At 34.3% G+C, this 138,494-nt stretch overlaps 5 protein-coding genes, 1 long non-coding RNA gene and 1 pseudogene across 6 annotated transcripts; 5 read left to right on the top strand and 2 right to left on the bottom strand.

Annotated features, from left to right (window-relative positions):
- Window positions 1-23,377: 23,377 nt before the first annotated feature.
- Window positions 23,378-27,993, top strand: LOC139432070 (uncharacterized). The gene is made up of 5 exons (XM_071200407.1): window positions 23,378-23,423; window positions 25,423-25,617; window positions 25,676-26,104; window positions 26,185-26,370; window positions 27,944-27,993. Exons 1-5 carry the CDS (start codon window positions 23,378-23,380, stop codon window positions 27,991-27,993), a joined length of 906 nt encoding a protein of 301 aa, XP_071056508.1.
- Window positions 27,994-39,176: 11,183 nt separating this feature from the next.
- Window positions 39,177-106,309, bottom strand: LOC139431895 (ras-like protein 1; annotated as a pseudogene).
- LOC139432069 (uncharacterized) lies at window positions 70,639-71,592 on the top strand. The gene has a single exon (XM_071200406.1). It carries the CDS (start codon window positions 70,639-70,641, stop codon window positions 71,590-71,592), a length of 954 nt encoding a protein of 317 aa, XP_071056507.1.
- On the top strand, window positions 73,802-74,899 carry LOC139432068 (uncharacterized). The gene has a single exon (XM_071200405.1). The coding sequence runs from the start codon at window positions 73,802-73,804 to the stop codon at window positions 74,897-74,899; it is 1,098 nt and encodes a 365-aa protein (XP_071056506.1).
- LOC139432214 (uncharacterized) lies at window positions 102,741-104,967 on the top strand. Its single transcript, XR_011642080.1, has 3 exons — window positions 102,741-102,937; window positions 103,003-103,133; window positions 103,185-104,967. It is a non-coding gene; the product is annotated as an uncharacterized lncRNA (long non-coding RNA).
- Window positions 106,310-108,529: 2,220 nt separating the features above from the next.
- On the bottom strand, window positions 108,530-124,203 carry LOC111429299 (piggyBac transposable element-derived protein 4-like). Its single transcript, XM_071200404.1, has 2 exons — window positions 124,172-124,203; window positions 108,530-110,123 (listed from the first exon to the last, which is right to left on the bottom strand). Exons 1-2 carry the CDS (start codon window positions 124,201-124,203, stop codon window positions 108,530-108,532), a joined length of 1,626 nt encoding a protein of 541 aa, XP_071056505.1.
- Window positions 124,204-131,693: 7,490 nt separating this feature from the next.
- LOC139431804 (uncharacterized) lies at window positions 131,694-136,189 on the top strand. Its single transcript, XM_071199989.1, has 2 exons — window positions 131,694-132,865; window positions 132,930-136,189. The coding sequence occupies exons 1-2, from the start codon at window positions 132,310-132,312 to the stop codon at window positions 136,100-136,102; spliced, it is 3,729 nt and encodes a 1,242-aa protein (XP_071056090.1). The 5' UTR covers window positions 131,694-132,309; the 3' UTR covers window positions 136,103-136,189.
- The last annotated feature ends 2,305 nt before the right edge of the window (window positions 136,190-138,494 follow it).

The following is a 138,494-nucleotide window of genomic DNA, read 5'->3' as shown; positions in this document are numbered from 1 at the left end:
GTGCGAATGCTGGAAAAATCCTTTGCGCATGAGTATTGTACAATATTTTTTGTAACGAATAAAACGTCCCTGTGTGACTATATGAGTTGCATGTGGGGTTTTTGACAGGAAACAATCAACCGAAATTCAAAACGTCAATATTGATTTTATTGATTGCAAATTGATTTTTATAGATTTTTTTAAATATTTTAAAACTGTGTTATCTGCACACGAATGTATAAAACGTTCTTATTAACCTTTTCTTATAAACATGCACATTTGGTCATTAAATATTCCTGTTAGTTGCGGTAACAAAAAGCATTTGTGCGGGAAAACGCGTTTCCCGCACGTCCTCTCTGTGCGGGAAATAGGTATCTAGATGCTATGAGTACAAAAACTTTATTTTTTATTACAAGATCAGTGCAACATGTTTCGAGATTCAAAATCTCTCCATCAGGCACGACTAGAAACACAAAATTAAAGCAAGAAAATTGTTATACATAAATTTAATTTTGTTTAGTTACCGTCAATTATAGGCATTACTCAAATTTAAAGGCCTTAAGGGTAAGTTAGTTTAGTTAAAAATATTCTAAAACAAAGTAAAGACATGTGTTATGTTAAAGGAATCGAGAAAAATGGCCACTTACTTTTTATCGTTAAAAAAACTGGTTTTTATAGAAATTGAAATTAATTGAACTGCTTAAAATCTGAAAGGAGAAAATTTATTTAGTATAGTTGGAAAAATTAATTAAGAGTTGCATAAACTTACAGAAGAAATTTTTTATAAAATTATCGAAAAATTAAAGTTTTATTCTTAGGCGTCCATCTGCGACGTGAAGAAACTTGAGGTGGACTGAAGCAGATAAAATTTTGGGAAAAGTCCTGCGCCGGAAAAGTAAAATGGAAGTGGAGGGGGAGGTTAAATTTTAAATGAATTTTAAAAATTGGTGGGTATTATTAAGCTCTGTTGTGTCATTTAGAAGTTTGTTATTGTGATTGTTTAAATAAATATGCAACTCTTCAAGAAGGTCCATTTCTCTCGATTTCCCCACATTTAAAAGTAATTTAACATTATTAAATTCTATTTCATGTTATTGTTCATTGATATGTTTCTAAACTGCAGATGAGGTTTTGCTTAGGTGTTCTTTAAAACGTTTTTTAAATGCTGCGTCCAGTCTGACCAATATAAATTTTATCGCAATCTGGACATTTGATTTCATAAATACCACTCAGCTCCTCTTTGTTAAATTGATGTTTATTGTTAACAAGGTGTTTATGAATTTTGTTTTGAGAGACAAAGGCAGCGGCAAGGCCAAATTTCAACAAGTTATGTTTAACGGGGTTAACAATAGATGGGTGGTAAAGTAAGGCAATATATTTCGTTTTGGACTTAATGTGAGGATAGATTAATTTAGTAATTTGTGAGTTGTGTACTTTATAGTAAATGTTTTGTAAATCTTTTATAGAAAAACCATTATTGAGTCCTAGTTTTAAAATCTTTTTTATTTCAAGGTTGAGGTTGTCATTGTTTAAAGGAACGTTATAAATTCTATTGAAAAAGAAGCGAAAACTGGCAAATTTATGTTGATCACAAGAATAGGAATTTTTTGGTATTACACAATATGTGGTAGTGGGTTTGCTAAAAACATTGAAGTTGATAATATTTTCCTCGTTTCTAGAAGCCTCCAAACCTAGGAAATTAATTTTATAATTATTTTCTTTTTCGAGGGTAAATTCTAAATCATCCACGTATCTGGCATAGAAAGCAATATCCTTATTGAAAAAATGGTTTTTATCTGAAAATGGTTCTTTTTCAAATGCATTAACATAAATATCTGAAAGAATACCTGAAATAGGTGAGCCCATAGGCAAACCGTCTTTCATTTTGTAAAATTTATTGTTAAAGGTAAAAAAGTTCTGACCACATACAATCTCTAAAAGACCAATGAAACTATTAATTTCTAATATGTTTAATTTATTGATATCCTGTGAACTGATCAAGTATTTTTTGACGATAGATAATGTTTTATCGATTGGAACGTTAGAGTATAAATTTTTTATGTCGATAGAAATTAGTTTACTAACGTTTTTAATTTTGAAGTTCTTTAGTTTATTTATTAGATCTGTAGAATTTTTGATTGTGTGTGTGAAGTTGTTGTGAAAATGTTTATAAAGGAAGTTTTGGATTAGTTTAGAAATTTTATTGGTTGGAGTGTTATAATAATAATAATAATAATAACTATAAACTTTACTAGAATGGCATTTCACAAAATAACAATATAAATATAACTGGTTGGCAAGGGCGAAGTTAAGATAATCGTCTTCTCTTCGACTCAACCCTGCCATAAAAATAAACAAAATATAATATTAATAAAAAAAACAAAAAGAAAACAAAACTAAACTAGGTACAAAAAAAACTAATAATAACAGTAGCTCACCAATTAAAAATAAACGAAAGAAAAAAAAAATTTTTAGAAATAATAATATACTTGCATAAAAAGCAAAACCAAATCATCGCATTCCACGTGTCCCGCCCTGTATATGATCACACTGTTCTCCATATAAATATTTTTTGATCTTTACTTTAAACGCCGGCAAGCTCATTATCAAGCTCAATCATTTTCAATGATTGGGGTAAACTATTATAAAATGTCGGTAAGTTGTAAGAGAATGATCGCTCAAATAATGTAGTCACATGCAGCGGTGGTGTCACAATACAATTGCTTCAACATTTAAGCTATGGACATCAGTGCGGAATTTAATCTTATCATACAAATAAGATGGACATTTAAGCAACAGTAACTTATGAAAAAATGAAACCATATGGTATATACGACGATTAAACATATTCAGCCACCCAAGATCGATCAGCCTGTGTGAGACATTTCACCCTCGTCGAAGCCCGAAAATCATTCGGAGACATGAATTCTGAACACGCTGAATCCTTTGTGATGTTTTTAAGTTCAGACAACTATGATATACTGTATCACAAAAGTTAAAATGACTCAGCACTAAAGAATCGCAAAGCATAACCTTTGTGCTGCGATTTAAAATATTTCTCATGCTGTATATGAGGTTCAAAGCAGCAAATGAGATTTTTGTTTTGTTCAGGATTTGCTGTTCGAACCTAAGATTCGAGTCGAGCTGTAATCCTAAATTTCTAGCACACTCCTTAAAACCAATACATTCCCCACCAATGTTGATTTTAAAATTTTCTGCAATAGAGTCTCGTGCACTCCGCCTGCCAAAGAGCATAACCACTGAATTATTTGAATTTACCCGTAACGAGTGTTTAGTGGATACATCTATCAAATTATTGATGTCCTCACTCAATTTAACTTGAGCAGTGGCCATGTAGGCAGGAACGATAGATAAATTTGGGAATCATCCGCATAAAAATGTGACTCTAAATATTTCGAAACTGTCGACAGATTAGAGGTGTAGATACAAAATAGTAGAGGCCCCAAGATAGAACCCTGTGGCACTCCTGATTTCAAGCCTCGCAGTTCAGATCTCCGAACACCCAATTTAACGGCTTGTTGTCTGTCTGACACATAACTATCAATCATGCTTACAGCAGAATCATTGAACCCAATGAAGTATTATCAATATTAATATCTCCAGCACATATCAACTCATCACACTGTGGAATGAGCAAAGATAAAGTTTCATCAAACGTATCAAAAAATTCACTACAAGCCTAGCAAGGAGGCCTATGCAATGCACCAATACAGTACCTGATATTTTTTAAAATGACTGAAATCCACAACTGTTCCAAATGCTCAAAACTGGGAACACCAAGTCTATGAAACTTATAATTAGTTTTAATGTATATACCAACACCACCGCCACGTTTGCTTGTAATTCTACGTTGGTGAATAAAATAATAATTTGGAATGTGACACGCTGTCAGCGTAAAATCATCTGATATCCAAGTTTCAGATACTAATACAACATCAAAATTTTGTTCCAACACAAAGTCCGAAAATATAGAAAACCCCGACAGTAATGATCTGATATTCATATTGGCAAACTTAATCATAAGACAAGGCAGAACACTTTAGGAAAGCAATAAATATAACAAAGAGTAAACAGCAATAAAATGCACAATCTAAATGTACTAATTAAACTAATTAATTAAACTATTCAATTATGTAAGTACCAAGCAAGAACAAAAAAAAATACGCTATGTTTGAGATCTAATATGAATTAACAATACGTTTAATAAAGAGTAGCATACAATCTACATGAAACAATATCAATCATAATATATAAATAATATATCATAATATATAGGATAAAAGGTTGGTCAAACACTGACTCTTATAGTGGTCAATTATTATCAAAAAATTGAAAATCTATATGGAAAATTTAGATTTCCACTATAAGAGTCAGTGTTTGACCAACCTTTTATCCTCCAATTTTACAGATTGATTACTGCTTAAGTGTGTTCAATTACTTTTATTGTTAAAAATAAAAAAACATTTACACTTTTTATATTTTTTATTAGGCTTAACTATTTATAAAATTTAAAATCGGTTAAAAAACTCAGTGTTTGCCCTGTTTCTGTACTATAAATGACCAAAAGAAGAATCAGTAATTGACCGCATATTTAAACTGATTGTATCTTACTTTTAAAGTATAAAAGTTTTGGTCAAATACTAAACAATTTAAACGGAAAGATATAAATTTTAAAAATAGGTATTACACATTTTTCCATTTTATTAATCAAATATAAATACTTGTGAGATTATACAACAACCAATTCGTCTAGTATTTGATCGTTTGGTCAAATACTAATTTTTAATTAAATTTAGAACTACTAGTCTTTGACCGCCTTTATTTTCACAAATAATTAATTAAAGCGGTAATTTTTTAATATAACCAATAGAAATAGTTATTTATGTACCAAGTCGGCAAAGTGATGCTTTATCGAACGAGTCTGAGTTTGCGAGTCGAGCGAGCGAAGCGAGCGAGGCGAGTAAACAGGCGAGTTCGATAAAGACACTTTGCTGACGTGTTGCATACAACATTTTATCGCCAACCGCAAAATTTAACGATATGAAGATGATATTCTAACTTACCAATATTATGACATGTGTCAAACGATTTGTTTTGTTAATATACCTCGGGAAAGTTACACTATGTATCAAAGGTCGGTAGTATAGTGGAGAGGGAAGTGCGCTTTCATACAGAAGGTACCGGGTTCAAATCCAGCTGTTCAAAGTAAATTTCACTTTAGCGCCATAACGTTGAAGAACATTTCACTTTAGCGCCGTATTATTTGCAACGTTTGAAGAAAAAATACTATGTTTTATTCGGAAGAGAAGCAGATTCGTTTGTGGCTGGTCCGGCAAACTGTCGGACACGCCACAATTTTAACGGCTCATCTGTCATTAGCGACTCACTGCGTTCGTCGCTAAGCGACAGACCACGCCATAAAAAGCACTGCTTCTCTTCCATATAAAACAATATACTATTGTCTGCCGCATATGCGGCAGGTAAAGTGCTTTGTCTGCCGCTAAATGCACAGTTTACTAGATAGTAGCACAAAGTGTCACTTTACTGCCGCGAATGGATAGCATAAAGTATGGTTTTGCTACCGTTTGGCGATAATAGTTATTTATGTACCAAGTCAGCAAAGTGATGCTTATCGATAAAGACACTTTGCTGACGTGTTGCATACAACATTTTATCGCCAACTGCAAAATTTAACGATATGAAGATATTGGTACTTACCAATATATGACATATGACAAACGATTTGTTTTGTTAATATACCTCGGTAAAGTCACACTACGTATGAGAGGTCATTAGTATGGTGGAAAGGCAGTGCGCTTTCAAGTAGGAGGTACCGGGTTCAAATCCCGGTGTTGTTTTACGAGATTTTTTTCAAATTGACAGCATTTAGCGGCAGGTAAAGTACTTTTTGTAATTCGCGTTTTTATACTTTTTTTTTAACAAAAATAAAGTAAATTTTGGCAATGTAGGGAAATAGGTATGTAGCAGTTGGTAGCACCCGAACACTTGAAAATAGAAATTTGAATTGACAATTAGAAACTGTCAAAACACAAAATGTATTCACCTGACAAAAATGTTTCATGTACACCTCCCAAAATAAGATAAATTGCTTAGAGTTCAATGTCCTCATCATTGTAGACCTTGTATTCGATGCTAAGAACGTGTTTAAACATCCATAGACAAACATTGTCACATTGACAACTAGAAAAATTAATGACCCAATGTCACCAACTTGAACTGGTTCCATAAAATGTTACTAAAATCTCATCGCATATGCGGCAGGTAAAGTAAAACAAATGAATTAAATGCACACTTTACTGGACAGTAGCACAAAGTGTCATTTTACTGCCGTAAATGGATAGCATAAAGTATTGTTTTGCTGCCGGTGGGCGATAAACATTATTAGATCACTGGCAAACAAAAAAAAACACTATACATGCAAAAACGTCTGAATAGTACTACCCAAAGCCTACTAGGTATTTCTAGTAACAAAGCCTACTAGAAATATAGGCCCCCGTGTCGTAGGGTAATAAACGCTACGGTCCAACCCGCTCAACGGTTTAAACGCAACTGAGCGTTCCTTCCAAACCGAGTGTAATTCCACAGAAGCTACTCATTGTTCTGTGGTAATTCTTCGAGATTCAATCGTCCCCTCCACTACACGACGGCCTGTATTTCTAGTAGGCTTTGTACTACCTTGTTTGGGCGAATTTCTAAACATAAAAATTACCCTTTTTAGCACGATGTGAATAGGCCGGCAGTTAGCGCAAATTAAACAAGAAGAAAATCAAGAACGGTATGGTCGTAGACTTTTTGCGTAGTAGGGGGTGAAGAAGAGACCGGTGGCTATTTATGGACAGATTTATTTTTTTTTAGATATTCCTTAGATCCTTATTTTTTACATTTTTTTACAAGAACGGTCAATTACTGGCGTTTTACCCTAATGGACAAACGATTTCATTAAGTAGCTCTAACTTTAGAACGTTAATATCAACCGAAAACATGAATTGTCCTTTGTCCAAGATGTACAGGGTGGGCAAATTTGGGTGTTATTATAGGCTATCTCAGAAACTACAAGAGATACGAAAAAAGTAGGTGCCATGTCCCGGTCTATTTTTTCGAGACTAACCCAATCCCGCAAACACCAAACCTCTATCTTCTTTTGTTTTTAAGTTATAGCTAAAAAGTCAAACTTTCGTGATTTCTAAAAATGCTCATATTTCATTTATTTTTGAAATTAGAGAAATGGGGTGGATATGTTCTTAAGACACTTTTTTAATTAGAATATACTACCGATGAAAAATTTTAAAAATATTTGATGATTTTTGAGATACAACACAAAGTTGTCTTGTACCATTGTGCAGGATAAAGTTGGTTTTGTACCAACGAATAAAAACTTTGAATTAGTTGATTTAAATTTCTCAGTGTCTTATCCCTCACTTTGTTCACCAATAAAAAATGATTTGTAGATAAAGTTTGTTTATTAAAAATACGAGAAACGTATTAATTAATGAATAATTAAATATGAACAACAACTTCGGGAACTGAACAGTCACAGACTGTGTCATCTTCTTCTACTAAACTTACTGGTTGTAAGTATCTTCCCAGTTTTCCCCAACCATGAGATTTAGAAGTTTTTTCATATTAGCAACCATTTCTTTTGAAATTGGGTGAGATAGAGGAAGATTAAATAATTAAATTATTTTTAAATATGAATTGTTTTTCCAACATATCCTGGAAGCTTTCTATGTGGCGTTTCCCTTACGCCGTCAAGTGTCAAGGTCCACTGATGGCAGTGTAACATGGTTTAACCAGCCATTATCACACTTGAGGTCTAGGTACAACCTGCTTTGTGAATTGCATAGTCGTTATAAAACAAATAACTTACTTCATTTACGAAACACTACAAGAGCTATCTATCGGAAAGCTATATCCGAAGCGAAAATTAACGCGACTAGCTCTTTTATCGAAAATTCAAGTAACAAATCTTGTGCCGCATGGAAACTGATTAATGCTCAGCGGAGGGACAGAGAGAGTCAGTGCCTGGATCTGAATCCAGATGAAGTAAATAATTATTTTGTGAACATGCCTGTAACTATTGTTCGAAACTTAACTGGAGTACGAAATGATCATACCAGTGTTTGCACTATTCCGAGTAATTTTAATATGTTTAGCTTGCAGGCAGTAACACACAATGAGGTTCGCGAAATTTTTCGCGGCCTAAAAAATAGTCCATCTAGAGATATCTTCGGCCTGTCAGTTAACTTCATAAAAAATAAGATAAGCTTATATGTTCTTCCTTTATGTAAATTAATTAATACTGCATTTAAGGAGGAAATATTCCCTGACAGCCTGAAGAAAGCCTCTGTGCCGGTGTTTAAAAGTGGTAGCAAGAGCGAGGTCACTAATTATAGACCGATTAGCATCCTTCCCGTGTTCTCCAAGGTGTATGAGCGAGCGATCTATAATCGAATAATGTCTCACGTAAAAAAATATAATATATTGTATGATAATCAATTTGGATTTCAGGGGGGTAAATGTGCGGAGGATGCAATAATAAAGTTAACGAATGTTTGCATGGATACTTTCGAGAATGGCGAGTATTGTATTTCTTTGTTCTTGGACCTGTCTCGTGCCTTTGACTGTGTATCGCATACTATTCTAATGCATAAATTAATAAATATATATCACTTTGATGATCTTTCTATCAGTCTCATTCACTCATATCTAAACGGGAGGACGCAGGTGACAAGAGTTAATAACTCTACATCTGACTCCTTGCCGATAGTGAGAGGGGTACCACAAGGATCAATCTTGGGCCCTCTCTTATTTCTGTTGTTCTTCAATGATTTTGCTTATTACATAAAAGCAGGTCTTGATAACTGTGATTGCATCCTATATGCTGATGATGCTACAGTCTTAATAAGAGGTAGAAATCGGGATGATACTGCTAGTGGGGCTGAGTTGGCTCTGTCGAGGGCGCGGGACTGGTGCCTTGCGAACGAGCTTTGTCTTAATGAAAATAAAACTGTCACACTTCCGTTCACATTGAGGCAGATTGACGCTCCTTGTCCCGATGTAACCAAGTTTTTGGGCCTCTCATCGCCGCTCCTGCGTTGCGTTTTCACGAACATAGTGTGGAGATGGGCAAACAAGTTAACCGTAATATATTTCTCCTAAGGCGGCTTGCAGTAACTGTTACGCCAAAAGTAGTAAAAAGTGCTTATTTTGCATTTGTTCATTCCATACTGTCTTACTCTATACTAGCATGGGGAGCAGCCCCTGAAGCTGCTCACATGTTCGGGCTGCAGCGCAGGGCGGCAAGAATAGTAGGGTTTAGGTTATCGTGATGATTGCAGAAATGCTTTTATTGCGCAGTCTATACTCACCATTCCATCTCTGTACATCCTTCGCTGCGTGGGATACATCTTGGAGAGCATGAACTCCTTAAGGATGCACGGTGATATTCACCCGTATGAAACGCGTGGGAGAGAAGACCTCTACCCAGACTTTGCGCGGTTATGCAAGACACAATCAGGTCCTATATACATGGGACAAAAATTGTATAATCACGTGCCACATAGTGTGAGAGCTCTTCCAGCGGACGAGTTGCTTGGGAAGTTAAAAACATTCTTGCTAAAGAAGGGATTCTATTCTATACGGGAATTTCTTGAGACCTCCGTAGACCTATTTAGTGCTTGAGATTCATTTTCTCTTTTTTTGTATACTGTAATTTTGTGGTTTGTAGGGTCGTTTTATTATATTCTAATTAATTAATTGATATTTTGTTGTACTACTGATTGACGAGTGTAAAGAGTGTAAGTTTCTTATTAGCACAATAAAGAGAACAACAATCTGAAGATTAGGGATCATAAGCTGGGCAGCGGACTTTCCATTGAAATAATGTTTATATGGGATATGGAGCCTTATCTATCATTTTCAAAGAATCGTTTTTTAAATTTTATCGCTTTATGTATTTAAAGATAATGAGGAATTTTTAAGCGGGAAAGTCGTTTCGAAAAATTCATGAATGAAATGGTCAGTAAACTCACGTCACTACAGTAACTAACAAGGGAAGTATCAGAACTGTCCGTCACCGATTTTGTTGATATTTTTACAGCGATAGTATGGCCAAAAATAAGGTTCACGTATTTTTTTATACGTGCTAATAAAGCCCCTGGGGCGAGTTATAAGGGTTGGAAATCGGGGCGAAATATATATATTCGCTTATAGGCTGAAAACGAAAACAGCTATCGAAATGTGGTAAATGTAAACTGATATTTATTTTCAAAGAGCTTTCCATTGATATATCACACATATATCTGAGGGCTTCAGGGGGTAAACTATAAGTAAACCCCTAGTTTTTTGGAATATTTTAAAAACTACCCTGTCGATTTTGGCGATATTATGTATGCTTATAGTACGTTTAAAAATATTAATGACGTGTTTTTTCTTATTTGCCTCTGACCATCCCCTGCAAAGTTACGGGGTACGATAGATAACCCCTTTCCTTAAGAATAATGTGATAAACTGTTACACTTTTAAACAATATTTTGAAAAAAACCATTAATTAGATGTAAATTAAGATTTAGGCAGTAAAATAAACCCTATACGACATTAAGGGTTAACTACCCTAACAACCCCAAAAATAATTTTTTTTTCCGGAAAATTGTTTGTCGATTTTAGTGCAATTTACCACGATGATTTTTTTATACGTTAGGTAGTACTATTGTAAGAACTTACAAGGGTTAGAAGTTTGGGGTAGAAAATATATTCTCGCTAATAACTTTCATACTCCTACAGAAAAAGCTTTTTTATTCTTATTCTATTCAAATAACACAAAAGTTAGAATAATTATAGAAATATTTATTAATAATGAGTTATAAAGCAACTGAAAAAAAATGGTTAAGTATCACAAATTGTATTCTACATTGTTAGTTTAGTTTTTTTTTAATTTATTTTTATTTAAAAGGGGTTTTAGGGGTTAAAACCGTGCAAAGCGTGGTCCAGTCGGTGTCATCGACAACACATAGCTACACAATTCAACCCATCATATCTGGAAATGGAAAGCTACTTTCTCCTCTTTTCATTGTTCTAAAAGAATCCTCTGGTACGTTTGGACCGAGGGTAATAAATACAATGTTCAAAGCAGATAACATATTCGTTTTAGCATCAAAATCTGGTAAACTGACTTCTGCTCATATGAAAAATTGGCTACAAAATGTCTATTTCCCAAACACCGGACCCAAATCATTACTATTACTAGATTCTTGTAGACAACAGGTCAAATTCAACCCCTGGATGTATTTGGTTTTAGAATATGGGAAAATTTCATTAGAAGATTTTCTGATCAAGTTATTCTCTACCAGTACGATGTCAATTTGCATCAGTGAGATAATATTTTAAAATTGCAATCCTTAACGCATAACCAGTTGTCTTTCCCACGATTTATTAATGTTTTTAAATACGCCCGGTTTGTATCTGGATATACAGCCTGATTCAAAGTAAGCGCCTTATTTTTTTTTTAGCCACACTAGGGTACTACTTTCAAAATATTTGGCAGTAATATGTTTTAGGACATTCTCTACACGATGGTGATATCACATTTTCAATTGGACGAATTCTTTCAAAATGGCGACTGTCAACTTTTTTTTTTAAATGGAATGCCAAAATTTTTTTTTTATTATTGAGATCCTAAAAACATTCTTTATACGAATAGTATTTTGTTTTTCTTAAAAATTCATTTCTTTCCCCATCAAAAAGCACACATTTTAATCTAGTAGCGCATGAATGTTTTACACTCGATGTTATTTTTGTCCAAATATCAAGTAGCGCTAGACACAAAAGAAACAATCAAACTTTATTTTGTAATAAACATCTACTTATTTATTTATTTGGACAAAAATAACATCGAGTGTAAAACATTCATGCGCTACTAGATTAAAATGTTAGGGTGCTTTTTGATGGGGAAAGAAATGAATTTTTAAGAAAAACACAATACTATCGTAAAAAGAATGTTTTTAGGATCTCAATAATAACAAAAAATTTTGGCATTCCATTTAAAAAAAAAGTTGACAGTCCAATTGAAAATGTGATATCACCATCGTGTAGAGAATGTCCTAAAACATATTACTGCCATATATTTTGCAAGTACTACCCATAGTGTGGCTAAAAAAAAATAAGGCACTTACTCTGAATCAGGCTCTATAGAGGAAAGACCAGTACAGTTTGAAAATCCCGGGGAGGTTTGCTTTTCCAATGAAAAATCTACGTGCCATATCTGTGGAGATATAGCTGTTATAACTTGTGCATGGTGTAAACAATCGTTGTGTTTAAAACATTTTTTCCATGATTTTCATTATTGCCAACAATATATTGAATAAAAAAAGTAAAAAAAAAGGAAATTAAATTAATAATGTAGAATATAATTTGTGATGGTCAACCATTCTTTTGTCAGTTACTTTTTAACTCATTATTAATAAATATTTATAAAATTATCCTAACTTTTGTGTTATTTAAATAGAATAAGGATAAAAAACATTTTTCTGTAGGAGTATGAAAGTTATTACTGAAAATATATTTTCTACCCCAAACTTCTAACCCTTGTAAGTTCTTACAATAGTACTACCTAAAGGCGCGTACACATAGAGCGAACGAAGGCGAACGAATTCAATCGAACAAATTTGGACGAATTCGTTCGGTATTTGCTGGAAATATCGGCTTGCGTCCACATAAAAACAAGTGTGTAGCAAACGAATTGTTTCGCGCTCATGGCTTGTTTTCGGTCATTAGTGGAAGTTGGAAGTCGGCCCATGTGATAATGGCAACAAATGATGACTTAATTATTGTTGCAAGTGCAGCATGTATAATTATAAGTGACGAAGAGGAAAGGCAAAAACGAAAACGACGCTGGTGGATGACATCTTTATTTAAAAGCAGAAGTAGATATAGGGGAATGGATTTATTGAAAGATTTAACGTCCGAAGTCGAATATGGGCTTTTTGAAAATTTCTGTAGAATGAAATCTGCAGATTTTGAATGGCTACTGAATCGTATTGGCCCGAAAATAGCAAAACAAAATACATCATTCAGAGAAGCGATACCACCAACGGAAAGATTAATGCTTACATTACGTTACCTAGCCACCGGGGACTCATTCACTAGTTTAATGTACACCTTCAAAATTTCCAAGCAACTAATTTCTTACATCATACCGGAAGTTTGTTCAGCAATAATTGAAAGCCTCGATGATTACGTGAAGGTAAGTAAAATAAGTAAGTAAAAATAATATATTTTCTTAATACAAGTTTATTAACGAAAATACAAAAGAACAATCATTATTATTTGAATTAATTTAAATTAATTATCGACATCGCTAAAAGTATTAATGTAATCTATTAAAGGTGCCAAAGGAGTTGTAGTATTGGTTTGAGGTTGTTGATAGGGAGTGTTAATATATGTGGGTTGGTTGTATGTCGTTGATGCGTTTGAGGGTGAAGGTGATGGAGCGGAAGAACAAATACTTTGTGGGTATGATAAATTTTGATCATATTGCGAGCATGATGAATCTGTGGGTGAAGGTGAAGGAATGGGTACTGTAGCAGGGGCATTGTATTTACCCATATCAGCATCAAATAAAATATTACCAATTAGGTGTTCAATTACATTTCTAGTGTACTGGCTATAAGTTCTATGTTTTGAGGCTATGTGCTCCCCGTAAATTGTGCTGGCATCTCTGAAACTGCGACTTTTGACTGTGTCTTTTAATATTTCGTAGGTTTCTTCTGCACGAGAATTTTTCGTTTTGATAGCCGGCCGTTTTATCTTCCTTGGTGAACAGAAATCAGATTTTCGTTTCGGTGTTTCAACTGATGTTCTTATATTTTCTGCGTGCTCAGTATAATCACTGGGTTCTTCAACAATTTTTTTGAGATCGCCCACCTCTTGTTCTTGGGTGTTCCTTTGAAGCACGGATAATTCCTACAAAAAAATATTTTAATTGACCGTATATTATATGTACATATGAATATTGTATAAACTCAGTAAGTTTGGCCCTATTGGTGACTGATTAGATATTGGTATTCATTTTTTCAGATGCCTAGTAATGCAGAAGAGTGGCGGAGTGTAGCTGAAAACTTTAATACTCAATGGAATTTTCCTCAATGCCTTGGAGCTGTAGATGGCAGACATTGCATACTACAAGCTCCAATAGACAGCGGAAGTGACTATTTTAATTATAAACAGAATTTTAGTATTGTTTTAATTGGTATTGCCGACTCAAATTATACGTTTTTGTTTGCCGACGTCGGTTGCCAGGGTAGAATTTCAGATGGGGGTGTGTTAAAAAATTCTGTTTTCTGGAAAACACTACAAAACAGTGACTTAAATTTAGCGCCTGAAGAAGTTCCGTATGTGTTCGTCGGCGATGATGCTTTCAGCCTTCATGAACACATTCTGAAAGCATATCCAGTAGAACAAAAAAAGGGATCAAAAAAACGAATTTTCAATTACAGATTATGTCGTGCCCAACGAGTAATCGAAAACGTGTTTGGGATAATGTCAGCTGTGTTTAGAGTATTAAGAAAAGTAATGTTATTATCCCCAGAAAAGGCTACAACAGTAGTTTTGACTTGTGTCTATTTACATAATTTCTTAAGAGAAAGCAGACATTCCCGAAACCTTTATATACCGCCCGGAACGTTTGATGATGCTATCTTTATCACCGTCATGCCTGGAAGTTGGCGCAAAGTCACAGATATGACGTCACAATCGTTTGTTCCAATGACAAAAGTTGGAAGAAAAACTTCAGCTAATTGTGAAGCAATAAGAAACGAGTTTGCAGATTATTTTATGAACGAAGGGAGAGTTGATTGGCAAAACGATTATGCTTAAATATTCTGTAATTACTCTATAACATTCAATAAGATATTGCCTAAACTTCAACAATATGTACGTTACTAACTATACTTATCTACTGTATTCTTTTGTATACTAAAATATAACAATGTCTTCACTTACCTCGGTATTTTTTGTTTTTTTCGGAATAAATTTATCCATTAAAAATAACATATTCTTGAAAGCAAACCAAGTTGATGTATACACATCACTGGTGCCTGAGCCAATTTTCATAGTTTGTTCGTGTTTCTGACGTTCTCGCCTGAATGAACTTAAAAGGGAATCCATTTTTTTTTGCTTCGCCTGCTTCACAATTAAGATTTTTATCAATTTTATTCCAAGCGTCCATTTTTTTAATTTTATTTTTATATTCGTTTTCAACCGGATTCCACAGGCATTCATTACTGCGGTACTCATTAATGAGTTCCAGAGCCTTAGAATTACATTACATTACATAGAATACATATCGGGTAGGCGGACCAACCAACCTTGCACCGCGACCCTAAGGATCTATTGTACCCCGATAGATATCGTTATCAAATTTCACCGTGTAGTCCAATGCTCTTAACGAACATTAATACCTTGCTCGGCGAAAGGTCATTCAGATCTTTTGAGGAGATAAACTGCGACCCAAAAATCGAGAATCTGATACGGTTAACGGCAGGGCAGTGGCATAAAACATGCTCAACCGTCTCTGCTTCCTCCGCACATAGTCGGCATTCAACATCGTCGGCTAAACCCAACAAGTTGAGGTGTGCTATTAATCGGCAGTGCCCAGTAAAAACACCCACTAGAACTTTTATGCTACTACGGGCAAGTCCTAAAATATTCCCGGGTTTGACAGCGGCGATGTTAATAAACACCTTAGCATGTCTCATTCCAGGAGAACTGGTCCACAGTAGGCGAAGTCTCTCTTCAGCCCACAGTCCAATCCTATATTTGGCCATCGCAAATGATACACCAACTGCTGGTTCCGGTCCCACAAACGCTTCAGCGCTGCCATCTCGTGCTAGCTTATCTGCCGCTTCATTGCCAGCAACACCAGAGTGACCCGGGACCCAGATCAGAGAGACTCTGTTTCACAACTCAGTGTGTTTAATGTTCTCTTACAATCATTAACCAGAGCCGACACCGTTTTCACGGCTTGCAGCGCCTGGAGAGCGGCTTGACTGTCTGAGAAAATTCGTACTGTCATGTTCTTCACCCCTCTTTCAAGAAGGATTTTAGCACCCATGTCAATAGCAAATACTTCCGCCTGGAATACAGTACAGTACGTACCCAGGCTGTAGGCTTGCTTAATTCGAGGTGTCTGGCAGTATACTCCTGCTCCTACCCCTTCAGGCGTTTTTGATCCATCTGTGTACAAGCAAATGTCTGCCCGAACCAGAGAATTTTCATTTTCGATCCAGGACTGCCGCCCAGGCAGTACAATCTGGTATCGAGCATTAATCATTGATAGTGATACCGCCAAATCTGACGGCATTGATAGCACAGTATCAGTGCTTATAATGTCTTCCGCAGCCCATTGGTAGGACATGTCGGAACAGTTTTGAGCATATTGCTTAAATCTGTAAATGGTTGTTCTAGCCACTTTCTCTATATGCAAATGCAGAGGAGATAGGCCAAGCAGAACCTCCATTGCTAGAGTTGGCGTTGTGCCTATCGCAGAAGAGATTGCCAATCCAGCTACTCGTTGAATTCGTGAAAGTTTAATTACTTCAGTTATCAGTGAAGTCTGTCGGACTTTTCTATACCAGGCTGCTGCTCCGTATGTGATCATAGGTCTAACCACAGTCGCATAGAGCCAGTACAGTCTTTCAGAGGTAAGACCCCAATTTTTTCCACAAAGACTGCGACAAGTCCACAAGGATAGTCTAGCTTTGTGCAAAACTCCCTGCAAATGTCCATTCCATGACAGGGTTTTGTCTAGGATTACTCCTAGATATTTGACTTCCTTTGAGAAAGGAATTTCTTCACCTTGGATAGTTGGGCGGATTAGTCCATCCAACTTTCGCTTCCTGGTGAAGGGCACAACAATTGTCTTTTGCGGGTTTATTGAGAGGTTCTCTCCCTTACACCAAGCGCAAATGGTATCTAGGGTCACCTGGAGGACTTTAGATATCCTCGGCAAACAGGTTCCTTTGACCATAACGACAATGTCATCAGCATAAGCTTGTATTTCCACACCAACGGCTTCGACTATCGCAATCAGGTCGTCAACTAGGAGGGACCAAAGCAGGGGAGATAACACCCCTCCCTGCGGGCAGCCACCTCCCGGCCTGAAGCGTATCGTATCACCGTGGAGTGAAGTAGAAACTATTCTACTATCTAGCATATTGCGGATCCAACCCGCTATAGTTGCTTCCACTCCCCTGTCAAGAGCAGCTCTTTCAAGAGATTGTGGTATTGCGTTGTTCAACGCTCCCTCTATATCCAGAAACGCACAAACCAAGATTTCTTTATCCTGCAGCGTCCTGGATACTCTACCAACTAAGTTGTGTAAAGCCAATTCTGCTGATTTTCCCGCTTGATAAGCATACTGGTGGCGACTCAGTGGACCAGATACCAATGGCACCGTACGGATATACCGTTCCAGAACTTTTTCAAGGGTTTTCAGCAGAAATGACGTTAGGCTGATGGGTCGAAAGGCATTAGGAGTAGGGACCGAACGGCCCGCTTTGGGTATGTAAGATACCCGTACCTTAGTCCATTCTGCCGGCACATATTTCCAGGCGACACTCGCTCTGAAAATTTTTACCAAAATTTGCAACAACAAAGACCTCCCCTGCTGTAACAAAGCAGGAAAGATATTGTCTTCTCCAGGCGATTTGAACGGCTTAAACGTTTGAATTGCCTGGTCCACGGATGTGTAAGTGACGACTTTTCTAGCCACACTCCAATCCGTATTTGAGGGGTGCTTTGCCTTGCAGGAATAGCCCGCTGTGGCATTATCGGCCCTCATCATCAGGCTTCCTGGGAAGTGAGTCTGCATGAGAAGCTCCAACGAGGCTCTGCTAGAGTCCGTAAAACTACCGTCAGGCCGCCTAAGTGAGCCCAGGGGTAGTGCCGGATCTCTAGCGAGAATCTTGTGAATTCTTGCACTGCTGGGTGTGTCTTTCACTCCCTCACAGAACCTCCTCCAAGACTCTCTTTTTGCCCTACGTATGTTTTTGGTGTAATTCGTTAGAGCTTGTTTATATTTCTCCCATTCACCTAATGTCTTGGCCCGGTTGAAAAGCTTTCGGACCTCTTGTCTTTCGGAGCTAAGAGATTCGTTCCACCAGGGTGTGCCCCGATTACTACTTTTCACCTTCAGTGGACTGCTACTGTGATATGCAGAGCGAATTGCCACAGAGATCTGCTCCGTGGCTATTTCAACCTGATCACAGTTCCTAGCGGTTGCGATAACACTAGTTAGGTTATCTGCAAGGCAACTCTTAAACAGATCCCAATTAGTGCTACGGGGATTACGGTACGTACAGTCCGATTTCATATCTAGATCAATTTTAAATTGAATATGTCTATGATCTGAACACGACGGTTCAGAGGATACCCTCCAGGAGGTTATCTTAGAGCTTAATATAATTGAGCTGAACGTAATGTCAAGTACCTCTGCTCTATTTCTGGTAACAAAGGTTGGTTTGGCGCCTACATTATTAACAGTAAGCCCCTCCCCTAATAGGTAGTCAAAAAGTAACTCACCTCTTTCATTTGTGTTGGTGCTTGCCCACATTGTGTGGTGGGCATTGGCGTCACATCCAACAACAACTTGCAGGTTATTCCTCCGGCTGTAGGCAATTATGTCTCGCACAGCGGCCGGGGGAAGGTCATTTTCCGTTCCGGGGAAGTATGCCGAGCAGATGACAATTTCTGTCCAGCCCCTCTCACCACGGATTCTCAGAACCGCAGCCACACAATCGTGGTCGCTATGCTCTGAGATTAAGAAAGCATTAATGTTGTTCCTGATAAGTAAACAAGCTCTGGGTCTATCTCCTGAGCAAAGTAACTTACCGGATAAATTACCGAGTCCGCTGATGCGCCCGGTATTGGCGAGCCATGGTTCCTGCATGAGGGCAATATCAATTCGCTCACTCATCCAGGTTCTGCTAAGGACAGCCGTAGCCGCCCTAGCGTGCTGCAGGTTTACCTGTAAACAGTTAATAGACTTATCCACTGAGCTGAGTACAGTTTCCCCTACTTACCTCTCGCATGGGATGGAGCAGCCGTCCCACCGGCCCCTCTCATTCCAGCGCGCCCTCTCGAGCCTCGGGCAGGAGTCGAGGACTTTCCTCTTTCTCCACTCTCCCGTGGTGCAGAACGAGCACCTGCACGACGCCCCCTGCTGGACACCCCGGCACGTGCGGATATCCCGCCTCAGCCGGGTTTCACACCTGGCGATCTTTTCACGCGCTTGGCGCTTGTTGCCGCGGGAGCTGATGATGTCGACGGGGCGACTGTCACAGCCTCCGTCGTCTCGGTAGTAGGTGCGGGATTCTCCACTCCCTTTCCTTTCAGTCGGAACTGAATTCTTCCATATCCGAAGTACGGCCGCCAGCACAGTTCTTCCAGGGCGTTGCAAGACACTTCGTCAACCGCGAAGGTCCACGTCTGCCTCGGTCCGGATCTGGTGGTGTTCAGAACCGTCCACTCGGATGTTTGGAGTGAGTTGTTCATCACATCCAATAGGGTTAACACCGTCTCTTTGGTGAGAGGAACATTAGCTTCATCGTCTGGGATATATGCTACACAGACGTGCGTCCTGGGAATATCTTTCCCCTCGACCGCCTTAATCTGGGCACCCTCCCATGGATGAAGGCTATTGGCTGTATTCACAAGCCAGTCCTTCGAGCAGGCATGCGCAGGTGACTAAAAGCCAGCCTGGACGCGTCGCACAGCCCTGGAACCGGACTTGTGTTCGCACACCCCCTTTTTGGATGTTGTCTACGGCTGAAATAACCTCCCTCCGTAGCAACCCCACTTGTTCTACATTGAACTGCTGGGCGGGATAGTCTGGGTGGATTAATCCAACCCTGATACCGCTCACAGCAGCTTTGTAAGTCAGCTGCTTCTCTGAAGCAGCTTTGGTTTCCGTCGGCACGATCTCAGCCGGCTTGGGCTTCTTAGCCACTTGCTCGGGCATCGACTCATGAGAGCGCGCCCTCTTGGCCAAAGGCTTAGAGGTCTCTGCGCTCTTTTCCGATGGAGTGTTGATCTTTTCAATCACCTGCTTGAGGGCGGTCTCATAAGGCACCCCGCTCCCCATAAGCTTGCGCAGGTTCCTTCTAGCGGACCCTGGCAGCCGCAGGCGTTTTTGTTTGAGGGTGAGACTGTCTAGTGCCTTAACAGCCTCCTCCTCATCTTCCTCCCCTTCAGAGTGCAGAAGAACCTGCTCCTCTTCCAGAGAGGGAGAACTTGACTTGGGTGCGGACGGTCCGGCTACCACAAGTGTAGATTGTGATGGAGGACTATCCTCCATCTTTTTGGTTTCCTTTTCAGGATCGAGGTTTATCCCCCCCTCGTCTAAGGTTTTACTAATACTGGGCGTCTCCATACTAATCCCACGAGTAGGGCAGAAAGGGTAGTCCATCGAGGCAGTGCTCCCATACCCCGATAAGCCTATTGAAACTGAAGGGCGGCAGGTCTCCAGAGTCCGCTTATTAGCAGCCATCACTTCCCGGATGACTAGACCGTCAGATGACAGCCTAAAGTGCTCTGCATAAGCTGTTCCACATTCACTTTGGGGTTTTTAATGAGGTTGTCTCCTCTTGACCCAGGCAATTAAGCCAAGATCCCCCGCATGCCCTGCCCGTGGAACAGGTCCACAAACAATAGGCATGCATGGTATAACGGTTTCGACTATATCAGTCGTCCCCGGCCACGTTTTCTCCCGTGCAAGCCCTAAGCCACGCGACGACAGCCGGGCGGGAGGCCTGTTTATCGACTGGCAAGTCTAGATCCGACACTTTTGGTATGGTACAGGGGCACCTCGTGAAGGAGCAGTAAAAACTGCAGTGTCGGTCTTGATTCAGGTCATAAGACAAGAACTCTGAGTACGGCAAAACAAGTAGGACAAGCCTACCTAGGATTCACCGCACCCTCACCCCCTAGAATTACTAGAGCCTTAGAATCACTCCATTCCATTTTAAACTATCAGCAACTCTACTATGAACTGAAATAAATAATTCGGCCAATCGCCACAAAACCACGTACACATTAAAACAAATTCGAACGACTTTTATGGCAAATATCCTTTGATGTTTACCAGTTTACCGCCTCGCAAGCGAACCGCAACGAATGCGAACAAACACGTTCAAACGGGTTCGTTGATACGTACACATCAACCGAAAGAATTCGTTCGCGACCGTTCATTCGCTGTATGTGTACGCGCCTTAACGTATAAAAAAATCATCGTGGGAAATTGCACCAAAATCGACAAAATTTTCGCAAAAAAAAATATTTTTGGGGTGGTTAGGGTAGTTAACCCCAGCCACCCCTTAATGTCATATAGGGTTTATTTTACTGCGTAAATCTTAATTTACAACTAATTTATGGTTTTCTTCAAAATATTGTTCAAAAGTGTTACAGTTTATCACATTATTCTTAAGGAAAGGGGTTATCTATCATACCCCGTAATTTTGCAGGGGATGGTCAGAGGCAAATAAGAAAAAACACGTCATTAATATTTTTAAACGTACTATAAGGACACATAATATCGCCAAAATCGACAGGGTAGTTTTTAAAATATTCCAAAAAACTAGGGGTAGTTTACCACCTGAAACCCTCAGATATATGTGTGATATATCAATGGAAAGCTCTTTGATAATGAATATCAGTTTACATTTACCACATTTCGATAGCTATTTTCGTTCTCAGAATATAAGCGAATATATATATTTCGCCCCGATTTCCAACCCTTATAACTCGTCCCAGGGGCTTTATTAGCACGTATACAAAAATACGTAAAGCTTATTTTTGGCCATCACCCATTACTCATGACTGACAAAGTGTTGAATAATGAAGGCATTATTCCACAGTTCTGACACGGCCTACTAATCAAAAAAATAAAATATTAACAGAAATGACAGCTTTCTTATATTGAGGTTATGTCTGAAATGTCTATCAAGTTTTTTTTTTCCTTTTTTTGATTTTTTTTTTCAAAATTAAATAGTTTTAGATAAAGTATAGTATTCAACTTGCGTATAATGGATGTTACCCACTCAGATTACAACACTCGCTCGCTTCGCTCGCTCGTGTTGCAACTTCACCTTCATGGGTGACAGCCGCCATTATACGCTTGTTGAATAATATACTATTCCTCGCCTACTATAATTAAAATTTTGAATATTAATCTTTAATATTTTAGAATTAAAAAATAACGCTTATTTTCCCCAAATACACCATGCGTGCATTACATCATTGGAAAGCTAAAAATATGCTCTTTTCAGTAACACCATAATTTACTATAGTTTGTATTTAAAAAACTACAACTTTGTCTTGTATCTCAAAAGTCATCAAATATTTTTAAAATTTTTCAACGGCAGTATATTCTACTTAAAAAATGTCTTAAGAACGTATCAACTCCATTTCTCTAATTTCAAAAATAAACAAAATATGAGCATTTTTAAAAATCATCAAAATTTGACTTTTTGGCTATAACTTAAAAACAAAAGAAGATAGAAGTTTGGTGTTTGCGGGATTGGGTCAGTCTCGAAAAAAGAGGCCGGGACATGGCACCTACTTTTTTCGTATCTCTTATAGTTTCTGAGATAGCCTATAATAACACCCAAATTTGCCCACCTTGTACACAAGTTCATGGGTTGCAGTTTATTGCATAGATTCTCTGGCATTTACTTTATTTAAAGACCGCGAAGACATTTATTACATCAACACAATATCCGTCTAAATTTTGTTTTCAGATCAGATAAAGAATTCGTCTAAATTTTTACCTTTTATAAAACCACTTAAAGAAATCCGTTTTATTCTGTTGCCCCACAATTGTAACAACAATCATTGGATATTAATTATATTAGATTTAAGACATAATAGAAAAATAACTTTTTCCTTGCTTTTTTATTAAACTTCCTCGGTACCGGTTTCGACTAAACAGTCATCCTCAGCCGAATCTACATATATGTTAAAAAATATTTTACATAAAAAACTTATTTCTATAATTAATACACTTATGGTCAAATAAATCTAATTATGAAACATTGAACATAGAACACCATCATCATTATGAAATAAATCATGCATAAAAATTTTAGTGAATGGAAGGTATAAAAATATATCAAAGAATCAAATCCAAAGAAGAGGGATTCAAAATCCAAAATGGGGTTATGTTATGTTGTGTGAGAGAAGTAAAATTAAAACCAATTACGTGATGAAGTAAAAAGATAAAAATACTTTAATAAACAGATGTTAACAGATTAAAAATGAAAACTTAAACCAAACGGACATGACATGATAACAAAACGATAAGACGATGACATATGAAGTTGGTGAAGAAAATACGGAAGACGGAGGATGGAGTATGCGCGATAAAAATAAAACTGACATGCATATCAGATAGCGGGAATATATAAAATTGTGTATATTTATAAATTTTGGAGTAACGTTCTCCAAAATTGATAGCTGCTGATTACAGAGCTTATCTGAGTTCCATTCAGGCAGATGTGTTGGGGAAACCAAAGAAGATATGGTCGTTTGTTAATGGCAAAAGAGGTTCCTCATCTGGCATGCCAGCCTCAATGACTTCCTTTGATGGAACCATGGTTGACTCATGTTCTGCGATCTCTTGTGCTTTCTCGGATTACTTCTCGTCTGTTTTTGTAGATGGCACAATCGACAGCTCAGTGATTGCCCATGGCTCTGGGGTTTTGCCGTGGTTTTCCGCTAATGCAATTCATAACGTTCTGTTGCATCTTGACCAGTCGTTTAGTCCTGGCCCGGATGGTATTCCATCTTTATTCTTAAAAGAGTTTGCTACTGAGCTGTCAATGCCACTGTTTCGTATTTTTTCGAAGTTCTTACTTGAAGGTGTTTTCCCAAGTATGTGGAAAACGGCTTTCGTTATTCCAATATTTAAATCCGGTGTTAAACAGTTGGTATCCAATTACCGTCCTATTTCTATCCTTTCAGCTATCCCCAAGGTATTTGAAAAAATTGTCCACGAATATCTTAGTCTGTCTATTTCTCACTCTATAATCAATGAACAACATGGTTTTCTGTCTGGGCGATCGGTGGAGTCTAATCTGTTGTCTTATGTAAACTTTATTCATTCTGCTTTAAACGAGGATATTCAGATTGATACAATCTACACCGATTACTCCAAAGCCTTCGACAAAATCGATCATACTATTCTTGTACAGAAACTTTACTCCTTTGATATTCCAGATGGTCTTGTTCACTGGATTATGTCGTATTTATCTAACCGAAGTCAAGCAGTTAGGATTGGTAGCTTTATATCTGGCTACAAACCTATCACATCCGGTGTGCCTCAGGGCAGTCATCTTGGACCCTTACTATTCGTAATGTACATAAATGATATTTCTTCGTGTTTATATTTTCTAAGTTTCTACTCTATGCCGACGATAATAAAATATTCACAAGGATCGGGTCTAATCTGGACTGCCTTAGACTACAGGAGGATCTTGACCGCCTGCATGAGTACTGTCGCCTCAACAAACTGCACCTAAATTATGACAAATGCCAAAAAATTACATTTACTAGGAAACGTTATCCTCTTAACTTTCCTTACAACTTTAACGGTGCTGCTATCCCGCCCACTTATAAAGTAAACATCTTGGCATCATATTGGATTTCAAGTTGCGATTTCATCAGTAAGGTCAGTAAGGTCAGTAAGAATTTCACGAACTTTTTGTGTATAAAAACCCTTTATTTGGCATTTGTCAACAGTGTGCTTTGTTATGGTTCCGTAATATGGAACCCCATGTATGCGGTGTATCGTGGTCGTATTGAAGCTATTCAGCGACGCTTTGTACGTTATTTGGCACATAAATTTCATCTTCCTTACTGCGATTACGATAGGCGTTGCGTGGTCTTCAACTTGTTGTCACTGCAGCAGCGTCGAATTGTTGCTGACTTGATCTTCCTCTTCAAGCTTGTTAATGGCATGCTGCATACCCCCGATCTTCTGCCTGAGTTGAGTTTCAATGTACCGCAACGGGTTATACGTTTCAACGCTACATTTCGTCTTGATAGATCTAACACCAACCTTTACCAAAGCTCTCCATTAGTTCGAATTCTTAATTCCTATAACCAAGGCTTCAACCATGTACCTTTCTTTGACGTTTCCTTACGCTCTTTTAGAAAATATGTACTAACTAATGTATAGCGGATGTTTTGTTGATCGCTTTATCGTTGTATTTATTTTAGTTTATATCACAATTTTTTTTATATTAATTTTCGTTATTATGAGGATGCTTTGTTGGGGATATTCTCCCCGTATGCATCCCGAATATGTAATAAATAAATAAATAAAGGACTTTGGTAATGCCGCTGATGTAGATCAGCTAAATCGCTTAGTTTTTAAAGAAATTGACGAAAATGTGACTTTACCGGATAACGATTTCAAAGAATCAGATGATTCAGAAACTGAAGATAACATTGAACAGAGACCTGTTGACTCTGATACGGATCATGACATGGACGATGATGATGAAAATGAGGATGATGAAGATCAAGAAGCTGGTTATTATATCGGTAAGTAAACGTAGTTTCTTTGGATAAATGATGCGTTGCAAACATAAACTTTTGGTAGGTAAAGATGGAACAAAATGGAAAACGACACCATGGAAACGAACTCAGGCACGCCCATATAATGTTTTAGTAAAATTACCCGGCGTAGTAGGTAGATTTGCAAAAGACGCTAAATGCGAACAAGATTCTTGGAAGTTATTTTTTGATAATAATATATTGAGCATCATAGTTGACAGTACAAATAAGTACATATTGAATATAAAAGAAAAATTTGTCCGCGATCGAGATTGCAACCCCACTGACATTATTGAAATTGAAGCTTTACTGGGGTTGTTATACTTGGCAGGAGTTTTTCGAGGCGGTCACCAAAATATTTGTGATTTTTGGGCAACTGATGGCTCGACATCTTTAGAATGGTTATGTCAATTTCACGATTGCGTTTCCTTATGCGATGCATCCGATTTGATGACCGATCTACACGACAAAGAAGGTGTGAAACTGACAAGTTAGCGTAGGTTCGTGAAATATTTGTTTTATTTATTGAGAACAGCAAATTACATTACAATTTAGGCGAAAACGTCACTATTGATGAGATGCTTCCAGCATTTCGTGGTCATTGTGGTTTCCGGCAATATATATCTTCAAAGCCAACAAAATATGGTATAAAAATCTTTTGTCTTGCTGACGCAAAACTTTTTTATACAGCCAACATGGAGATCTATTGCGGCCAACAACCTGACGGACCTTACAAAAAAAGTAATTCTGCGGAAGATATTATCATGCGAATTTCAGAGTCAATTTATGGAAGCGGAAGAAACATTACCGCAGACAATTGATTTACAAGTTTGAAACTTGTAAAAGTTTTGGAAAAGAAGAAAATATCATACGTTGGAACTGTCCGAAAAAACAAGAGAGATTTACCACCAAGTTTTGCTTTGCCAAAACGTAGAGCACAGTATGACAGCATTTTCGGTTACACAAGAAACGAAACCCTTGTCTCCTACGCACCAAAGAAGGGTAAGACTATTGTATTGCTATCCAGCTTGCATACGTCAAACAATGAAGTGGCAACTAATAGACAACGGAAACCGGAAATTATCAAATACTATAATAGTACAAAATCTGGAGTAGATGTAGTGGACAAATTGTGCTACGTACAACGTTGCTAGAGCAACAAAAATTGAGCTGTTTTCTGCTATGGGACTGATAGTCCCAGTACGTGTATTGGCGTTACATATAAGCAATAATTTTTGAGTTATGACACAAACTTGTAATTTTTCTAATGGAAACCATAGTTGACCATGACTTTATAAATAAGGCCTTTTCTCAACGATTCTAACGATATACCACTTGACATAGATATTTGTATTAATAAATAAATTATAGCCGTTTATTCTTTTAATTGGAAAACTCTTCAGGTAGTATGCTATGGAAACAATTGATAGATACGTTTGCAAACGTAAGTTTCCATGATTTCGTATCGCTAGCTTAATAAGTGGTGGTCCCCCGTCGCGTTGAAACCATTTAAACAAATGACGTGTCTGCAGGAGCAATCCATCCAACATATTACTGAACTCGTTCTGTAGAAAGTGAAGATAACGATCTCCGTTTAATGTATCATAAAAAAATGTACGGACCAAGAATTCTTGAACAAATGACACCGCACCAAACATTAAATCCAAACTTAACTTGAGGTCTCCTCTCTTAGTATGGATTTGAATATTTTAGAATAGGGTGTTTTCGAATAAACTGGATCTAATGTTTTATTATTTTTTCTTATTAAATTTTTAATGATATGAATTGGGAATTTATTGTACTTTGCTAACTCAAAAGGATGGTTAAATTCCTTTGTTCGGTTATAAAGGGTATTTAAACCATCACTCCCCTAGCTTTTTCTACTAAAAAAATCTTTGCTTCTTCTAATATTGCCCTTTCTTTTTCCAATAATAGTTCAATTGATAAATTATTGTCTAATTACCATTTTAATGATTACAACATTGAGAATGAGACTGGAATTTATTTGATCAGTTGCTTTAATTGTAACGCTATACAATATGTCTCCGGATCGAGTTACAAAGAGGAAAAAAAATTTTATTACTGATTTTTCAAACTTATCTCAGCATAAATAATTCGTCGGATATGTTCAAACTACTAAATCGCACGAATTTTATACTCTAACTATAGAAGTTAACAAATTATTCCCATTTTTTATGTAATGTTTTTTAAGTATATGGTGTTCTCAATGTTTCATAATTAGATTTATTTGACCGTAAGTGTATTAATTATAGAAATAAGTTTTTATGTAAAATATTTTTTAACATATATGTAGATTCGGCTCAGGATGACTGTTTAGTCGAAACCGGTACCGAGGAAATTTAATAAAAAAGCAAGAAAGAAGTTATTTTTCTTTTATTTCTTAATTATATATAAATCTTGCAACATGGATTCTATCACATATATTAGATTTGACTACTAACTCTATTTGTATTTTGAATCCTGGTAAATTATAAAAAGGGTTAAAAGACTATTTTCCACTAGAGACCGTCTACACCTACACGAAGACAAACTAAATGCTAGGAAGTGGAAACTAACAATAATAGCATATCCTACCCAAGAGACTGAGGATTCAATCAATTGTGGAATCTATGTTATATGGTACATGATGGTTTTGCAAAAAAATGAAACACTGCAATATTTATAAACATCATTATTACAAAGTAATTTTAATCCTGACCTTTTCAGAATTTCTTTACAAAATATTTTATTACTGTCATCTCACGTTATGTATGATAAATGTTTTAAAAGTAGTATAGGATCAGAAGAAAATTATGTAGGCTGCAACTTATGTAACAGATGGTTACATATAGATCGTTGCTCGAACATATCTAATATAATTTCTATAGATACCATTAAACTTGGCAACTTTATAGTTGTCCATCATGTCAATACTATAAAGCAGGTTTGTGGCAGGTTTATTCAAGACATCAATTAAAAATGTTGCGTTGGATAATATATCTCTAAAATATTTTGTTATTCATTATAAAAACGAGTTACAAGAAATATACAATACAAGAGATACAAACGATTTTTGTGAACGGTACCGTTCTGTTGATAAACCAGAGTACCATTTGAAATGGGATATGTTAACTCCGTTTATATCATTTAGTGCAGCAGTCTATAATGTCAACAACCAATATAGCAGACAAGGCATTTGTGAAATATGTTCTTCTAAGATTTCTGAATTAAAAAATTATACATAAATATTAGGAATGAACGACGAAGCAAGCTTGTTTGAGCAATATAAAACGTTTTATGATATTACGGAAAGGTATCATGTTTATCCAGATCACTACACATTAGATCAAATTCAATTTTAATTACAATTATTTATATATACAATTATTATTACACACCCCTTTTATCAACGTAATATCCGCGTGTCTCATAGATAATATATGTTATTCGAAACGTTATTTTCGATCGTTGGACTGAATTTGGAGGTGTCACACAATTTTTGGACAAAGTTATGAATTTGTTACGTATTTCGAGAGTGATTTCGACCCTTTATCCTCTGAATTTTCGGGTGGTGCTTAAATATGTTATTCGAAATAGTGATTTTGATATTTGGAGTGAACTTAATGGATCATCAAGCTTTATTATTTTGATCATCAAATATGAATTTTTCACATATTAAGAGGGTCCGCTGTGAAAATGTGAATTTCGTTTCTCAATCCGTTGCTAACTTCAACGACATCACTTTGTAATGGAATACAAGACAGGAAATGATTGCGGAATTTATGTAATATCGATGCGTGCAATTCGGAGGTGCATTGCACCTACGAATTGAGGACATTCAATAAAAATGTTGAACTTGCAAATTAGTTTATGTTTAATTCGAATAATATTAAGTTTTAAAATTTTAGTCTAGTATATGTAATCGTAGAGTAAGAATGAATAAATAGAACGTTATAATTTAAACAATCTTTCAATTCCATCACCATCTAATATTCAACTTATTGAGATAACCACCAACGGTTATCACATGGCGACCCTGCCTATTAAGAACCAAAACAACTAATTAAAAGTAAATTTAAGAAAAGAAAAAGAAGATAAATTCAACAAAATGGGATACAATCAGTCTAAAGAAAATAAAGAAATAATAATAAGTCAAGCGGGAAATTCTGGAGGAGCAACGTCTGGATTAGATAAATCGTTCACCACATGGGAAATTGGTTATGCAGTAATTATAATCCTTATCCTGATTTTCGTGGGTGCATACATTTGGCGTCGGTGTATGAAGAAGTTAGAGAAGAGAATCCGACTGGAAGTTTCTAGGAGCCAAGAATTAGTGTCTATGCGCGACAATGTTTAACAATAAATAAGTGCGTACCTAAACTGCTTTATGGAGACAGTGGATAAATTTAAAAAAGTTTTGGAAGAACTTAAGGTAAATAAGACAAATATAATTAAAGATAATCAAGAAAGAAGAAAAAACTTAGAATTAACTCATAAAAGATTAGCAGATATAGATAAATTTTCAGATAGGTTAGATTTATTAAAATTAGAAGCTAGTAAGGATTTTTCAAATTTAGACGTTTTAGATCAAATAAAAAAGTATGTTAATAAAATAGATAATATTATTATAGAATCTCGTAATATTCTTAAAGATAGGTTAAAAATAGATATAAAAATGGGGGAAAAATTTGATTTAAAAACAGCGGGTAGTTTGTTGCCTGTTATGGATGGTAGTGAAGATACTACTAAAAAACTATTAGATTCAATAGAACTGTACTCTGAATTATTACAAGCTGATGACCAAAAATTTTTAATAACGTATGTGCTAAAAACTAGACTGTCCGAGAACGCTAAAATTCGGCTAAATAAACAATATACATCAGTAAATGCGCTTATAAAAGATATTCGTGATAATTATGTAACGAAAAAATCCGCTACAACACTGTCGATGCAACTTCATCAAGCTCGACAACTAAATAAATCAGTAACTGAATTTGGTCAGGAAATCGAACAATTGCTGAGTGATTTAACATTATCACAGGCGGGAGATGATGACAATCTTTTAATATCTTTACGCGGAGTAAATGAAAAAATAGCAATTAATTCTTTTTGTAATGGTGTTAGAAACCATGATTTGCGAACGATATTAAAATCAAGAAATTGCAAATCATTAAAAGATGTGATCTCTGTGGCATTAGATGAAGAACGGAATAAACCATCATCTTCAAATATGTTTTATTTCAACAAATCCTCAAATAATAATCAAGGGTTTCAGTTTAGATCAGGTCGTGGTAGTAGAAATAGGGGTCAACTAAGGGCCTGCCGTCCTTTTAATCATAATCGCGGTGGAAATTTCAGAGGATCATATAACCAATACAGTAATAGTAACCCAAATAATCAATCAAATAAATCAAATTTAAATAATTTTAACCAAAGAGGCAATAGAAGTCGTGGAAGATTTCAATCGGGTCGACAGTCTCAACCAAGTCGAGAGAATGTTTGGACTGCAAATTCGGAAGAAAATTCATCCGAAACTCAGTTTTTTCGTGAATAAAAGTTCAGAATGTGAGGTATTATGTATGAACGGTATGAATTATGTTTCACTGCATTATAGAAATCAATTATTGACTTTTCTTTTAGACACGGGTACTACTGCTAGTGTAATTTTTTCAAAATTTTTAAAAGGTGATGAAATTATTGATAAAAGTCGTAACATCGTAATAAATGGAATTGCAGGTTCCATTACTTCATCTGGTACAGTAGATCTTTCACTAGAATCAAATAATCACGCAATTAACCATAAATTTTTAATAATTAATGATTTAGGATCAGGTATGAATGGAATTATTGGATCTGATTTCTTTACGAAACACGCAGCTACGATCGATTTTGAAAAATTTTTATTTTCTTTTTGGGATAAGACTTCAAAAATAACAATTAATTTAGAATCTAGTTACAACAGTTTTACAACTATCCCTCCACGTTGTGAAATAATAAAGTATTACAGGGTAAATGAAGTAGAGGATTGTGTAATTTTGCCTAACGAAATTACTAAAGAAATTAAAATTCGAAATTTTTCACCAAACACATGTAAATTATCCAAATTTTACTTATATAATTTTGATGACAATCATAATTCGGTAGATAAAGTAAGTAAATTGTTAAATAAAATTGATGTAAAAGATTTAAACAGCGAAGAAAGAAATTCGGTTCACAAAATTTGCGCGAAATATGCTGATGTGTTTCTTTTAGAAGGAGATTCGTTAACAGTGACGAATATTGTTTCAGAACGCATTCGATTAAAGAAAGATGCAAAACCTGTTTATATTAAACCCTATAGATTACCTCATTCACAGAAAACTGAGATCGATAAGCAAATTCAGACATTATTGCAAAACGGTATTATTGAGGAAACCAAATCAACTTGGTCTTCTCCTCTTTTAATTGTTCCAAAAAAGACGGACAATTTTGGTAATAAAAGTTGGAGAGTAGTGATTGACTACCGACAGTTAAATTCAAATATCGAAGACGATCGATTCCCGTTACCAAATGTGACAGAGATTTTAGATTCCTTATCGGGAGCGGTTTATTTTTCACACTTAGATTTATCTCAAGGGTACTACCAGGTTAAATTAGATGAAGACAGCAGGAAGTACACAGCTTTTACTATTAGTAAGGGTCAATATCAAATGACTAGGTTACCCATGGGGTTAAAAACTAGTCCAAATTCTTTTTCAACGGTTATGACTATAGCTATGTCCGGATTAAATTATGAATCGTGTTTTGTTTATTTGGATGATCTCATAATATTTGGTAATAACTTAAGCAATCACAATCAAAATTTAACAAAAGTGCTTAATAGACTTAGAAAGGTTAATTTAAAATTGAACCCCGGAAAGTGCAAATTTTTGAAAAAACAAGTTTTATATTTAGGGCATGTAATTTCGTCTGAAGGGATTCTTCCGGATCCAAGCAAAATTACTGTTGTTAGAGATTATCCTGTTCCAAAAGATTCAAACGAATGTAAAAGATTTATTGCTTTCGCAAATTACTACCGAAAATTTATTCCAAATTTTGCAAAAATTGCTTATCCTTTAAATAAACTAACGCGTAAAATGGTAGAATTTAATTAGGACGAACAATGTCAAGAATCTTTTGAAACCTTAAAAAACGCTTTGGTTAGCCCACCTATTTTGCAATATCCTGATTTTAATCCGTCAAACGAATTTACATTAACAACAGATGCGTCTGGTTACGCGATTGGTGCAGTACTATCAAATGCAGATAATAAACCAGTAGCATACGCCAGTAGAGCATTAAACAAATCAGAGACCAATTATGCAACAATAGAAAAAGAGCTTTTAGCTATTGTTTGGGCTGTAAAACACTTTCGACCATATTTATATGGGAAAAAATTTAAAGTTTATACTGACCATAGACCCTTGACATATCTTTTTGGAATGAATAACCCGTCTTCTCGGTTGATAAAGTTTAGACTCGTATTAGAGGAATTCGATTTCTCAGTACATTACGTTAAAGGTAAAGACAATTCAACAGCTGATGCTTTATCAAGAATTGTTGTTAATTCCAATGATTTTAAAACCATGTCGGAGAATATTTTTGTACTTACAAGATCGAAACAAAAACTAAAACAAAATTCTGAAATGGATGAAGGTGTAAATGACGAAACTGATGAAGGGACTGGCCACCTCGGAATCGTTGAGTTATTGAACCAAATTCAATAGAATTACGGCAATGTAACAATAAACGCTTAATGGAAGAAGAGAAAGTAATTTATGATAAAAAACTGAAGATAATTTTTATTAAATCGAGTTCTCGATCAATTCTTGCCTTCGAAGCGGTGTTGAGAGACTTGAGTCACACGTGTGAAATAAATAATATTGCGCAAATATTTATATTAAAATCTCGAGATAATGATAAATTAATTAAGCGATTGTCGAAAAGTGTTACTTTACTAAACGAATTAAAATTACAAATAAACGTAATCAGTAAAGCATGTTATATCGATTGTAAGCAAACACGTCAATTGATATTGAATGATTTTCATATTCTTCCGACTGGGGGACATGCGGGTATAAATCGTATGTATGCTAACATTAAACGGTATTATTTATGGGAAAATCTAAAAGTTGATATAACAAAATTCGTAAAAAGGTGCGAAGAATGCCAACGTTATAAACATTCGATACCTCATAAAGAACCGGTAACAATAACAACAACAGCTTCATCTGCGTTTGAAAAAGTTTATTTAGATTTGGTAGGTCCGTTAAATCAGGATGATGATGATAATCGGTATATATTAACCATTCAATGCGAACTCACAAAATTCGTAGAAGGATATCCTCTTAAAAACAAAGAATCCGAAACTGTGGCGAGATCATTCGTAAACAACTTTATATTAAGATACGGGATCCCAAATGAGATTGCTACAGATAAGGGAACTGAGTTTTTAAGTCAGGTGTTCAAAGAAACAGCAAAATTGTTAGGTATTAAACAATTAAATTCAACCGCTTATCACCACCAATCCCTGGGTGCCATAGAAAATAGTCATAAGCATTTAGGATCTTATTTAAGAATTCAAACATCAAATTTTTCAGACACATGGAGCTCGTGGGTACCGTTTTGGTGTTTTTCGTATAATAACAGTGTACATACCGAGACAAAATACACTCCTTACGAATTAACTTTTGGAAAAAAGAGTAAATTGCCAAGTAATATCTTAAATAATAATAATCAACCAATTTATAATTTTGATAATTATTGCAATGAATTAAAATTTAGACTCAAATCAGCTTGGAATAATGCAAAAGATCAGTTAATTGAATCGAAAATAAAAAGAAAAAGTAGGTTAGATAGGAAATCTGATATTGTTAGTTATAAATTTAATGATAAAGTACTATTAAAAAATGAGTCAACAAATAAATTAGACGAACTGTTCAAAGGTCCGTTTAAAGTAATTAAAGAAGACACTCCAAATGTAACACTGAAAATAAACAATAAATTAGTTACAGTGCATAAAAATCTAGTGAAAAGATATTTAAAGTAAAGACAAATAAAAATAAAAATTAAGTGATTTAAGTGAAAATTTATATTTAATTTTAAGTGCAATAGTTATTAAGGAGATAATAAAGAAAAACGGATTAAAGATAAACTAATAGGTCAAAATTTTTTCAAAAAAAAAAAAAAAAGGATGAAGATGTAATGGAATACAAGACAGGAAATGATTGCGGAATTTATGTAATATCGATGCGTGCAATTCGGAGGTGCATTGCACCTACGAATTGAGGACATTCAATAAAAATGTTGAACTTGCAAATTAGTTTATGTTTAATTCGAATAATATTAAGTTTTAAAATTTTAGTCTAGTATATGTAATCGTAGAGTAAGAATGAATAAATAGAACGTTATAATTTAAACAATCTTTCAATTCCATCACCATCTAATATTCAACTTATTGAGATAACCATCAACGGTTATCACAGTTTGTTATTGTTTCGCTCACTTTAATATCATATTAACTTTAAGTTATAGTAATAATAATAAAGCATTAATTAAGTTTCAAATATTTTTGCATTTTAATTGATAGGAACAGAAACAAATAAAAAGAAATATTAAAGTTTTATATCAATTGTTAATACGGAAACAATAATTATTTTATAACTAAAACAACATTTTATCACTAATACTGTGTACTGCTCATTTTCGCTGTAATACTTGTAATTTTAGTTGCTCTGTAGTATTTTTTTATTCTGGCTGTCTTAAATCTGTTGTTTACAATAACAATTCGTATTCCTAAATTTGTCTAGAAGTTTATTTGACTTATGGTATGCTAGAGTTTTTCATGGGTTTTCTTCTAGCCTTGAAGCAAATGCTTTACCATTGTACAAAAATGCACCGTTTTGCCATGAAAACGATTAAATATTTAAAAATTTATAGTTGTAAATTTTTGTCTATAAATATACATAGATTTCTTCTTCTGAAGTTTGCATTTTTATTTAATAATTTTTTATTAGTTTTTTTTAATAACAAGTCCAAAAAAATCACAGTTTTCATCTTAAAACTTGTTCAAGTTTTGAGATGACAATTTTTGATTTTTTGGAACTTATTATTAAAAAAAAATTTAAAGAGTAATGAGATTTTTATTTAAACGAGCATTCAAATTCCCGCTCGTATTTATCGATCGACTACACTACCGCCATCTACACAGTTTCAATTCTCTAGAGAGAGATAGAATATGAGGTCCAAATGAGAGCGGTATAAGTTAAGCATCTGGTCATCTGTGGTTAAAACGATGTTATCCAATGCCCATGCGTGGTTACAGAAAACGTTAGAAAGCATTGTAGTTAAGGATTTTCAACTATAGATGGTGGTTTTGAATTTAGCTGGTTTGCGCCGAATGGAAATAATTCTTCAAATTTCAGTTTTTTAATTAATTATTTATAATTTATTTGATGAAGGATACGGCGTACTGCCAACGATAATACTATTTATTGTACTATTTTTATACAATTTAATCAATGCCGGTATAACGAACCGCGGGTTCTGTTAGTAATATCATTGTCTTTAAATATTATAGTCTGCCAGCTGATTTAGTTCGATTTCTAATGCCCAGATGGGGTGCTACCAATATGTGCCCATTCGTTAAATTTTACTACACAAATACTACATTGTTACTTGGATTGCCTATAGTATATGTATGTTAATTTAAAAGTATTTCTAAAAACTTTTCTCCCTTATTGGTTGAATACATTTTCAAGTGGGAGTTGTTGACAAAACTCAAATTAAATTGTTAATGCAAACTCATTCATGTAAAGTTTAGAACTGTTTTTATTTTATATCAACTTTAAGGTATATATGTTGGAGGCAGATGACGAATTCGGCCCGTGGCCGATTTATTTAGACATATCGGCATATGTCTAAAGCTGTTACGTCACATGACGAAAAAATGATACAATCGGGATATTTTTTGCATAGTCGGGGCACCTTGCTTGCTTCATAGTGACAATGGCAGAGAATTTGTGAATCAAGTAATTACTAGCCTTGCAGATATATTTCAAGCGAAAATAATTCATGGTAAACCACGTCATTCTCAAAGCCAAGGGTCCATCGAGAGAGCGAACCAAGATGTAAGAGACATTTTAATTACTTCGATGCAGGAAAATGAGACAACTAAGTGGGCAGAAGGTCTAAGATTTGTGCAATTAAAAAAGAATAGATCATTTCACCGAGGCATCCAACGTACTCCATACGAGGCTATGTTTGGCATCCCACTTGTTAATGGCTTAAAAGATTCAAATCTTCCGCTTGAAATTGTAGAGAAGTTACACGATGACGACGACATTTATAGATTAGAAAGCAGTGTTGGTAGAAACATAGAACAGGTAGTATCTGAAAAATCAGATTCAGAATTTCAAAACAGTGATGTTGAGGAAGAATTGTTGAGGTAACCTAAAAAAACGCAGAGAATTTACATTGCTTATTATTATTATTATATGTTTCATTTTAGGAACAACGAAATCCGATTAAAATCAATAAATCAACATCGATCTCATAGTATTGCATGTTTAAAAAAGCAAGCAACAGAAATGTTACAGCAAAGTTGTTCCAATTTCCCAAAAATTGAAATTGGGCAGAACGTTTTAGTTAAGATTCCTGATGTCGACAGAGGACGCTTAGCTCCTCGTAACATTTTGGCTGTTGTATTGTCCGAGAAAGATGATTTATACCAACTTGGTATATCAACTGGCGTCTTGGAAAAACTATATGCAAGGAATGAGTTCCAGGTATGTACTTAACTAATATTTTATATATTTAAACGGTAATAAGGTTTTTCTTTTCAGCCTTCTCAAACGAACTCATTGACATCGTCAGATGTACCCATCGAAAATAAACTAAGTTTGCGAACGGTGGCGGCAAAAGAATCAAATTCTTCCCAGGGGTTTGTAAGATGCAACTGTCGTAAACAGTGCAGTAATAAAAAGTGCAAATGCTTATTAAAGAACTTGAAATGTAACAGTAAATGTCATTCAAGTACTTCATGTCGCAATAAGTAATAAAATAAATATTATGTTAGTTCCTACATTGCATTTGTTTCTCATATGACCAAAGTTACAATTAACATTTCGGGATATGTTTAACTGCTAAAAACAGTAAAACGTACTAATAAACACACTGCACGTAAGTGATGTCCCTCATAAACATCCCAAAAGAGGTTATGTGTAGTTCCGATCGGATCGGCGCATTGTGCAAATGTACATATCGGGACGTGTTCAAACTGATATGGTCAGATCCCGATTGTATCATTTTTTCGTCATGTGACCTAACAGCTTTAGATATATGCCGATATGTCTAAATAAATCGGCCACGGGCCGAATTCGTCATCTGCCTCCAACATATACAAAATGTACAGTTGGTTGTCTATATTAAAACAAATCGAATGCAAATATAACAACACCCTTCATTTTTTATTATTAACTAATTTTTTTTTTTTTACAAATCTTTAAACTTATTTACAATTTTTCTTCCATATCTTGTGGTGTAATAATTAAAATTTTTAATGATTGTTAGCTCATCTTTTTTAGGAGATTTGGAATAGGTTTCTTCTTCATTTTCACCTTTTCCACGCTCTGCTTCACCACTTTCTTCTTCTTTTTGTTTTCTTACGAAAATATGTTTTTCATTTCGTCTATACTCGTTTCCTAAATCGTCTTGAACGATGTAAGACCTTGGTTCTTTAGTAGGACTTACGATTTTTCCTTTTACCAATGTATCATTCATCTTTTTTCTTAACATAATACTTTGATTATTATTGAAAATACTTTTTTTCGTTGATCTCTTGTGGTCAAATTTTTTATACGTCTGTTTGTGTTTTTCTAGATTTTTTATGTCTTCACCTATTGTATTATACGGTTTCAGTTGTTTTAATTGTATTGTAATATTTGTTCACAAGTTTTTACTGAATAAGATCTTTGCATTTGAATTCATTTTATCTCTTGGAGTATTTCGTAGATTTAATAATGCTAAATAAATATCTTGATTAGAGTCTTTACATTTCTTGAATAAATGTTTGATGTTCTTTACCGCGCTTTCAGTCATTCCATTAAATTGAGGATAATGCGGGCTTGATATGACCTAATTAAAATTCCAGTTATCTGAAAATTCTCTAAACAGATTTTATTTTCGTTATTATTGTGGTACTTTTTAAGTCATTAACTTGTGACGTCTCTATAAAATTAGATAAGTAATCAGCAATTACTACAGTGAAAGAAATGTTGTACGTATTATTAATAAACACCTTTTATTAATAGCAACTTCATTGTCACATTGAAATTTTCATCGATATTATGAAAATGTTATAGATTTTTCTTGGTGACTCTATAATGCATTTATCAATATTACAAATTCGATTTATTGAAATTGTGTACAAAAATTATTCTGGCAACAACCTTTTTAATTTGGGCGAAGTATTCAATCATTACATCAATGAAACTTTTCGTTATGCTGATAATAAAAATCAATAACACGAATTCGTAGTATTAATGTATACGTTTATTGGTCAATGAACCTTAACATACACATCGAAGAAAAATTGATAAACATAATTATTCACATTACGAATCCGATTTATTAATATTAATGTACAAATGATCATTGTCTCAACAAATTATTTTTTTAGGGAGACGTATTTTATTCATTATAATGACGAAATAATTTGTTGTGCCAATAACAATATTATTTAAGAACGCCAAGTTCGTCAAATTAATGTAATATTGATTATCGCAACGTACTAAACATTAAAAAAAAACTGAACGAATCCAATAAGTTATGATAATAAGGGACGAATTGTAACGTCCCTTACGAACCTTGTTTACTTGTTTCTACCGGTTTCTGCTTAATTCCAAGAATCATTTCTTTATTGTGTGCTAGCTCATTCGCGCAACGAAACTTCTGGGTGAAGTGAATTTAGTACTGTTTTGAAAAAAAATACTGTTTTGTTTTACATGCTACAAATTTAATAGTTAAATTGTTGTAGATTTATATTTGAGCTGAGATAATTTTTGATAAAATAAGTTTTGTTCTTCAAAGTGCTAAACTTTGCTTGTTGTTTCTTAAACATGTCTACTAATATTTAGTAGGATACTTAAATTGAGGTGCATTGATGACAATAACTTTTGGTAGGTATTTTAAGTTGTTGATAATAATGATTTGATCATTAACATATGATAATCTCTCTTCCGAAGATTTTGACTATGCTCGGAAAGCCTGCAGACAGTTAAGGTTTAGAGACCTTAAAACAGTAACCTCAACATCAGAATTACTTGAAAAATGGCCATTTTATAAAAGGCCATATGGGTTTAGTTTGATATAAACAATATCTCTTTCGTAATTATACCAGAAAAGCTTACAACATGTTATTTTACAGATTAACATGGACGTTACGGCAGGGTTTGATACTAATCACGATAGTTTGTTAATGAATTGGAAGCAATGTGAGGAGATAATTATGGATTCTACTAATACAACCTTTTGCGATAGCAATTGCCGAGAATATTTTTAAATTAAATTTTGAAGTTGCCGTCAAAAATCAAATGTATAACGAATAGATAATTCAATAGTTGTAGATAAAAGATTTTTTTTTGATTTTATATTATTGTATTAAAATAGCTATTAAAATATACATAACTTCCTTTTTTGAACTAGGCGTCAATTAGTCGGTTGATGTCGTAGTGGAGCGCTAGTGGTCTCGATCGAGAGGGTGGACTATAAAGTTTTGATCCGACAAAGTTGAGGTGCCATCATGCGTTGGAACAGTGAGAAGCGTGTGTTTTCCGTTGAGGCCTACTTTTCAAACGGATATTCTGTGATCGTAACCCAGTGCGCCTTTCGGAATCGCTTTAATTTAGCCCCGTTGGCCCCTGTCCCGGATCGAAAAGAAATTGTGAGGTGGGTCACTACGTTCAGACAAACTGCAAGTGCGACAAGACGAAGAACTGGAGTCCCATTAGAGCACCTGAGAACATTGAGGCGGTGAGAGCTTTAGTGTTGCGATCTGCACGGCTAGATGAGTTGGACTTAGGGGACATTTGGTTCCAACAAGACAGTGCAACGGCTCATACTTCAAGAGCGTCGATGGCTGTTTTGAGGGAACACTTCCCAAAACGCTTAATCTCAATTAGAGGCGATTTGGTCTCCCGATTTGGCCCCGAAATTGCCAACATAACCCCTGCTATACTGGCAAGAGTCATGACAAACACCAGAAATCGGTTTACTCAGTGTATGAATAATGGGGAACGTGACCTACCTGATTTGATCTTCAAAACTGTGTAAAACAAAACTTTATGTATGTGCCTACAGTATAAAAAACAAACAAAAATTTTCTGATTCATACAATAGATGTTATTAAGTTTTGAAAAAAGGAAGTTATGTTGCCGCACCCTGTATAAATTGGATTAAATCCAATTACTAAATTAAATTAACTAATGTTTACTGAGCATAGTTAAATTTTGCAATATTCCCTTAAACAGTGATTATCCTGGAAACGGAGAACTTTAGAGAAGATTAGTAGGTATACCAAATTTATGTAAAATAGTCTGAAAAATATTCGCAAAAAATATTAGCAATACCAGGTACAACCTGTTACAATATACTTCGTGAACCTTTAGTATTAGCAATTGTGTGTGTTGAATGAAAAATTGCATTTAAATTATAGATGAACGTGGGATGGTTCCCAACAAATCTTTCAATAAATTTGATATTTGTAGATATGAAATGTTGAAATAATTCGTGATTTATTATAGTTGGTGTAGATTTATATAAAGAAATATTTAAGCCGTTTAATTATTATTCAATTATTATTGCATAATTTAATACTATTATATAACATCACATTTATTGACAACAATTCTTTTTTCGCATGCATATATATGTGTATATCCATTTAAACATCAAAATATCCCGTCAAATGCTTTCCCCATATTAATTATGTAGACACTTAAATAATAGGTTAATTTATTTAAAAATAGGAGCACAAAATTCAATCTTAATGATTAGTCTTAAATCAAATTTGAATTTGGCTCCTAACTTTTAAACGAGTTGTGGATTGTACATCACATAAAAAAATTTTAATTTGGATAATATTACAACAATATCTATATTAGTGGATGAGTGGAACACATTATTATTTTCTTTTTAAAGCTCGATTGGCAAACAATTTATTTTTGCTTAATAACTTGCGTTATCTCCTCTCATCGATATTATTCAATTAACTGACGAAACTATTTGTCTAGGCGACTTCAACATAGATATGCTTAAACCCAATATGCCCGCGGTTGCTGAGTTTAATGGCACATTAGAGGTGTTTGGGCTTTTACCTCTGCCACTTTATTTGATTTAATTTTGGTCTCTAATGAAGACCTAATACTTAATAGTGGCCTGTTGAGTTACGATCTTTCAGATCACTCGTTGATTTTTGCTGAATTGAATATACCACAGGAGAATGTAATAATAAGTTGGTTTTTTATGACCATCTACAATCATTGCCCTGGCGTATTCTTTACGAATTACATTCCATTGATGATAAAATTCAATTTTTTAATGAAAATATATTAACGCTTTTGGACCTACATGCACCCGTGGTTGTCCAGTGAGGTTAGAGTGGCCATGCGAACCCGAGATACATTCTTTCAAACCTTTAAACGCTCGCGAAGTACCTTACATTGGCAGCAGTATAAGTTAGCGCGTAACATGGTTACTAATATGCTTCGTGATTGTAAAAAAGACTATTTGCAAAAGTTTTTGGATACAGGTAGCGTGGCTGGGTCTTGGTCTGCGTTGAAGAAGACTAATTTGGTTAAATTCAAACATAGAGCACGACCTAACCATTTTGCGGATGCTTCTGTCGTTAGCGACTATTTTATTGACTCGATTCCCAACAGGAATAATACAGTTATTGGATATTTACATGGGCGTAAATGAAAACTTAAGTTGTTCTCTTAAACTGTCAACGGTGTCGGAGGATGACATTTTCAGTGCTCTGCAATCAATTAGATCTAATGCAATTGGATCTGACGAAATATCTATTAAGTTGTTAAGGCACTGTATGCCATCTTTATTGCCTTACATCACCCATATTATTAACTTTTGTATTAAAAACGGCGTTTTCTCTACTGCATGGAAACTGGCGGTTGTGCTTCCGATACCGAAAGTAGCGAATCCAATTCTCACGTCTGACCGTAATTTCAAAGGTTGTAGAAAAAATTGTTAATGTACAATTGCAACAACGCGACACGTCGCATGATTTTTACTTTGTTTTCACATTAGCACGGTACAGCGCAGCACAACTCGACACAGCATTTTATGCAGCAGACAACTGTGCAATATCAGTTGCATTTAGATTTCTTTGAGATGTGCACGTCCGAAGAAAGCTCTTCGTCGTATTCGGAAGAAGAAGTACTGCTTCTTACAACCATGTGTTTGGAACTTGAGAAACCTAAACGAAAAAAGAAGCGTGCTTGTTGGATGCATGACATATTTCGCGCAAGACTGGACGAAGGGGAGTTTCATACGCTATTCAATCGGTTACAAAACGATGAAAAAAAAATTTATAAATATTATAGAACGAACCCTGCAAAATATAATCAATTATTTGACATTTTTTTGATAAGGGCACACGTAGCCCTTATCAAAAAAAAATACAAAATTGGCTGCGATTTATTTTTGGCGTTGGAAGGTTTGAAAGAATTTCATATAAATTAGGGGAACTTAAATGGCTTAATACATATGTCTTATAGGAGACTTTTTCACAGTTGTGTATTTTACCATAATATTGTTCGAAGAGAAAAACCTGAATACCTGTGCCGCAAAATTCAGTACCGCACTGATGTTCACAATTTGAATTTGAGATTCAGGGGGACTCTATCACCGCCCTTTCACCACACTGATCTATTCAAGAGGAGTTTTCATTATCAAATTGTAAAAGTGTACAATAATCTACCCTATGAAACAATCCAACTGGCAAACATTTCCACCTTTAAAAAGTAGATTTTTGGTGACATATTCGACTAATGACAGCGCTGAAATGGCTACAAGTACGACCCAGTGTCCGCATTTGCTTCTTGTGTTTTATTTATTTTTTTTTTTCTTTTTCAATTATTATACGAGTATCTAGGTTTAAGTTTTAATTTTAAGTTGAGCAGTGCTTAGGCACTGAACTTCACCTTTTCATACCTTATATGTTATTTATTTTATGTTTCTAATATATTTAGTAACATTGTTGATTTGTATTGCATTAACAGGTAACAATAAAGTCACTATTATGTTAGGGATATTTTGTGTGCGGGAGATTTTGGGTTGGTAGTGCGGAGCGTGGGGTGGCAATGGAGTGATTCCCGCGTTCGAAATGTTCCGAGACGTTAGATAAAACGAACAGGTCTGAACAAGATCGAGAGAGTCGAACATGAGAGTTGGTGCGTGGCAGATGTAGAAAACGTGTATTGCGAGAAAAGACGGACAAAACGGGCGTGTTTTGAGAAATACAAACGCTGAACTAAATTTACATTAATATTATGTTTGAAGATTCAATAAAGTTGTTCTTTAGATAAATTTACGTGAGTGTATTTACTTTAATTATTATATACTCATTCGTCTATCTGCACGTGCAATTGGGTAAAATTCTTGTTGACTCGTACTGGGTGGTGGATATCTCCATCTCCATGTCTTTGGAAGATATCTGTCAGTTGAAGCTAGTTCTCGGAACAGAGCTTCAGACGGACTCAAACCGCTCTCTTTGGTGTTATTCTCTTCAACTTCGACCTTCGTCCATCGTCGATTCAAAAGGCTGGGTTTAGAAGGGCTTGGGAAGAAACCACTGGATGAAACCGTCGCCGAACATAAAAGTCGAATCGTATCGGGTGCAATTGGATCTTTGTTGTTGCTCCCGCTCTGTTTCAACTTTGAAGGATTAAAATTATTAAAATTTTTACTTGATCTATACTCTCTCGAACGGAAATTTCATGAAAACAAACACAACCGATTTCTTTGCTTCTTTTTTGACCTTCCTCCAGCGTAACCATCCGACCGTTGATTTGATCGATTTTATTTCCGACTAAAACGACGGGAACTTCGGTAATACCCTCTTTCGAACCATTTCCTAATCTTTTTCCACATTTGTGGTAGTTTATCAAGAATTTCAAACGGCAACATTCGTCGAATGAGCATTTATCGGTCACCGAATACATCAAGATAAAAGCTTCTGCCCATCTTATGTTGGCCGCTAAAGTTAAAGATTCGCCATTTTCTTGTTCGATTTGTCCCGCGGTATCTAAAATCTCGAAATAAACCATTCGGTTGTCTATAACGGTATTAAAATTGTAGACTTTTTCCAATGTTGGATCATATTCACCGATGTAACGTCTTGTAATAAATCTAACAACCAGAGCTAAAATTAAATTAAAGTAAATTAAAAAGTAAAGATTGAGTTAACAAATTTAAACCTGATTTTCCAACTCCGGCTTGTCCTAAAACCATAACTTTTAAAGTTTTTTGTCGGGGATAGAGTCCTAAGTTAACTAAAAAAGATTATTTTGAGTCGTTTTAACGTAAATTATCGCAAAACAAAATTTACCTAATTTATTCATCATGTCACGTCGAAACAAAACGGTTCAGGTTTTCAAGCTCAATCGAGTGCTTCTTGATTGTTGTGTAATATTCTCTGTAAGTTTAATTACGAAGAACGAGATTAGAATCCGGACCAGAATAATAATTCGAATACAGTTTAATATTTCTAGGGAGAGTAAAATGGAAGAGATTACGTGAACCTTCCTTTATGGTTACGATACCAAAAAAAAAAAATAATAAAAAGGGACAAAATCAATAAAACCAACTAAAACGGAATGAAATGAAGATTCGATCTCGACTTTTTTGTTTGAGTATTAGTGATGCTTTTTACAAAAATAAATTCCCAAAAAAAATTGTAATCGGATCTAGTTTCTGATTCTTTTTTAAATATTAATTTGCCAGGTGTGAAACCCCGCCGAGGTACGATTTCCGCACGTGCCGGTGTGTCCAGCAGAAGGCGTCGTGCAGGTGCTCGTTCAGCACCACAGGGAAGAGTGGAGGAAGACGAAAGTCCTCGACTCCTGCCCGAGGCTCAAGAGGTCGCGCTGGAATGAGAGGGGCCGGTGGGACGACTGTTCCAGCCCAAGCGAGAGGTATGTAAGGGAAACTGTACTCAACTCAGTGGATAAGTCTATTAACTGTTTACAAGTAACCCTGCAGCACGCTACGGCTGCCCTCAGCGGAACCTGGAGGAGTGTTACTTACTTTGCTCAGGGGATAGACCCAGAGCTTGCTTACTTATCAAGAATAACATTAATGCATTCTTAATCTCAGAGCATAGCGATCGCGATTGTATGGCTGCGGTTCTGAGAATCCAAGGTGAGAAAGGCTGGACAAAAGTTATATAATAATGATCTTCCCCCGGCCGCTATGCGACACGTAATTGCCTACAGCCAGAGGAATAACCTAAAAGTGGTTATTGGATGTGACGCTAATGCACACCACACAATATAGGCAAGCACCAACACAAATGGGTCTTACCCCTGAAAGACTGTACTGGCTCTATGTGACTGTGGTTAGACCTATGATTACATACGAACCAGCAGCCTGATATAGGAAAGTGCGACAGACTTCAGTTATCAGTAAACTTTCACGAATTCAACGAGTAGTTGGATTGGCAATCTCTGGTGCAATAAGCACAACGCCAACTCTAGCAACGGATGTTCTGCTTGGCCTGTCTCCTCTGCTTTTGCATATAGAGAAAGTGGCTAGAACTACCATTTACAGATTTAAGCAATATGCTCAAAACTGTTCCGACATGTCCTACCAATGGGGTGCAGAAGACATTATAAGCACTGATGCTGTGCTATCAATGCCGTCAGATTTGGAAGGATTACTATCAGTGATTAATACTCGATATCATATTGTACTGCCTGAACGGCAGTCCTTGATCAAAAACGAAAATTCTCTGGTTCAGGCAGATATTTGTATGTACACAGATGGATCAAAAACGCCGGAAGGAGTCGGAGCAGGAGTATACTGCCAGACACCTCGAATTAAGCAAGCTTACAGCCTGGGTACGTTCTATAATGTATTGCAGGCGGAAGTATTTGCTATTGACATGGGTGCTAAAATTCTTCTTGAGAGAGGGGTGAAGAACATAACAGTACGACTTTTTTCAGCCAGTCAAGCCGCTTTCCAGGCGCTGCAAGCCGCGAAAACAGTGTCGTCTCTGGTTAATGATTGCAAGAGAACATTAAATACACCGAGTTGTGATAACAGAGTTTCTCTGATCTGTGTCCCGGGTCACTCTGGGGTTGCCGGCAGATGACCTAGTACGAGAGGGCAGCGCTAAAGTGTTTGTGGTGCCAGAACCAGCAGTTGGTGTATCATTTGCGATGGCCAAACATAAGATTGGACTGTGACATTTTAGGACATGCTCGTAGTAGCATAAAAGTTCTAATGGGTGTCTTTATTGGGCACTGCCGATTAAAAGCACACAACAAGTTGGTGGGTTTAGCCGACGATGTTGAATGTGGACTATGTGCGGAGGAAGCAGAGACGGATGAGCATGTTTTATGCCATTGCCCTGCTGTTAATCGTATCAGATTCTCGATTTTTGGATCGCTGATTATCTCCTCAAAGGATCTGAATAACCTTTCACCGAGCTAGGTATTAATGTTCGTTAAGACTGCACGGTGAAATTTGATAACGATATCTCTCGGGGTACAATAGATCCTTAGGGTCGCGGTGCAAGGTTGGTTGGTCCGCCTACCCGATATGTAGTCTATGTAATGTAATGTAATGTAAATCTTAATTTAAATCCCGATGTGATGGATTTTCGACAATGGTGTTATTTAAAATGTTTAATATGCGAAAGAGTGCGTTGAATTTTCAACACGACTCGACATTATATCGACACTCGACAAAAAAGCAAATTTTAAGCCGGCTTCCTGAAAAGCGATATATATTACGCATTCACGTGAATTAATGACAGACGTGGCAGATATTAATTCACATGCTGTAACAGGACACTTGAGGAATGTACTAATTATAGGTAATTTTGGTAAGATTTCGGAATCTAATATAATAAGAAAACCTTGTAATAGTGTTTAGTTTTCGTCGAGATCTTTTATCGATTGAACTTCTTCCCTAAGAGAAATTGAAGCGTTTTCTTTCTATGGAAAACCCAACCAGCACCAACCAAAAAAAGATACGGTAGCTAAACCTACAGCCAACCGTATAACTCGTGATCGGTTTATTGAAAACCGCAACTTTGTTGCGTAAAAGCGGCATCTATAAAACAGGTAAATTGTGGAAAAACGTTGGTCGCACATTAATACAGCAGACAAATAGACAAATCACAATCGTTTGTTACAGACGTTTTTTTAAAAAACAAAAGACGAACTAATTACTTAAAACGCATAATTAATTTTTAACATTCCATGGTACTGTTAATGAACATGGATTGGACGAAACCCTCCTCTCCCCGCATAGTTCCTTCTGTTCCTTTTTAATTTATAATTCGCTTAAATCCTGGTGACCTGGCTCGGATACCTATGGAAAGAGGTCTAAAAGATTCCGTAATTTTTCCGCCTTTGTCAATTTGATAATAGAATAACGCATAAAACAGAGCGTAAAACAAGAGTTCGTGGAACTGCTTATGTCGGCATTTTCAGAATATTCGCTTTCACAGACTTAATTAGTTGAATTGTTTTAAAATGTAACAGGTAAAACAAAATTTGTATAAAAATTGCTTGGCAATAAATTCTGAATTCATTCCATCGTTTTACATTAAGGCAAAGTGTTTAAACTAAGTCATTAAATCATGGATACTCTAGTGTGACAGAAAAAGTCGAAATAATTTTTATTTATGGAGAATGTGGCAGAAAAGTTGCTGATAGTATAGCTTTGTATCGAGAACGTTTTCCTGATCGAAATACACCTTTGAGAAGTACCTTTTACAGAGTTGTGAATGATTTCACTAACACTGGAAATGTGGAATCAAGAAAAAAAACTCGGCGAGCAACTGTAACTACGGAAGAAAAGGAAATTGCGATATTACCTAGAGTTGAGGTAAATCCTCAAGCACTCGACGACTTGCAATTGACGCCGGAATATCGAAGACCAGCATTTTAAGAATATTAAAGCGCAACAAGTATCACCCATACCACATTTCATTGCATCAACAGCAATGGAGGTGATTTTGAAAATCGATTAATATTTTGTCAATGGGCACAAGAACGAATGCGGTTGGACTTCAATTTCTTTGGTAACGTGCTATTCTCGGATGAGTCTACTTTTACAAACAGTTAGCGTTATTAGCGTTGAAAATCCGAGATGGTTGCGAGAAGTAGAACATCAACGACCTTGATCGGTTAATGTTTGGTGTGGCATAATTTGGTGATAAATTGATCGGTCCATACTTTATTGATGGTATGCTGAATGGGAAGAAGTGCCGAAATTTTTTAGATGACGTCTTACCAACGTTACTTGTAGATTTGAGCAGGGCAGAAAGACAAAATATGTGGCTACAAAATGATGGGTGTCCAGCACATTTTTTACATATTGCATGTGAAGCTTTAGATCGGGACTATGCTGGGCGATGGATTGGAAGGGGAGGTCCAATTTCCGGGCCTGCCAGATGACCTGATTTAACATCCCTTGTATTTTTTTTGTGGGTGTCCTTAAGGATAATGTTTATCGCGAAGTACCGACTACGCCAGAAAACATGAAAAAGCGGATAAGAAATGCATGCAGAAATAGTAGCCAAGAAAACCTATTAAGATGTAAAGAAAGTTTTAATAGAAGGGTTAATAACTGTATTGAAGTGGATGTGGAAATATTTGAACATTTATTATAAATTTTATATTTGTTGTTGACTAATAGTACAGTTTAATCATTTCATTATAAATAAACAATATTTAAAACCATTTTAATGAATAAATTATTTAGATTTTGTCTACAAAAGATGTTTCGCCGTCGTACTGGCAAAACCACACTGTAATTTTTTTTTTTTAATTATTTTACTTTTATCGATAGATTCAGATTTTGCAATCAAAAACATAGAGTGCCATTTAAAAAATTGGTCGTGACCTTCATATGACCTTGAAAATAAGGTCAAGGTCAAAAAATGTTATCGTCATATGGTTTCCCCCTTCGCACAGAACAACTTTGATTTGGTTCATTTTACATAAAAATGAAATTGATTGAAAAATCAATCAAATTTTTGAGATAACCGCTTGCCTCACGTTAAATTGACTACCCTGTATTATATGTGCCAACGGAATCAACGGAATGGCAAGTACTCAAACGGGTGCTGTAATAAGACTCCTTACAGCATCGGATGCTGTAATGAGATTTTAGTAACATTTTTTGTAATTCGCGACGGTAATGAAAGCTATAACAGTACTCAAACGGGTGCTGTAATGAGATTCCTTACAGTATCTGATCCTGTAATGACTGTTAGTAACATTTTATGGAACCAGTTCAAGTTGGTGACATTGGGTCATTAATTCTTCTAGTTGTCAATGTGACAATGTTTGTCTATGGATGTTTAAACACTTTCTTAGCATCGAATACAAAGTCCACAATAATGAGGACATTGAACTCTGAGCAATTTCTCTTATTTTGGGAGGTGTACATCAGGTGAATACATTTTGTGTTTTGACAGTTTCTAATTGTCAATTCAAATTTCTATTTTCAAGTGTTACGGTGTTACCAACTGCTGCATACCTATTTCCCTACATTGTCAACATTTATTTTATTTTTGAGAAAAGAAAAAGGATAAAAACGCGAATTACAAAAATAGCATAAAAAACACGTTTCATAAGACTTAAAGCACTCAGATGATGAGGAAATGCATGTTGAAAAGATAAAAGATAACATAAACTTTTTACATCAGGCAATCAGTCTCAATGTTACACCTAAAACATTCAAAATAAAAACATCCATATTATTCAACGATCATTTAGAGGAGTTGGAAAAGAGATTAATTAGAAAAGGAATAAGATCACAATATAAACTACTAAACAAACAAGAAACCATACTCAAATTCATACACAGAGATCTGCAAAAGTATCTTCGTTATTTGGAATACGAAGAACTCGTGAAGAGGTTTAATGGAGAAATTTTTTATTCAACAATGAGAAACAAAGACAACAAGAAAAAAAACTTAAACGGTTGGCAGAAGAAAAAGTAAATACTCTTGCTCAAAGATCATCACATTCGAAGAATCAACATATAAAAAGTACTATATTTCAAAAAGATAAATTCTATATTAAAAGATTCAATATAACAGAACTACACCTAAATATTAATTTAGACTAACCCAAGATGACATTGACGTTCTTAAATTGGGTAATAAACTCTCATTGCTTAATAAAATAAAGCCTGTACACTTAGCAATAAAAATTGAATCACAATTATGTTAGAATCTCTCAACCGAAACTCTTATGTGCGAATGAATGAAGAGATCACTCGTTGTCAGGAACAAAAAAATATGTATTTAATCAATATAGACAAGATATATACAAGTGAGGTTAGGTTACAAGAATAAACTCACACCTAACAACCGTCCGGTTACGACTAACTGTTGACGTCGCTTGCTCGTGTCCCCACCATTTCAATCGTTCTCGAATGTTCTTTTGACGGTTTCTAAAACTCGGCTTCTCCTGACGGTTTTTCTCTCCTGAGAAAACTTTTTAAACTAAAACAATTATTCCTTTTCCTTGTGCACGGTCCTCTTCTTTCTCCTTCTCCTCTTCGGACTCTTCATCTTGTCCTCGGTCGTCTTCTTTCTTCTTCTCCTCTTCGGACTCTTCATCTTTCTCACTTACGCCGTCACTATCAGTATCACTTTCCTCGTGATTTCTGTCGATATTCAATTGACTTACATGGGCCGTTGCTGTCCACAATCTTCCTCCTATCTCCGGTAACTTAGCAACCCTATACGTGTCGTTAGGTAGGACTTCAATTATTGTTAAGGGTCCTCTGTACTTTGATTGTAGCGTAGTGGACTCTCCAGTTGGTTTTGGACAGGATTTCATTACTACAATGTCACCAACGGTATAATCTACTGCCCGGCAGCGCTTTCTGTCATACTGCCTCTTGTATGATTCCTGTGCCCTCTCAATGTTTCTTTGAACCATTTCCTGAACGTCACTAATAGCATTGTCTGTCTCATTAATCAGTCAATTCTCGTTCCAATCTGGCATCAATAAAATGTGGAATATACCCAAATACGGCCTCGTACGGAGCATACTTCGTGGACTTGTTTACCGCACTATTCATGTTTCTCTCGACTAGTGACAGAGTGAGGTCCCAAGCATCTTCACTTGCTGCCGTACTGATCATAGAATTTACCAACGTTTCCATCACTATCTCAGCTTGTCCATTTGCTTGTGGATGTCGAGGTGAAATGTAATTTATGTCAGTACCATGTTTCGTACAGAATTCCTTGAACGCCTCAGCCGTAAAGCATGTTCAACGATCCACCACGTACATTAAAGATATTCCAAAATCATTAATAAACTTTTTAACGCATTTTATAGTCGTTTGAGCTCTAGTGTCTCGCGCCGAATACAACTTAACGAATTTCGTAAAGGAATCGATTGCCACCAAAACGTAACAATAACCTTTTTTCGTTTTTACTAACGGTCCACAGTGATCCCAATGAATCCTTGCAAATGGTCGCTTGGTTACAGGTAACGGATGAAGAAACCCTGGTTGTCGTCCTCTGGGTTGCTTGTTCATCAAACAAACAAAACAACTCGCAATGTATCTTCGAACATACCTCTTCATTCGCGGAAACCAATAATTTCTCTTGATCCTGGCTACTGTCCGATCAACTCCAAAATGACCGCCGTTATCATGAAATCTTACTACCATTGACTTCCAAAGAATCCCCCTACTCTACTCACCCTTCTTGGACTCTTGAAAAGATAAATTTGTGAGCTGTTGTGGGCTCAAGTGTTAACTTTGTCCTCAAGTAGTGTTTTGCCTGTGCTCATTTTTAATAATTATTAATATTTGTTTTAATTAGTTGGTAGTATTTTTTTAATAATAAGTAGTTTCTTATATTGGTTTTTAGTTTAGTTGAGTAGTTTTAAACTTTTGGTAGTAGATTACATTATTTGTACATTTTTTGTATTTTTTATTTGTATTGTAGATATTTAATTAATTAATAGATTTAATCAATTAGTTGTTTAGTTTTTTTAGGTAGTAATAGTTGTAGAATTATGACCTCCAAGGGAACTTATTGTATTGTCCCGATGTGCAGTAGTACATCAACAATAAAAAAGATAAGAATGTTTAGAGTACCAAAAGATGGTGACAGGTATGTACTTTATGAAAGCAAAAGTTTATAAAGTTTATAAAGAAGTTTAAAAAAAATGGATTAATTTTAGAGCAATGAAATGGTTAATTGGATATAACCGGCTGGACCTGAAAAACAAAACCCCATTACAATTGTACACCAATTACAGGGTGTGTAGTCTGCATTTTAAGATGTCCATGTTTACTTCTCCTGAATTAAGTAGATACTAAGTACTAAGTATTACCTACTGCCGTTCCGACCGAATTTAGTTTTACATGTACATTACCTGTAGATGAAAAATTACTTACCAATTTTTAGATATAGTTATTACTCCAGGTAATAAGGAAACTGTTGCTCCCCCTGCTGAGGAAACTATTGCTCCCGCCATTGAGGAAGCTACTGCTTCAGTTATTGAGAAAGATGTAGTACCTGGTAAGATGGAAAATAATTTACAATTTAAATAATTTTCGATAATGATTTCAGTGAAATAAGAATTTTTATTTGTTATAGATTGTTCTTCAACGTCAATAAGATCTTTAACTTCCTGTGAAGTAACAACAACACATACTGGTAAAGTATCAAATCCATCATAGTTTCTCTATAAAACCCTGTATGTACTTTGAAATACTTACTTATCATGTTTAAATTTCGATACTTATAATACACATTTTAAATATTTATGCATATTTTAACTTTTAAGTATGCCTGGCTTTCGGATTCAAACCCTATGCTAATTGTATGTCGAAGTAAAAGAAACAAATTTTTTGTTTTGTTTTTGTTTTAGTCATAAAAAAAACTATTAAAATTTCGACATCGATCTTTCAAACTGTATAATATGATTTAATTATGGCACATTACTTTTTAAACACTCTTTTACTTTCCAAAGTAACAACTCTTATCTTTTTTAAACAGCTACACAGACGCACAAATTCTTGTCCTGCAATACGCCACGGAAGCAGAGGTTACGGGCTGCGTTGAGTGATGCCCGCAAAGACAAGTTAAAGGCCAGGAGACTAGTTGACCAATAAGGGCCAACAAGGGGAAAATTAAGTATTGACGAATTCGAGCGAAATTGCGATACTTTATTACCTGCGAACCTCGCCTCGTTTATCAAAGTGTAATTACGTATATGCACATCGAATGGTAAAGGACGGCGATATCCCGCTGCCTACAAAGAATTTGCACTGCAGTTATATTTTTTGGGACCACAGTGCTATCGTTTTTTAATGACATTGTTTTATTTACCAACGCCGCGAAGTTTATGCCGTATGACGGAAAAAATTAAATTTTTATCGGGATTGAAAAATGAGGACATGTGGACAGGGCTGGAATTGAAGATACGTACAATGAGCGATGAAAATAAAACAGCTATTATTTGCATTGACGAGATGTCAATAAAAAGAAATTTGTAGTACTACATCGCCAGAGATGAAATTATAGGTTTTATAGACGATGGAGAGAATAAAAATTACATTCCAGCTAATAATGTCAGTGTAATAATGGTAACAGGTCTTCACAGCAGCTGGAAATTACCTGTAGGGTACTTCTTGGTAACGCAATTTAATGCTGTTCCATTGAAAACCGCATTGGTAGCATGCATTAAAAAACTTAAAACTGTCAACATTAATGTGAAAGCTATTGTAACTGATGTCAATTAAAAAATTTATTAGGGGTATCGCCAGAAAACCATTTTTTGATATGGATGGAGAAATTGTAATATATATATATTTAACACCCCACATTTATTGAAGGCCACAAGAAATAAGTTGTTGAAAAGTCACTTTAATTTTCATAATAAGAAAACATCGTGGACATACATAGAAGAATTTTATAAAAAAGATTGCGAACAGACAAACGGACTGGCGCCCAAATTAACTAACGCGCATATAAATCCTTCCAATTTTGAAAAAATGAAGGTCAAATATGCTGCACATATAATTAGCGACACCGTGGCTAGTGGCTTGGAAACGTACATGGTTCTAGGTATTATTTCAGCAGAAGCAATCGGAACCATTGAAGTAATAGATAAATTCAACAAATTATTCGATGTGTTAAATTCAAGAAACTTTAACGAAGACGACCTAAAGTATTTAAATATAATAAATGATTTTGTTGTCAGTATTAGGATAACGTCTAAAGATGATAAAGTAATCAACAATTCAATGAAATTTTTAACATCGTGGTTGATAACCATAAATGGCGTGAAGAAATTATGGGATTTATTAAAGGTTAATAAACTACTAACTACAAGAAATTTAAACCAAGATTGCCTAGAAAATTTTTTTGGGCGTATTCGACAGCAAGGGGCAATAATATTAATCCAACCGCCATCCACTTTGAACGAGGTTTCAAGAAGATTTTTTGCCAATCTTATTTTCAAAAGGGAAGCGAAAATTGCGCTGATGATTTCAGTAAATTTTTGCTGAAACTTACTGATATACAGACGGGAGATAAGGTGACTCAGATTGCTGAAGTGCCGCGCGAAGAGAGGGATCCCTTCTTTAATATTGATACAGACTATCGTAATCAGGATTTACCAGCACAAAATGCGTTTACGTATGTATGTGGTTACCTTATAAAAAAGGCCTTTGGAAAACATAATTGCGATTCATGCAAAGTATCGCTCTTGAGTGAAGAAGTTTTAGAAAGTGCAAAACTTTTGATGTATTTTAAGGCCAAAAACACAGATCATACATACGGAATGTTACAAAACCCTAGTACTGTACTTTTACAATATACAGGGTCATCCACGACGACCGTCCATTAGAACTATACGGTGTTCTGTCCAAAATAAAAATTTGAAAATTTAGTTTTAAGTATTATCAATTGCGTTCTCTTTGACTAAAATATTTTCAGATTTCTAGCACTTCCGGTTATACCGGAAGTCGTCACCTACTTTATTTTTTAAATGGAACACCTTATATATTTTCAGATATTCGGATTTGTCTGTCTTGATGGTTTATGAGTAAATTTACTTTTTGCAATTTGATTCGGCCGTTCTCGAATTATTCGAATTTTTCTAGAAAAATGTACTCCAGCAGACATTTGTTCAAAAAATCAGAGAACACTCGATTTTTGGCATATCAATTTAGGATTCAGAACATGCTTAAGCAACATGATGGAGTCTGTTTTAGTGCCGAGTACGGCTGTATAGAACGTTTGGTCACTTTTCTATGGCACGTTAACTTTCCGAAACTTGGAAGTACCATAACATCATTTTTTTAAATGGCACCCCCCATATTTTATTACTTTGTCGTCTTCGGTGTCTCATTTTACATCTTTTATATCCCATATGTCCTATACCTAACATTTATAGTTTGGGAGATAATTGGGGTTTATTGAAAAATGCACACATATCATACAAATATCTTTATTTACTGTGACAACAAATTTACAATAAAATGTCCTCAAACAAGAAAAACAAAAAAATGTATTATCAATGTTAATTCTTATCAATTTCATTCACTGCCTCCCTAATAAATTCCTCAAAAGTGTAAAATGCACTTTCAATTAAGTGTTTTTTTATAATTATATTGAATTTACTTCTTGACATTGCCGCAATGGAGGGTGGAACGATGTTGAAAAATTTTGGATCCCAATAGTCCATCGATTGTTGTGTTCTTGAGAGTCGGTGATATGGTGTAGCAAGTTGATAGCAAGATCTAGTTGCATAACTATGTGATTCGCCGAGTGTTTGGAAAGTATTCCTATTATCGTACACGTACATTAACATCGTATGTATGTATATACTTGGTAGGGTAAGTACTTCTTCTCTAATGAAATACTCCTTACAGCTATCACGCCGTCGCAGATTACAGAGAGCCCTAATTGCTGACTTTTGTATTTTAAATATTCTATGGAACTCAGTTGACTATCCCCAGAATAGAATTCCGTATGATGCCACGGACTAGAAGAGGTTGAAATACGACATTTTGGCGGCTTGGTGTGTAGCTATGCTTTTCAAACGTCTTATGGTGAAAACCGCTGTTGATAACTTCTTTGATAGGGCCTCAATATGATGGTGCCAACCCAGCCGTCCATCGAGATGTAACCCGAGGAACCTCGCCTTACCGACACGATTTTCTGCTTTTGTGCTGAATATTATGCTTTCTGTTTATTGTGGTTTAGTTGCAGATTATTACTTTCAAACCATAACTGCGCTTCGTACATTGCATTGATAGACTTCTGTTTTAGTTCACGCTTGTCTTTACTTTTTACAATGATTGATGTATCGTCCGCATATAAGCCAATTTCTTCATTGACCGTGGGAGGCAAATCATCCTTGGGCACACCTTGTTTTATGTTTAATAACTTGGAATTTTTATCTTTCCATTGAACGTATTGTTGGCGTTCGGAGAGGTATGAGTTTAGGAGTTCTAGTTGTACTCCTCTTACGCCATAATATTCCAGCTTGTCTAAAAGTATGTTGTGGCTTACAGTATCAAACGCCTTGGTAAGATCTAATAAGTTGATTTCCACTAGTTCTTTGTTATCAAGTGCTTCTGTAATAAAATTTATGACATTCATCATTGTCATAAACAACAGTGTCAGCAGCTGTTGTTACCGATTTTTTCCGTCTGTATCCATGTTGGCAAGTTGTCAATAGGTTAAATTTTTCTAGGTAGTCAATCAAACGATTTGCTATAATTTGCTCAAATATTTTTGAGAAAGCTGGTAATATAGATATCGGTCTGAAATTGTCACATTGATTGCTATCACCTTTTTTGTGTACTGGTAGAATTTTTGCAATTTTTAGTTCATTTGGAAAACATCCTTCATTCACGCATTTGTTTAAAACCTTGGATAGAGGTGACGCTATCACATCGACAACTTGTTTTAGGAGGTTGGTACTAAAGTGGTAGGTGTCTTAAGTGTTTTTGTTTTTTAGGGATTGCACAATATCTATAATTTCAATTGGCGTTATTTTCTTAAAGTAGAATGATCTTTTATTATCTATTTTATGGTTTTGAAGTAAAGTACCGTATAGATGTGTATTATGGTGATCATTTTTTGCTTTGTTACTCAAATTTATAAAAAAAGTGTTCATCTCCTCTGCCGATAGTGTTGATTCCTCTCCGTCTGCCAATTTCTTACCAACGCGTTCACTATTGATGATATTCCAGATTGCTTTCGATTTATTTGATGAATTTGATATAAAGTTTTCTTTTTGTTTTTGTTTTTCTGTTGTCACAGTTTTTATGTAAGTATATTTTAATTTCCTATAGATATTGTATGCTTCTGGACTACCTCCTGCCTTTACTACGATATACATGGCATCAAGAGTATTTTTCAATGCGTTTAACTCAGGTGTGTTTATTGTATATTTTTTATCTTTGCGTCGTAATATGTATTTTTCAGGGAAAAATTTTTCAGTAAAAATGTTTAGGTCTCCCAGTGGAGAACGGTATATAGCTATTAGTAGTGTTTTGTTTTCCACTATTTCAGCGACAGCCACTTCGATGTTGACTTCCGATGATATAGGTATTAAATCTGGGCATTCCCTGGCCTGTATGTTGCTTCTGACCAGGATTGCTACCCCACCATGTGTCCTATTCTGTCGGCAGAATGCAGCGGCTATACGATAATTTGTTATGTTTACGTTATGTGGTATTTCAGCATTTTGAAAATGTTCTGTTAAACTAATATAATCAATTCCTTCTGTATTCAGAAATTTCTCAAGTGCGTCTATTTTCTTCGTTAATGATTGTATATTAAAATTTATTATTTTTTGAGTTTTTATACTCGAGAATGTCTTATTTCCTTTTTCTGTTAGGTTTTGTGGGTGCGTCTGTAAATCTGTTCGAAAAAACGATTCACTCTGGTTCCCGTCGGCCACTATAATTGTTTCAGGTTGAATTTAATTTTGATTTGTTATTACTTTATTTTGTTTTTTTTATATACTTTTTTTTTTTTGTGTATGGGATTTCCAGGAAGACCAGGACGCCATAAATTGGCTTACTGATGGAAATACCCTTTGGCAAACTCTATACTTAGTTATTTTAGGCCCACTTTTACCACCTCTAGTTAAAGTGGTTGTTAACTTTAACTAATGGTTAGCGCAAAAATCGGCTTTTACCACCATATTTACCTTGTTGATAGCGCTAACTAATAGTTATTTTCGGTCTATCCGTAACTATCATTGATAAACTTGGTTGAAGGTATTTTTAACCAGATGGCGTAACATAAATCTAACCTAAAATCATAATAAACGCTTACGTTCGCTCAAAACTCCATAATAGTGATTAAAACGGTGTTATTGTCGTGTTATAACAGTGTTACACAGCGATAGAATAAAAAATCATGGATTTCGAAAGGTTTGAAATTGATGAGCAAGAAATCTTGGAGAAAATTAATTATCTATTTCCCATTCGAGGTGAACGCGTAATAAAAGACAGAATAGACCACGCCCGCCATCAAACTAATGAATTTATTAAAAGATTTCGATTATCAAAGGAATGTGTGTTTTCACCACATTTTAGCACAAATTGATAATGACATCAAACCACGAACGAGGAAGTATTATATATGTATAGCACCTAGTTTTTATCAGTAGAAGAATTAATAATTAATTTTTTTTAGAAATTTTGTAATCCCCGTTTCAAATAGATTGTTGCTTACTTTAAGATTTTGAGTTTGCTACAGGCAACATGTTATTGGGTGTAGCTGACTTGTGGAATCGGCGAATCATTAGCTTCAGGTCAATAATAGAAGATTAGTAGTTATCAATTATTAATAATAATAAACTTTATAATTATAAAAAATAATAAAAAAAAACGTTATTTACAATAAATATGTACATTATTATTATTTAAGTATCGTCAACAAGTATTTAAAAAATAGATTAACTGTCTTTATCTTTTCTTAATTTTTTTATCTCCACTTCTTTTTTCAATTTTATCACTTCCACCTCTTTCTTTCTCATTTTCTAACATTAATGTTGTTAACTCTAATCTTTTCTTTAATAACTTGTTATAGGTATCCGGGACAGCTTTATTGGACACTACACCATATAAAGCAGATCAATTTTTTGTAAATACATGGTAGGTTAGTTAGTATTTTGATTGTACTTTTACTTTTCCTTGTTGTTTGCAAAACCCAAATGTTATTTTCCACGTACTAACGTGCCTATTTTTATTTTCGAGGACATTTTTATGATCCGCCACCAAGTCTAGTAAAAGTGTTATTTCTTCAGGTTTAAAATTTGCCCCCCGAATACGCTTTTCAGCCTGATTTGCGGTTTTTATTTTTTCGTGATCGTTAATTGCCACTAACAGAACTGACAGGTTTATGAGAATTACTCGCGAATTACCGACGGACAAAGGAGATAGAAACCTGTAATACCTCTTTTACACGTAGTCACCAACAGTCATTATAATATTCCCCTAGATTTTTACGTTAACTACTACATAACCTATCCATTAGTTAGATCGAAATGGTAAAAGTCGTTTCGCAGTTAACTAATAGATAAACGTTATCTTATAGTTAGACTAACGACCAGTTTAACTAGAGGTGGTAAAAGCGCGCCTTAATGTATTACTTATATTGTAGTATTCTTTTATGCCAATAAACTATTATTATTATTATTATTAATACTCTTGGAAGGTTCTTCGAGTACTCCGTTCCTTTACACCTTAGGAAAAACTTATTATTAAATCAAAGTCTTCTCAATTTATTCCCACCGTCCCCATTTTCTGACCGTGTTTAAAATTAATAAACTGCTCTCCTATTTGATTATTTTTATTGGTAATAAAGTTTATGGTTATTTGTTTCTCGAATTTTGTTGTTTTCTTCTTTCCCTTACCGAAAACTTGGCTTCTCCGACTATAACCCCAAAAGCTACTTGGAGGCGAAAGAGTTCCTTAACTCTCTAATAATAAAGTGGCGCCCGAAAACCGTCAACAATCCGTCAAGCGCCAAAGTCGACCTTTTCTAGGACCGTACCAGAAAAGGGACGTCATATTATAATTCGTTTGACTAGTTTCAAACTTAAAGTAATAGTTAACAAAAATGACTGAGGCCGGGACTTTATTTTAATATTAATTACTTACTCGTTAAAAGTTAAAAGTTAAAAGTTACATCCAGCTCTTCAAAAAACATTTATAAGATCGACAGATCATGTTGAAAAAATTTTATAATTCCAAAGTATATTACAAAAATCCAGTGAAATTTTGATGACTAAATTAAGAAACAAAAAAGCAGATTTATCGAATAAATTTAAAATAAATAACATCTCAAAACACCATTTTCATCCAAGAATCACTAACTTATCCAACACCACATTCACCAACAAAGAATGGGAATATCTAAACAAGGATCATAAACAAGGTCATAAATACAGCATTACACCACAAGAACACAGCCTACCTAAAATTTCAATAGAACTAGAAACAGCAGCTAAGAATACTACCGATGAAGAATACTTGAGAAAAGACCTTATCGACTGGCTAAAAAGAAAAGAGAGAGAAACAAACAAGAACACAACATCTACAACCATAATTGATGAAATAAACACCTTACGGAAGATTAAACATAAAATTAAATCTAAAGGTGGCTACACACGTAACTGCAAACTTGACAAGCATGCATGATCAATCTTTTTGTATAAGCATGTAAAATTTCTCTTCGACACCAAACGATAGAAGCATGGTATAAAAATATAAGGTAGAACCGAAAGGATTCGATTTTTCAACCGTTCTGCGCAGATCGTCGTCTAAACGTCACAGCTTAATGGCGCCATACTAACTGTAGTTTTGTTGTCAACGTTTAGTTTATGTAATTTATAATCTGTAATAAAGCTTATTATGATTATTGTTATTATTATTGATATTGTTATTATTATTATTATTATTCCCCTTATTTCTCAAACTTAGAAACTTAGAGATGTTTTCTTATGAGTACACATTGATATGGGAAGGTGTCGCAACATTTCGTGAGCGCATGTTGGTCGTTTACTTGTATCTAAACTTGTAGCTTAGCATAGGTATTCTTCGCGTTGGACTTCTTTACATTTGGTAACGGTCGTAAAGTACTTATCTTTATTTTCTGCTAGGTACGGTTGGGGGATGTTGAGAATAAGATAATGGGATTGTTGTTTAATAGGTAATGGAATTAAGTGATAATACTGGTAGGTTGTCATTTCAATGAAAGGAAATTGTAACAAGAAGGTGAGAATGTGGCCCTTCATGTACACTTTTACTGTTATGGTCTTTTCTATTTGGTATAAATTATCATCGGTCGAAGTTAATAGAACTCGTTGTTCGACTAGTGAAGACTGAATGAAACGTAAATCTTCCAACAGTTCCTGTGCCGGGATGATCGTCGGATGGTATGTTTGCAATTTAGCGAATGTTTTTGCTGTTGCTAGATGATCGACGATTATTAAGGCAGAGTGAACGGCTACTTGTTACGGCTTCTGTTATCACTTTGTCGTATTTCTCAGCATCTTCTGCATCTAAATTACCAGATACTGCTTTTATAATTGAACCCAAGAACTTCATTGCTCCTCTGCGATATCTGGTTGTCGGGATGAGTTGTTGTTTTCCAAAGATTAATTGTTGTAGCAGATCTTTGATATTCCTCATAAGGGTCAGGAATGCTGTTTGCTCGGTACCGTTTTCTATTGTTTCCACAAATTTCAGTTCGCCATATTCTTTTGTTAATTTGTCAATTTGTATCGCTAGTGGTTCGAGGTCACACTGTACCACCGTTGTTCATTGGCTGACCTGGTTTTTGGCTGTTCCCAGATGTAATGGAAATAAAGGGCCGTCTAACGTTGTTATTCGGACGTTGGGTCTTGCCCAGGAGCATCTGAAACAATACCGTGTTTAAGATGTCTTGTATGGTATGTCTGTACTCCTCTTCTACTTTGAACTTCTACTGTGCTATTATCATTTACTTTGATAATGCTGTATGGTCCAAAGTAGGGTTTGAAAATTTTATTGCTTTTTGTTATATTTTCTACGTATACCTTTTCTCCAATTTTCCATGTTGAAACTCTTACTTGTTCTTGTTGTTTTTTTTGAGTTTTTAGTTTCCTGTTCTCGTCTTTTTTCTCTAAGCTTTGGTACATAATTGCCATTCGACTTTTATGTTTGTCTATAATATCTTGATACGTCGGGGCATCGTAAAATAGGTCGAGTGGATTTCTCGTTTTTGTATGGCCAAAAAGTGCTTCAAATGGAGTCATTCCTGTTGCGCTATTGATGGTGTTATTGTATGCAATTGTAGCAGATCGAATTTTCTTTTTTTTTGTTACACCGGGATCTTCATAAAGGCATCTCAGATGTTCTAGTAAGGTAGAATGGAATCTCTCTACATTAGCTTGACTTCCGGGGTTCTTTGCCGTACCGAAGTGCAAAGTGATTCGATGTTATACGGCCAATTCTTTTACTACTTGGTTGTTAAACTCTGATCCTTTGTCGAAACGAATTTCTCTCTGGATTCCGTAGTAATTAAAGTAGTCCAGAAATGCTTCGATAATATCTATTGGATTTTTACTTTTTTTACTCCAAAACGTGTAAACCAGTCTACAATTGTTAAATATTTATTGTTTGCGAAAGAGAAAGTATCAACAAATAATTTTTCGAATGGGGCGTCTGGAGTTTCAGTTATCGGTAATAATGGTACATCGGGTCTTCGATTTAGCCCTGTTATATGTTTCACAGGCTTTAATAACCTTGGTGATTGTTTCCTCCATTTTCGACCACCAGTATTTCCGTTTGAGATGTTCTAAAGTTTCTTGTATCCCACGATGGTTCGTCATTCCTTTGTGATACGTTATTACTATTTCGATCTTCTTTACTTCATCTGAAGTAACTTCCGCTCGTCGTAGGCACCTGCTTATCCGTGGTCCTCTATCTGACATTCCATTATTATAAACGTTACACATTTATTGATAGAGCTCGTCGACAGACGTGTAAATATAAAATGTTTTATTTCCAGCCATGTACTTTTTATATAAATTTAGAATGTGCTCATATTGGTTTCTGCTGGGATTCGTACCAAGTGTATGGTGTTATCTCCTCTTGTTTTGATTGTAATTTCTAATCCATTTCCCAAACTCTTTGTTATAGTGAACTGCGTCTTTTTGTTGTCAATAATAGTGTCCTGGATTTCAATCGATTTCTTTGCCTCTACTGTCTGTGTAGTATGAATAGTATTATTGTCAGAATTTTCTTTGTTTTCTTCTATCCGACGTGTTGATCTTAGTTGTCTGGTTGGTCTATCCGATATTTGTATTTCTGTTCGAGCAATTCCTTGTCCTGTAGCAGGGATAGCTGGAGGTGCAGGTGAGTCAATCAGTGCAATTGACATTTCGCTCGCTATTTCTAATAATTCTGTATCGTCAAAATTTGGTAGAATGCTATCTAGATCGGTCTGTGTAATTACATTCAGATCGTTTAATGTAATTCTCGATAACGCATCTGCGTTCGTGTTGGCTTTGCCCTTTTTATAAACGATGTCAAAATCGTACTCTTCCAACTTTATTCTCCAGCGCATTAGTTTGGAGTTGGGCTCTTTTAACGACCAAAGCCACACTAACGGTCTATGATCCGTGAAGATGGTAAACTTCTTTCCATACACATACGGTCATCGCCAAAAGTTCTTTCTCCGTATTCGTGTATCTCCTTTCTGTCTCTGAGAGTGTTCGAGACGCGTAACAAATAGGCTGATCTTTTCCAATTATGCCCTGTGAAAGAACAGCTCCAAGAGCGATATCTGACGCATCTGTTGTCACAATAAATTCTTTGGAAAAGTCTGGGTATCTTAGTATAGGATCATTAGTAAGTAATTCTTTACACTGTTCGAATGCGGCTATATATGTTGAATCTTCGATGTTGATTTTAGCGTTTTTCTTTAGACAAGATGTAAACGGCTTGGTAATCTTGGCGAAATCTTTAATAAATTTACGGTAATATCCCAGTAGTCCGAGAAAACTTTTAATTTCGGTTTTTGTTTTTGGTAGGAGGAATTGTATCTAATTAATATTTCTCTAATTGTCTCTGGGTTAGGTTTAACACCCTTGTCTGTTATAATATGTACTAAATAATTAATTTCTTTCTTGAGAAATTCGCATTTTTGTAGGTTAATTTTAAAATTAGATGAATTTAAACGGCCGAAGACTTTAATTAGTTTTTGTATATGCTCTTGCAGTGATGACGTGTAAATAACGATATCATCGAGATATACCAGGCATGTGTCTTCTAGTAAACCACGTAAAACTTCGTCCATTAGACGCTGGAAGGTAGCCGGGGCGTTTTTCAATCCGAAAGGCACGTTTAAATTCGAAATGGCCCTGTTCGGTACTGAACGCTGTTTTTTCTCTATCTTCCCGTTCCATTTCGACTTGGTGGTAGCCTGATGCCAAATCGAGGGAGGTGAAATAGTTTGCCCTGCCCAATTTATCTAATATATCGGCAATGTTTGGAATTGGATATTTGTCTTCTATCATTCTTTCGTTTAGTCGTCGGAAGTCAACTACCATTCGGTTTTTTATTCTTCCGTCTTTTTGGGTCGTTACGATATGAACAGATGTGTTCCAAAGCGAAACGCTTTCTTTCACGATGACTTGTTGTAGTAATTCCATAGTTTGTATAAGATGATGTTTTATTTTATGACCAAAAGTTAATTGTTGTCCCTCTATATGGAATAAATGTTTGTATTTCGATAATAATGCTTGAAGAGCCTTCTTCTCTTCTAAATTTAGATGATCCAATTTCAAATTCTTTTCAACACCTTTTTCTTGAAGTGACGCTAAATGGTTTTTTTCTATAAAATTACAACCGATATTTATTTCTTCTTCAATTTCGCTTACTGGTTGCACTTCTACGGCGTCGGGTTCAGACGGATCGGGTTTCCATAATTGTTTGTAACAAAAATTTGCGTTTCATGGTTTCTTACTTCGACGAGTGCTTCCGGGATAATTACGTTGTCTGTATCATCTTTCATTACAGGAAACAAAGCTAAGCTATTTTCAATGTTAGTGGCCTGAAAACTCATTAATGACTGCGAGTATGGTTTAATTGTTTGAGTATTGTCAATTTTGTAAGGAATTGTATTATCTGTAACAATGATTTGTTTCTTTGTATCAAGCAAAGCTCCTAATTTTGTTAACAGATCGAAACCAAATAAACCATCAAATGTACGTAAAAAATCAAAGCATACAAATAAATGATATTCCGGTGATTTAAAGATGTTAGGAAGCGGTGCGTAATCCGCGCTTCTTGTTTTTTCAACTCCGTGAGGTGTTCTTATTTTAAATTCCTGAGTATCGCATGCTTAAACCGATTTAACTTCTTCATATAACTTCGAATTGATAAGAGAACATTCTGCTCCCGTATCTATAAGAAATCTTAAGCCTTCAAATTCGACGTAGGATAGTAACGGATCTTGTGAATAGGCTTTGTTCGAAATCGTTACGTTAATTGCTCCTGAGACGTGTCCTGGGGAAAATCCTGCGTCTCAACGTCTTCTGTGTATTCGACGTTTTCATCGATATGCCGTATTGGCTTCGGTTGTTTCTGATGGAAGCTCAATATTATTTGACATCCATTGTCTCTTTGGGGCTGGTCGGTTGATAGTTGAGGCTGGACGTTTGTTACTATTGTCTATTTCCATCGGTGTTGGTCTAAATGGTTGTTGTTGAAATTGTGCCGAGGTTCTCACAAATGGTTGATTGTTTTCTTGTCTGGGATAAAACATTGGACGAGGTGGCAGTATTGCGGGTGGAATAAATTTATTTGGCTGTCCATACTATTGTGGCATAACCATGGGAGGTTTTTGCATCGAGTTTGGACGTTGAGCTACCATGGGATGTGGTCTGATAATGGTACGCATTGGCGATGCAATTGGCTGCCTTATATTAAAAAGAAAACGCTGTTTCTGGGTGTTATAGTTAGTAATTTCCAGGGCGTAACCTTCTGCTGTCTCGATATCGGTGGGCTGTCGTAGTTTAACTTCTAAACCAATGTTGGGATTTATCAAGTCTAATCCAAATAGATAAGTTCTCAGAGCTATCTGGTTGTATTGCTCTTGTTTGAGATTGCGGATCGCCACATTGTTTTCTTCCAAGTTAACCTTAGAAAGAAGAGTGTAAAGAGTTGATTTAATATTATTAGCGTAGCTGGCTGTACTGTCTTCTTTTTGTGGAACCAAACTATTCAAATCATAAACAAGAACCTCTTTGGATCGTTTATCACCGAATGAATGAATTAGAATTTGTTTAAGCTCGGGCCAAGTGGTGGGTGTTTTATTTGCATCCACCGCCTCGCGCGCTTTGGCACGTAGTCTACCCATAAAAATCATTAAGAGTCGTTTAGATGTGCGAATTTCTTCTGGTCTTGCAGGTGCTGTTGGTAAATACTCTTCAATTAAGAATTCGCAGGCATTAATATAACTCTTCAGAGTTATTCTGTCTCCGTCAAAGACTGGTATCAAATCTTGATCTACTTTCGATATTTCTCTTGCCATTTCTATTTCGTTGATTGCCTCCAGTAAGTCGTTTAAATTGTCCAGAGCGTATTAGGTTTAAGTCGCGAAAATGAAAAGGAATAAACGATAAGAATGAATAAAATTGTTGTCATTGATTCTCTTTTGAGTAGTCCCGGAAATCGATCGGCAATTGGAGAGGATCCAAATTCTTCGACGGGTTCTACTTTTCTTCATTCTTCTCGTATTCGGTAATAACGAACTTGAAAGTTCACCACAAGTGTTCCGTAAGTCAGACCGATATTAGGTACGATACAAGATTTAATCACTCGCGTTTACCGGATCCTACTGACTGCGCCAATTATATTATTTAACTGTTATTTAGAGTTTTTTTTTATTAAAAGAACGTTTTAATTATTTAACTTTTATTTAAAACTATAATTTATTACATAAGACTTTATGAATACGGAAGCGTAACTCGAACACCGCGCAACGATTGGAGTACTTCGTGGAGTCGGAATTACAATTCCCCGATGTCAAAGTACTCGCAGTTATTTATAACAATTAATTGCTGACGCTTCATACTCGGCAATTACAGTTGTTAAGGGACGGCTACATTTGGTAACTTTATAGGTTGTACCTCAGTTGAAACATATCTAGAAAATTTACCAGCAGCGGAATTGTGTATTGCCGCAGGTATAACGGCGCTATAATTATTTTGTAAAATACAATTATAATAATAATTATAAACTTATTTTCAGCTAATCCAATTATCACTGCTGATGTAGACCTACCAACTGTATGTCAATCCGAAATGATATTGTTATCTCGCACCGAAAATAATAAATTAATAATATAAATTATAAATTACGAAAATTAAACGAAAATATAAATTATAAATAACCTAATGTTATAATATCATTATAATCTCTGCAAAATGAAATAAAATTAAATTTAGTATGTAATAAATTTATTTTTTATTGGGATATATGATGTTATTTTAACACAAGCTTTATTCTTTCTTAATTCTAAAGAAGTTATTATTTATACAGATGATGAACAACTAACTGAAGCTGAACAAAATGCTAAGCTCAAGATAGACATTTCTATACTTAATAAAAAGATAAAAGCACAGAGTTTAGAAATAGATCTCCTTAATAATATATTAAACAAATTCTTTACTCCAGGACAAGTAAAATGCATAAAGTTTAAAAAAAACTTCGTCAAGTGGTCTTCGGAAGATATATTTTCGGCTAAATTTTTACGAAGTGTTAGCCCGAAAGCCCATAGATATTTAAGGAGTGTAAGGAACTATCCTTTACCATCCATTACAACATTGCGGCGATGGGTTTTCAAAATAAAATTTGAGCCAGGTGTATTAACAGATATGTTAACTATTATAAAATATAAATCATATAGTATGACTGAGATGGAACGGATTTGTGTCATTGCTTTCGATGAAGTGTACATTTCAAATAAAATAATGATTGAGAAACGATTGTAAACAGTTGTGGCGCCACACAGGACATTTCAGACTGTAATGGTGAGAGGCATGTTCGCTAATTGGAAGCAACTAGTTTATTATGATTTTGACCAGCCCATGACCAAGGAAATACTACTTGAATTAATAACACAATCCGTTTCTAATATGATTGTAGTAGCTGTGGTGTGTGATCTTGGTCCATCAAATTTATTCCTAAAAAAAACTTCAATATAGGTTGTGATGAAATTGGTTAGAAATAATTTATTTGATAGCGGATTAAGATGTGGAGTTCATGTAGCATCGAAACAATGTATTAAAAAATTATTGGATATCCAAACCGGTGAAATTAAACTCACGCCCAAAATTACTAATTTGCACTTAGATGTTGCTCACCAGCACCGCTAAAATGTTAAACTGGCCGCACAGGTACTGTCACACACGGTAGCACAGGCTTTAAGATGGTGCGGCGAGAAAGGTCTTATGGGTGACGTAGATTGGGAATACACCGCCAAAATCATTAAAATTATAAATGATTGGTTTGACCTGTTCAATACTAAAACAAAATTTTCGAAACAAAGTAATGCCTTTGGTGTGGACATTGACCAACAAACGATTCTTTTAAATAAAGTTAACGAAGAAATAAGAAATATTAAAGTGGGTAAGCGGGCAGCACTTTTACCATTTCAAAGAGCTATAATATTGAACAATAAATTTTTAGTTAATTTATATGATTACCTCCAAAGACAATATAGTGTACAATACATACTAACATATCGCCTCAACCAAGATGTTGTAGAAAACTTCTTCTCGCATATCCGGGCTGCTGGAGCAGCCAATGAACACCCATCAGCTCTTGATTACCAATATAGAATAAGGTGGTATGTAATGGGCAGACACTCGTCTGCTGTATTTACAACATATGAAAATACTAAACCGGACGAAGATGAATCCTTGATTACCATCACAAATGCAGAGGAGTGTTTAACAGATTTTGTTCAAACCTTTAATAGAAATCCGAATTTAGAACAGGTTACGGAAGAACAGAATGTGTTCGCTCCGCTTTAAATTCACATATTTTATTTTGTATTTGTTCACCTCTTCACCCGGAAGAGGTCGTTCTTAAGATCGATAAACGATCGATGGTGACATCGAACAGTCAATCGTTAGCTCTCTGGTGTGAGTCGTAGTGCCCAATTTTTTACATCGTTTCTTGGTACGTTAACCAACCGATATATATTTTCTTCTTCATCTTTAACGATATTCATTTAGTTTTTATTATTTTTTTTAATCAATATAATTATATTTAATTATTCATCTTTTTCATTTATTTTTTCTTAAATTTTTTGGTGTGACCAGCACCTTCTTTTGAATCGCCGACTTATTCGTGCGAACAAATTAATTGGTCCTTCGACCCGGATTCATATCAATTTTATTTCATTTCATTATCTATTTAACCATTTACATCGCATTATCGCTATTGTCCACGCGCTACGTGTTCATCTCGTCACACGACCGGTTCGCATTCGCATTTTTTGCACACTTTCCACATCTGGCGTTCACATATTCTTGTCTTTTCAACATTTTCATTTTTGAAATTTAAATTTATTTATCTTGTTAATTGTTTATTTTCATCATCATGTCTGCCGATGAAAATATTGATAAACTCGTCTTGATCCGTGGTATATTTCTGAATAGATTGATGGAAACAATGGGCGTCGGCCGCAATTTAAAAGATCATCCAGACCAAGAATCAATTTTTATTGCTCCCGCTCTTGATTGTGACGATCCCTATAGCAAATTTAAGGAAATCCATAATGAAATTATTGGTTTAATTAAAGATGATGTTTTCGATACACACGATCAGGTACGTCGTCAAGCCGATTCCGCATATTATTCTATCAAGGCAATCTATTATGATATTAAAAATCGCGATGATGCGATCCAAAACGCCAACCTTAATATTACCGCTGCCTCTCCTAAATTAAACAAAATCACCCTTCCGGTTTTTTCCGGAGATTATAAAGCATGGCCCAGTTTTTACGACTTATTCAGAACGATGGTACATGAAAACACTTCACTGTCAGTTGTTGCTAAGTATCAATATTTATTGACGTCGTTGTCCGGAGAGCCGTTTAATCTTATCAAAGGGTTACCCATGACAGATGCCAATTATTCAATTGCATTCGAAACCTTAAAAAACCGCTATCAGAACAAGAGACAATTAGCAACAATTTATTATAACGAGATACAGAAGTTAACAATTAAACAAGATAACACATCAAAGGCTTTTCGATTGTTGACTGATACCTTTTCAGAAAATTTCGAAGGATTGAAGTCACTCGGATTTCCCGTAGATAAATGGGATTTTTTGTTGTTTAGTATTTTGCTCGAAAAATTTGATATGACTACAAAAACTCAGTTTGAGTTCGAACATCGCAATTTTCAGATACCCACATATCAACAATTGATGACCTTCCTTGAAAGCCATGCTAAAGCTCTGGACTCCGCTAAACTCACTACATCAAATTCCAAAGATGTGAAATTCGCTTCTAAGCTCAATCCATCAAGTTTTGCTACCGAAATAAAATTCAAACAAACTCATTTTGCGTGTTCGTTGTGTAATGATGATCATAATTTAGAACAGATGTCCAAAATTTCATGATAAATAGCCAGAACAAAGATTTGAGCATGTCAATAAGCATAATCTTTGCAAAAATTGTCTGGGAGATCAACATTCAACAAGCAAATGCATCTCAAAAAATACTTGTCGAACCTGCAAAAGGCGCCATCATACGTTATTGCATTTAGACCGTCCAGAGGTTTCCCAAAACCAGCCATCTAAAAGTAATTCTATTCATTCAAATAACACCGTTGGCTCTGTTGTGAATACCATGCTTACCGTAGTTCTACCTGTAGCTGAATTGGACATACAAGACCGGTTTGGTAGATACCATCGTGTGCGTGCTCTGGTCGATTCTGGTAGCATGATCAATTTTATTACTGAAAATTTACAAAAAACTTTACAACTTACAAAAGGCATTCGATCAGTTATGATTGAAGGGTTGAACAACATGCAGTCAAATTGCAATAGCGGGTCCGTTGAATGTATTATTAAGCCATATGACAGCCATCATCCAATATTAAATTTTACAGCCGTTATATCTGAAAATATATGTTCCTATCAACCAAGAACGGCGATTGACATCTCTAGATACTCTCATCTTCGAGATTTAACAATTCCACGAAGCCAAACATCTCCAGACTCTATCGATCTTCTTTTGGGGGCAGAATTGGTTCCGCATATATTTACCGGAGATCGTCGTATAGGTCAAATGGACGAGCCAGCTGCAGTAAAATCAATTTTTGGTTGGCTTCTGATGGGCAAAAATCCTGATCATCAACATGTTTTTTTGAACAATTATAAAATAATGTTAGATACTATACGCTAGTGAATTTCGGTACATTTTATTGTTCTTTAATGTTCTAATCCTAAACTATCACTTGTAAAGTCGATGCGAAGTAATTGTAAAGATTCGATATCAGATAACCTCAATTTAAATTTTTCAAAATTATTTATTTAAATCTTTATCTACCCGGATCAAACCTATTTAGAACGATAAACTTAACTTGGTTAACAAAGAAAATAATTAATATTTGTATAGAATAATGAAATTTGGATGAAAATTTACAAAATTAATTTGAATATATTGGAAAATTTATCGTTGAGATCAGAAGAAAATGAATGGATATTTGAAAATTGATTTAAAAGAGCATCAAAATTACGAAATATCACGCTAATTATAAATAATTTTAAAAATTTAAAAAATAATTTGACAAATTGAATTAGAGACATTTTAAATGTCAAAGTTGGCTACATTGAAAAAACTAAGACACAAATTCCAAATCCATAAATTTAACCAATCAGGAGAGGTTATTTGGAAATTTAACATCCGAAAAACGGAATTTATCAACAAAAAAGGTGTGCTTCCTGTTGTCTAAAGAAACACACTCATTTTTTTTTTGCTCTGCTGAAAATTAATTAAATCAACGTGTTAACGAGTTTAAAAAAATATATCCGTTCCTGTTCAACTGTGAAAAAACAATTCATCCTGTTCCTATTAAAGAAAAATATCCGTTCCTGTTCAATAATTTCGAAGAAACGATTAAACTCGCTCCTGATCAAGTAAAGCAATTGGTTCCGTTTCTGGTAGAAACCATCATCACTAGTGAAGAGAAAAATTGTTTCCCAATCCTGAATCCAACTGTTCCTGTCACGAAGAAAATATTATTCTGCGTTTGACCTCCAAAGTCCCCATAGAAACAAATTGGCTAAGTAATTTTATGTTATAATTTATTGTTTTTGTTGATACATTTTTTAAAGAAAAAAACTCTTCTTACCTTCAATACGAGAAGTTCTTGATAAGTTCAATATAAATTTTGAGATTACGATTACAATTTCCTAATTAATTTAATATTTGACGAGTTGTTTAAGACCATAACATATCCGAGTTGATAAATATTACTTCGAATTAACTAATTTAGAATATTTGTTTATATAATCAGTAAATTTTGTTAATTTTGTCGACAACATCTCAATTTGATTGCACCTTAAGTTGTACACATGTTTGTCTTGACAGTGTTACCAGAACCTGCCTTTAACCCTGAGATAATTCGACAATTCTGTTTAAATATTTAAATTTTTTTCAATTTAATAAAAAACAAATTATTATAAAATTTAGTAATGTTGTTTTGCGGTCCATTTGGAAAAACATTACAATACATCCACATCTACAAACATTTCTCTTTTGATCGAGCCATCTTTGGATCAATGTCTTCAAAAATTCTGGGAACTTGATCAAATCAAGAATGACATGACTCAGTCACCTGAAGATCTGAAGTGCGAAGAAATATTTGTAAATAATTATCAACGAACACAAAGCGGACGATTTATAGTCAAACTGCCATTTCGAAATGAAAGTCATGATTTGGATCAATCGTACTCACAAGCTTTACGAAGATTTTTATCTTTAGAAAAGAGACTAATTAAAATGTCTACTGTGTATGCTAAATATAAAGTATTCATGGAAGATTATCTGGGAAAGGGTCACATGTCTCCTATTCCTTCTCACGATTATCATGATCCACAATCCTATTACCTTCCGCATCATGCTGTTTACCGTCATGATTCTTCTAAAATTAGAGTTGTATTCGATGCTTCAGCCAAAACTAATAATGGACACTCTCTTAATGATCTTCTAATTACTGGTTCTAAGCTTCAAAGCGATTTAGTTTCTATTCTCGTTAATTTCCGATGTTTACCTGTCGTATTTATTTGTGACATAAGACAAATGTATCGTCAGATTCTAATTCATCCACAACACCGCAATTATCAACGCATAATTTGGAGAAATTCTCCTCATGACAATATTAGTGAATATCAATTGAACACTGTAACTTATGGTATCTCATCTTCCCCATATTTGGCACTACGAACCATCCAAGAGCTTGCAAAAATATATGCAGATCAATATCCTGCGGCCTCGCACACGTTGTTGCACGACACATATGCCGATGATATCGTTACGGGCAGTGTATCACTTCAAGATGCTTTAAATCTACAACAACAACTTATAACATTGTTATCGCTGGGTGGTTTTGAGCTCGCTAAATGGGCAAGCAACGAATCTGAATTGATGAGAAACATTGATGACATTCAACATGGTGCTCCAGTTTTATTGGATAACCGAGAAGACGGTTTTATTAAGGTCCTGGGTCTCCATTGGGATCCTCAAGATGATACATTTGGGTTTTCATACGTCCCTAGAGAAACAAATTGCACTAAAAGATCAATTTTGTCAAACATTGCAAGAATACATGATCCGATCGGCTTTATCACGCTTTGTATTCTTGCTGCTAAGCGTCTGATGCAAAAATTGTGGTGGCAAGGATTTATACAACGAAAACTTTAGAATACTTGATCTCATTTTGTGTAACATTGACACTGTACGGGAAATTAAATGTTGTCCGGATCCGTTGGTTAAGCCGGATCGTCACCACCCCGCCATTGAATTTGTTGTTGTCAACGTTCATTTGCGTTGTTTTCATGATGGTCCTTCAATTAAATATTTTTATAACAAAGCTGACTATGTAGCGATTAACGATGCTCTTTACGCGATCGACTGGTCGGAACGATTTGATGGTCGTGGGATTGAGGAAGTTGTTAGAGCCTTCTATGATGCGGTTAACGATCTCGTCAGCACTCATGTTCCGCATAAACCCGTGTCTAAATGTCGTTTTCCACCATGGTATTCTCCATCCACAGTAAGAGTCATTCGTGAGAAACTTAAAGCTCATCGTAATTGGAAGAGGTTTGGCAACAATAACTATTATTTGTCTTTTACTATTCTCCGTAAACGTTCTAAAGTTTTGATTAAATCTGACTATCAGAAGTACTTGCGCTCGGTCCAAGAAAATTTGATTGAGCGCCCTGATCATTTGTGGTCTTTCGTTAAAAATAGGAGGGGTGGATGTGCCGGTATTCCCACTCACATGAGGCTTGGTAATGAGGTCGCGGATAATATCCTTGATGTGTGTTCTCTGTTTTCACGTTATTTTAATGAGGCATTTGTCGGCGCTACCATTGCTAACCGGACTGATTCAGTCGGTATTCTCCCGTGGTTTACTGAGGAAAATGTGTTGTCCGTTCTTAATGAAGTCGATCCTAAAGCTGGAGCCGGTCCTGATAATTTACCTGGTAACTTTATTAGACACTGCGCGAATGGTCTATCTAAACCGCTATTTTTAATCTTTTCCTTGTCCTTACGTATTGGTTCCTTTCCTGGTGAGTGGAAGAGGGGATTTGTGCTGCCGGTTTTTAAGTCCAGTGACAGGGGTGACGTCTCTAAATACCGCCCGATTACTATCTTGTCATTGGTTTCGAAAGTTTTTGAAAAAATCATATATTCTTATTTACTTTACCTCTTGAAACCTAGCCTGATTACAGGTTTTTTACCGGGTAAATCGGTGGAAACTAACCTAGTTTATTATACTAATTTTATTCATAATTCCCTCAATTGTTCCAATCAGGTCGATGCGGTTTACACCGATTTTAGTAAAGCCTTTGACAAGATAGATCATAATATTCTGATGCAGAAATTAAGTACCTTTAATGTACCGCAAGGTCTTTTGACATGGTTGGGATCGTACGTAACGGGTCGTTGTCAGGCGGTGAGGATTGGTGGGGTTACATCCTCATATAACCCTGTCACATCGGGTGTTCCGCAGGGTAGCCATCTTGGCCCTATCCTCTTTGTGGCGTATATTAATGACATTTCTTCTTGCTTTAAACATGCAAAATTCCTGTTGTATGCGGATGATTGCAAAATATTTTCTAACATTACAAACAAATGTGATTCCGAAAATCTTCAGGAGGATCTAGACCGGTTCCAGCTTTACTGCGCTGATAACGGCCTGTTCCTGAACTATGATAAGTGTTCTAAAATTACTTTCACACGTAAACGTTATTCACTAAACAATTCGTATACATTGGGGACCGGAACTTTAACCTCGAATGACCACATTAATGATCTTGGCGTTTTATTGGACAGCAGGCTGATGTTCAATTTACATGTGGACTTTACTATTGCCAAGGCTCTAAAGCGGTTGGGTTTTGTGATTAGGACCTGCCGTATGTTCACAAATATTCAATGCATCAAATCTCTTTATATGGCGTTAGTGGTTAGTGTTCTTAGCTACGCCTCTACTGTCTGGAACCCTCATTATACTATTCACATTAACCGCATTGAATCCGTACAGCGGAAGTTCTTGAGGTATTTAGCTCACAAAACATTTTTACCTTACGGTGATTATCTTTTGCGTTGCAGAGCTCTAGGGTTCCAGACATTAAAGCAAAGGAGGCTATGCTACGATTTATTATTCTTGTTTAAAGTAGTTAACAATCTTTTCAATTCCTCGGAATTGGTAAGAGAATTATGTTTTTATGTACCGTCATATCAAACACGTGGTGAATATTTGTTTAGAATTAGTAGATCCTTGTCTTCTGCACATCTTTACTCTGCTCTTGTGAGATTGATGAATGCGCATGACTCTTGCTGTAGGAATATCGACATCTTCAATGTGTCTTTGGCTGTTTTCAAGCGTTTTTTGCGGGGCGTGGGTGTGGAGAGATCGTTATTACTCCGTTAATGAATATTTTTATTTATATAATATTGTAACAATCCGTTAATGAATATTTTTATTTATATAATATTGTAACAATAATTTTGTATATGCGTTCTGATTTTTTTTTTTTTGTTGGAGTGTTACTTTTGATTTTGTTTTCTTTTTGATTTAGAATATTATTTTTTGTTGTACTCTTAAGTTTTTTGTTATTAATTTTTAGCTGAGTATCTTGTGGATGCTTAGTTGGGGGTCAACCCTGTATGCATCCCGAATGTAATAAATAAATAAATAAATTCGAGTTGGTGGACGGCTTAAATTTGCAGACCTGCCTTATGATGCAAAGCATCCCATTTTATTGCCCAGCAATCATCGATTGAGTGAACTCATTGTTGAGGATATCCATCGGAAACATCTGCATCTTGGATTTAAAACACTGTGCTCAATTATAAATAATCAATTTTGGATTCTTTCTCCAAGACACGTTGTAAATCGAGTTATCTCTCGTTGTATCCAATGTTTTAAGGTACGTCGCAAGTCATACAATCCATTGATGGCTGATTTGCCTGGGTTTCGCATCAATCAGATGAAGGCATTTTCTTCAGTGGGCATCGATTATGCCGGCCCTTTTTCCACAATAACTAGAAGACATCGCGGAGCAAAATCATTCAAATCATACGTATGTGTATTTCTTCAAAAATATTATATAATTTAAAGCTAAATTTACTGTAAATGACAGATTAGATTTAATTAACACTATTCAAAATACTGTATTACCTCAACATTTCACTCTGCTCTCTTTCGATGTAACAAATCTTTACACAAACATACCTGTTAATGAAACTTTGATTATAACAAAAACACTATTCAGTAACAAACTTAATTCTACAGAATCACTACATATTTACAATTTACTTAAATTATGTATTGAACAAAATTTTTGTTCTTTTAATAACACTTATTATAAATACGACACGGAGTGTTATTATCCGACATATTTTTGAATGATTTAGAACATAAAGTCTTAAATAACGACAATACCAATAACAAAAACATTGTATTATGGTGTAGGTATGTAGATGATATTCTAGTTGTCCGGGATAATAACAACAACATAAACACAATAGATCATTTTCATAAATACATAAACACTTTCAAATTTTAACATACAGATCTATTACATACCCAGGTAACATGGCATATAGCATACAGCGTATCTTCCGTAAATATAACATCAACATATCATTCTGAAATAACAATACTATTTTCAAAAAACTATTTAATGCTAAAGATAAAATAATAAGTCTGTTAGACAATAACGGTGTATATAAACTAGAATGTGAAACTTGTGGTGCCACCTACATAGGTGAAACAGGTAGATCTATCAAAACACGTATCAGAAAACATCTATTAAATGATAATTCCAATTTTGGAAGACACATAACATTACACAGTCATGATTTTGATGTCAACAAAAATGTTTCACTTCTTCATATCCAAAATAAAGGTTTCAAATTAAACCTCTTAGAAAATTATGAAATAGATAATTTCAAAAACACAAACAATAATCCACACTGTTTAATGACCAGGTTCATTCTTCCCAAACACCTTTATACACTTTCCTATCTACCGCCTTTCCCCCAAAGTAAAGAGGACTTATGTCTTTGGCCGCACACATATTTCGCATGCTTTGGGGTACCGCGGCTACCTGTCTCCTTTTTTACCCACCATTCCTTATTTCCCTTCTTCCTTCAATTTTCGAATAATTTAAACTCCCAATTTAAATATCTATCCAATTTTCCTTTATTAGAAAACTTACATATTTTTTGTTTTTGTAAGCGGATTCTTAACCTACATTGACAACAATGTTTTTACTATGTTTTATAATATATAAATTCAAAATTTAAATTACAACTTTTCATTTTCTCAGATTTTAAAAAAATTTAATTATTAAAAGTTCAATACAGTTTCCTACATTTCTAGTTTCAAAATTTCAAACCCAAACTCATCTCTTTCTACAATATACTGCGCCCTTTTTCTGATATAAAAATTTTTCTTGTTTCACAAATGTTGCTTGTTGAAGTTTTCATTTCATTTTTAAAAACGACGTAGTTCAACCATTTTTAATTTGTAACGGATTTTTGTAATATATTTCGGAATTATAAAATTTTTTCAATATGATCTGTCGATCTTATAAATGTTTTTTGAAGAGCTGGATGTAACTTTTAACTTTTAACGAGTAAGTAATTAATATTAAAATACATTCATTTTTGTTAACTATTGATTAGTTTAAGTTTGGATTAAAACAATATTGTAAAACAAATATTTTTTCACTATAGAGGCTCTGAAGATGCGTATAAGGCGAAACTAGTCAGACGAACATTAAAGCTTTTGTTTTCTCTTGACCATTTATTTCTCCACTGGTAATTCAGTGGAATTCAACATGGATACTCAAAGTTGAAATAAAAGTCCATAAATAATAATTAATTTTCAATACCTGTTGGTAGAAATGACTGTAATTTAGTATAAAAACAATTTTTAAAACTAATTTTTTTATTAACGTAGGCATTCTGTACGAAGGAATATTATTGCTTACTTGTTATACATGTAACAAATAATAGTTATTTATTGTGTAAGTGTCTTAGACAGCATTTTATTCACGCAAGAATATTTAAACGCGAGAGCGAAACTCGAGCGTTTAATTTTCTTAAGGGGAGATATCAGTGTGAAAAAAAAATTCGATTTTTTTTGCTTAAATAGATAGTTTTGACCTTTAAGAACATGCCTACAAAATTTTAAAACAATATTCGGCTTAGAAGTATTCGAAATTGGCGTCAAGCGTCGACGCTCTCAGAGCGATCTATAGAATACGCCTCCGGCCGGACGTTTTCGTCTATAACTACGTGCTAGAGGAAGCCAGCTCTACTGGTCTACGGCGAAAAAGATAAACAAAATGGACAGAAAGAGTAAAAGACACGTTCCGGGTGACAAGGTGGTAAGGCCTGATAGAAAAAGAAGTAGATTCGTCACTTCGAAGAACGGATATGATCTGGAAAAAGAAGTACCTCTTCGGCCAAACTAAGCGTATTTGGCGAGACATCGGTAACAGTGAATCCGAGTGTTTCTTACCGCCTTATAGATTTCTCCAGTATTTTTTCCAAACTGAAAACATTTATTAAGTGTAAAGAATGTGGAAGTGACATTGACTTTGCGGAATCCAACATACGCGGATTGGGTTTTAAATTAGTTGTGAAATGCAAATCATGCGTCGAAAAAAAAATTAATTCATGTCCGCTTGTCAACAACAATGCGTATGAAGTGAATCGGCGGCTCACATTTTCGATGAGATTGCTTGGAGTTGGATTGTGAGGTTTGGAAAAGTTTTGTGCCTTCATGGATTTACCGAGACCTGTATTCCAAACAGCCTTCGACGATTCAACACGGATGATACTTTCAGCCAGCGAGGGTGTAAAAAAGAAGTCAATAACACAAGCAGGGACCATTGAAAAAGAAAAAACAAAAGAGAAATGTGAAAACTCGCTTGGTTTAATGGTGTCAGGTGATGGAACTTGGCAAAAACGAGGTTTCAACTCCTTGCACGGTGTCTCGTCGGTTATTGGGTACTATTCGAAAAAGATTTTGGACATCGAAGTGGTATCTTCTTTTTGTAGAGAATGTACCCAATGGAAACCGAAAATGAATACACCGGAGTACGACTTATGGTACGACGAGCACGCCGATAAATGCAGCGCAAACCATACAGGCCCAGCAGATAATATGGAACCTGCAGCCATCGTTAAAATTTTTCAACGAGCCAAAGAATTACACGATGCTCAATACGCAAATTACATTGGCGACGGCGACTCAAAAACATTTAATAAGATTATTGAGAATGTTTCATATGAAGTAAAGAAGAAGGAGTGTGTCAACCACGTTCAAAAGAGAATGGGCACGCGGTTGCGAAATTGCAAAAAGTTAAATAAAGGACTCGGAGGTAAAGGAAAACTCACGGATGGGTTGATAAAAGATTTAACTCTATACTATGGACTCGCCATTCGACGCAACAGTGACTCACAGGACAATATGAAAAAAGCAATATGGGGCAGTTTTTACCATAAGTGCTCCACAGACGAGAATTTACAACACCATTACTGTCCGGAGGGCGTCGAATCGTGGTGTACTTCGCAAAAGGCTCGCGCGCTCGGTGCTCTTGACTCGTACAAACACAAAGCAGCACTACCACCAAATGTTGCGGAGGCCATCAAGCCAATTTATGAAGACCTTAGACGTGATGAGTTGCTCGAAAATACCACTACGTGGTATTTTATACGGTTCATAAGTGTGTTCATAAATGTTATATTAAATTTGTCACAATATATTACTTTTACAGAAAATTGAGAGTTAGCCCAATTGAGCCCCGAGCGCTTAAAACGAAGTGTATTGCGTGCAGATCATTTCAAATAAGAGGATTTTATACGGAGAAAGCTAAGCTCCACAGCTATTCCCATATCGTATACAGTGTGTCCCCGGATTGTGTAACCGTAAGGTATAATTGACGATAAATTTTTGAATTCAAATTCCATCTTTTGCAATTAATGTCTGGATGTCAAAAAACGAAATATAACCAAGTTTTACGTCAAATGTCCTCAAAGTATCAAAGTTAACGCAAGAAGTTTGTTAACCGTTACAGGTAAAGTGTCTTTCTGAGCAATGTACAACAAAAGTTGATTAAGATAAAAAGGTTGCTATGTTAAATTATAGCGATATGCCGAATTTTATTAATTTAGGATATAAAAGCAAAATGTGCAGATTTTTAAATCATAAGATTAACAAAACATTTTGGATCTAAACTAAATTAACATAAAAGCTTATTCAATGATATCACCACCAACACTAACACATAATTCAGTCCTTTTCCGATATTGTTTATAACTTTTTCTAATATGGTCCAAAGGAATTTCTCTAATAATAGTTTCAATTTTTTGTTTTAAATTAAATTTTAAATTCTTTGTAAATAGGATTTACTTATACCGACTTGAACTGTCCTTTGCATCCATTGCGTTCGTTACTGCAACAATCGACCCCGCATCATGTTCATCTAAAAGCTTTTTTTCCTTCCTTTTAGTTTTCACATTGCCCGTTTTCAAAAAATTTTTAACAACTCTTAATTGTTTTTTTATCTACTAAAAATCCAAATTTTTCCTCAAATTGCCTTAAAACTGCATTGTAACTAATGTTCCTCAATCCATAGCACTGCACTATAAATATTTTATGTTGTAATGTAAACATGATAAATTAATATTTGACAATAGGCTAAAGCTCATTCAAGATCATTTGTTTTTATTGTAAAACGTTAATAAAATTTGGCATATAGCTATAATTTAACATAAAAAACATTTTATCTTAATCAACTTTTGTTGTACATTGCTCAGAAAGACCACTTTACCTGCAACGGTTAACAATCTTCTTGCGTTAACTTTGGTACTTTGAGGATATTTGACGTAAAACTTGGTTATATTTCGTTTTATGACATCCAGACTTTAATTGTAAAAGATGGAATTTGAATTCAAAAATGTATCGTCAATTATACCTTACGGGGACACAATCCGGGGACACACTGTATATAACTCCACAACGTCAAATGTTATTACGAAACCTTCTTCTAGAGAAATTTGTTCCGATCATTACCAGCATACCCAAAGTAACACAGAAGACGTTTCTCCAGTTCCATCAGTTCAGTTTCCAATATATAAATATGGCACATGGCACACCATTCACATTAACAGGCATTACATCCACACTTCCATCCACATCGACAAGCATTTTTTCACAAAATTGTACAGATCCAATATTTATTGAAAATGACCTTTTGTCAACATACACTATTCATTAATTCATTTATGTATACATATATATTATTTTTCTCCTGTATTGGCTATGTGGCAATAAACTTATTATTATTACTATATCTGAGTATAATGTACTGAACGATATCACTAATTTGTCATCACCTCCACGAAAAAGAAACAACACTTTTGAAGATTGGTCCCAAGCTATGTTAAAAAGAAGATTAGTGGAAACTGAGAGAAAATTAAAGACTGTCAAATCTGCCTTAAAGAGTTTTATTCCAAGGGATGTTAGCAAATTGCCAACATTTGCGGGATCTCTTGTAGTAATGCAATTATATCACAAAAATCGTCAACCTTTCTGGAGATGAGAAGCAGACAGCGTGTTATTATAACATAAATCGCCATCAACATACCAGTTTCTTAGAAGAAAAGGCGTTATTTTACCATCGCCATCGGCTATTTATACTTGGCTCAGCAAATACACATTTTACCCAGGCCACAGCAAAATATTGTTTAGATTGTTAGCCTTGAAAATAGAAACCATTTCACAAAATGGCCCTCAAGAAATCGTTAGTGTTTTCAACAAGCAGAGGAATAATTGATGTATTTGTGGATCTGGGAGAACTGGGTCGCACATCGAAACATGCAAAACAAGCCTTAGTTTTCATATTACAGCAAGTATCATCGACCAAAACGTGAGCAGCAAATAGAATAAATTAATTAATCGGATTTTCGGTTAGCAGGATTAAAAGTAAAACAACATTTTTAAAATAGCTAAGAAAAAACGTAACTCGAAGTGGCGTAATATCTCAAAATTCGTCAAAAATTAATTGATCAAAAACATGTTAAAATTCAAAAACAATCAAAATTGAGCAATGAACCATTAAAAACTCGAAAAACTTAATAAAACAACGTGGAACAAATAGACGCAAGACGCACGGCCGTCAAATATAGAAAGGGAAACTTGTTTTTCGGAGTGAGAACACCAATCCCAAAATTCAAGATGTACAGTGTAAAACAAAAATTCATCAAACGTATGAACATAAAACAAATATGACAGCTTAAGGAATGATCTCATCAAACTACTGAAAAGGAAAGAAAAGAACACCAAAACTGAAGAGATTTCTAATTGGGAAGAAATTCAAACATTACGTAAGATTAAACATAAAATTAAAGTCAATTCACTGATTGTTACAAATGCTGATAAAAACGCCGGTTTAGTCATTTTAGACAAACCTTCATATATTTCAAAAACTTTAAAATTTTTTAATGAAAATAATTTTATTGAAATTAAGAAAAACCCAACATCTAGTTTTCACACTAAAACTAAAAAAGTAGTTAAATCAGCACAAGATTTCCTTAAGGAACATTTTGTTACTATGTTTAATTTTCTACCAATGAATCCAAAAACACCTTTGATTTATTCATTGATCAAATTACACAAAACTAACTTCCCAATTAGACGTATTATTTCTTCCATAGATTCAAGTACTTATAAAATTTCTAAATTTTTAATATAATTTTTCAAAAATATAATTCAATTTAAAGCAGATTTCGCTATAAACAATATATATGATTTAATTAACATAATTCAAAACACACAATTACCAAACAAATTCACTTTACTTTCCTTTGACGTAACAAATTTATACACTAATATACCAGTGTCCGAAACCTTGATTCTTTCTAAAAATATGATAAGTAACAAAATTAATCAGGTTGATGCAGAACATGTTTACAATTTACTGAAAATATCGATGTGGATCTGACAAAACGACGTAAGCGCCAAATCTAAAAAACTTGGGTTTTAGCGGTTTCGTGTAAATAGAAGTACGCTGCGTCGATTGGTACCGGTCTCATAAGCGACAAATTAAGCCGTGGCATTTTATTCACGATTAAATTTGCTTAAGCTCCAAATTAAGCCCCTAACCTCAAAATTCAGTGTTCATGCGTGGTCGTAACCGACAAGTTTAGTGATTTTGTGCTTACATTATTAAATAGGTAAGTGAGTATTTATGTTTATTATTTGCATTTGTTGTAACATCATTCTTTTTTAAAGACCCCAAACTTAATTATTATAGGAGTATACTGCATTTTTGTAAAGAAATTTCATAAAATTATAATATGTCGCTTAAGCACTTTACGCTAATAAAATCCAACCGCGTAACCGCCAGTGAAAGCATTTTGTTTTATGAGAGTTCTTGAATTGGTTAATGCGCTTGTTTGACCTTTTAAATGAATGTATTTTACGGTATAACAACATTGGGTCACACTAATCATTCAATTGAATAATAACACCTGCCTTGAAAATCCTCAATTTTATCACAAAAAACCTGTTAATAGCTGTTCATGTTTGTCGCTTACGCGGAAACATGGTATTAAAGGAGAAAGAAAACCAAGATAGCAATATTATTATTGTGGAAGACCCTAAAAATGCCACTGCAAAACAACAAAATATTCCCGAAGAACCTAATGCACCCGATGAGAACTGGATTGCAGAATCGTTTGAAAAAAATGATTTAATTTTTATAAACTTAAACAATGAAAATAAATGTGCGAATTTGAATGAATTAGCAGTCATGACAGAGCTACTTCCTGTCATGGATTTTGGAGATAATACTGTCTTAAATGTATTAATGAACCCTGAAGATAATACACAATCTAATGAAAACCTCAACGAGTGTGCTCGTCAGCGACTTGTAGTATACAGTAGCAGCTCTTCGGAATACGAATTTGAAACTGAAACTGGTCAACCGAAACAAGATGACAAACTCCCACAATCCTATGACTTCTCTTACGACCAGGCCTCCTGCGAGCCCTGTACCTCTCAGCAATCTCCCGACTCTTCTGACATATCTGACTCCCATCTTACTGATAACTTATCAGGTCTAAACTTTTCTAATGATAATGATTTAGCTGAAAAGCGGAAGCGAAAGAGGAGCGACTTGGGAAGTAAAGCGACAAATAAAAGAAGAAAATCTATTGGGAAACGTTACAAAGACTACAAAGGAAGAACAGTTCCCCCTAAAACAATGCTACCAAATCCATGTAAGGATAAAAAGTGTAGGAATAACTGCAATCTCTTTTCCGTTGAAGAGCGACAGGAGTTATTCAATAACTTTTGGAGAATGGGAAATGGCGTATCTCAAAAATCCTATATAAATGGATGCATAAAATTGGTTCCAGTGAAACGGAAAAGAACTCCAAATGAAAATTCAAGAAGATTATTAACATATGAACACCATTTTCTACGTGAACAAGTTCAAGAGAAAGTTTGTCAACAATTTTTCATTGCAACTTTAGGAATTACGCAGAGAATAATAAGAAACGCCATAGAGGGAAAATTTTCTGAAGTGAAAGACTTGAGAGGTAAGCATGAGCCATCACATAAAATTACCAAAGATCAGAAGTTGGACCTTGAAAATTTTATTAAAAGGTTACCAGCTGTTCCCTCGCATTATTGTAGAGGGTCTTCTTCTAAGTTGTATCTTCCTGCGGATATAAAAACGTTTAAAAATTTGTATACTATGTATACCAATGAAATTTCCGGCAAAGTTATTAGTAACTCTAGCTTCAAAAGAATTTTAAAAAAGGAGTACAATATAGGAATTCATGTCCCTAAGAATGACAAATGTGTCAATTGTGAGAGATATAAAAATCTACCCAAAAACTTAAGAACAGAAAAGGATGAAGCTGATTACCTTATCCATATAGAAAAAATAAATAAAGCGAAGCAATATTTTCTAAATAAACAAACCAAAATAGATGAGACCTCTATTGTGGCTAGCTTTGACCTACAAAAAGTGTTGACCACTCCACATGGCACTAGTATGTTATTAGGCTTCTCTAGAAAATACGCCACTTATAACTTTTGCATATACGAAAGTGGATCTTCCAATACATTTTGTTATGTATGGGGGGAAAATGATGGAAAACGAGGGGCAAATGAAATATGCACGCATCTGTTTTCATACTTATCTAATTTAGACTCTAATATAGCAACTGCGAAACAAAACATTCATCTTTTTTGTGATAACTGTCCAGGACAGAATAAAAATAAGCATATGATTAGCATGATCTCGTATTTTCTCAGCAAGTCAGAAAACATTAAAACAATCAGAATTACTTACTTGGTATCCGGGCATACATACATGCCAGTTGATAGTGTCCACGCAGTAATCGAACGAAGATCAAAGAAAATGTTCATTCAAGCTCCTTCAGAATGGCCGACAGTAATAAGAAATTCTCGAACGAAACCAAAGCCCTATAATGTGATTGTTACCAAATATGATGCAATTTTCGATTGGAAGAGCATAATTCCAAATAAAAAACTTAAAACGTCGTCCGGCATTGATATTAAAATATCTGATATAGTAGAAATACTTTTTGACAAGCGCTGTTCAAATAGTATTAAAATAAAGTACGCTTATGAGGAGGACGATGGAAATGCAGACGAAGTCCCCTTCCAGACTAAAAACTTGGGTAAAGCTGTCCCACAACGTGCCTACAACTCTGAATTGCCAATCAATAAAAACAAATATGATGATCTTACTGACCTGTGTAAAAAGTTTGTAATAGAGCCCCAATATCATCATGAATATTTTTCATTAAAAACGAAAGCTAATATCCCGGACATCTTACCTGACACTGATATTGAAGACTTCCAGCAGAACTGAATTTATTACCTTATTGTATTCGTGTCTATACCTACTTAAAATGTGATTTTTAGTTTAGTATTATTTATGTCACTAATGAATATTTTTATTTTTGTTGTTAAAAGAGTCATTTACAATTTTTATTTGTTTAAAAAAGTATTTTTTATTTTATGTTATTGCGTAGGTACATAAGAAAAAATTTTATATTTTTCTTACTTTGATTCTTACTATGTTACTGAATAAATATTCTTTTTTTCATATTAAGATCATAATTTGTATGATTTAGTTATTGATAGAGTATTCAAAAAATAATAACCATTGGCAGCACTGTGACTGTTACGCATCACTAAATCAATTGGCCTTAGTAAACACTTTGCTTAAGCAACGAAACATACAGGTGCGTAAGAGGCAACAAGTGATCAATGGAAAAAATTATCTACGACGTAAGTTTGACGTAAGTACCACTTTGATCACAATTTCATACAAAGTGAATGGCGTAACTACATGTATTTAAGACTTAAGCGCCATTTGTAATCTTAAAACGACTTAAGCGACATGAAAACCTTTTTTACTGGAAATCCAAGTATTTGTTGCTAACTTTGTTGTACTAGAACGGTTATGGTAGTTAAACAAAACATGAAAAATGTATTGGCGTTATAATTCAATTATAATTATACATAGCAATCATTTTTATTAAGTTACTGCAAAATTTGACAAATGGCGCTTACGTCGTTTTGTCAGATCCACATCGATATACACTGAACAAAATTTTTGTCAATTTGACAATAAATTTTATAAATATAACGAAGGCTTACCTATGGGATCTCCTTTGAGCGGCCTTCTCTCGGATATTTTCTTTAATCATCTTGAAAATACAATTTTTGATACTAACAATCCTCTAAATAAGAACGTAACCCTTTGGCGTAGATATGTTGATGACGTATTAATTATTTGGAATAATGAGAATGATGTCTCTATTAATGAGTTTCATAATTACATCAATAATTTACATAGTAATATTAAATTCACTTTGGAATTATAAAGCGACAACCAACTAAATTTTTTAGATTTAACTCTCATTAAGAAAGGAGAATTAATTGAATTTAAAATTTATAGAAAACCCACACAAACTGACACTGTAATTCCTAATCTTTCTTTCCATCATAATTCTCATAAAGCTGCAGCTTTCAGAGCTTATATACACCACTATCTGAACAAGATAGAAATAATGAATTTAATATCATTAGATCTATAGCAATTAATAGTGGTTTCTCAATACCACAGATAAATTCTTTAATTAAAAAACTTCAGATAAAACATCAACTTAAAAATTCAACCACTTTACAACCACTCACACAAAATAATAATTTAATATATAGATCAATTAACTTCCCTGGTAATGTTGCTTATAATATCCAGAAGATTTTCCGTAAATACGATATTAATATTTTCTATAGAAACGTAAACACTTTACAGAAAAAACTATTCAACGCCAAAGACAAAATCAATTTATTAGATCAGAATGGTGTTTATAAATTAGAATGCAGTACTTGGTGAAACAGGTAGATCTATCAAAACTAGAATTAAAGAACACCAACATCATGATAATTCCAATTTTGGTAGACATATGTTAATGTTTAGACATGATCTTGACATACAAGAGGGTGTTACGTTGATACATAAACAGTACAAAGGTTTTAAACTTAGTTTATTAGAACAATACGAAATAGATAAGTTTAAGAATAACAACACAGATTTAGAATGCCTTAATGATCAGGTACTTTCTTTAAAAATCCCACTTTACTAATATTTAACCATTCCTTTCCCCCAAAATGCAGGGGATTAATGCATCCGGTCCGCGTGCATTTTTCGCACTTTTTGGGGTCTCAGCGGCCAATCCCCCTCCCCCCTTTCCCCCTTTTTCTTTTTTCGAACCCCAATCCTTATACACCTCTTCCTATTTTTTATATTTTAAAGTTCCCATTTCAAAATCCAACATCCCTATTAACTCCACTATAATAGTTCATAACTATGAAATATTATATAAAAATCATAAATTTTTAATTACATTTAACTACAGAAAATTTATTTTCATGTTAGTCCTTGATAGTTTGATTTAAATGAGTTTTCAAAATATTTTCCAGTTTGAATTTAAATTTAAAATGCGTCACCAAATATTTTTGTACATGCGTATTTTATATTGTTCTCTTACGAAGAAAAATTAAAAAAGAAAAACCTGAACTCAGACCATCTTGTAACATCTGCCACAAAAGACGTCCATGCGGAGTTAAATCTTTAAAGATTTTAAAAAAAATTTTGCGTTTATTTTAAGTAAATTATGTGACAATAATAATTTAATTTGTTCACCGCTTTATGTTTTCGATGTTAATTTCCTGTAATATTCATTACTGTAACTATTTTTTAAAAAACTTTTTATTGTTAATTCACATATTTAAATTTCACTTATTGATTAAAAATTGTTAATTCTTGTTTGTAGTTGTCTCTGATGATGGCTTTTTGCCGAAACTAGTTAGACAACAAAAATATAAATAAACCAGTAAAAGTACAACAAAATTCGAAATTTTTTCTATCACATAAAACAAATAATTAGTTTAATTTATAATGAATTTCTTAATCTTTATCTTTACTTAATTTAACTGTAATTAATTAATACAAATCTAATTAAAGAAACTAAAAAAATATATCACTGGAGAAAGTTGAGGTGTTATTAGGACTAGAACCTTGTAAGTTGGCTGAATTGTTGTGGTTAAACCTATCTACGGCAAACAAATAAGCATAAATGTTGCTAAGGTTCTGACTATCTGTTTTAAAATTTATAGCATTCTGTGTATAATTGATGTGTACCATCTTCAAGAACAGTTATGATAATTACTTTCTGAATCCCAGATTTTTACATCCAGAAAATCAAATTCATGTTTTGGAGTGCGGCAAAACGTGCTGGGATAAAGCATTACTATACTTTTTTAGTCTGCAGTCGCTTGCATGTTTTGAGATTCTACACTTCAACCACTGACTGGTCTGACCAACATACTTTCCATCACAACCCCTGCATGAAACACAATAAATCAATTTGGATCTAAAATTATCATCAGTATTATGCTTAAGTTTAGTAAAATGGTTTTCTAATCTGTTATCACAACAGTCAATGATCCTTATGTTATCAATATATTTTAACGTTTTTTTTAACTGGTCACTTAACCTTCCTATGTATGGAAGCTTTTTATAAGTGAAACGCTTTGTATTAATTAATTCAGGATTACTTAAACTGATCTGGTTGATATTATTGTGTGAATACGTTGAAAACAAAAGTTTGTTGACCAATTTACGAGGATAACCATTGTTGACAAAATTTGTTCTAAGAAAATTGAGATTTTGTTGTAAAAACTGATTATCACAGATACGGTGGAAATTTTATGTTTTAAATTGTGACTTGAGAAATAATTCAAATAGCGTCCCGAGTACGTTGGTTTGACAAACCAGTCAAATTGAATGATGTTATTTTCGTTTCTTATCATTTTCGTGTCTAGGAAAGAAATACAGTTGTCTTTTTCGATCTCAATTGTGAACCGAATGCTCGGATGAAAACTGTTAAACAAATTCAACGTTGAATCTATATCATCTTTATGTATTCCAATGATCAAATCATGAACATACTTTTTGATAAAACTGATGCGAAAATCCGAGTTGTTATTAACCAAAATCTCATCCAACGCGAAATCCATCATCATCAGAGCCAGAACCGGCGATATTTTAGAGTCCATAGGGGTGCCCTCTATTTGATGGTAAATTACATTATCAAAGGTGAAAATTGAAGTATCAAAGATAAATTTCAAGCCAAGCAAAAAGGTGTCTTTGTCCCAGGAACAATGATTAGCAATTAAATGCCATTTTTCCTCAACAATTCTGTCAACCAAATCCAACGGAATGACAGTAAAAAGGCTAACAAGATCTAAAGATATTAAAATATGATCCCGAGGAAGGCTATAGCCCCTAAATTTATCCACAAATTGAAAGGTGTTGGTAATGTTGTAGTTAGTTCTATCTGAAGAAGGTTGTAATCAACAATTGAAATATTAGCTATTTGAAAAAAGTTGTTTTACTTTTAATCCTGCTGACCGAAGATCCGATTAATTAATTTTTTCTATTAGACAATTTAAGCAAGACTACCTTTTTTGTGTGGAATTGAAAGCTCTTTCAGGTTTGTGGTTTTAACTCACCATACCTCAACTGACAAAATAGTCATTTCTAGATTTATCGAACGAGCAGTATGTATCTAACGCCCTCTACGAGCAATAGCAAAAGAAGTCTCAAATTCTTATTTCAAATGCTCGAAAACATAAACTACCAAATTTTATGTTAATAGTACAAACAGTTTCAAAATTATCAAGAAATTTCGAAATAAAAATTTAACTTTCAACACCCTGTTGAAATTGTGGATTGAATCGTCATATGCATTTTTCAGCATATTGATTATCACCCCTAGCAGGTAGTAGTGGAAGGGCGTATTTATTATTTTTGGGGTATTAAATCGATATTTTCGTATATTTCCCAACATCCCAGCTCAACTTTAAAAATTTGTACATAATAGAATAGATGAAAAATTGTAATGCAATTTTCACCAAGTACCAATTAAAGTATGTACTTTTCAATAAAGGAGTCCGTTTCAAAATATTGTTTTTAGCTTTTGAGATATAAACTTATGAGTACAATCGCAATTGCTGGTAATTATTGTAATTTCCTTACTTAAATTTAAGAATTTGTGAATAATAGAAAATAATAATAGAATATAGGGCATAATAAGAAAATTTATTTATACTTTTCACCAATTAATTATCAACTATCACATCCACTTTTCAATAGTTTTATCAGACTCACTAACAATAGAGAGAACAGTTCGGGTGGTTTGCGACGTTTGCTCATTATCTTTTCGCTTAAAGTTGTTAATTAAATTTATTGTGCAGTGTATATCTCTTAGACGTTGGATTTATTGTAAGAATTAGATTTTTTTTTTGTTTTTCGTTTAATTTAATTTTTTTAAACGGTTCAAGTGAATAAACTTTGTTGTATAATTTTAAACCCAGAGTTATTTAATTGAAGTAATAAACTTATTCAAAACGATTATTTAACAAAACCTTTCTTTTCAAGCTTTATCAAACATATATTGTTATAAAATTAATTATAATAAAATGGTAGTACATACTAAACCGAAACAATTTTTTGTGACGTGTCACACAATTAGTCAGACTGGTATGCTTTTAACTAGCAATTTTAGCAATTCTTGTGTTTCTTGAAAGGCGTGAGTGCAATATTATTGTCAAAAAGGTAATATTAGAGTTTTTTTACTTTCAAATTTTTAATCCATAATAGCATGTCGGAAAAGCAAACAAAAAAACGGAAGGTTGCGGATGAGCACAGGCATTTTCAAGAAAAGCGGAAATTCGATAATTGTTTCAGTTTCGTCAAAGATAAAGCTGTATGCTTAATATGCTCAGAGACTGTGTCGACATTAAAAGAATATAACATAAAAAGGCATTACGACACAAAACATGAACAACAATATGAAAACTTAACAGGACAACTCCGGATAGATAAGTTTAATCAAATGGAGAAAAACTTGGGAAAACAACAGGCTATTTTTTAAAATCAAGCTATTTTATCAAATATGGCAGTAAAGGCCAATTTTCTTGTCAGTCAAATACTGGAAAAAAATGAAACCCTTTGCGGATGGAGAGATAAAAGAATATTTGACTGAATAGCATTTCCTGACAAAATAAATATTATTTCAAACATTAGTTTATCAAAATTCACTATTGCAAGGAGAATTGAAGACTTGTCCGAGAACATAGCAACAACACTTCGTGAACGCATTGCAAAATTCGAATACTGTTCTTTGGCACTTGATGAGAGTTACGATATTAGCGATACAGCACAACTGGCTATATTTTTACGTGGTATTGAGACCAAATTTAATATTACTGAAGAATTGTGTTCACTGATTCCAATGAAAGGAACTACAACCCGCAAAGACCTGTACGATGAACTAAACTCTGTGTTGGAAAATTTTTCAATTTTATTAGTAAGGTTATTGGTATATCGACAGATGTAGCACGAGCAATGTCAAGAGAAATATTCGTTAACCAATGCATAATTCACCAGGAAAATTTATGTGCGAAAAGATTGAGTTTGCCAAAGGTCATAGTACTACTAATTAAAGTAATCAATTTTAAAAAAGTCGCGCGCGTTAAATCACCGTGAATTTAAAGAATTCCTGAAAGATTTAGAAACTGAATATGGCGATGTGGATTTTAATACTGAAGTACGTTGGCTTAGTAGAGGTGCAATGTCAAAAAGAGTATACAATTTAAAAAGCGAAATACAATCGTTCTTGGATATGAACAGTGCGATTTTGGGTTTCTTATCGACATGACTCAGCATCTCAATGATGTTAATGTGGAACTTCAAGGCAAAGGACAGTTTATTCACAATTTGTATGACAAAATTCAGGGCTTTGAGCGCAAATTTAAATTGTGGAAATAGCATCTTTTGCAGAATAATGTGTCTCACTTTCCACATTTAGAAAAAGAAAACGTTACTACTTCTCAAAAATACGCACAATATATAGACATTTTAATCAACGAATTTCAATTACGATTCCAAATGTTCAAAACTAAGAAGACAGCGGTTTCCATGAAAATGTTTTCCTCGCCATTTAATATCGATGTGGATACAATTCCCGAAGGCTGTCGAATGGAAGTGGTTGACATGCAGAATAATACCGATTTAAAAAATGTATTTTTCTCAGTAAACATCGAAAATTTTTATAAATCTTATGTCAGCCCTGAGAAATTGCCGCTTTTGACGAAAAATGCAAACCAAATGATGTCTCTGTTCGGAAGTACGTATGTTTGCGAACAATTATTTTCAACGATGAAATTAATTAAAATTGACCATCGATCGAGAATGAGTGATGCATGATTAGAAAGCTGCGTACGTGTAGCTACCTCATCGATTCCGGCTAATATTGATCAGCTTGTATCGAAAAAACAGTACCAAATTTCTCATTAAAAATTTCAAGTAAATTCGTTTTTCTGTTCTTTTCTTATTTGTTTTTATTTTGCATTAAAATTTATATATGAAATCTTTACTTTTTTTAAAATTCTATATTTTTTTATCCTAATGTTTATTATAAATAAAGTTTTGTAAATTATTAATAAGTGTTACTTGATGTGCGGCCCGCCAAAAAATTTTAAAATTTAAATTGGCCCGTTGATTAAGAAGGTTGCTCACCCCTGGTTTACGGTATCATAACTTTCTTAGGGAAAGGTTACCGAATAAAGACCTCTGACATTTTCCGATATACATATGTTAGGTTTTTAAAATATAAAAGTCATTCACGTTTAATTTGAAACATTTAATCAACTGTCAATAATACTGTTAAATACAAAACGGTAAAAACATCGTTGCGTCGCCTGGCACGACTTAACACGTCTATCTTACCCAACTGCTCAAGTTGCCCCGGTCGGTTCGACTTATTGGGGTAATATATGTAGATGGCTCTGGATGTCGAAACCGCTAACATATATGTATAGAGATACATAAACACTATTAAAAATGATGTAATTGATAAAGAAACTAAGTAATGAAAAATTAATCTAAAGAAATTTAGTCATCGGTTCAAATAAAGAAACTGATTATCTAAATTGGATCACTTGCTTTTTTAACGTAAATCAAATACAAAATGTTTCCTGGGCCTTAGTGAAATAAGTTTATAGATGGCCAAAAAATGCTACTTCTAAAGATTGCAAACGGTGTGTAGTAAACTGGCAATTAAAGTAATATTATATATGGAATAAGTTAGATGGAGTTTTTTTGATCGCAAAAATTGACAAATATGATAAGGTTATTGGGTGTAGCGATCGGTTTCTTGGTGGACCGTTGAAATGTTCCGCAATCGTGCCGCTTATCAACTAACCTGTAAGTTTCTTCCTTTTTATGTAAGCCATTGCTAGTTTGAGTGTTAATTTTGATACATTTGTTAGTTTTTTGCCTGTAGAAGAAACAATTAGTGTCGAAATATAGCAAAGAAAAAAAAAAAAATTTAGTTCTCTTTTTTTGGTATACCGATCGCTACACCCAATAACCTTATCATATTTGTCATATAATATGATCATCAAGCACGAATTATACGCAGAAATACTTTGCTATCCTTGCTGTAGTTTACATACAGTGCTAGCGTAAAGTAACCCCCCCCCTGTTTAACTTCTGAACAGATTGAGATATCAATATGAACAAAAAAACGTCAGTTTCTATATTTTATCAGCACAAATATTTTCTTATGGAAAATTTTGGTATCACTTTTAGTTTTTCCGGAAAATGGAACAGCTTTGTTTTTTTAAATGGAACACCCAGTATATTATGGTATCTTTCGAAAGAATAAAACAATACGAATTCAACGATACCTCACAATCAAATATCGGTTTATTAGTTTTTTACATAAAAATTAAACAAAATGCGGAATTTCGCCGGAAAAACCAACGTATCTTCGTTGACTACCTGTCGAGATACAATGGGCCAGGTAAATGGTGGACGGTCGGTATACGCTCGAGCTAAGACGGATTTAAAATTGCAAGTTCAATTACTTATTTTTTTTAGAAATGAAATAAAAGTTGTTTGGAAGTATATTAAATTTATGAATTAATCATATTTTATCAAAAAATATTTATAAAGAAAAAAAGTCAATATAAGAAATGAAATTTTCTTATTAAAGATTTTGCTAGTATAGGTAACGGTTGAAAAATTTGCTTAGTGTTGTTATTGAATAATAAAAGAATTTTTTATTTATTAAGAATCAAATATTAAGTAAATTGTTCGATATGATTACCTTGAACTTCTAGGCAGTGGTACCATCTTTGTAGTGTTTCCTCTCTCACACGGCTTAACATGTGATCAATATTTTGGCAGACGTCAATAATTTTTTGTTTTAAATCCTCAATACTACCCAACGGAATTTCATATACCTTGGATTTTAAATAACCCCATAAAAAGAAATCTAAAGGTGTCAGATCTGGTGATCTTGTTGTCCATTAAAATTTTTATCAAGATAATTTCGTACCATTGGCGCATAATGTGGAGGTGCTCCGTCTTGATGAAACACTAGTTCCATTTCAAAATCGTCAGAATTCTGTTGTACAATTTGCAAAAGTCTTGAAAAAAAAACATTTACTTTCTAATGAAATTGAGTGATAACGTCACGATATTCATGTGGATTAAATTCATTTTAATAATATATTCATTTTCGTTGGATTCGTATTGTTTTCATCTTTCGGAAGATACCATAATATACTGGGTGTTCCATTTAAAAAAACAAAGTTAATCTATTTTCCGGAAAAACTAAAAGTGATGGCAAAATTTTCCATAAGAAAATATTTGTGCTGATAAAATATAGAAACTGACGTTTTTTTGTTCATAGTGATATCTCAATTTGTTCGGAAGTTAAACAGGGGGGGGGTTACTTTACGCTAGCACTGTACTTGTGCTAATGCTTGAGCCAGTCATCAATGTTAAATTTTTGTCTCTTAAAAATTATATTGTAATTACATATTGTTGGTATGTAAGTGTAGTCACAGAAGTCACAGAAGCGAATTAGTTAAAAATCTTGGCCAAAAAGATATTTTTGTCAATTTTTTACTTCAAAATTATTGGAAATTAAAAAATATCTATACAATTAATAAGGATGAAGTATTTTATGATATACTGCGATTTTATTTAATTGTATCTACCTATATTTTTATATACAAAGGCTGGTCCGTTACTAATGGGATACAGAGGAACAGTGAATTCCTTACATTAAATTATTACGATTTAACCCAATTTATGTTAGTCCAATTGTTAATAATAACGAAAATACAGATGATTAAAGTTAATATTTTATTTTCGCTTTTCTCTAATATTTCGTTTTCTCTTGCAATATGACCATGAAAATTGGTACATTACCATTTTTTAAGACAATAAATAATAATTTGGTATTAGTTTTGAGAAGTAATTCAAATAGCGTCCCGAGTACGTTGGTTTGACAAACCAGTCAAATTGAATGATGTTATTTTCATTTCTTATCATTTTCGTGTCTAAGAAAGAAATACAGTTTTCTTTTTCGATCTCAATTGAGAACTGAATGCTCGGATGAAAACTATTAAACAAATTCTACGTTGAATCTATATCATCTTTATGTATTCCAATGATCAAATCATCAACATACTTTTTGATAAAACTCCGAAAATTTGCGAAAATCCGAGTTGTTATTAACCAAAATCTCATCCAACGCGAAATCCGTCACCATCAGAGACAGAACCGGCGATATTTTCGAGCCCATAGGTGTGCCCTCTATTTGATGGTAAATTACATTATCAACGGTGAAAATTGAACTATCAAAGATAAATTTCAAGCCAAGCAAAAAGGTGTCTGTCCCATGAACAATGATCAGCAATTAAATGCCATTTTTCCTCCACAATTCTGTCAACCAAATCCAACGGAATGACAGTAATAAAATTCTCTGAAGAAGATTGTAATCAATAATCGAAATATTAGCTATTTTAAAAAAATTGTTTTATTTTTAATCCTGCTGACCGAAAATCCGATTAATTAATTTTTTCTATTAGTTTTCATAGTCAAAGACTTATAGTCTTCTTAGAAAATACATATAAGTTTCTAGCTTAGCCACAATGGTGTACGAGCAGAACAACTGCAGTTAATACTAGAAACCACTCTTTAGAAGTTGACGATACTTTGTCTAAAACCTATCGGCATTGTGTGCGATCAATACACGACCAACCAAAAACTATTTACAAGCTTGGGTGTCACTGTAAATAAGCCGTGCTTTACAATTGAAGATTCTAAATATATTGCCTTGTTTTTTTGTTATTGAATTAATTAAAGGTTTGTGATCAGTGAAAACAACGAATTGATTTCCATGCAGAAAATGTTTAAAGAACTTTATCGGGGAATAAATCGCTAAAAGTTCTCTGTTAAAAGTAGAATAATTAATCTGGCATGGAGTTAATTTTTTAGAAAAGAAAGCTAAAGGTCGTATTTCGTTGTCTGAAGTTTGAGCAAGAACTGCTCCCATGGCACTATTTGAGGCATCCGTTGTTGAAGAAAGCATAGCTTGGGGTGATGGATGAGCAAGGATGGCAGATTTAGCTAGTTCATTCTTAGATGTTGTAAAAGAAATGTCGTGTTCAGTCGACCATGTTGATATTAATTTCTTTTTTTGGAATATAGGGTATTCGATAAATTATATAGAGGACCCAATATATTGGAAATGTTAGGAATGAACCTATGATAGAAATTTATCATTCCTAAAAACCTTTGCAATTGTTTCAATGTTGTTGGAGTTGGAAACTCCGAAATTGCGGTAATCCTGGACTGAGAAGGTCGGATTCCTTCGGCAGAAATTTGATGACTTAGAAAATTTAGAGAAGTTACACCAAATACACATTTCGAAGGTTGATTGTTCTAAATGTTTGTAATGCTCTTCCTCGCTTTCACTGGCAACGAGGATGTCGTCCAGGTAAACAAAGAGGAAATGCAGCCCAGAAAGCACTTCGTTAATAAATCTTTGGAAAGTTTGAGCTGCATTCCTCAGACCAAAAGGCATTCGAGTAAATTCGAATAAACCGAAAGGTGTTGTTATTGCGGTTTTGGGGATGTCTTCTTCTTCTATAGGTATCTGATGATAAGCCCTCACCAAGTCTATTTTTGAAAAAATTTTACATCCATGTAAATGGAGGTTAAAATCTTGAATATGTGGTAAGGGGTACCGGTCAGGGACTGTGACATTATTCAAGTGTCGGTAATCGCCACATGGTCGCCAATCGTCAGCGTCTTTTTTCGGAACCATGTGTAAAGCGGATGCCGTAGAGGAAGAAGAGGGCCTGCAAATTCTAATAGAAACCATGTACTCGAATTCTTTTTTGGCAATATTGTATTTTTGTGAATCTAATCTCCTGGGACGACAAAAAGGAAGGTGTAAATTTGTTATAATCTTGTGAGTGGTTGTGTGTTGAACAGGTGTTGAAAAATCTGGTGTAGATGTCAAGTTTGGGTATGAGTTGAGAAGTTTTGTATATGCAGTTTCAATAGAAAAGGGGGGTTGGTGTATTAGTATAGACAATAGAACCGATTGAAAATAATTTTGTTGTTGAATCAACTAATCGCTTGTTTTTAATATCAACTAAAAGATTGAATTTATGAAGGAAATCAGCGCCAATGATTGGGTTTTTAACATTGGCGATGGTAAAAATGAAAGGAAAATTCCTTCTTAGATTTAATGAAACTGTTAGTTGTTTTTTGCCGTAGGTTTTAATTGTTGTACCGTTGGCAGCGGAAAGCGAAGAGATGGTATCTTGTTTTCGATTTGAATAAAATTTAAAAGGTAATACAGAAACATCGGCTCCAGTGTCAATTAAAAAATTTAGATTATTTTGGTTGTCGAAAATGAAAAGACGCGAACTTGTAGGATTGATCGAAAATTGGGATTCCCATTTTGGCGAAATTTTGAATTTGGAAAAAGATGGTTTTCTATTGAAACTGGGTATTAGTTTTTTTGGTGGGACAAATTATTTGTTTTATTGTTGAACCATATTTTGTCCGCAATTGACAAAAGGTCAGCAACATCATTTTTGCCAGAAGATAACAAAGCAACTGACATCACCTTCGGAATTCTTTTTTGCCAAAACCTCAATAGCAATTCTCTGCTGACTACCTGTGAACCGCCGGCAGTAGTCAACATTGATCTATAAAATTCTGACGGCTTTTGATCACCCATTTGAGAATTTGACAGTAAGTCATCGAGACGTCTTTCTTCACTCAAAGAAAGTCTGTCAATCAAAATTTTTTTGAATGGCAAATACAAATTATCTACCGGGGGATTTTGAATAACGCCTAAAATTAATGTGATGACATCGTTTGGTAGATGAGTTAGAACTAAATGATATTTTGTTTTATCGTTTTGCAGCCGTGACAAAACGAATTGTGATTCAATAATCGTAAACCACACTGCTGGATTTGAAGTCCAAAAAGGCGGTAAAGTTAATTTCGTAGTAATGTCCATTCAAAATTGTCGCCGATGGTAGCATCCACCATTGTAAAAAATTATATTAATAATGAAAATAAAACTGTTGGATGTCAAATATGACAATTGATAAAGAATATAGAATGTAATTCGCTGCTTTTTTGTTTAAATTTTCTTAGTTAAGAAAGAATAACTAAAGCCTTACACAAACCGTCCTTCACAAATCCAAAGGAAAAATATAACGGGTCGCTAGTAGGGGCTGCAAAGCAGTTTTCTAACGCAGTAGTAGCAGCGAAGGGATTGGGACAACTTGATTGGGGCAACTGGTTGTTAATGGTCGGGTTATAGGGTTGGACTCAGGTTGGTTTTTGCTGCAGGTTCAAAAAACTTCGTTCAGGGTCACCAATAAAGAGTTGTAGTAATTTTAATAAATATTACAACGAATTTACAAAGATTTTAATAATAATAAGTTATAATTTCTATATGAAGGTGGGCAGTGTACGCTACAAAAACAATTAAAAAAATAAAAAATCATGCGTTAAAAACAAAATGAGATATTGCAGTAAAATAAGTTAAGTGTAAAAAAATTTTATCTGGTTTTCATCGCTTTGTAGATCGTAGCGGATATGTGCTGCGGAGCGACCGGTATTCATAAAAGTTCCTAGCGAACAAGTTGCTCGTGCCGAAATTGTATTAATTTAAACCTTGTTATAGACGGAAAATTACCTTTTACTAGGCACATCAGCATTAGAAAGCTTTTAGCGTATTGAAGGGTATATTTCCTTCTAGAACTTTACTCACGCAGGGTAAAACCGTATCGAAATAATGGAGCCGCAATATTCTATAATACTGGTGCCCATTATGTATATACATAATATAGAGGGTGTATATTTATAGAAGGCAAAGTTAAACTACATATGAATTTTTTTTCTTTTCATGACAACTTACACAAATACTCAGTACATTGATAACAATGCTTTTATAATGTTTCATAACATACAAATTTAAAGCTTAAAATTCAATTCACATTTCACTTTTCATATAATTCATTTTTCAATTTTTTAATACAATTTCCTACTTGCAAGTTTCAAAATTTCAAACCTAACCATATCTCTTTCTTCAATATACTGCGTACTTTGGCTGATACAAGAATTTTTCTTGTTTCGCATAACTTGCTTGTTGAGTTTTCATTTCATTTTTAACAACGACGTAGTTCAACCATTTTTAATTTGTAATGTGTTCTTTATAAATTTAAAGTTTATATGGTATTTGTAATATATTTCGGAATTATAAAATGTTTTTCAACATGATCTGTCAATCTTAAAAATATTTTTTGAAGAGCTGGATGTAACTTTTAACGAGTAAGTAATTAATATTAAAATTCATTCATTATTGTTAACTTTTGAATCGTTTAAGTTTGGATTAAAACAATATTGTAAAACAAATATTTTTCACTGTAGAGTCTCTAAAGATGCTTGTAAGGCGAAACTAGTCAGACGAATTATAAATAAAATTTATTCAACCAGTTAAAGTACATTGAAACTTTTCTTTTCTCTTGACCATTCATTTCTCCACTGGTAACATGGATTATATCAATTTTAAGTCATACATGATATATGGTTATATGAAACTATAACACAACAATTTTTATTGTATTAAAAAAAATACATAATTACTCGCATTCTATTTAAACTTAAGCAGGAGATTTTTTTCTTTAATCCCGTTAACACCTCGAACAATAAATTTATTTCCAGGATATGATTAAGGACTATTGAAACGACAATTATTTTTTCATACAATATGAAACATATGAACATATGAAAAAATAATTGTCGGTTCAATAGTCCTCAATCCTATCCTGGTAAAAAATTTATTGTTCGAGATTCTATTTAAAATACATCACTAACTTTTAATAATGTTTAGTACTTGAAATTAAAATGTTATTCATCATATTTCTATCAAGTTGAAGTGGTGATTATCTGAAACTTCATTTTATTTGATATCACTGAAAGTAGTTGAGGAAAGGTGTAAACATTTTTATCAAAACTTATCGATGTAGTGATGTTACGCTTATTTATTGTAATTTTCGCCCTTGCCACACTGGCACAATGCTAATTCAATACGAACATGTGGGATAATCGGGATACGATTGTGCATCTGTTCGAATGGATGTTTTTAGACGTCGCAGATGAATACGAGCGGTTTTTGCAACGTAAAGGTTCTGGGGGTGTACAGGTAGAAATAAAGAAACGTCGATGTGCAATAAATAAAAGTTATTTATTCTCTATTTAATTTTTTAGTTGTCTCCTGTAAGCGAAAATAGACCATGGTGGGAACGTAGTTAACCCATCAGTTACAATTTTGGTACAAGATCTGGTGGAGAATCTGAATTTGCAGATATGACTAAAAGATGTAACGCAGTTGGAGTTAGGTAACAAATCAAGTTTTAGCTTTATTATTAGTGTAATTGTGTTCTTTTTAGAATTTGTGTTGATGTTGTTTTGAATCACATGACAGGAAATTGGGATCATGTAACAGGAACTGCTGGAAATGGTGCAGATTCATCAACAAAATGTTACCCTGCTGTCCCATATGATTCGACCTATTTTAATTCTGATTGTGTCATTTATGCCAGGTTGATGCCAGATTATAATATCGCAGGATATAATAATATAACAAAATATATATATACAGGGTGTTTCGGTGACTCGGGGAACAAATGTAACCACATGTACTAGAGTGAAAATGATGACGATTCATGTAAAAAAAATTTGTAAAAGTAATCATATTGCAAAGATACAGGCCATCAAAGTTAGGAAATTTTAACACGTTTTTCTAAATATCTTAAACACTATTTATGGTAAAGCGTTGAAATTTGGTACAGTGTAAACTAATATCACGTAAAATCATTAGGCAATTTTTGAGTTGGAACTAAATTTACTATTAGAAACTGCAAAAATAAATGTAGGGTTATGATAGAATAAAAAAGTTCTGAGCAAACAAACTTTAGGAACAGCCTGTATAGCAATGTTCCCGAGGACCGAACCAACTAATAAATTGCCTAACGATTTTACATCACATTGATTTATACTGTACCAAATTTCAGCGCTTTACTGTAAATAGTGTTTAAGACATTTGGAAAAATGTGTTAAACTTTCCTAACTTTGATGGCCTGTATCTTTGAAATTTGAAGACTTTTACTAATTTTTTTTTTACATGAATCGTCATCATTTTCACTCGAGTATATGTGACTAAATTTGTTCCCGGAGTCACCGAAACATCCTGTATATACAATAATATGAATATACAGTATGTCCCCGGATCGAGTTACAAAGAGGAAAAAAAGTTTTGTTACTGATTTTTCAAACTTATCTCAGCATAAATAATGCGTCGGATATGTTCAAACTACTAAATCGCATGAATTTTATACTCTAACTATAAAAGCTAACTAATTATTCCAATTTTTATGTAAAAATTGGACTTTTTTCCAAATTGAAAATTGAAATTGAAGTTCAATTTATGATATGTAACGATAGAAACCATAAAACTTACAACTTATGTTGGTGAGATTAAGTCTTTTCATGCGATGTTAACCGTGAAAGAGAGAATTTATTTAGTACTGTGCTATGGTACTAGTGAATCATGTTTTCGTGTAGTTATACAAAAATTCCAGCAAAAATATCCGGACACAAGAATATTTCATGCGGGGCTCGCAAACTGATGAAAAAAAATGTGGAAACGGGTTCTGTATTATCCATAAAGAGGCAGACAAAGAAACTAAATGAAGAAGACGCTGCTTTTCAGATAGCTTTTCAACAAATGATATTGTTTCTTCCCAACATTGTTGTTAATGGAGCGATGTAAATCCAATTACCCTTAAATTTTATACGGTCAATGTACTTTCAGCAAGACAGTTGCCCAGCTTACCATTCACACATTGTGTCAAATGGTTAAATTTACAATTTCGTCAAAAATGGATTGAACGAAATGGTCCTATTTGGTGGCCAGCACGCAGTTCTGATTTTACAATTATGAATTTTTATTTTTGGGGATGATTGAAACAAATTGTTTACAGTGAACCATTATAAGATGATGCAGAACTATTAAAACTAAGAATAATTAAAGCGATAGAATCTCTACCACTGGCGGAAATTCGTACTTCTTATAAAGAATTTAGAACTCGTCTTCAAATGTGTGCCGAATTGGGAGGGAATTTGTTTGAATGAGGATTTGTTCACTTACAAATAAATAATATTTATTACTTACATAGTGTGTTATTACATAAATTCACATTTAAAATATTTTATTCAATTAGCCATATTTTAATTTGATTTGTCCTTATATTTTTCACTAACATAAGTTGTAACTTTTATGGTTTCTATGGTTACATATTGTAAATTGAACTTGAAAAATTTGAAATTTAGGAAAAGTATAATTTTTACATACAAATGGGGTTAATTAGTTAACTTCTATAGTTAGAATATAAAGTTCGTTTAGTGGTTTGAACATATCCGACGCATTATTTATGATGAGATAAGTTTGAAAAATCAATAATAAATTTTTTTTCCTCTTTGTAACTCGATCCGGGGACATACTGTATATTGTTTTTATATTAATTATAATTATTATTTTTTGTCTTAATTTTTTTCTTCACGCATTTGTTTCAATTTACAAAACCTTCTCTTGGCATAAAAATGAAATAATGTTATTCCAGACAAACAGAATCATTAATCTGTTTCTAGGAATTTCCGAAACATTTTTGTGTTGAACATATTAACATTATTATTCGCTTTTCTACAAATTATGTAAAAATTTTGTTCACTTAAAAACGGCAAACACATCTTTAATAAAAGATAATAAAAAAGATTTTATTAAATTCATTTAATTCATTCATTATAAAATATGATCAAAATTAAGCCTGACCAAATTAAGAGAAAAAATGAAACACACCAGTTAGCTGGTCACTCACTGCTAGTGAGGGTATGTGACTGCTAGTGACTAGTAATCTCGGTCCACGGTACTATACATTGAACTGTTATTTCATTTTTCTTAATTTTTGTCATAAATAATGAATAAATCGCAAATTTTTTAGTGTGGATTTACTTTACTATTAATCCCACATCATGGGAGTCACATTATGGTATAAGAATCGTTAAAAAATAAAACTATAAATTTCGTCATTTTTAATGCAATTTCTTGAAATTCTGGTCTGGGTTATCTCAGATATATTATCAAAGGTATTATATACGCTAGATGTTAACCGACAGTGCAGAGGGTTCCTTGGTATAGAACGATGCCGTTTGTATCATGATACTTCTTTACGCTTATTGTAAGGTTGAGACTGGGTCACGCGCTGTATATCGCGTGAAGTTTACAAAGTTTATTAAAGTTTAAAATAAATTTTCTTACTTTATATAAAAGATTTTCCTACGGTTTTTTCTTTTCTTCTAACTTTAATTTTAAATAATCCGTAATTTCCATAATTATGGTAACTCACAAAACTATAAATTTATTCTTATTTAAGAAAGTGAAATATAAACACAAATAAATTAGGATTGTATCCCGAGATCCTTCTGGTCGCGATGTTACCAGGATACTGAAGCGTTCCGGGATGCAGAAGAGCACTCTGGGTATCGGTACTGCACACGAATTTAACCAAATTGGGTAGAGGGGAAATCAACTCAATAAATCACCTCAGTAAATCAAAAAAGAATTTTTATTACACTTTATATATCAGAAAGTGTTCATTTTAAACTAATTAATTTTAATTTATTTCACAATAATATATGATTAAAACTCATTACATCTTGAAGAAAAGAGGGAAAGAAAGAGAAACTCTCAGTGGGAATGATAATTTAAAGTGAAAATTTTCCTTGAATTCGGGAAGATCTTCATCAAGCGTGTCTTTATTACATTCGACGGTTTATTTGAATTAATAAACGTATTACATAGAACGTAGAGGTTGCGAGAATTCAAGGAGTTTTGCAGTTCTCTTAAACGTTTATATATTGTTTAATTCAGACCACTTTTTCCTCTGTAAATATTCTATATTAAACGGTTAGAGACGTTTCGGGATCAACTCCCATCTTCAGTCAACAACTTTGTTACTCTTAATCACAATCATATCTACAAAAAACCACAACAAAACCATGAAAAACTCGGTGACAAATAAAGACTCCTTGGGAACAATGAAATAGTTATTTACGATACAAATGCGGAAAGGCTCGCTTTTCACATGAGCACGCTAGTTTGCAAAACGAACGACCGAAGGGAGTGAGTTCTGCATTTGCATGCGAATGCTGGAAAAATCCTTTGCGCATGAGTATTGTACAATATTTTTTGTAACGAATAAAACGTCCCTGTGTGACTATATGAGTTGCATGTGGGGTTTTTGACAGGAAACAATCAACCGAAATTCAAAACGTCAATATTGATTTTATTGATTGCAAATTGATTTTTATAGATTTTTTTAAATATTTTAAAACTGTGTTATCTGCACACGAATGTAGAAAACGTTCTTATTAACCTTTTCTTATAAACATGCACATTTGGTCATTAAATATTCCTGTTAGTTGCGGTAACAAAAAGCATTTGTGCGGGAAAACGCGTTTCCCGCACGTCCTCTCTGTGCGGGAAATAAGTATCTAGATGCTATGAGTACAAAAAATTTATTTTTTATTACAAGATCAGTGCAACATGTTTCGAGATTCAAAATCTCTTCATCAGGCACGACTAGAAACACAAAATTAAAGCAAGAAAATTGTTATACATAAATTTAATTTTGTTTAGTTACCGTCAATTATAGGCATTACTAAAATTTAAAGGCCTTAAGGGTAAGTTAGTTTAGTTAAAAATATTCTAAAACAAAGTAAAGACACGTGTTATGTTAAAGGAATCGAGAAAAATGGCCACTTACTTTTTATTGTTAAAAAAACTGGTTTTTATAGAAATTGAAATTAATTGAACTGCTTAAAATCTGAAAGGAGAAAATTTATTTAGTATAGTTGGAAAAATTAATTAAGAGTTGCATAAACTTACAGAAGAAATTTTTTATAAAATTATCGAAAAATTAAAGTTTTATTCTTAGGAGTCCATCTGCGACGTGAAGAAACTTGAGGTGGACTGAAGGAGATAAAATTTTGGGAAAAGTCCTGCGCCGGAAAAGTAAAATGGAAGTGGAGGGGGAGGTTAAATTTTAAATGAATTTTAAAAATTGATGGGTATTATTAAGCTCTGTTGTGTCATTTAGAAGTTTGTTATTGTGATTGTTTAAATAAATATGCAACTCTTCAAGAAGGTCCATTTCTCTCGATTTCCCCACATTTAAAAGTAATTTAACATTATTCATGTTTTTGTTCATTAATATGTTTCTAAACTGCAGATGAGGTTTTGCTTAGGTGTTCTTTAAAACGTTTTTTAAATGCTGCGTCCAGTCTGACCAATATAAATTTTATCGCAATCTGGACATTTGATTTCATAAATACCACTCAGCTCCTCTTTGTTAAATTGATGTTTATTGTTAAAAAGGTGTTTATGAATTTTGTTTTGAGAGACAAAGGCAGCGGCAAGGCCAAATTTCAACAAGTTATGTTTAACGGGGTTAACCCTAGAAGGTATACCAAAATAACACACTTGAAAACGTATACTTGGGGTCACCAGTTACCCCAGAAATTAATTTAGGAAAAATAAAATAAAATTTTTTAAACGTTTATTTAGTGAAGCCGATAGCAACTTTAAGTATTTCTCTTACAGTTTAGACAAATATCAGTACGGTGTTCGTTACATACATTGTTGGAACACATATAACATACAACTCTGCATTTTCGATCACGTGAACGAGGACATATACAGAGTTGAGTATATGTATTTGAGTTTTTTTGGCGCTGGACCAAGCTGTTCCTCTTCTGAAATATGTGTTAGTCCCAGTACTTCTCGTATTTCACTTTGCAGTTTACCGGATATCTTTTTGGAGAGCCTACTTTCCATCCAAGGTTTAGCTAGTTGCAGTCCAAGTGATTGCAAAAATTTATTTCGGGTAATTTTGCTAGCGTTACGCGACACATTATATAACACAAAGGCATTTATCGCGGCTTGATCAAGCATCCCATAGAAATATCTAAGTGGCCACCTTCTTGTTTTCCTGAATACGGTGTAGTTGTGAGCCATCTGATCGAATGTATCTACTCCACCTTTGGTGGAGTTGTAAAACTCAATAATTTCTGGTTTCTTCGAAACCTCGTTAACATTCTTGTCAGCGTGCATGGTCGAGATTAGTATGACAGATTGATTTCTTTTTGGTGTAAACGAAACCAACGTCAATTTGTCTGAGAAAGCAAATTCGGAAGTTAGTACGGGTTTATTCTTAGAAGGTAAAAAAGAAGGTGGTATTTCTCTTTTATTATGTCTTATTGTTCCCACGATTGTTAAATCTTTGCTGCTAAGCATTTCTTTGGCTAATGGAACAGACGTAAACCAGTTATCCATTGTAATGTTTCTATTTGTTCCATGAATAGATTTGGATAACTCCTTCACTAAATACATTGGAACAGATTCGTTGGTTGGATTGGTGTTTTTTCCAATGTATGGAATAGCACTTATCATGTAATATGTACGCGAATCACACATACATACAACCTTAATTCCGTATTTGTCAGGTTTAGATCCTATATATACACGAAACGGGCATTTGCCCCTAAAACCAAGTAGCTGCTCATCTATAGTTACGTAGCAGTGAGGAGAGTAACTCTTTGTACAATTTTCTATAAAATCCTCCCATATTTGCCTTATCGGTGAAAATTTGTCTTCACGATTTCTTTTTTCTTTATCGTCAAATCTTAGACAATTCAATAAGAATTTGAAACGTATTTCAGGCATAATGCATCTATATATTTGAGGTCCTTGTGAAGAAAACATTTGTTGTACAGATAGATGTGCATCTTTTCGAGCACCAGCTATGTACAAAAGGCCTAATAGGGCATTGATTTCTACATTATCTGTAGGATGTACGTATTTCGTACCTGGCTGGTATTTGACACCTTGTCTTTCTATTTCTTCATTTGTATGAGTTATAATTTCATTTAAAATTGTAGGTGTGAATAAAATAGCCCAAGCATCTATTTCTCTAATAACTACACGTGCATTCTTTATTCCAGGTACCTTTACCACGATGTTTCTTGAAGGCGTTCTGGTTTTTGCAGGTTCTCGCGAACTCCATGCAAAACCATTTTTGCCCTTCAAAATTCCATCACGTTGAAGTGGACGTTCTTCAAACTCATCATCTTCAGAAGAAGTGTCATCGATGTGTTCCGACAACTCTTCCACCTTGTCCTCGCCGTCACTTTCTGCAAAATTGTCATCCACATCGCTTTCTGATTCATTGTACCATTGTAGGACAGTTTTTTCAAAGTCCGGATCTAGAGCACTAACGGTTTTTTAGACATGTTTCACAAATATTCTATCACACGAAATTACAAATAGTATTATTTTACAATACGCAAACGTATCCTGGAGTCACTCACAACCCCAAATAATTTTTATTGAGAAAACGATAATCGGCAACGTAAGGTTCACTGCACGTGTTTATACTATTCACAGTCTACTAACCTTACCTAAACTATCAGCGCCACCAAGCGCGAAATAAGAATATAAGCGAAAAAATTCAATTCTATTGGGGTCACACGTAACCCCGGTATACCTTCTAGGGTTAACAATAGATGGGTGGTAATGGTAATGTGAGGATAGATTAATTTAGTAATTTGTGAGTTGTGTACTTTATAGTAAATGTTTTGTAAATCTTTTATAGAAAAACCATAATTGAGTCCTACTTTTAAAATCTTCTTTATTTCAAGGTTGAGGTTGTCATTGTTTAAAGGAACGTTATAAATTCTATTGAAAAAGAAGCGAAAACTGGCAAATTTATGTTGATCACAAGAATAGGAATTTTTTGGTATTACACAATCTGTGGTAGTGGGTTTTCTAAAAACATTGAAGTTGATAATATTTTCCTCGTTTCTAGAAGCCTCCAAACCTAGGAAATTAATTTTATAATTATTTTCTTTTTCGAGGGTAAATTCTAAATCATCCACGTATCTGGCATAGAAAGCAATATCCTTATTGAAAAAATGGTTGTTATCTGAAAATGGTTCTTTTTCAAATTCATTAACATAAATATCTGAAAGAATACCTGAAATAGGTGAGCCCATAGGCAAACCGTCTTTCATTTTGTAAAATTTATTGTTAAAGGTAAAAAAGTTCTGACCACATACAATCTCTAAAAGACCAATGAAACTATTAATTTCTAATATGTTTAATTTATTGATATCCTGTGAACTGATCAAGTATTTTTTGACGATAGATAATGTTTTATCGATTGGAACGTTAGAGTATAAATTTTTTATGTCGAAAGAAATTAGTTTACTAAGGTTTTTAATTTTGAAGTTCTTTAGTTTATTTATTAGATCCGTAGAATTTTTGATTGTGTGTGTGAAGTTGTTGTGAAAATGTTTATAAAAGAAGTTTTGGATTAGTTTAGAAATTTTATTGGTTGGAGTGTTATAATAATAATAATAATAATAACTATAAACTTTACTAGAATGGCATTTCACAAAATAACAATATAAATATAACTGGTTGGCAAGGGCGAAGTTAAGATAATCGTCTTCTCTTCGACTCAACCCTGCCATAAAAATAAACAAAATATAATAATAATAAAAAAAACAAAAAGAAAACAAAACTAAACTAGGTACAAAAAAAACTAATAATAATAGTAGCTCACCAATTAAAAATAAACGAAAGAAAAAAAAAATTTTTAGAAATAATAATATACTTGCATAAAAAGCAAAACCAAATCATCGCATTCCACGTGTCCCGCCCTGTATATGATCACACTGTTCTCCATATAAATATTTTTTGATCTTTACTTTAAACGCCGGCAAGCTCATTATCAAGCTCAATCATTTGCAATGATTGGGGTAAACTATTATAAAATGTCGGTAAGTTGTAAGAGAATGATCGCTCAAATAATGTAGTCACATGCAGCGGTGGTGTCACAATACCCTTGCTTCGAACATTTAAGCTATGGACATCAGTGCGGAATTTAATCTTATCATACAAATAAGATGGACATTTAAGCAACAGTAACTTATGAAAAAATGAAACCATATGGTATATACGACGATTAAACATATTCAGCCACCCAAGATCGATCAGCCTGTGTGAGATATTTCACCCTCGTCGAAGCCCGAAAATCATTCGGAGACATGAATTCTGAACACGCTGAATCCTTTGTGATGTTTTTAAGTTCAGACAACTATGATATACTGTATCACAAAAGTTAAAATGACTCAGCACTAAAGAATCGCAAAGCATAACCTTTGTGCTGCGATTTAAAATATTCCTCATGCTGTATATGAGCTTCAAAGCAGCAAATGAGATTTTTGTTTTGTTCAGGATGTGCTTTTCGAACCTAAGATTCGAGTCGAGCTGTAATCCTAAATTTCTAGCACACTCCTTAAAACCAATACATTCCCCACCAATGTTGATTTTAAAATTTTCTGCAATAGAGTCTCGTGCACTCCGCCTGCCAAAGAGCATAACCACTGAATTATTTGAATTTACCCGTAACGAGTGTTTAGTGGATACATCTATCAAATTATTGATGTCCTCACTCAATTTAACTTGAGCAGTGGCCATGTAGGCAGGAACGATAGATAAATTTGGGAATCATCCGCATAAAAATGTGACTCTAAATATTTCGAAACTGTCGACAGATTAGAGGTGTAGATACAAAATAGTAGAGGCCCCAAGATAGAACCCTGTGGCACTCCTGATTTCAAGCCTCGCAGTTCAGATCTCCGAACACCCAATTTAACGGCTTGTTGTCTGTCTGACACATAACTATCAATCATGCTTACAGCAGAATCATTGAACCCAATGAAGCATAAAATAGCTGATAACATTCTATGATTGACAGTATCAAAGGCCCTACTGTAGTCTAGCAAAACTAATCCAGTAAGCCTATTTTGATCCGCCGCAAACAATATGTCATCAACTATATGCGTTAATGCTGTATCGCAACTGTAGTTAGCACGAAATCCAGACTGTGTCCTAGGCAAAATATTATGCTTATCGACAAATTCCCGAATTTGGTCATTCATAATTTTTTCTAATACTTTAGACAAAACAGGTAAAATACTAATTGGTCGCAGGTCCGATATGTCATAGGATTTTTAATCTTTGGCAAAGGTGTTACCAAAGATTTCTTCCTACATTTTGGAAAGATTGACCTCGATAAGCATATATTAATAATATGTGTGACGTAAGGAATGATGAAGGGACAACAGTAATGTATCATCACAACTGAGAGTTCATCATATCCCACACAGCCAGATTTGATATTCAATAAATGGCCCGCTACAATATGCTCCGAGACAGGCACAAAACCAAACATTTCATTAAAGGTAGACTTTTTCGTAGTAGTATAAGCCTGAATTAAGTCTGGATCAGCGATCATTGAGTTTACTGCAGCTTGTAAAAAGTTATCATTAATAACTGCAACGTCATTCAAATGTTATGGAAGTACCCGCTCTTTTGATTTGATAACATTCAGATGCCTTAGTGATTTCCAGAGATCCCTAGAACTTTTATTTTTAAAAGATGATTCATAGTACGCCTTCTGCTCGGTCTTTATTGTGCAAGCAACATGTTTTCTAAAAGATTTGTATTCATTAAGTGCTAGATCAGTTTTAGACTTTTTGTATTTGCTGTAAAGACTATCTCTAAACTTAATCATGTCTCTAAGCAGGGGAGTAAGTCAGGGGACAGATTTTTTGCTAAGCCTCACCGTCTTTACAGGTACATGAGCATCGAATAATGCTAAAATTAAATGGTTAAAGTACCGTAATTTCACTTCAACATCATCAATTCCATACACAAGGTCAAACGGCTGCGATTGAAGATCTAACGTGAAAAAATTCAAGTTAAATGCAGAAAAATCTCTGTAAGTTCTCATCACCGGGCTCCTCCCCTCATCAGGAACACTAATGCAAAAATATATCAGTTCATGATCAGTAAGGTCATGAAGAGACTCAAGTGATAAAACAGAAACATTAACACAAGATGTAACCACAACATCGATAAGCGTCTCAGTAGCAGGTGTAATGCGAGTTGGTTCATTAACAAGCTGCAGCAAACCATAACCTTCAAGTATCTCTGAAAAACCAACTGCGTGACCATGATTGGGATTCATCAAATCAATATTAATATCTCCAGCACATATCAACTCATCACACTGTGGAATGAGCAAAGGTACAAAGTTTCATCAAACGTATCAAAAAATTCACTACAAGCCGAGCAAGGAGGCCTATACAATGCACCAATACAGTACCTGATATTTTTAAAAATGACTGAAATCCACAACTGTTCCAAATGCTCAAAACTGGGAACACCAAGTCCATGAAACTTATAATTAGTTTTAATGTATATACCAACACCACCGCCACGTTTGCTTGTAATTCTACGTTGGTGAATAAAATAATAATTTGGAACGTGACACGCTGTCAGCATAAAATCATCTGATATCCAAGTTTCAGATACTAATACAACATCAAAATTTTGTTCCAACACAAAGTCCGAAAATATAGAAAACCCCGACAGTAATGATCTGATATTCATATTGGCAAACTTAATCATAAGACAAGGCAGAACACTTTAGTAAAGCAATAAATATAACAAAGAGTAAACAGCAATAAAATGCACAATCTAAATGTACTAATTAAACTAATTAATTAAACTATTCAATTATGTAAGTACCAAGCAAGAACAAAAAAAAAATACGCTATGTTTGAGATCTAATATGAATTAACAATACGTTAAATAAAGAGTAGCATACAATCTACATGAAACAATATGAATCATAATGTATAAATAATATATCATAATATATAGGATAAAAGGTTGGTCAAACACTGACTCTTATAGTGGTCAATTATTATCAAAAAATTGAAAATCTATATGGAAAATTTAGATTTCCACTATAAGAGTCAGTGTTTGACCAACCTTTTATCCTCCAATTTTACAGATTGATTACTGCTTAAGTGTGTTCAATTACTTTTATTGTTAAAAATAAAAAAACATTTACACTTTTTATATTTTTTATTAGGCTTAACTATTTATAAAATTTAAAATCGGTTAAAAAACTCAGTGTTTGCCCTGTTTCTGTACTATAAATGACCAAAAGAAGAATCAGTAATTGACCGCATATTTAAACTGATTGTATCTTACTTTTAAAGTATAAAAGTTTTGGTCAAATACTAAACAATTTAAACGGAAAGATATAAATTTTAAAAATAGGTATTAGACATTTTTCCATTTTATTAATCAAATATAAATACTTGTGAGATTATACAACAACCAATTCGTCTAGTATTTGATCGTTTGGTCAAATACTAATTTTTAATTAAATTTAGAACTACTAGTTTGACCGCCTTTATTTTCACAAATAATTAATTAAAGCGGTAATTTTTTAATATAACCAATAGAAATAGTTATTTATGTACCAAGTCGGCAAAGTGATGCTTTATCGAACGAGTCTGAGTTTGCGAGTCGAGCGAGCGAAGCGAGCGAGGCGAGTAAACAAGCGAGTTCGATAAAGACACTTTGCTGACGTGTTGCATACAACATTTTATCGCCAACCGCAAAATTTAACGATATGAAGATGATATTCTAACTTACCAATATTATGACATGTGTCAAACGATTTGTTTTGTTAATATACCTCGGGAAAGTTACACTATGTATCAAAGGTCGGTAGTATAGTGTTTGTTCACCAATAAAAAATGATTTGTAGATAAAGTTTGTTTATTAAAAATACGAGAAACGTATTAATTAATGAATAATTAAATATGAACAACAACTTCGGGAACTGAACAGTCACAGACTGTGTCATCTTCTTCTACTAAACTTACTGGTTGTAAGTATCTTCCCAGTTTTCCCCAACCATGAGATTTAGAAGTTTTTTCATATTAGCAACCATTTCTTTTGAAATTGGGTGAGATAGAGGAAGATTAAATAATTAAATTATTTTTAAATATGAATTGTTTTTCCAACATATCCTGGAAGCTTTCTATGTGGCGTTTCCCTTACGCCGTCAAGTGTCAAGGTCCACTGATGGCAGTGTAAAATGGTTTAACCAGCCATTATCACACTTGAGGTCTAGGTACAACCTGCTTTGTGAATTGCATAGTCGAATTGCATAAAACAAATAACTTACTTCATTTACGAAACACTACAAGAGCTATCTATCGGAAAGCTATATCCGAAGCGAAAATTAACGCGACTAGCTCTTTTATCGAAAATTCAAGTAACAAATCTTGTGCCGCATGGAAACTGATTTATGCTCAGCGGAGGGACAGAGAGAGTCAGTGCTTGGATCTGAATCCAGATGAAGTAAATAATTATTTTGTGAACATGCCTGTAACTATTGTTCGAAACTTAACTGGAGTACGAAATGATCATACCAGTGTTTGCACTATTCCGAGTAATTTTAATATGTTTAGCTTGCAGGCAGTAACACACAATGAGGTTCGCGAAATTTTTCGCGGCCTAAAAAATAGTCCATCTAGAGATATCTTCGGCCTGTCAGTTAACTTCATAAAAAATAACATAAGCTTATATGTTCTTCCTTTATGTAAATTAATTAATACTGCATTTAAGGAGGAAATATTCCCTGACAGCCTGAAGAAAGCCTCTGTGCCGGTGTTTAAAAGTGGTAGCAAGAGCGAGGTCACTAATTATAGACCGATTAGCATCCTTCCCGTGTTCTCCAAGGTGTATGAGCGAGCGATCTATAATCGAATAATGTCTCACGTAAAAAAATATAATATATTGTATGATAATCAATTTGGATTTCAGGGGAGTAAATGTGCAATAATAAAGTTAACGAATGTTTGCATGGATACTTTCGAGAATGGCGAGTATTGTATTTCTTTGTTCTTGGACCTGTCTCGTGCCTTTGACTGTGTATCGCATACTATTCTAATACATAAATTAATAAATATATATCACTTTGATGATCTTTCTATCAGTCTCATTCACTCATATCTAAACGGGAGGACGCAGGTGACAAGAGTTAATAACTCTACATCTGACTCCTTGCCGATAGTGAGAGGGGTACCACAAGGATCAATCTTGGGCCCTCTCTTATTTATGTTGTTCTTCAATGATTTTGCTTATTACATAAAAGCAGGTCTTGATAACTGTGATTGCATCCTATATGCTGATGATGCTACAGTCTTAATAAGAGATAGAAATCGGGATGATACTGCTAGTGGGGCTGAGTTGGCTCTGTCGAGGGCGCGGGACTGGTGCCTTGCGAACGAGCTTTGTCTTAATGAAAATAAAACTGTCACACTTCCGTTCACATTGAGGCAGATTGACGCTCCTTGTCCCGATGTAACCAAGTTTTTGGGCCTCTCATCGCCGCTCCTGCGTTGCGTTTTCACGAACATAGTGTGGAGATGGGCAAACAGGTTAACCGTAATATATTTCTCCTAAGGCGGCTTGCAGTAACTGTTACGCCAAAAGCAGTAAAAAGTGCTTATTTTGCATTTGTTCATTCCATACTGTCTTACTCTATACTAGCATGGGGAGCAGCCCCTGAAGCTGCTCACATGTTCGGGCTGCAGCGCAGGGCGATAAGAATAGTAGGGTTTAGGTTATCGTGATGATTGCAGAAATGCTTTTATTGCGCAGTCTATACTCACCATTCCATCTCTGTACATCCTTCGCTGCGTGGGATACATCTTGGAGAGCATGAACTCCTTAAGGATGCAGGGTGATATTCACCCGTATGAAACGCGTGGGAGAGAAGACCTCTACCGAGACTTTGCGCGGTTATGCAAGACACAATCAGGTCCTATATACATGGGACAAAAATTGTATAATCACGTGCCACATAGTGTGAGAGCTCTTCCAGCGGACGAGTTGCTTGGGAAGTTAAAAACATTCTTGCTAAAGACGGGATTCTATTCTATACGCGAATTTCTTGAGACCTCCGTAGACCTATTTAGTGCTTGAGATTCATTTTCTCTTTTTTTGTATACTGCAATTTTGTGGTTTGTAGGGTCGTTTTATTATATTCTAATTAATTAATTGATATTTTGTTGTACTACTGATTGACGAGTGTAAAGAGTGTAAGTTTCTTATTAGCACAATAAAGAGAACAACAATCTGAAGATTAGGGATCATAAGCTGGGCAGCGGACTTTCCATTGAAATAATGTTTATATGGAATATGGAGCCTTATCTATCATTTTCAAAGAATCGTTTTTTAAATTTTATCGCTTTATGTATTTAAAGATAATGAGGAATTTTTAAGCGGGAATGTCGTTTCGAAAAATTCATGAATGAAATGGTCAGTAAACTCACGTCACTACAGTAACTAACAAGGGAAGTATCAGAACTGTCCGTCACCGATTTTGTTGATATTTTTACAGCGATAGTATGGCCAAAAATAAGGTTCACGTATTTTTTTATACGTGCTAATAAAGCCCCTGGGGCGAGTTATGAGGTTTGGAAATCGGGGCGAAATATATATATTCGCTTATAGGCTGGAAACGAAAACAGCTATCGAAATGTGGTAAATGTAAACTGATATTTATTTTCAAAGAGCTTTCCATTGATATATCACACATATATCTGAGGGCTTCAGGGGGTAAACTATAAGTAAACCCCTAGTTTTTTGGAATATTTTAAAAACTACCCTGTCGATTTTGGCGATATTATGTATGCTTATAGTACGTTTAAAAATATTAATGACGTGTTTTTTCTTATTTGCCTCTGACCATCCCCTGCAAAGTTACGGGGTACGATAGATAACCCCTTTCCTTAAGAATAATGTGATAAACTGTTACACTTTTAAACAATATTTTGAAAAAAACCATTAATTAGATGTAAATTAAGATTTAGGCAGTAAAATAAACCCTATACGACATTAAGGGTTAACTACCCTAACCACCCCAAAAATAATTTTTTTTTCCGGAAAATTGTTTGTCGATTTTAGTGCAATTTACCACGATGATTTTTTTATACGTTAGGTAGTACTATTGTAAGAAGTTACAAGGGTTAGAAGTTTGGGGTAGAAAATATATTCTCGCTAATAACTTTCATACTCCTACAGAAAAAGCTTTTTTATTCTTATTCTATTTAAATAACACAAAAGTTAGAATAATTATAGAAATATTTATTAATAATGAGTTATAAAGCAACTGAAAAAAAATGGTTAAGTATCACAAATTGTATTCTACATTGTTAGTTTAGTTTTTTTTAATTTATTTTTATTTAAAAGGGGTTTTAGGGGTTAAAATTTTAGGGGTTAAAACCGTGGAAAGCGTGGTCCAGCTGGTGTCATCGACAACACATAGCTACACAATTCAACCCATCATATCTGGAAATGGAAAGCTACTTTCTCCTCTTTTCATTGTTTTAAAAGAATCCTCTGGTACGTTTGGACCGAGGGTAATAAATACAATGTTCAAAGCAGATAACATATTCGTTTTAGCATCAAAGTCTGGTAAACTGACTTCTGCTCATATGAAAAATTGGCTACAAAATGTCTATTTCCCAAACACCGGACCCAAATCATTACTATTACTAGATTCTTGTAGACAACAGGTCAAATTCAACCCCTGGATGTATTTGGTTTTAGAATATGGGAAAATTTCATTATAAGATTTTCTGATCAAGTTATTCTCTACCAGTACGATGTCAATTTGCATCAGTGAGATAATATTTTAAAATTGCAATCCTTAACGCATAACCAGTTGTCTTTCCCACGATTTATTAATGTTTTTAAATACGCCCGGTTTGTATCTGGATATACAGCCTGATTCAAAGTAAGCGCCTTATTTTTTTTTAGCCACACTATGGGTACTACTTTCAAAATATTTGGCAGTAATATGTTTTAGGACATTCTCTACACGATGGTGATATCACATTTTCAATTGGACGAATTCTTTCAAAATGGCGACTGTCAACTTTTTTTTTTAAATGGAATGCCAAAATTTTTTTTTATTATTGAGATCCTAAAAACATTCTTTATACGAATAGTATTTTGTTTTTCTTAAAAATTCATTTCTTTCCCCATCAAAAAGTACACATTTTAATCTAGTAGCGCATGAATGTTTTACACTCGATGTTATTTTTGTCCAAATATCAAGTAGCGCTAGACACAAAAGAAACAATCAAACTTTATTTTGTAATAAACATCTACTCATTTATTTATTTGGACAAAAATAACATCGAGTGTAAAACATTCATGCGCTACTAGATTAAAATGTTAGGGTGCTTTTTGATGGGGAAAGAAATGAATTTTTAAGAAAAACAAAATACTATCGTAAAAAGAATGTTTTTAGGATCTCAATAATAAAAAAAAATTTTGGCATTCCATTTAAAAAAAAAGTTGACAGTCCAATTGAAAATGTGATATCACCATCGTGTAGAGAATGTCCTAAAACATATTACTGCCAAATATTTTGCAAGTACTACCCATAGTGTGGCTAAAAAAAAATAAGGCACTTACTCTGAATCAGGCTCTATAGAGGAAAGACCAGTACAGTTTGAAAATCCCGGGGAGGTTTGCTTTTCCAATGAAAAATCTACGTCCCCTATCTGTGGAGATATAGCTGTTATAACTTGTGCATGGTGTAAACAATCGTTGTGTTTAAAACATTTTTTCCATGATTTTCATTATTGCCAACAATAATATACACATCACGGGTGCCAGAGCCAGTTTTCATAGTTTGTTCGTGTCTCTGTCGTTCTCGCCTGAATGAACTTAAAAGGGAATCCATTTTTTTTTTGCTTCGCCTGCTTCACAATTAAGATTTTTATCAATTTTATTCCAGGCGTCCATTTTTTTAATTTTATTTTTATATTCGTTTTCAACCGGATTCCACAGGCATTCATTACTGCGGTACTCATTAATGAGTTCCAGAGCCTTAGAATTACTCCATTCCATTTTAAACTATCAGCAACTCTACTATGAACTGAAATAAAGAATTCGGCCAATCGCCACAAAACCACGTACACATTAAAACAAATTCGAACGACTTTTATGGCAAATATCCTTTGATGTTTACCAGTTTACCGCCTCGCAAGCGAACTGCAACGAATGTGAACAAACACTTTCAAACGCGTTCGTTGATACGTACACATCAACCGAAAGAATTCGTTCTCGACCGTTCATTCGCCTTCGTTCGCTGTATGTGTACGCGCCTTAACGTATAAAAAAATCATCGTGGGAAATTGCACCAAAAACGACAAAATTTTCGCAAAAAAAAAATATTTTTGGGGTGGTTAGGGTAGTTAACCCCAGCCACCCCTTAATGTCATATAGGGTTTACTTTACTGCGTAAATCTTAATTTACAACTAATTTATGGTTTTCTTCAAAATATTGTTCAAAAGTGTTACAGTTTATCACATTATTCTTAAGGAAAGGGGTTATCTATCATACCCCGTAATTTTGCAGGGGATGGTCAGAGGCAAATAAGAAAAAACACGTCATTAATATTTTTAAACGTACTATAAGGACACATAATATCGCCAAAATCGACAGGGTAGTTTTTAAAATATTCCAAAAAACTAGGGGTAGTTTACCACCTGAAGCCCTCAGATATATGTGTGATATATCAATGGAAAGCTCTTTGATAATGAATATCAGTTTACATTTACCACATTTCGATAGCTATTTTCGTTCTCAGAATATAAGCGAATATATATATTTCGCCCCGATTTCCAACCCTTATAACTCGTCCCAGGGGCTTTATTAGCACGTATACAAAAATACGTAAAGCTTATTTTTGGCCATACTATCGCTGTACCAAATTTCAACAAAATCGGTGAGGGACAGTTCTGATACTTCCCTTGTAAGTGGCATTTAATATTTTATCTACAACTATTGAATTATCTATTCGTTATACATTTGATTTTTGACGGGTAATGACACCCATTACTCATGACTGACAAAGTGTTGAATAATGAAGCCATTATTCCACAGTTCTGACACGGCCTACTAATCAAAAAAATAAAATATTAACAGAAATGACAGCTTTCTTATATTGAGGTTATGTCTGAAATGTCTATCAAGTTTTTTTTTTCCTTTTTTTGATTTTTTTTTTCAAAATTAAATAGTTGTAGATAAAGTATAGTATTCAACTTGCGTATAATGGATGTTACCCACTCAGATTACTTCGTCTTCATGGGTGACAGCCGCCATTATACGCTTGTTGAATAATATACTATTCCTCGCCTACTATAATTAAAATTTTGAATATTAATCTTTAATATTTTAGAATTAAAAAATAACGCTTATTTTCCCCAAATACACCATGCGTGCATTACATCATTGGAAAGCTAAAAATATGCTCTTTTCAGTAACACCATAATTTACTATAGTTTGTATTTAAAAAACTACAACTTTGTCTTGTATCTCAAAAATCATCAAATATTTTTAAAATTTTTCAACGGCAGTATATTCTACTTAAAAAATGTCTTAAGAACGTATCAACTCCATTTCTCTAATTTCAAAAATAAACGAAATATGAGCATTTTTAAAAATCATCAAAATTTGACTTTTTGGCTATAACTTAAAAACAAAAGAAGATAGAGGTTTGGTGTTTGCGGGATTGGGTCAGTCTCGAAAAAAGAGACCGGGACATGGCACCTACTTTTTTCGTATCTCTTATAGTTTCTGAGATAGCCTATAATAACACCCAAATTTGCACACCTTGTACACAAGTTCATGGGTTGCAGTTTATTCCATAGATTCTCTGGCATTTACTTTTTTTAAAGACCGCGAAGACATTTATTACATCGACACAATATCCGTCTAAATTTTGTTTTCAGATCAGGTAAAGAATTCGTCTAAATTTTTACCTTTTATAAAACCACTTAAAGAAATCCGTTTTATTCTGTTGCCCCACAATTGTAACAACAATCATTGGATATTAATTATATTAGATTTAAGACATAATAGAAAAATAACTTTTTCCTTGCTTTTTTATTAAACTTCCTCGATACCGGTTTCGACTAAACAGTCATCCTCAGCCGAATCTACATATATGTTAAAAAATATTTTACATAAAAAACTTATTTCTATAATTAATACACTTATGGTCAAATAAATCTAATTATGAAACATTGAGAACACCATCATCATTATGAAATAAATCATGCATAAAAATTTTAGTGAATGGAAGGTATATTAGCTTTCTCAAAAAATATATCAAAGAATCAAATCCAAAGAAGAGGGATTCAAAATCCAAAATGGGGTTATGTTATGTTGTGTGAGAGAAGTAAAATTAAAACCAATTACGTGATGAAGTAAAAAGATAAAAACACTTTAATAAACAGATGTTAACAGATTAAAAATGAAAACTTAAACCAAACGGACATGACATGATAACAAAACGATAAGACGATGACATATGAAATTGGTGAAGAAAATACGGAAGACGGAGGATGGAGTATGCGCGATAAAAATAAAACTGACATGCATATCAGATAGCGGGAATATATAAAATTGTGTATATTTATAAATTTTGGAGTAACGTTCTCCAAAATTGATAGCTGCTGATTACAGAGCTTATCTGAGTTCCATTCAGGCAGATGTGTTGGGGAAACCAAAGAAGATATGGTCGTTTGTTAATGGCAAAAGAGGTTCCTCATCTGGCATGCCAGCCTCAATGACTTCCTTTGATGGAACCATAGTTGACTCATGTTCTGCGATCTCTTGTGCTTTCTCGGATTACTTCTCGTCTGTTTTTGTAGATGGCACAATCGACAGCTCAGTGATTGCCCATGGCTCTGGGGTTTTGCCGTGGTTTTCCGCTAATGCAATTCATAACGTTCTGTTGCATCTTGACCAGTCGTTTAGTCCTGGCCCGGATGGTATTCCATCTTTATTCTTAAAAGAGTTTGCTACTGAGCAGTCAATGCCACTGTTTCGTATTTTTTCGAAGTCCTTACTTGAAGGTGTTTTCCCAAGTATGTGGAAAACGGCTTTCGTTATTCCAATATTTAAATCCGGTGTTAAACAGTTGGTATCCAATTACCGTCCTATTTCTATCCTTTCAGCTATCCCCAAGGTATTTGAAAAAATTGTCCACGAATATCTTAGTCTGTCTATTTCTCACTCTATAATCAATGAACAACATGGTTTTCTGTCTGGGCGATCGGTGGAGTCTAATCTGTTGTCTTATGTAAACTTTATTCATTCTGCTTTAAACGAGGATATTCAGATTGACACAATCTACACCGATTACTCCAAAGCCTTCGACAAAATCGATCATACTATTCTTGTACAGAAACTTTTCTCCTTTGATATTCCAGATGGTCTTGTTCACTGGATTATGTCGTATTTATCTAACCGAAGTCAAGCAGTTAGGATTGGTAGCTTTATATCTGGCTACAAACCTATCACATCCGGTGTGTCTCAGGGCAGTCATCTTGGACCCTTACTATTCGTAATGTACATAAATGATATTTCTTCGTGTTTATATTTTCTAAGTTTCTACTCTATGCCGACGATAATAAAATATTCACAAGGATCGGGTCTAATCTGGACTGCCTTAGACTACAGGAGGATCTTGACCGCCTGCATGAGTACTGTCGCCTCAACAAACTGCACCTAAATTATGACAAATGCCAAAAAATTACATTTACTAGGAAACGTTATCCTCTTAACTTTCCTTACAACTTTAACGGTGCTGCTATCCCGCCCACTTATAAAGTAAACATCTTAGCATCATATTGGATTCCAAGTTGCGATTTCATCAGTAAGGTCAGTAAGAATTTCACTTCAATTTTTTGTGTATAAAAACCCTTTATTTGGCATTTGTCAACAGTGTGCTTTGTTATGGTTCCGTAATATGGAACCCCATGTATGCGGTGTATCGTGGTCGTATTGAAGCTATTCAGCGACGCTTTGTACGTTATTTGGCACATAAATTTCATCTTCCTTACTGCGATTACGATAGGCGTTGCGTGGTCTTCAACTTGTTGTCACTGCAGCAGCGTCGAATTGTTGCTGACTTGATCTTTCTCTTCAAGCTTGTTAATGGCATGCTGCATACCTCCGATCTTCTGCCTGAGTTGAGTTTCAATGTACCGCAACGGGTTATACGTTTCAACGCTACATTTCGTCTTGATAGATCTAACACCAACCTTTACCAAAGCTCTCCATTAGTTCGAATACTTAATTCCTATAACCAAGGCTTCAACCATGTACCTCTCTTTGACGTTTCCTTACGCTCTTTTAGAAAATATGTACTAACTAATGTATAGCGGATGTTTTGTTGATCGCTTTATCGTTGTATTTATTTTAGTTTATATCACAATTTTTTTTATATTAATTTTCGATATTATGAGGATGCTTTGTTGGGGATATTCTCCCCGTATGCATCCCGAATATGTAATAAATAAATAAATAAATGACTTTTGTAATGCCGCTGATGTAGATCAGCTAAATCGCTTAGTTTTTAAAGAAATTGACGAAAATGTGACTTTACCGGATAACGATTTCAAAGAATCAGATGATTCAGAAACTGAAGATAACATTGAACAGAGACCTGTTGACTCTGATACGGATCATGACATGGACGATGATGATGAAAATGAGGATGATGAAGATCAAGAAGCTGGTTATTATATCGGTAAGTAAACGTAGTTTCTTTGGATAAATGATTCGTTGCAAAGATAAACTTTTGGTAGGTAAAGATGGAACACAATGGAAAACGACAACAAATTTGTCCGCGATCGAGATTGCAACCCCACTGACATTATTGAAATTGAAGCTTTACTGGGGTTGTTATACTTGGCAGGAGTTTTTCGAGGCGGTCACCAAAATATTTGTTATTTTTGGGCAACTGATGGCTTAGGACTCGACATCTTTAGAATGGTTATGTCAATTTCACGATTGCGTTTCCTTATGCGATGCATCCGATTTGATGACCGATCTACACGACAAAGAAGGTGTGAAACTGACAAGTTAGCGTAGGTTCGTGAAATATTTGTTTTATTTATTGAGAACAGCAAATTACATTACAATTTAGGCGAAAACGTCACTATTGATGAGATGCTTCCAGCATTTCGTGGTCATTGTGGTTTCCGGCAATATATATCGTCAAAGCCAACAAAATATGGTATAAAAATCTTTTGTCTTGCTAACGCAAAACTTTTTTATACAGCCAACATGGAGATCTATTGCGGCCAACAACCTGATGGACCTTACAAAAAAAGTAATTCTGCGGAAGATATTATCATGCGAATTTCAGAGTCAATTTACGGAAGCGGAAGAAACATTACCGCAGACAATTGATTTACAAGTTTGAAACTTGTAAAAGTTTTGGAAAAGAAGAAAATATCATACGTTGGAACTGTCCGAAAAAACAAGAGAGATTTACCACCAAGTTTTGCTTTGCCAAAACGTAGAGCACAGTATAACAGCATTTTCGGTTACACAAGAAACGAAACCCTTGTCTCCTACGCACCAAAGAAGGGTAAGACTATTGTATTGCTATCCAGCTTGCATACGTCAAACAATGAAGTGGCAACTAATAGACAACGGAAACCGGAAATTATCAAATACTATAATAGTACAAAATCTGGAGTAGATGTAGTGGTCAAATTGTGCTACGTACAACGTTGCTAGAGCAACAAAAATTGAGCTGTTTTCTGCTATGGGACTGATAGTCCCAGTACGTGTATTGGCGTTACATATAAGCAATAATTTTTGAGTTATGACACAAACTTGTAATTTTTCTAATGGAAACCATAGTTGACCATGACTTTATAAATAAGGCCTTTTCTCAACGATTCTAACGATATACCACTTGACATAGATATTTGTATTAATAAATAAATTATAGCCGTTTATTCTTTTAATTGGAAAACTCTTCAGGTAGTATGCTATGGAAACAATTGATAGATACGTTTGCAAACGTAAGTTTCCATGATTTCGTATCGCTAGCTTAATAAGTGGTGGTCCCCCGTCGCGTTGAAACCATTTAAACAAATGACGTGTCTGCAGGAGCAATCCATCCAACATATTACTGAACTCGTTCTGTAGAAAGTGAAGATAACGATCTCCGTTTAATGTATCATAAAAAAATGTACGGACCAAGAATTCTTGAACAAATGACACCGCACCAAACATTAAATCCAAACTTAACTTGAGGTCTCCTCTCTTAGTATGGATTTGAATATTTTAGAATAGGGTGTTTTCGAATAAACTGGATCTAATGTTTTATTAATTTTTCTTATTAAATTTTTAATGATATGAATTGGGAATTTATTGTACTTTGCTAACTCAAAAGGATGGTTAAATTCCTTTGTTCGGTTATAAAGGGTATTTAAACCATCACTCCCCTAGCTTTTTCTACTAAAAAAATCTTTGCTTCTTATAATATTGCCCTTTCTTTTTCCAATAATAGTTCAATTGATAAATTATTGTCTAATTACCATTTTAATGATTACAACATTGAGAATGAGACTGGAATTTATTTGATCAGTTGCTCTAATTGTAACGCTATACAATATGTCCCCGGATCGAGTTACAAAGAGGAAAAAAAATTTTATTACTCATTTTTCAAACTTATCTCAGCATAAATAATTCGTCGGATATGTTCAAACTACTAAATCGCACGAATTTTATACTCTAACTATAGAAGTTAACAAATTATTCCCATTTTTTATGTAATGTTTTTTAAGTATATGGTGTTCTCAATGTTTCATAATTAGATTTATTTGACCGTAAGTGTATTGATTATAGAAATAAGTTTTTTATGTAAAATATTTTTTAACATATATGTAGATTCGGCTCAGGATGACTGTTTAGTCGAAACCGGTACCGAGGAAATTTAATAAAAAAGCAAGAAAGAAGTTATTTTTCTTTTATTTCTTAATTATATATAAATCTTGCAACATGGATTCTATCACATATATTAGATTTGACTACTAACTCTATTTGTATTTTGAATCCTGGTAAATTATAAAAAGGGTTAAAAGACTATTTTCCACTAGAGACCGTCTACACCTACACGAAGACAAACTAAATGCTAGGAAGTGGAAACTAACAATAATAGCATATCCTACCCAAGAGACTGAGGATTCAATCAATTGTGGAATCTATGTTATATGGTACATGATGGTTTTACAAAAAAATGAAACACTGCAATATTTATAAACATCATTATTACAAAGTAATTTTAATCCTGACCTTTTCAGAATTTCTTTACAAAATATTTTATTACTGTCATCTCACGTTATGTATGATAAATGTTTTAAAAGTAGTATAGGATCAGAAGAAAATTATGTAGGCTGCAACTTATATAACAGATGGTTACATATAGATCGTTGCTCGAACATATCTAATATAATTTCTATAGATACCATTAAACTTGGCAACTTTATAGTTGTCCATCATGTCAATACTATAAAGCAGGTTTGTGGCAGGTTTATTCAAGACATCAAGTACAATTAAAAATGTTGCGTTGGATAATATATCTCTAAAATATTTTGTTATTCATTATAAAAACGAGTTACAAGAAATATACAATACAAGAGATACAAACGATTTTTGTGAACGGTACCGTTCTGTTGATAAACCAGAGTACCATTTGAAATGGGATATCTTAACTCCGTTTATATCATTTAGTGCAGCAGTCTATAATGTCAACAACCAATATAGCAGACAAGGCATTTGTGAAATATGTTCTTCTAAGATTTCTGAATTAAAAAATTATACATAAATATTACGGAATGAACGACGAAGCAAGCTTGTTTGAGCAATATAAAACGTTTTATGATATTACGGAAAGGTATCATGTTTATCCAGATCACTACACATTAGATCAAATTCAATTTTAATTACAATTATTATTACACACCCCTTTTATCAACGTAATATCCGCGTGTCTCATAGATAATATATGTTATTCGAAACGTTATTTTCGATCGTTGGACTGAATTTGGAGGTGTCACAAAATTTTTGGACAAAGTTATGAATTTGTTAAGTATTTCGAGAGTGATTTCGACCCTTTATTCTCTGAATTTTCGGGTGGTGCTTAAATATGTTATTCGAAATAGTGATTTTGATATTTGGAGTGAACTTAATGGATCATCAAGCTTTGTCAATACAAATATGAATTTTTCACATATTAAGAGGGTCCGCTGTGAAAATGTGAATTTCGTTTCTCAATCCGTTGCTAACTTCAACGACATCACTTGATATATTTAATTTATCAAAGATATTCGCGTAATGCGCTCCAATCTTCCCAACATCAGTTTTGACATTGACTGCATGATTAATATTTTTTGTTATATACATAAATTGATTCCAAATTTTTTCTTGTCATGGTATTATTATTTGTAATAAGTATTTTGGGGTTTTCAAAGTCAAACTTATGGTTTAATAATACAGCATGATGACACAATGCTGTTTTATTATTAATTTTAATCTGTTTTGAATCGTATTGATGTTGTTGAATTCGCTTTTTTAGGTGTTGTTTTGATTCTCCAATATACACTTTATCACAGTTGGTACAATTTTACTTGTAAACGGTATCGATTTTATCTATCGTTTTATTTCTGTCTTTCATATTTGAAATCAATGTGTTAATTTTATTGTCATTATATTTTGCAAATTTAATTTCTTCAAAATCATAATCTCTAAATACTGAACTTATTTTATTCGTTAATGACGGTATGTATTTAATCTTACAAAACTTGGTCAAATTTGTTACTTTACTTGTTTCATCATTTATATTTCTACTATCTCGTTCAATCTCATTCTTTTGATTATGTTTACCGAAATATTTTGTAATTAATGATTGGACTTCTATTTTTTCTTGTGTTTTACTTCTCAAAAAATATTCTCTATTACATTGTTCTGTGGGTTTCGATATATTATGTTAGTAGTTCTATTGTTATCTTGTTTATCATAGAATTTATAATTCTATACCAAGCATTATTAATTAATCTTTTAGGGTAGAAGTTTTCTAATAAAATATTATATAGCTGTTTTTTTATTTCACTTAAGAAGGCATTATCTGTAACTGAGATAGCTCTCTTTATGTAATTGTTCATGGTATTAATAATTTGAGACCTTGGGTGGTCGCTATGAAAATTTAACAATCTATTGCTAGCAATTTCTTTTTTGTCTTTGTTTGACCAAGTTGTCGTCTGCTGCTATCGCATCAATGTGTGATTATGAGTCCAACAACGGCGCGGAAATATTTAAAGAAGAATAAATATCACCCATATAAAATTAAAAGGCTTCATGAATTAACAGAAGACAACCCTGGTAGAAGAACAGAATTTTGTGAGCTAATGACAAATATAGTTGAACGAAATCCATCATACTTGAAACATATTTGTTTCAGTGATTTTTTTATTTTTTATTTAAATGGGGGCAAACAGGGTTAACCCCCAGCGAAGCGTCCACTAAACAAATTAATGACGGATTTCCGGACTTAATTGTAGATTAATGATTTAAGAAAAAAAAAAACAAAATAAAACAAAACAAGAAAAAAAAATATAGTACTAACAAGAAAAATTAATTCTAATGACCCGAGACATTAACGCCCACGTCGCGCAAAAACCGCCTAACCGCAGTCAGTGAGGTGTTCAACATATCAATATTTCCACAGTGAGAGTGAAATGAAAGCATTAATCTCTGAAGAGCTGAATTGAAGTAGGCATTTGTATTCGAACGATCAAGTCTAAACATCAGACCATCCCTAGTCCGGTAGGGAGGAACGTAAAAACGTAACCCACCAACCAATTAAGGCGAATTAATCAAGCCATTGCAAAGTTTAAAAATAAACAGTAAATCGTAACACAGTCTCCTCTGTTGCAGTGTCTGAAAACCCAGCACCTTGCAACGCATAAAGTAATCGCAATAAGGTAAATTTGTTTTATAAGATAGCTAGCGCAAAAAGCGACGTTGAACTGATTCGATACCGTTAATGTAAACGTGGTATTGGGGATTCCAGACGGTGGAGGCATAGCTAAGTACACTGTCCACGTGCGTTGAATACAGCAATCTGATGCAATTAATATTTGTGAAAGGGCGGCAGGTTCGAATCACGAAACCCAACCTCTTCACAGCTTTGGAAATAATGGATTCTACATGTAAATTAAACGATAATTTCTTATCAAGAGTAACCCCCAGATCGCTGATGCGATCAACCGATTGAATGTCCGCACCACCCAGCCTGTAGAGAAAATTCAGAGGGTAGCGATTGTGAGTGAAAGTAATTTTATAACATTTATCGTAGTTTAGGAAGAGGTTGTTATCAGCGCAATATTTGTGGAACCGGTCCAGATCTGCCTGAAGTTTAATACAGTCGGAGTTAGATGATAAATCCAAAAAAATTTTGCAATCGTCAGTATAAAGCAGAAATTTAGAATGTTCGAAACATGCCAGAACATCAATGCAACACAAGAACAATGGGGTCGAGGTGGCTTCCTTGGGGAACCCCAGAAGTGACCCGTTGATAAGCAGACACACAATTGCCAATTCGAATAGCCTGGTAACGGTCACTGACGTAGGAATCCAACCACGCTAAAAGACCCGGAGGAATGTCAAGCAGTGACAACTTTCTTATTAAGATGTTGTGATCGATTTTATCGAAGGCTTTACTAAAATCGGTGTAGATAGCGTCCACCTGGCAAAATCGGTCGAAAGCACGATGAATAAAATTGGTTATAGGTTATTAAATTGGTCTCAACCGATCTACCAGGCAGAAAGTCATGCTGCTCAACGATCATGAAGAGTAGTATAGATTCGCCGATTCAAGAACCTCCTCCTCGAACCTGCGTTCTAGGAGGAGGTTCTTGAATCGGCAAATTTTTTGGGGGTCAGAGGAGGTTCGATGAGGAGAGGAGGTTCTTGAATCGGCGATTCTTTTGAGGGTCGGAGGAGATTCGATGAAGAGAGGAGGAGGTCAATTAACTTGAGAAGGTCATGTTATTTTGACGAAATTATTAAAAATTTATCTTTATTAAAAATGTATCTTTATTTAGGTTATGTTATTAAAAATTTATCTTTATATGTAACCTGTTTACCTAGATGAAAACAATTACTATGTTTATCCTTCGACGCTTCTCAATGAACTGGTAATGTTTTCGATATATCTCTTAACTTATTGTACACAAAGGTATACGGTTTTGGGACATGTAGGTATACAAATAAGTGAGTCATGATCTACCTGCGGGATATTTTTTAAAATTTATTGTGTAAAGGTATACGGAGCTTTAAAATATGCGAGGAGGTTCTTGAATCGGCAAATTTTTTGGGGGGATACGTTCGAGGAGGAGGTCAATTAACTTAATACTAGTAAGTGAGTCATGATCTACCTGCGAGATATTTTTTTAATTTATTATGCAGAGGTATACGGAGTTATAAATATACATGTATACAAACGCACTCGATGCATCCTCCTCCTCCCCAATAAGTTTCAGGAGCGGTGAGGGTTTATAAACGCCTGCGAAATGTGGTATTGACGTAGTTCTTTCATAACAAGTAGAAGTGTACAACATTAAATTGTAAAATGGTCGTGTGTGAGGATTGTGGAAAAAGTTTTACTCGAGTTGACAATTTAAAAAGACATCAACGATTATCTTGTATTGGCAAGAGAATCAAGCTTGACGCACCGCAAATTCCAAAAGCAGTAAAATGTGAGGCTTGCGATGATTATGTAAATAGACAATGTTACTCTGCACATTTACGAAGCAACGCACACAAGCGTAACGCTTTTGTTATAATCGATGACGGAGTGGAGAGAATAGCTGGAGCATTCGGTGACAAAATTGTCAGTTATCGAATAAGTGAAGAAGGTTTTTTTGTGGATTTGGATGAATTTTCTCATAGAATTCGAGAAAAAATACTAAATCTAATACAAAGCGCAATCGATATTCACCGAAATGTAAAATTAAATATGGAATGTTTTGGTTTGTATTTTTTACAATCAAAGGAAGACTGTGAAATAAAATCATTCAATACGAAAAATAAGGTAGTATCATTAGCGTCGGATCTGTATAAAATATATAAGGAATTTATTGATGAAATTTCATCAAAAATGTCAGAATTCCAGGAACGAGATTCAGGTAAGCGTAATGTGACATAATATACCTATATATTATAAAATAAATGTTTCAATATTTTATTTAGGATGGACTTTAATGCAAATTCTCTATATGGAGTTAAATTTAAACAAATATAATCCTATCAGAGCATCTAATTACATCGATCTACCATCACAAATAAAAGCAAAGCGTGCTGTGATAAATATACAAAACGCGGATGATGCATGTTTTGCATGGGCTGTAACATCCGCACTACATGAACCGAACGGTTTACCACAGAGGACATCTTCGTATCCGAATTACCTAGACTGCGGCTTAGACTATTCAAATATTGTTTTTCCAGTTAAATTACGAGATATACCTGTATTTGAAAAGCAGAACAAACTATCTATTAATGTATATGGAATAAATGAGTATTTTAAAGACGGTGTTATGAATTATGACATAATTACAATGTATATATGTCGACAAAAAGAAGAAAGACATATAAATTTATTATTGGTTACAAATGATTCCGGGAATAGTCACTATTGTTGGATAAAAAATCTGTCTCGATTACTATCATCGCAAGCATCGCAGAATGGTCATGAAAAGTATATTTGCGACGGATGCTTGGTATTCTTTACGTCAGAAAATAAACTTATCCGTCATCAAAGTGACGATTGCAGCAAGGTAAGGGCAATTTTACCAACAACAAATTTGAAAATAAATAAATATGGAAATGAAGAAAAGGAAAATATACTACAGTTCGAAAATTTTGAACGACAATTAAAAATACCGTTCGTGGTGTATGCAGATTTTGAAGCATTACAGAAACCGATCGCCGATGCGGAAGCAACAGAACTTAACGATGATAATTCATACTCCGTCAAATGTTTCAAACACGAACCTTATGCATTTGCATATTATATAAAATGTTCATATGACGAATCATTGTCGAAGTTTGAAATATATCGCGGATGTAATGCTGCTCAAATTTTCATGAGCAAGTTGGAACATGACGTTCTGAATATATACAAAAATTATTTAAGCCAACCAAAAGAAATGCTCCCATTACCACCTATTGATAGATTAATACATGAGATGCAGGATATCTGTCACATTTGTTCGCACAAAATAAAAGAAGGTAATAAAGTGTGCGATCATGATCACCTAACTGGGTTGTATAGAGGACCCGCACATGCTGTATGTAACATCAATTATCAATTACCAAAGTTCATACCGATATTCTTTCACAATCTTTCGAACTACGATTGTCATATGTTTGTGAAAGATATGGCATTAAAAGAAGAAGACGTGGACGTTATAGCACAGAATAAAGAAAAGTATATATCATTTTCGAAAAAAATTATCGTAGGAGAAAACATTGACAGCAAGGGAAAGCTAAGGCGGGTTCATATGAAATTGAGATTTGTGGATTCATTTAGGTTTATGGCTTTATCGCTAGAGAAGTTGGGTTCATTTTTGGAAGACAACCAATGCGTTCAAATCAGAAAATATTTTAGGAACGAAGAACAGTTTCGACTTATACGTCAGAAAGGAGTTTTTCCGTATTCCTTTGTGGATTCATTCGAAAAGCTGAATCTTACCGCTCTGCCAGATCGAAGTAGTTTTTACAATACTTTATGCGACGATAGTATAACCGAAGAAAATTATTGTCGTGCACAAACGGTGTGGAACTTATTTAACTGTCGCACTTTAGGCGAATATAGCGACATTTATTTAACGTCTGACGTTTTACTTTTGGCGGACGTATTTGAGAATTTCCGAACCATCTCGATGAAGTATTACTCTTTAGATCCATGTCATTACTTCACAGCGCCGGGCTTCGGTTGGGATGCATTATTACGAATGACAGGGGTAAAATTAGAATTATTAACGGACATAGACATGTTACACTTCTTTAAAAATGGTATTCGCGGTGGATTAAGTATGTGCACTAAACGCAGTGCGAAGGCTAACAATAAATTAATGATGGAATTTGATGAAACCAAAGACCCATCTTATATTTTGTATCTCGACGCTACGAATTTGTATGGACACGCAATGAGACGAAAATTACCGACGGGGGGATTTCGATGGCTATCAGATGAAGAGATTCAAAAGTTAGATATTTACAATACGGAAGACGATTCCGAAAAGGGTTACGTGTTCGAGGTAGATTTAGAGTATCCGGAAGCAATACATGATGAACACAACGATTTGCCATTTTGTCCAGAACGGATTGTACCCCCAGGTTCAAAAAATGCAAAGTTAATAGCAAATTTGGAAAATAAAACAAAATACATCATTCATTACGTGAATCTAAAGCAGTGTATCAAGTTCGGATTGAAACTAACGAAGATTTACAGAGTATTAGAATTTAAACAATCCAACTGGATGCGGAGCTACATCGATTTCAATTCCGATAAACGTGCGAAAGCTAAGAATGAATTTGAAAAAAATCATTACAAAGCAATGAATAACATCGTATACGGTAAGACAATGGAAAATGTGGAAAAGCGAGTGGATATAAGACTAGTTACCCACTGGGAATGTCGTCATAAGAAACCGGGCGTGGAAGCCCTAATAGCTAAACCAAATTTTAAATCTTCGAAAATATTTTGCGATAATTTGATAGCCGTTCAATTGAACGTCGCGGAAGTTCGTTATTGCAAACCGCTGTATGTGGGTTTCAGTATATTAGAGCTTTCGAAAACCGTAATGTACAGCTTCTTCTATGATTACTTAAAACTTAAATATGGAAATAACATAACACTTTTATACACCGATACTGATTCCCTAATCCTAGAAATTACTACTCCCAATGTATATGAGGATATAAAAGAAAATATTGAATTTTTTGACACGTCCAATTATCCGTTAGAGAATATACACAATATACCTCGCGGTCGATCTGTGTTGGGAAGAATGAAAGATGAATATCCAAACAGGTGCATAACGTCATTTGTTGGAACAGGAGCTAAGGCGTACTGCATCACCTTGTTGAATGATAATGTAAAGAAGGCTAAAGGAGTAAAGAAATATGTTATAGATAAACATTTAAGCGTGACCGATTATAAACGTGTGGTTGAATGTGGCGGATCGGTTCATAAAAAAATGTACATTTTTAAGTCAGAATTTCATACTATGTATACCGAATTAAAGAATAAAATTGCTCTTTCATCGTGCGATGATAAACGATACATATTACCGAACGGATGTAATACTTTGGCGTGGGGTCATTGGTTGATAAAAAGATTGAATGCGAATAAATGAATTTAATTTAAAAAAAAATTGTAAAGAATAATAATAATAATGTATTTGTAATGTTCGATTGTTAATAAAGTCTTGTAAACTTTTAAATAGGTCTTTATACGTTTTAAAGAACGTTAGTTTTTGAGATCCAAGAATTATGAGACGGACCTAATCCTAACCATTTCACAAACACTTGATTTCCTTTTCGCCGTAGCACTTTTTCCACCAAGTAGACGTCAGGATATTTAACTTTTTGTAATTCCTCTCGATAAAAACCACCCATAATTTTTTCATTGGATGCATCTTTGAGCAGATATGTTGTTGGGAAAGTATTACGAACAGAATGTATTGTAAACACTTCGTTAGACCAATTGGGAGTATAGTTTTTGGTGAAGGCGTGTCGATGCTTGCTCACTCTGACGTGATCACCGACATTAAATTTTTTGGTATAAGGATCGACAATTTTTATGTAATTATATACAGTTTTTAACAGTGTCGATGCGTTTCTGTTATTTACCTCGCTAGGTTTCATTCCTATCGTCCTGTGAACTTGGTTGTTATAATCCAGAATTAATTTGGGAAGCAATTCCAACCAACGATAGTTACCTTGCATACTAAATTCTTTCCACATTTTTTCTTTTATTGTTCTATTAAACCGTTCAACAATAGAACTCTTTAAATTGGAAAATGAACTGTAGTGATTGATGTGATATCGTGACATGAGCTTTTTAAAATCCTCATTGTAAAATTCTTTTCCGTTATCCGTTTGCAGATTCTTCGGTATGTTTTTCCGCTTTTCCGATAGAATTGTTTCCATAGCTCGCGTAACTTCTTTGCCAGTTTTGTTTTTTAGTGGTACAGCCCATCCATACTTTGAGAAAGCATTAATAACTGTTAGAATATATTTAAAATTACCATTTGCTTTTGAATAAGGTATCATCTCCACTAAATCAGCTTGAAATAAGTCCGTTAAACCTTTTATAATAACACGTCTGCGTTTATACTTTTTCCTCGCGGACGCGTGCAACTCGTTTACGACGGACCTTTTAATATCGCTCATTTTCTGGATATTTCAATGAGCAGTTCTACCATAAATGGTTTCTTGAGTAAAGTGGTCTTCGTTGTGGGTTTGCAAACTATTTTATCTCCAAAGAAGAGAACATTTAACTTTTTATTTGGATCGAAGATACTCCCGTTAATAATCATTTCAACGTCTCCTTCAAATCGGTATTTCACTATTTCACCAATATATAAAAAGTTTATATATTTACTTACGTAACCTAAATTTTGAATAATGTAATAATTATCCGTTGTATCCGTAGTTCCATCTCCGCTAAACGTAAGTATAGTTGGTTGTTTGAAATATCGTTGTAAGTTTTCACGTTTATTAAAATGAGCAGCAATGTTGTGTCCGTGTACGTGTTTACCAAACTTATCGATCGTCATACTAGACGAATGTTTTCCGAACTTGCTTAAACTCATCTGCTCTAGTTCACAAACGTCGGTGTTTTAAAACAAAAAATGTGAGAGACGTATATTTATGATAATATTTTAACGTATAATCTCGGCCTCTGTTAGCTCCGATATTATTGATGATATTTCATTGACATGTGCAGAATGACCTGCAGTTTGCGAGGCCATCAACAAACGCAGTCTGTCGACAAGTTCGTTGGGATCGTCCCAATACTCGTATTCGATAAGAGCCCCAGGAACGACTTGTTTTTGTAATGCACCACCGACTTTTTTCTTCGGATTCGGCCAGTATTTAGCCCAATGCACCTTGGGTTTGTTACCTTCAACGATAGGCTTGATAATATTCTGAAATTTCCCACTGTCGTCCTCAGTAGTCATACCTGCCTCTGGAATGTAATTAATGTACGGAGCATTTGAACGTAGTAAGATATCTTTGTAGTTGCGCATGTCCTGAATTGTAAATTTGCCCGGTTCGTTTTTAAATAGTAAATCATATAAACCAACGGTTCCCGTATATTTGAAGTTTCCAACGTGAATATCCTGATCCTCAAAGTGAACAGGACTGACTCCAATGTAGAAACCTTCGGGAGTTTCGCGAACACCGTATAAACGATCATAATCATCTTTTAAATCAGTTGTTAAACCAACAATATACGTTCTGGGCAAAGGATGAAACTGACTCAAAGCGGCTTGTACCTCTGGAGACTCCAATCTTTCTTCTATTTCATCTTTAAGTCGTTCTATTCGATTATGTGCGTCCGAAATAAGAGCTCCGGTATCCTCGCTAGAATCGAGGAGTTCTTCTTCTTCGCCCGGCGGAACTTCATATACTTCTTCTTCTGCATGAGCTAATGGACCAAGAGGAGAAGACGTGGGAGAAGATACCAACCTTTTTTCAGGAGTCGATGTAGCAAATTTTCGTCGTTGTTCTTTTAATGGA

The sequence above is a fragment of the Onthophagus taurus genome, chromosome 11 (genome assembly GCF_036711975.1).
Source record: "Onthophagus taurus isolate NC chromosome 11, IU_Otau_3.0, whole genome shotgun sequence".
Lineage (NCBI taxonomy): Eukaryota > Metazoa > Arthropoda > Insecta > Coleoptera > Scarabaeidae > Onthophagus > Onthophagus taurus.
Note: the sequence above shows the minus strand (reverse complement) of the source record. Positions and strands in the feature narration are given on the sequence as shown.

What these genes read in the sequence shown, in the direction of transcription:
- LOC139432070 (XM_071200407.1), top strand. Translation starts at nt 23,378, where the DNA reads ATGACATATGAAGTTGGTGAAGAAAATACGGAAGACGGAGGATGGA. An exon ending in TACGGAAGACGGAGGATGGA is followed by an intron (nt 23,424 to 25,422) that starts GTATGCGCGATA and finishes CCGCTGATGTAG; the next exon opens with ATCAGCTAAATCGCTTAGTT. An exon ending in CGATCTACACGACAAAGAAG is followed by an intron (nt 26,105 to 26,184) that starts GTGTGAAACTGA and finishes ATTACAATTTAG; the next exon opens with GCGAAAACGTCACTATTGAT.
- LOC139432069 (XM_071200406.1), top strand. Translation starts at nt 70,639, where the DNA reads ATGGGCGTCGGCCGCAATTTAAAAGATCATCCAGACCAAGAATCAATT.
- LOC139432068 (XM_071200405.1), top strand. Translation starts at nt 73,802, where the DNA reads ATGACTCAGTCACCTGAAGATCTGAAGTGCGAAGAAATATTTGTAAAT.
- LOC111429299 (XM_071200404.1), bottom strand. Translation starts at nt 124,203, where the DNA reads ATGACTGCCCTGAGACACACCGGATGTGATAG. An exon ending in AGACACACCGGATGTGATAG is followed by an intron (nt 110,124 to 124,171) that starts GTTTGTAGCCAG and finishes AAAAACCGTTAG; the next exon opens with TGCTCTAGATCCGGACTTTG.
- LOC139431804 (XM_071199989.1), top strand. Translation starts at nt 132,310, where the DNA reads ATGGTCGTGTGTGAGGATTGTGGAAAAAGTTTTACTCGAGTTGACAAT. An exon ending in ATTCCAGGAACGAGATTCAG is followed by an intron (nt 132,866 to 132,929) that starts GTAAGCGTAATG and finishes TATTTTATTTAG; the next exon opens with GATGGACTTTAATGCAAATT.